The sequence below is a fragment of the Dendrobates tinctorius genome, unplaced genomic scaffold (genome assembly GCF_039654945.1).
Source record: "Dendrobates tinctorius isolate UK_male_01 unplaced genomic scaffold, ASM3965494v1 ptg000047l, whole genome shotgun sequence".
NCBI lineage: Eukaryota > Metazoa > Chordata > Amphibia > Anura > Dendrobatidae > Dendrobates > Dendrobates tinctorius.
In genome coordinates, this window is record NW_027361715.1 from 13048201 (window position 1) to 13189711 (window position 141511).

Sequence of the window (141511 nt, forward strand, 5' to 3'; positions counted from 1 at the left end):
GATACTCTGTCTGGTTCTGTAGTTTCTGTAGCCTGTCCCAACTCCCTTATGTGATTCTCCATCTGATTTCCTCTACTAAGAAGATATTGAGGCTCCTCCTCAGACCGCTCTGAGTTTATGGCTCATGTTCTCTTTCTGCTGAACAGCCCATGCTCCTCGTATCCTCAGACCTCCAACTACTGCTCTCTCCATCTAATCTCTTACTCTCCCTCCACTATCCAGAAAGTCTTCCCCTTAACTGTCCTGCCCCTCCCACACAGGGCTGTTCCTGAACTTATTTACTGTTTCTATCCTAAGGCAGTCTACTGCCTGAACTTATTGTGCCCACAACTGCACTATACCCAATCCTATGTCATATGTACTAATCTTATCCTTCCTCTATATCTAATACATTTATCAGAACACATAGGGTCATCCACATTATAGCAATACATCAATCGTGTACCTTGGTGCCTATAAGGTTATATGCAATATAAAACACATTTTCGTATACACAGGTTGTAACCGTTTTTCTAATCATGGGAGAAGCACATGATCTTCCCGGTCACCCTCTTAAACCTGCTAGAGCGGTCATCATATGACCACTCATATGTGTTTCCCATACTGGCGGTTACCTGCCAACCAGCACCTTTTCCTTTATCCAGGAAGGTTCAAAGTAAACACAGGTTTAATGTCCCAAACTTGCAAACATAACAAACCGTGATGAAATGCAAACTCTTTTCTGCTATGTGTGCAGCAAAACATTTACAGTCTCTGCCCAGTTCTTCTCGGGTCCTGTCACTCCAGCTTCACAAAGCGTTCCAGAGTCACAAGTCTTTTCAAACAACACAACTTTACTGGACAGCAATACTTACATCACATAGGCAGCACAAGGCAAACACAGAGTCATCTTCATATCTTTCTCTGCCATCCTGACAGACTCTAACTTCTCCATCAGCTTCCCTTTCCTGGCAAGCTCAACAACCTCTTTGGACAGTCCATGTCCCACGTGTATCCTTGGACAATTCATGTCCCATCTGCATCTTTGAACAATCCGTTTTCTATCTGTACTTCGGACAGTCCGTGTCCCATCTGTGCCTCTCCTGTCATCAGCTCCATGTCAGCCCCTTGTCCGGTTCCAATAGGGAAAGATGCCAGGAACACCATCTCAGCTGCTCCCGCCCTGGTCTTAGACCCCGGATCCTTCCTGGGGATGATCCTATCCAGCTGGTGCCCATTGGCACTGTTCTCCAGCCTGGGGCCCCTTACTGCAACAACTTTATCCCCATGGCCTGTAATACTCTGCTCCACTACTACTAACACGTCCTGCCCTTGGGCAGGCTGCCCGGGTGTATGCTCTCATCAGGAAGTATCCTGGCTATACTTCCCTGCTCTGTGCTGTCCCTCCCATCTAGTCTGGACTGCCTATCTCCAACTCTATTCTATGCTGTTGTTTATCACTAATGTGCCCCCCTCTAGTCTATACTACACTATGTCCTATTCTATCTCTAAGCTACAGTACAATACATAACAAATACTTTACATTACAGTACATGACAATAACAGTAGAAAATCGCACATTACATCAATAATAATAAAGTGCTGCATGTACCTGTGCGAACAACGTCAAGGAGAGAGAAGATACATGAGAGTCCCCGCCACCTCTTTACACAATCACAGCTATGTCTGTGACTGCAATGCACTCCCGTGGCCTCAATATGCTTCTTTGCAAAACCTTGGGGACACATAGAGACCCTCGCATATGACCCCGGTCACTGCCTCACACCCCATATTCAAATGTTCTCTTAGGCTTCAACTTTGATATGTATCACACTATATATATATATGCACTAAGTAATTAAATATATTTTACTGGTTCAGAGCATTTGTTTTTTTTCGATAAGCTAGATATTTTTGGTGAGCGTGGCTCTGACTCTCAGCTCTGCACCGCTGCCTAGGGCCTGGTGCCCTGTCTACCGGCACTTCAACACAACAATGCTGCAATGGCAGCTACTACTTTGCTGATGGCATAGACCAAGCAGAAGAGGCTGCTATGCGATTCAAGTGCAGTGTCCCCCCTAAAAAAGAGGATCAGTGGGCTGCTAAGAGTTGGACCTTCATTTTCTGATACTGATGGCCAATCCTGGGGGTAAGCCTTCAATATTTAATCCTGAAAACCCCCTTAAGGCCATGGTCACATGTTCAGTATTTGGTCAGTATTTTACCTCAGTATTTCTAAGACAAAACCAGGAGTGGGACAATCAGAGAAAAGTAGAATAGAAACACGTCACCACTTCTGGATTTATCACCCACTCCTGGTTTTGGCTTACAAATACTGAGGTAAAGAACTGAGGTAAAATACCAAATACTGATATGGTGAACGTGGCCTAACAATGACTTCTGTATGGAGCCAAGAAAACATCCAATATTGGCTTCTATTCTCTTGATCACACAATAAAATCTAGTGGGCCACATCATCCTAAACTGGATGAGACCGCCCACAAACCTAATAATTATTCCCCCGTAGAAAGAGGCTTCAGGATACCCAAGCGTAATATTTAGTATGTGAAAGAAAACAAAATGGCTTTGTCTCTGGGAACCATGAGAGCAAAAACCAGAGTCAAGATGTTGGCTCTCCATTGACATGTTAGCAATATGCATTCCTCAATACAGTGTAGTAATTAGGTTTTCTCCTCTTGAGAACATCCATATCATTTACTGTGCTTTCCAACAGACTGGAAGCTGCCATGTACGGTGGCCTTCCGCTTGTGAAAGGAGTAAAGAACGAACCGTTGCATGTGTGTATGCCTCATCCGTGGTCTAAGCAATTTGGCATGGCGCCTGGGTTTTTATAAAGCTTCTTGGATTTTTAGTGGCTACATAAGAAACATACTTTAACACATTTATAATAACTCCAGAAAAAAAAATAAAAAATAGGAAATATGATTTTCATTGACAATGTTAATGCATTCCTCACATAGCAGGAGAATCTACTTGCTAAGGCTGTTGTGGCGGAGGACGAGTTAGGGCAAGAAGTTTGAGGCAAAGAAAATATCGCGAAGAAGCTTCTGGATCAGCTGAACCAAGCGATAACCACATGTGTTTGTCAGGAAAACAACATAGTACAGGGTCACCGTGTGCTCAAAAATGCATAAAACGTATCAGAAAGTGATGCACGATAGAAGATTATGCTGCCTGGCACTACGCTTGGACTAGATTTCGTTATACAGTAAAACTCCATTTTTGGAGTCACTTTAAAAATAGTATTTCATGAGAAAATTACTTCACTAAAATAAAATGTTTCATTATTTACATATTAAATTACATATGTTGCTGCTGTTTTATTTTTTTCACTATTAACTTAAAGCAGATATTCTAGTTTTTCACTGGCCACTAATGTTCGCTTGATGGATGTGCTGTGTAGACTGGCAAAGTATGGGCAGAGTCATCTCTTCATTCAACAGAGAGTGGGGGATTTGAAAAGTATGCATAGGGGACAAGTTAATGATTTCTGGAATATCGACTTCTGGAAACCCCACTAATCCAGAAAATGTGACTCCGCAGAGCACCATCTGAACCAAGTGGCAGTTGAGCATGTGCACCGCCGCCATCAGGGCATTACTGCCCTTACTGGCGTATGGGGCTCGGAGCGGGTAAAATTTGAGACTTATAGACCATGATATGCTTCCTTGGAAATGTAAATATGCAAAGAGCCTCTTCAAAGATCAAGAGGACTCCAACTCTAGAGCCACCTATTGGAAGTAGTCAAAGTCAATATCAACACTTTAAAGGATTTTGCCATGTGACTTAAAATATGAGACCAAACCAGAAACTCCATTCACAGACATATGTTTTGGAATGTCTACCTCTCATCATCGCAAAGCAGGAGAACAGATTTGGCTTAGTGAGAGGCCTCAGAAATGGGGTCTAAGAAGTAAAATTTCTCCAGGTGAAGCCTTATAGGCCATGCAATGCTCCCCTTGGAATTTAAATATGCAAATTGCCTCATCAGAGAGAAAGAGAACTAGAACTCTAGTGCCACCTATTAGTAGTAGCAATCCTAAAAGTCAATACTCACCATTTAAAGACTCTTTGAAGACATGTGTTTCGGCGTGATCGCCCCTCATCAGTGTAAAGCAGGAGAACTGATTTGGCTGGATAGTGACAAGCAGTTCTCGTGCTTTGCACTGATGACCAGATGATCAATTTTTACCTCATTGATAGGAGCCAAGGCGTATAAGTGCATGTATTTCTGCATGTGGCGCTCCTACTTAATACTGAATAAATCGAGATGTTATGAAAATGTTGTTTCCAATTATTCTTAGTTTGCATATCAATAACATGTCTGTCCATCCTGATCCTGCGATCTTCTTTGTTCCATGACATTTCCTTATTGATGTGGTGGCAATATTGCATTTGGCTTAACATACAGCTCTGGCAAAAATTAAAGAGACCACTGAAAAATGTTCAGTTTGTCTGATTTTTCTCTTTATAGGTATATTTTTGAGTAACATGTAAATTGTTCTTTTAGTTTACAAAGTTCTGGCAACATGTCTCCTTTTTTCCAAACAATAAACTTTGGGGTTTTTTTTTCTGAAAAGGAGAAATGGTCAAAATTAAAATAAAAACCCAGTGCTTTCAGACCTCAAATAATGCAAAGAAAACAAGTTCATAATCATTTACTAACAACAATACTAATGTTTTAACTCAGGAAGAGTTCAGTAATCAATATTTTGTGGAATAACCATGATTTTTAATCACAGCTTTCATGCGTCTTGGCATGCTTTCCACCAGTCTTTCACACTGCTTCTGGTGCAAACATTTAAGCAGTTCTTCTTTGTTTGATGGTTTGTGACTATCCATCATCCTCCTGATTACATTCCAGAGGTTTTCAATGGGGTTTGGGTCTGGAGAATGGGCTGCCCATGACAGGGTTTTGATGTGGTGGTCTCTTAATTTTTGCAAGAGCTGTATAGTGTTATTTGTAAAACTAGCACAGTTTTCAGTCATCTTTTTTTTACCCCCAAAGATTCACCCCCTCCTATACTGATCATCTCACAGATGTGCAAGCGACATGCAGTAAGAGTGTAGATAGTATTAGTAGGTGGTCTAGCTGACTGGCCATTCACATCTGCTGGTCAATGGACCAATTTGGAGACAGATTCCGTGGTCAATTCTTGCTAGTAGTGATGGGCGAGTATACTCGTTGCTCGGGAGACCTCCAAGTATTTTGGCGTAATCGGAGATTTAGTTTGTGTCGACGCAGCTGCATGATTTGCGACTGCTAGACAGGCTGACTATATGTGAGGAATGCCTGTTTGTTAGGGAATTCCCACATGTATTCAGGCTGTCTAGCAGCTGTAAATCATGCAGCTGCGTCCACAGAAACTAAATCTCCGAGCACGCCAAAATACTCTGAGGACACCCAAGCATGCTTGGGAAAACCCGAGCAACGAGTATACTCACTCATCACTACTTGCTAGCCTACCTAATTCCATATTTTCTATTACCTGTGCCAGCCATTGTACAATGTTTTGGATTCTACCCTGGTGCGATATTTAGACTAAAGTGCTATGTTATGATAAGGCTGTATTCCCGAGAATTGTTCCGATTAATTTCTGATGCTCATACCTGCCTGACCCTTTGACTTCTTGACACCTCTCTCGGATTCAGGTTCTGATTCACCCTCTGGAATCTGACCAGTCTTTCCTGACATCACTGCATATTTGAACCCTTTTTTTGCCCTTGCTTCTCTGCTGCCATCATAGCTCTTATGGTAATCAGTTAGTCTACAGAACCGATACAGAAGCTTCCACAGCAAAGGCGGTGAATCGGTGATGACGAGTGAAAACCAGAGAACCCGCCGACCTTTCCGAGCAGAGTGCTTTGCACTGACAGATTGACATTCCATGCCTATTTTCCCCTAGAAAACTGAATGTAACTACGTGAATCTCTAATTGCTGATCTCCAGAATCTTGCTGCCTGGTCCCATGAGAATGATTCCAAAAGACATTTGTCCTGTCTTAATGCTTACAAAACAGCCATGTTATCAGTTGGAATGTGACTTTACTTGTACCCTTCAGTTTAACATTGGACCTATGATAATTTATCACTGTGTTCTGTTTTTTAGGTTTCTGCTAATTAATCCAGAACACTTTGGGATGATGTGCTGAGGTCAGGGCTGGGGTAACCGAGAAGACATTAATATTATGTGTGCACATGCCTGTTTCCATGCTCAGGCGGCTCCTCTCGGCAATGCAAAGGTCCGACAGTTTAATGGGAAATCAAAGTTTTTATGGCAGAAAAACTAGAGTAAAAAACTTGAAAAAGTTGCAAAAATTTCTTACAACGTGGAAAAAAAAAGACTTTTACAGGTTACATACATTTTTTGCTCTGACAAAGTGGGGGCAGGTCGGGGCGTGATGGGGCATAAATTTTACAAGCAGTGATCGCTCCTTAGGCCACAAATCTTTCTCCAGTCCCTAACCGGAGTAAGATTTGTGGCAAAACACACACAGAGGTGAACCCCAGTTCTTGTCTTACTTGATTCATTAAAAGGCTCCCAATGAATCAGTCATGCCTCACACTGAACTCTACCCCTCATTAAAAAGGGGGGTGATTTGGACTTTTGTGTTTTGTTTTATTTTTTTTCACAATTTTTACTGACTTCAATAGTCCCCTTAGGAGGCTTGAAGCTGCAATCGTCTGATCGTCTGTGCTACACATAGCAGGGCTTCTGCAGACCCCCAGCTGTCATGACAATCCATCGGCACCCCGCGATCATGCGACAGGGATGCCGATGGGGTTTGTGACGGGCTTCTGGATGGCACATGCTAAATGCCGCTGTCAGCGATTGTCTGTAGGATTTAACAGATTAACATCCACGGGCAGAGCACCTCTTCACCCGTGGCTGTTAAAGGCATTTGATGGCTGATTAAATCAGCCATCATGTGCTGGGAAAGATGCGGGCTTCTGCGCTGACGCAAAGGCAGGGACATGACTTTTGACGTAAATATACATCAAAGGTCGTGAAGGAGTTAAAACCGGCATGAGAAACGCTGATATTAATGAATTGGGCCCAGATCTCCAAATCTGTTCTGCTTCTTTCCTTCATCCAGATGACTAATGATGACATACAGATGTGCTCAAAAGTTTACATACCCCACCAGAATTTTTGCTTTCTTGGCCTTTTTTCAGAGATTATGGATGATAACATCAAAACTTTTTCTCCACTCATGGTCAGTGGTTGGTTGAAGCCATTTATTGTCAAGCTACTGTGTCTTCTCTTTTTAACTCATAATAACAACCTAAAACATCCAAATGACCCTCATCAAAAGTTCACATACCCTAGTGATTTTGGCCTGGTAACATGCACAGAAGACGACACAAATGGGTTTGAATGGTTACTAAAGGTAACATCCTCACCTGTGACCTGTTTGCTTGTAATCAGTGTGTGTGCATAAAAGCTGAGTAAGGTTCTGGGACCCAGACAGACTCTTGCATCTTTCATCCAGTCACTGATGTTTTTGGATTGTGAGTCATGGGGAAAGCAAAAAAAATTGTCAACGGATCTATGGTAAAAGGTAGTTGAGCTGTATAAAACAGGAAAGGGATACCAAAAAATATCCAAGTAATTGATAATGTCAGTCAGCAGCGTTCAAACTGTGATTAGCAAATGGAAAATCAGGGGCTCTGTAAAAACAAAACCACGGTCAGGTAGACTAACAAAAGTTTCGTCCACAACTGCCAGGGAAATTGTTCAGGATGCAAATAAAAACCCACAGATAACATCAGCTGAAATACTGGACTCTCTGAAAACTATCAGTATGGCTGTTTCAAGATGCACAGTAAGGAGGCACTTGAAGAAAAATGGGCTGCATGGTCGAGTCCCCAGAAGAAAGCCATTACTGCGCAAATGCCACAAAGTATCTCGCCTACAATACGCAAAACAGCACACAGAGACAAGCCTCAAAACTTCTGCAACAAGGTAATTTGGAGTGATGAGACCAAAATTTAACTTTTTGGCCACAATCATAAATGTTACATTTGGAGAGAGGTCAACAAGGCCTATGATGAAAGGAACACCAGTCCTACTGTAAAGCATGGAGGTGGATCGCTAATGTTTTGGGGATGTATGAGCTACAAAGGCATAGGAAACTTGGTCAAAGTTGAAGGAAAGATGAATGCAGCATGTTATCAGCAAATAAGTGTATATAAGTGGGTATCTTAAAAGCGTGAGATCACATGAATATATGAATTAATCCAGAATTGAACCAGAACGGAACAGAAGGTAACTGGAAAGAGTCACTGTAAACAATGTTTTTTGTTTGTTTCCACTCTGACCCCTATAATCCTTCACTTTCTGATAACCCCACTAATCCCTACACCAAGCAAGGAACTGTTCATCTCTTCTTCAATCCTTCCAATTCATCTCACCTCTTCCTCAGATCTGTTCCTCAACATACAATCCTCTGTCACCAAACACAGACAGCCCCCTCATGCTCTCTCCTGCTCCCACCTGCTAACACTCTCTCTGCTCCTCCTCACTGCCGGCGATATCTCTCCAAATCCTGGTCCTCCTCACTACATTCCCACAGTCATTTCTACCTCCCCTCCACGCCCAAACACAACTTTCTGTAACCACTCCAACCTTATACACATTCAATACATCAAAAATTAGTCCATATTTAAAGTACACTGGCACTTCATTAAGCAATTCAGAAACACAGAAGGCGTGTCGGACTTATATTATAATTTTTAGCCAAACTGAAGAGACCCAGCAATAACCATGTTAAAACCAATGCCTTTATTGAATAATATTAAAATCACATTAAAAAAGACAAAATGCCCAGCAGGAGGCTTATTTAAATACCACTACACAACAATATCCAAAATTATAGGTAGACTAATAAAAATAAATAAATAAAGTTTACCCTAGGTTAAAAAGCGGGAATAGCAGCTTGAAGAACACACGCCATGTATTGCTACTTTGCCAATTAATGAATAACCTAGATGCTCTGACCGCAATTATATCGTTACTATGTAATTATCTATCATCATGGATGTCAAATCCTAAGTATAATATAGTTTAACTGGTAAACCCCAAGAAACAATGAATGCTAATGAACAATTACCTCATATAGATAAGCGTCTGTGATGGTATGTGGCGTGACCTCCTCCACCCCAATGCGCGTTTTGCAATTGCTTTTTCTGGGGGCGTGTCTGAGGTGAGCGTGTAATGGAGTTAAATACCCCAGAGAACGAATAGAAAGTCATGACATATCATAGTGGAATGATCCGTCCCTTAAGGCACATCCGGCGCATGCGCTGATCTGTGCAGCCGAATACAACTTCACTTCCGGTGACGTGCTCCTTGAGCCACACGCTAGTGTGCATGTGGCTCAATAAGGGAGCATTCCTGGAAGTGAACGGTGCTACAGATTCCGCGCAGGTGCGCTGTCATCAGGGATATAGTTTAATTATGTGAAAGAAGTGCCTAGATGTGCATATAGTGCTTAATTCACACAAGGGGCTCCATACCCATAAGATATTATAATGGAAAGAAAATTAACCCCAAGTAACCAAAGGAATCTGCATAACATAGCAGTGGACTAATTAATAGTACGCTGAGATCAAAACAAAGTCATGGGGGCAGAATGCAGACATGGAGGCACAAAGGTGGACATAATGGGGGCAGAATGCTGGACATGATGGGGGCAGAATGCTGGACATGATAGGGGCAGAATGCTGGACATAATGGGGGCACTATGCTGGACATGATGGGGGCATTATGCTGGACATGATGGGGGCAGAATGCTGGACATGATGGGGCAGAATGCAGACATGGGGCAGAATGCTGGACATGATGGGGGCAGAATGCTGGACATGATGGGGGCAGAATGCTGGACATGATGGGGTAGAATGCTGGACATGATGGGGCAGAATGTAGATATGGGGGCAGAATGCAGACATGGGGGCAGAATGCAGACATGGGGCAGAATGCAGACATGATAGGGGCAGAATGCTGGACATGATGGGGGCAAAATGCTGGACATGATGGGGCAGAATGCTGGACATGATGGGGCAGAATGCTGGACATGATGGGGGCAGAATGTTGGACATGATGAGGGCAGAATGCATACATGAGAGGGGCAGAATGCTGAACATGATGGGGCAGAATGCTGGACATGATGGGGGCAGAATGCTGGACATGATGGGGGCAGAATGCAGATATGGGGCAGAATGCAGACATGATAGGGGCAGAATGCTGGACATGATGGAGCAGAATGCTGGACATGATGGGGGCAGAATGTTGGACATGATGGGGGCAGAATGCATACATGAGGGGGTCAGAATGCTGAACATGATGAGGTCAGAATTCTGGACATGATGGGGCAGAATGTTGGACATGATGGGGGCAGAATGCTGGACATAATGGGGGCAGAATGTTGTCCATGATGGGGCAGAATGCATACATGAAGGGGGCAGAATGCTGAACATGATGGGGACAGAATGCTGGACATGATGTGGCAGAATGCTGGACATGATGGGGGCAGAATGCTGGACATGATGGGGGCAGAAGGCAGATAGGGGGGCAGAATGCAGACATGGGGGCAGAATGCAGACAAGAGGGGGAAGAATGCTGAACATGATGGGGGCAGAATTCTGGACATGATGGGGCAGAATGCTGGACATGACGGGGGCAGAATGCATACATGAGAGGGGCAGAATGCTGAACATGATGGGGCAGAATGCTGGACATGATGGGGGCAGAATGCAGATATGGGGGCAGAATGCAGACATGGGGGCAGAATGCAGACATGGGGCAGAATGCAGACATGGGGCAGAATGCAGACATGATAGGGGCAGAATGCTGGACGTGATGGGGCAGAATGCTGGACATAATGGGGGCAGAATGCTGGACATAATGGGGGCAGAATGCATACATGAGGGGATCAGAATGCTGAACATGATGAGGGCAGAATTCTGGACATGATGGGGGCAGAATGTTGAACATGATGGGAGGCAGAATGCTGGACATGATGGGGGCAGAATGCTGGACATGATGGGGGCAGAATGCTGGACATGATGGGGGCAGAATGGTGGACATGATGGGGCAGAATATTGGACATAATGGGGCAGAATGCATACATGAGGGGGGCAGAATGCTGAACATGATGGGGACAGAATGCTGGACATGATGGGGCAGAATGCTGGACATGATGAGGCAGAATGTTGGACATGATGAGGCAGAATGCTGGACATGATGGGGGCAGAATGCTGGACATGATGGGGGCAGAAGGCAGATATGGGGGCAGAATGCAGACATGGGGCAGAATGCAGACATAGGGCAGAATGCTGGGCATGGTGGGGCAGAATGCTGGACATAATGGGGCAGAATGCTGGACATAATGGGGCAGAATGGTGGACATGATGGGGGCAGAATGGTGGACACGATGGGGGCAGAATGCTGGACATGATGGGGGCAGAATGCTGGACATGATGGGGGCAGAATGCTGGACATGATGGGGCAGAATGCTGGACATGATGGGGGCAGAATGCTGAACATGATGGGGCAGAATGCTGGACATGATGGGGCAGAATGCATACATGAGGGGGGCAGAATGCTGAACATGATGGGGGCAGAATTCTGGATGTGATGGGGCAGAGGCAGAATGCTGGACATGATGGGGCAGAATGCATACATGATGGGGGCACAATGCTGGACATTATGGGGGCAGAATGCAGACATGGGGCAGAATGCAGACATGGGGCAGAAGGCAGACATGATAGGGGCAGAATGCTGGACATGATGGGGCAGAATGGTGGACATGATGTGGGCAGAATGCTGGACATGATGGGGGCAGAATGCTGGACATGATGGGGGCAGAATGCTGGACATGATGGGGGCAGAATTGTTGTGAGCTCATTTTCTTGTTCACCTTTGATGTCCGATGAACTCCCTCTGCTGGTAAAAGGAGGTGGTGAAACTGATTTGGATGGGAGAGACCTGTCACCTGAACAGGTGGATTGCGATTGGACATCAGGAATCTCTGAGTGGATATAAGGCAGCCGATGCCCTGTAGGGTTGCTGGTGATTTCTCTGCTCTGAGCTCTGGCCTCCAGTTCAGTTCCTGTCTTCTAAAGCTAAGTTTTGCTCTGTTATTGTTCCATGAGATTTTGTTTGATTTACTTAGTTTTGTGTTCAGTCAGCCCCGGCTTGGGCTTTGCTGAATTTCCATTTTTGTCCCTGATCAGTTTAAATCTCTTTTGCTCTCTCTTCAGAATATATCGGAGTGCTGATATAGGGATTTTGAAGTCTAGTGACTTCAGGGCCACTTTTCCTATCAGACGTGTTGGGACATTTTTTGGTAGGGTTTTTGCGGATTGCTGCCCGCATCTTTTCTGTCCTGTCCTATCTAGTTAGTTGGGCCCCATAGTTTGCTCTGCCTGTCTTTCTGTTTGTGTTTTCATCTTTTTTCACCGACAATACATGTTGGGGGCTGTCTATTGCTTTGATGTCTGCTCTGTGGCAGTTTAGATTTCCCCTTTCTTTCTTTAGGCTTATTTAGCTCTCCGGCTGTGACGAGGCGTCTAGGACCACCGTAGGCATGCTCCACGGCTACTGTTAGTTGTTGTAAATAGGATCAGGGGTCTGCAATCCGCTAGCTACCAACCTCTCCAGTTTTCTGGACTTTGCTTGCATTTTTGTTTTTTCCTCCTCCGGTGACTCTATCATAACAGAATCACCAGCCATACCACAGATTCTAGGGTACTCAATAGCAGGAGAGAATTGAAAAAAAAAAAAAGGAAGAAAAGTGTCAGAATTTATTTTATTTTTTTTATGTATATTTTTTCCTCTTTTTCTCTGGGGCCGTAGGAGGAATTTTTTCTTAATGGAGATTAAGCAATTGTCTGATCGTGTGGAGCAGCTCACTGCTGAAGTGTGGGGAATTTCCGCCTATCTTGCTCATTCACATGCTGCTGAACCAAAGATCCCTACTCCTGATGTGTTTTTTGGGGATCGGTCTAAATTTTTGAATTTTAAGAATAATTGCAAATTATTTCTTGCCTTGAAGCCTAACTCATCGGGGAGCTCTGAGCAGCAGGTTAAAATTGTCATCTCTTTGCTGTGCGGCGATCACCAGGATTTGGCGTTTTCTTTGACACCTGATGATCCTATTCTAACTAATGTGGACGCATTTTTTCAAGCCTTGGGGTTGTTGTTTGATGAACCTAATGCTATTGATCAAGCTGAAAAAGCCCTGTTGGCATTGAGCCAGGGTCAGGATTCTGCAGAGTTGTACTGTCGAAAATTCCGAAAGTGGGCGGTCCTTACTACCTGGAATGATGGTGCCTTGGCAGCTCTCTTTCGGAAGGGTTTGTCAGAAACCGTAAAAGATACTATGGTGGGATTTGCTGTTCCCTCTGATCTTGACGATTCTATGTCATTAACCATTCAGGTTGATCGGCGTTTTCTGAACGTAAAATTACACGAGAAATGTTGCCACCTGTTGAACAAATGTCTGAACCTATGCAATGTGATAGAGTTTTGTCTAGGGCGCAGTGTCAGGAGTTCAGAAGGCGTAATAAGCTGTGTTTTTTCTGTGGAGATGCCTCTCATATTATTTCTGTCTGCCCTAAACGAGAGAAACGTTTTGCACACACATTTGCTGTGGGTGGTGTACAACCTAAGTTTCTTCTGGCAATTACTCTGATCTGCTCCCTGTCCACATTTTCCGCTAAGGATTTGTAGATTCAGGAGCGGCTCTGAACCTCATGGACTTGGATTTTGCTAAACGTTGTGGGTTTCCTATGACACCTCTGCGGACGCCTATCCCTTTGAGGGGTATTGATGCTACTCCTTTGGCAAAGAATAAACCTCAGTTTTGGACCCAGGTGGTAATGCGGGTCCCCCAGACCATCAAGAAAATTGCTGATTTTTGGTGTTGCATAATTTGCATGATACCATTGTTCTGGGGTTTCTCTGGTTGCAAATCCATAATCCAGTTTTGGATTGGAAATCTGTGTCTGTGGTGAGTTTGGGTTGTCGGTGTGCTCTTAGTGATGCTCCTGTTTTCTCCACCTCTCCCCAGTCGCATGATGCTCCTGACTATTTGACTGATTTTTATGATGTATTTAGTGAGAATAAGTCTGCGTCTTTGCCTCCTCATAGGAGTTATGACTGTGCAATTGAGCTGAGCCCTGGGTGTAAATTCCCCAAGGGTCGACTTTTCAATTTATCTGTACCTGAACATGAGGCTATGCGATCTTATATTAAGGAGTCGTTGGAGAAGGGTCATATTAGACCATCCTCTTCACCCTTGGGTGCTGGGTTTTTTTTCGTGGCCAAGAAAGATGGTTCATTAAGGCCTTGTATTCACTATCGTTCCCTCAACAAAATTACTGTTAAATATCAGTATCCGTTACCCCTGATTTCTGATCTATTCTCCAGAGTTAAAGGTACTTGCTGGTTTGCCAAGCTTGACCTCAGGGGGCATATAACCTTATTCGCATTAAGCATGGGGATGAATGGAAGACGGCGTTTAATACTCCGGAGGGACATTTTCAGTACCTGGTGATGCCTTTTGGGCTCACTAATGCCCCTTCTGTCTTCCAGTGCTTCATGAATGATATTTTCCGGGACTTTGTGGATAAATTTTTGATCATCTATCTGGATGATATTTTGATCTTTTCCAGGGATTGGGACTCTCATGTGGAACATGTTCGGACTGTGTTCTGGATTTTGAGGGAGAATTCCCTGTATGTTAAGGGATCAAAACGCCTTTTTGGTGTACAGAGGATTTCATTTTTGGGATTTATTTTGTCTCCGTCAACTATTGAAATGGACCCGGCCAAGGTACAGGCCATTTATGATTGGGTTCAGCCCACTTCTTTGAAGGCCCTCCAGAAGTTTTTGGGTTTTGCTAATTTTTATCGTAAATTTATAGCTAATTTTTCTGGTATTGCCAAACCATTGACTGATTTGACTAAGAAGGGTGCTGAATTGGTCTCCAGAGGCTGTTTCTTCCTTTCAGGAACTGAAGAGGAGGTTCACTTCTTCTCCGGTTTTGCGGCAACCTGATGTCTCACTTCCGTTTCAGGTAGAGGTGGACGCTTCAGAGATTGGTGCAGGAGCTGTTTTGTCCCCAAAAGATCCGGTAACATCTAAAATTAATCCCTGTGCTTTCTTTTCCCAAAAGTTCTCCCCATCTGAACGCAACTATGATGTGGGGAATCGGGAACTGTTAGCCATGAAATGGGCATTTGAGGAGTGGAGACATTGATTGGAGGGAGCTAGACATCAAGTCGTGGTCCTCACTGACCACAAGAATTTTATTTACCTGGAGTCGGCCAAACGCTTGAATCCTAGACAGGCTAGGTGGGCCTTGTTTTTCACACGTTTTGATTTTGTGGTCTCTTTTCTTCCGGGCACTAAGAATGTTAAGGCAGACGCCCTCTCTAGGAGTTTCTTTGCTGATTCTCCTATTGTGACCAAGCCTGCTACTATCCTAGGTGAGGGGGTAATTCTTTCTGCCATCTCGCGCGATTTGAGACGTGCTTTGGAAGAGTTTCAGGAGGACAAACCTGAGCGTTGTCCCATTGGAAAATTGTATGTTCCTGACCAGTGGAGGAAGAGAGTGATGTCTGAAGTTCATTGCTCCGCGTTGGCTGGTTATCCAGGCATTTTTGGTACTAGAGATTTGGTGAGTCAGTCTTTTTGGTGGCACGCCTTATCTCGTGATGTCAGGAATTTTGTGCAGTCCTGTGGGACTTGCTCCCGGTCTAAACCTTGTTCTCGCTCTAGTGGGTTATTGATGCCTTTGCCGGTGCCCAGGAGGCCATGGACCCATATTTCAATGGATTTTATTTCTAATCTGCCTGTCTCTCAGATTATGACTGTTATCTGGGTGATTTGTGATAGATTCTCTAAGATGGTCCGTCTTGTACCACTCCCTAAGTTGCCATCTTCCTCAGAGTTGGTGCCCTTGTTTTTGCAACAGGTGGTTCGCTTGCATGGAATTCCTGAGAACATTGTATCGGACAGAGGAGTTCAGTTTGTCTCTAGGTTTTGGAGGACTTTTTGTTCCAAGCTGGGAATTCAGTTGTCCTTCTCCTCTGCGTTTCACCCTCAGACCAATGGGCAGACGGAGAGAACAAACCAGACTTTGGAGTCTTATTTGAGATGTTTTATCTCTGCTGTTCAGGATGATTGGGTCTCATTTTTGCCCTTGGCCGAATTTGCTTTAAATAATAGAGCTAGTTCTGCCACTTTGATGTCACCCTTTTTCTGTAACTTTGGGTTTCATCCTCGATTCTCTTCAGGGCAGGTGGAGTCTTCTGCCTGCCCAGGTGTTGACACTGTGGTGGAGAGAATGCACCAGATTTGGGACCAAGTGGTGGATAAGTTGTCTCTCTCCCAGGAAAAGGCCCAGCGGTTTTCCAACCGGCATAGGACCATTGGTCCCCGGTTTAAGGTGGGTGATATGGTTTGGTTGTCATCAAAGAATATCTCTATGAAGGTGGCTTCTCCAAAGTTTAAACCTAGATTTATTGGACCTTACAAGATTTTGGAGATTCTTAATCCGGTCTCTTTTCGATTGGCTCTTCCTGTTACATTTAAGATCCATAACGTGTTTCATAAGTCTCTGTTGAAGAGGTTTGTTGAGCCAGTAGTTCCTGTGGTGGCACCTCCAGACCCTGTATTGGTTGAAGGTAATGTGGAATATGAGGTTGAGAAGATACTGGATTCTCGTCTGGCTAGACGGAGACTCCAGTATTTGGTTAAGTGGAAGGGTTATGGCCAGGAGGATAATTATTGGGTCTCTGCATCTGATATTCATGCCGAAAGATTGGTTCGTGCTTTTCATCGGGCCCATCCTGATCGGCCTGGTGGCGTGGATGAGGGTTCGGTGACCCCTCCTCAAGGGGGAGGTACTGTTGTGAGCTCATTTTCTCGTTCACCTTTGATGTCCGATGAACTCCCTCTGCAGGTGACAGGAGGTGGTGAAACTGATTTGGATGGGAGAGACCTGTCACCTGAACAGGTGGATTGCGATTGGACATCAGGAATCTCTGCGTGGATATAAGGCAGCCGACGCCCTGTAGGGTTGCTGGTGATTTCTCTGCTCTGAGCTCTGGCCTCCAGTTCAGTTCCTGTCTTCTAAAGCTAAGTTTTGCTCTGTTATTGTTCCATGAGATTTTGTCTGATTTACTTAGTTTTGTGTTCAGCCAGCCCCGGCTGGGGCTTTGCTGAATTTCCATTTTTGTCCCTGATCGGTTTAAATCTCTTTTGCTCTGTCTTCAGAATATATCGGAGTGCTGATATAGGGATTTTGAAGTCTAGTGACTTCAGGGCCGTTTTTCCTATCAGACGTGTTGGGACATTTTTGGTAGGCTTTTTGCGGATTGCAGCCAGCATATTTTCTGTCCTGTCCTATCTAGTTAGTTGGGCCCCATCATTTGCTCTGCCTGTCTTTCTGTCTGTGCTTGTGTTTTCATCTTTTTTCACCGGCAATACATGTTGGGGGCTGTCTATTGCTTTGGGGTCTGCTCTGGGGCATTTCCCCTTTCTTTAGGCTTATTTAGCTCTCCGGCTGTGATGAGGCATCTAGGACCACCGTAGGCACGCTCCACTGCTACTGTTAGTTGTTGTGAATAGGATCAGGGGTCTGTAATCCGCTAGCTACCAACCTCTCTGGTTTTCTGGACTTAGCTTGCATTTTTGTTTTTTCCTCCTCTGGTTACTCAATCATAACACAGAATGCTGGACATGATGTGGGCAGAATGCTGGACATGGTGAGGCAGAATGCTGGACATGATGGTGCAGAATGCTGAACATGAAGGGGCAGAATGCTGGACATGATGGGGGCAGAATGCTGGACATGATGGGGGCAGAATGCATATATGAGGGGGGCAGAATGCTGAACATGATGGGGGCTGAATTCTGGATCTGATGGGGCAGAATGCATACATGATGGGGGCAGAATGCATACATGATGGGGCAGAATGCTGAACATGATGTGGCAGAATGCTGGACATGATGGGGCAGAATGCTGGAAATGATAGGGGCAGAATGCTGGAAATGATAGGGGCAGAATGCTGGACATGATAGGGGCAGAATGCTGGACATGATGGGGGCAGAAGGCAGATATGGGGGCAGAATGCAGACATGGGGCAGAATGCAGACATGATAGGGGCAGAATGCTGGACATGATGGGGCAGAATGGTGGACATGATGGGGGCAGAATGGTGGACATGATGGGGAAGAATGCTGGACATGATCGGGCAGAATGCTGGATGTGATGGGGGCAGAATGCTGGACAAACGAGTTAGATTTTCCTCACCCAGGGGCGGTCCGGGTCCGGTCCAGTCCGATGGGTGTCGCGATCTGGTCCAGCACCTCCGGTTCCTGCGCAGGTGTACTTTTTTCTGCCCTGTTGAGGGCAGAGCAGAGTACTGCAGTGCGCAGGTGCCAGGGAAGGTCAGAGAGTTCCGGCGCCTGAGCACTGCAGTACTTTACTCTGCCCTCAACAGGGCAGAACAGTACGCCTGCGCTGGAGCCGCGATGGGAAGCAAAGAAGAGTACATCATCTCTAGAAGAGCGGAGTCGCCAGACCAGACCGCGACACCTATCGGACCCAGACTGGACCCGGACCGCCCCTGGGTGAGTATAATATAACTCATTTTTCTTATCTTTCAGGTTACATCGGGGGCTTATCTACAGTATTACAGAATGCTGTAGATAAGCCCCTGATGGCAGTGCTGGCAGCTGATACTCCAAAAGTGGGGTGACAGATTCCCTTTAAGTAGCGCTCATGTGACCGCTGGCAGCAGCAGAAAGCCGGTGGCTGACACTGCGCGCTACTGAAGAGCAATGAATACTCACTGCTCTTTGTCTGCACAGTCCCGGTAAGTATTCTGGCAGCTGTGCTCTGCTTGTGAGCAGCACTTGATGTCCCTGCCATGTGTTGCTTACAAGCATAAAGCGGTTGCTGCGAGGGAGCTCCGTGTAGGTAAGTGTAATGGTTTGTGCTATTTAATGTTTTCTGATGGGGTCATGAATACCAGGATGGGGGTGGGTGCCAATTATAACAAGATACTATTATTAAAGAGAAATGAATATTCATTGTCCTCCATGCCCATGGGCTTGGAATGCAGTGAATATTCATTTCTCTTTAGCAATGGCAACAGGAGTTAGCCGCAGCCGCCAGCTCCTGCCTCCTGTGACCCGCTGCTCTGCCGATGCTGTTCCCCCCCACCTCCCCACTACAGCCAGAGCCGGTACATCCGGACTATAAGACGCACCCCCATTTTCCTCCACATTTTTTGAGGAAAAAGTGCGTCTTATTAGTCTGAAAAATACAGTAATGTTGGAGGTTTTTTTCCATTTATGGTGTTTACAGATCGACAGTGACAGGACGACTGGTTGCAATTGAAGGAAACATAAATGCGGTCAAGTACAGAGATATCCTGTATGAAAACCTCTCCCAGAGTGCTCTGGACCTCAGACTTGGCTGAAGGTTCACCTTCCAACAAAACAATAGACCCTAAGCACACAGCTAAAATAACCGCCGTGTTTTACAGATGATGTGGTATGCTTTGGATCATGAGCTGTACCCCGCCTTCGCCATACTTTTCTCTTTCCATCATTGTGGTAGAGGTTGATCTTGGTTTCATCTGTCCAAAGAATGTTCTTCCAGAACTGTGCTGGCTTTTTTAGATGTTTTTTAGCAAAGTCCAGTCCAGCCTTTTTATTCTTGATGCTTATGAGTGGCTTGCACCATGCAGTGAACCCTCTGTATTTACTTTCATGCAGTCTTCTCTTTATGGTAGATTTGGATATTGATACGCCTACCTCCTGGAGAGTGTTGTTCACTTGGTTGGCTGTTGTGAAGGGGTTTCTCTTCACCATGGAGACTATTCTGCGATCACTCACCACTGTTGTCTTCCATGGGCGCCCAGGTCTTTTTGCATTGATGAGTTCACCAGTGCTTTCTTTCTTTCTCAGGATGTACCAAACTGTAGATTTTGCCACTCCTAATGTTGTAGCAATTTCTCGGATGGGTTTTTTCTGTTTTTGCAGCTTAAGGATGGCTTGTTTCACCTGCATGGAGAGCTCCATTGACCGCATGTTTCCTTTACAGCAAAACCTTCCAAATGCAAGCACCACACCTCAAATCAACTCCAGGCCTTTTAGCTGCTTAATTGAGAATGAAATAACAAAGGGATTGCCCACACCTGTCCATGAAATAGCCTTGGAGTCAATTGTCCAATTACTTTTGGTCCCTTTAAAAACAGGGTGGCACATGTTAAGGAGCTGAAACTCCTAAACCCTTCATCCAATTTTAATGTGGATATCCTCAAATGAAAGCTGAAAGTCTGAACTTCAACTGCATCTGAATTGTTTTCTTTAAAATTCATTGTGGTAATGTCTAGAACCAAAATTAGAAAAATGTTGTCTCTGTCCAAATATATATGGACCTAACTGTAGCTGAACAAGTAGGGGATGAAATGCTGCAACAAATCAAAAAGGCAGCAAATAATAATAGGATTCTTATTATGGGGGATTTTAACTATCCAGACATTCAATGGGACATAGAATCCTTTGGTTGTGCTAAAAGCTGTACGTTCTTATCCACAGTTCAGGACAATTACTTCTCTTAGCTGGTAGATGAACCGATCACGGGAGGTAATCTGCTGCACCTGGTTCTGTCGAATAGACCAGATATAATTTCAGATCAACAGGTCAGAGAGCATTTGGGAAGCAGTGACCATAATATGGTGAGTTTCAATGTAATTTTCAAAGAAACATTCAAAAGGGAAGAGCTTATTCGTGTAGACTGGGAGCATCTCATGTACCTGGGGATACTGACCATAAATGGGGCATATTTAAGGAAATATTACTAGAATCCTGTAGAAAACATATACCCTCTGCCATATAATGTCCAGGAATAAAAATAAACCAATGTGGATAAATAAGACAGTGCAAAATTTAATACGACTAAAACAAAGGGCATTCACAGTCTTCAAGGTTGAGAAAACAGAAATAGCATTTTTGGAGTATAAAGATCTCAATAAGAAATGTAAAAAAGAAATCAAGCTGCAAAGTTATCTACAGAGAAACAAATCGATAACGACATTAAATAAATCTCAACATTTTTTTATAAATCCATCAATGCCATAATATTTGTCACCTGTCACTAGTTACTGCTGCTATATTAAGTATTGTTTGCATTAGGTGTATTACCCATTTTTCCAACTTCATATTTATGATGCAAATCTCTCTTTGCACAGTGTCTTTCGTATTCTGCATAGCAAGTGTTGCCATCTCCTTTGTTTTATGTCATTTGTGCTTTTTAAAATCTTACATTGGTAACTCAATAAATGAATTTTTACATATTTCGGTTTTGAAGGATCTTTCTTTTCTCGATTGTTTTTCAGTTCTCACGGTCCTTCGTGTTATTATATCGGGCACCATAGGGAGAGAGAGGAACACTGTATTGTGAATTTTGTAGGTGTATAAAATAAGGATAACAGAGTTACATAGTAACATAGTTTTGAAGGCTGAAGGAAGACCTTATGTCCATCTAGTTCAGCCTATTTTTAGTGCAGCTGTTCTGCATTGTTGATCCTGGGGAAGGCAAAAAACCCACAGAGTAGAAGCCAATTTTCTCCATAGGCAAAAAAATTCCTTCCCCTAAGCTGGGTCAACCATCTACCTATAATATTATGTTATTCGTAACCTTCTATACTGATACAAGAAAAGCATCCATTCCTTTCTTAAATTCATTCAGTGAGTTGGCCATCACCACTTCCTCAGGAAGAGAATTCCAGAGCATCACTGCTCTTACCGTGAAGAACCCTCTTCTATGCTGGTGCAGAAATTGTCTTTCCTCCAAATGAAGAGAATGCCCCCTTGTTCTTATCACAGTCCTTGGTACAAACAGTTCATTGGAGAGATCTCCGTATTGCCCTCTGATATACTTGTACATATATATTAAGTCTCCCCTAAGTCTTCTCTTTTCTAGAGTAAATAGACCTAATTTTGATAACCTTTCTGGGTATTGTAGTGAACCAACTCCATTTATCATTTTAGTAGTCTGCCTTTGAACCCTTTCAAATTCAGTAATGTCTTTCTTGAGCACCGGCGTCCAAAATTGCACACAATACTCCAAGTGTGGTCTGATGAGTGATTTGTACAGAGGGAGAATTATGTTTTCATCTCGTGTCCCCAGACCTCTTCTAATGCATCCCATGACCCTATTTGCTTTGGTGGCAGCTGCCTGACACTGGGCACTCCAATTTAGCTTCTTATTGACTAAGATGCCTAAGTCTTTTTCCATGTCTGATTTCCCCAGCAGTTTCCCATTTAGTAAGTAATTGTGTTTCTCCTTCCCATGTGCATAACCTTACACTTATCTGTGTTAAACCTCATTTGCCATTTTTTAGCCCAATTCTCCAATTTACTCAAATCTGTCTGTAGTTGCAAACTGTCCTCCTTTGTGTTAACTACCTTACATAGTTTGGTATCATCTGCAAATACTGATATTTTACTGTGTAAGCCATCCACGAGATCATTAATAAATATGTTAAATAGTAGGGGGCCCAAAACAGAACCCTGTGGTACCCCACTAGTAACCCTGGCCCAATCTGAGTATGCCCCATTAATAACCACTCTTTGTTTTCTAGCACTAAGCCAGCTACCTACCCATCTACACACATTTTCCCCTAGCCCAAGCTTTCTCATCTTACGTACCAATCTTTTATGTGGGACAGTGTCAAATGCTTTAGAGAAGTCGAGATAAATGACATCCAATGATTCTCCTTGGTCCATTTGAGAGTTTACATCCTCATAGAAGCTGATCAGGTTAGTTTCACAGGAGCGATCCTTCATAAATCCATGCTGATATGGAGTTAAACATTTATTAACATTGAGATATTCCATAATGGTATCCCTTAGAAACCCTTCAAAAATTTTACCCACAACAGATGTTAAGCTTACCGGCCTATCGTTTCCAGGTTCCCTTTTACACCCGTTTTTGAATATTGGTACCACATTTGCTTGCCGCCAATCAAAAGGAACAGACCCTGTTTCTATAGAGTCTTTAAATATAAGGAATAGAGGCCTGTCTATCACATTACTTAACTCCCTTAATACCCAAGGGTGAATGCCATCAGGGCCTGGTGATTTGTCAATTTTAATCTTACTAAGGCGGTTCTGCACTTCTTCCTGAGTTAGGCAGGTAATACTTAATGGGGAGTTTACATTATCACTCTGCATTTCCCCTGGCAAATCCTTTTCCTGTGTGAACACTGTTGTGAAAAAAGTATTTAAAACATTTGCTTTTCCCACATCGCTCTCTATGATTTCACCCTCATTGTTCTTTAAAGGGCCGACACCATCAATTTTAATCTTTTTACTGTTTATATAATTAAAGAATAGTTTGGGGTTTGTTTTACTTTCCTTAGCAATGAGTCTCTCAGTTTCCACTTTTGCTAAATGTATTTGTCTTTTACACATTTTATTTTTTTCTCTATAACTTTTTAATGCTTCTTCATTGCCTTCTTGTTTTAGCTTCTTAAATGCCTTGTTCTTGTTATTTATTGTCCTTTTTACATCCTTATTTAGCCACATTGATGTTCTCCTGTTCCTAGCCCTTTTATTTCTGTACGGTATGGCTAGCTCGCAGTGGGTGTGTAAAACTGATTTAAATATTTCCCATTTATTTTCTGTGCTCTTATTTTTGAGGACATTGTCCCAATCAATTCGGCGAAGGTCCTCTCTAAGCTGATCAAACTTTGCTTTCCTGAAATTCAGCGTTTTTGTAACCCCCTTCCAGGGCACCTTACTGAAGGACAAGTGGAATTGTATTATATTGTGGCCACTGTTCCCTAGGTGCCCATCGACTCGTACTTCTGTTATTCTATCTGGCCTGTTGCTTAAATTTAAGTCCAGAAGGGCTGTCCCTCTAGTTGGGCCCTGCACAAGTTGTGACAGATAATTATCCTTGGTCACTGACAGAAATTGGTTTCCTTTCTGAGATACGCAGGATTCAGTTTCCCAGTCTATGTCGGGGTAGTTGAAGTCCCCCATAGTAATCACCTCATTGTGATTTGCTGCTTTGTCTATTTGTTTCTATAATACATTTTCAGTGGTTTCTGTTATATTTGGTGGCTTATACCAAACCCCTATGAGGATTTTATTACTTTTCCCTCCTTGTATCTCCACCCATAGAGACTCCACCTCTTCATTTCCCTCTTGTATATCTTCTCTTAGTGTGGGCTTTAAAGTGGACTTTATATATAGACAGACTCCACCCCCTTTCCTTTTTTTTACGATCTCTCCTAAACAAATCATATCCTTGCAAGTTAGCTGCCCAGTCATAGCTGTCGTCTAACCATGTCTCAGTTATTCCTACTATGTCGTATTTTTCCTCATACATTACCAACTCCAGATCTTCAATCTTATTGGTCAGGCTTCTTGCGTTGGTCAGCATGCAGGAAAGAAGCTTTGCTTCTTTTTTCTTAGCTTCCTTCTGAGTACCCCGTCTTGGGTCCTCTTTACCACATCTAGTATCCTTGATTAGTTTGTCCTTCTGCTACATGTTCTTGTCTGCTGTTTTTCCTCCCATACTCTCTTCTTCTAGTTTAAAACCCTCCTGATAAGTGTGGCAAGTCTTCTGGCGAATGTGTGTTTCCCAGGTTTTGTGATGGTGTGTGCGACAGAGCAGAAAGGGACACCAGGCCAAAGATCAATCCAACATGATTTATTTAGACAGGGACCATAGAACATAAAATATCAATAGCGTCTCTTAGAGTCCCCAATGAGTCCACACAAAGGGAGCAGATCCGGGGGAGCCACCAGGCAATCCGACGCCAGGAAAATAGAAATAGTCCTTGGGTGAATTCAATTGATCCAGCAGATGAGGGACACAACACAGTCCCACATGGCAGCTTCTAACAATACACACGGTCACTGGGATCTTGCCTCAGCAGAAGATCCCAGCCCTTCACAGGTCATATTAAAACCACAGCAACAATTAATCCCAATAGCACTGGAAAATTATTACACATTTTCTAACTTTGTAATGGATCATCATTAAATCCAGGTAAGTACTCTAAAGTTGTTATATTAAAGAAAAGCTAAATTGATATATTGTACCACTGGTGCATAATATTGGCTATTGGGGGTGTTACCTTGTATTTTCGTGTGATGCCTTCTATTTGTATTGCTCTATGCAAGCAATACAGCTATTACAGGGACCTTGTTGAGTGGATGCACCATTGTCGTCCATTTTTAGGGTGACAACCTCCACAGTTTGCTTGGGTCCTATACCAGGGGCTCACAGGATCAGTTTTGTTTAATTGGTTCATCAATTTTAATGATTTAATAATTGGCGTTCAAATAATTGGGCCGTGCAATTGTGATTAACCATTGCCGTGGCTTTAATAAAATATAATATGTACTGTAGTTTTAAAGTTTTTTTTTTTCTTCATTTGTTCCTTAATTGATCTGCCCTCTACGGTCACAAGTCAACTAGTTTTTGGTTGTTTTCAATTCATTATAAAAACCCAGACCAGGCTATGAGCTGTGACATTACTTCCAACCACGGTGTGCTATCACATGTGCATACACTACTTTATTCATGGTGGATCGTCCTGGAAGAGGAATAAAGACTTCAGACCACTTCTCGCTAATATATTCATCTTGTTCATAGCTTTTAACATCCAACAGAGCTGATGGTGAGCACCCTTTCTCCAAATTAGAGGTCCTTGTAGCACTTTTACAAGCACAAATCTCTGCACCACTCTTCAGATGTTAGTGATAAAGTGCCATTGAGTTCTATGAGCGTTGGCTGTAAACGTTGTGCCAGATCCATGACCTCGGCGACGGTTTATTTCAGTTCTTACAGATTTATTTCTTCCTCAGTCATACTTTCCTCACTGTTAGGCTTTTGTTACGGAGATCGAAATTGTTTGTGCAGAACCAGTTTGGTCCATTAGCTTAGAACTATTACCTCATCTTCATGCTTGGATAGTCTTTAATATAACAAGTGACCTTCCAAATGTGCATGGTACAACATTCTCATTATGATGAAAGCGGTCTACTGATGTCTCCACCTCATGTTGCAGAACAAGTCAAGAGGAACAGAGCTAATACATGAATTTGGGAAGACATCTTATCTTTGAAATGAAGAGTATGTGTATAAATATAAATGTGCAGGCATACTGTATATAGTGCGTGACAAAAAAAAATTGACTTCTATTTGGAACGAGGGCAGAGACCATCAGTAAAATAAAATGATGCCAAGTCTCCATGTCTATGACCATTTCAAATAACCTTTTTTATTCTTACATCAGCGTATGTAATGAGTTTTGTAGTATCACTTTGTTCACCGATCATCCATTCTCAGGATCTGTGGGGTTCACAAAAGGAAAAACCATACTCATTCTGCATATTCTAGGAATATACCATCAATTTATAAGACCAGAGAACACCAAAACTGTTAATAAACTCATGCAAATTATGTTCAACGTCGACGCGCTGATCTTGGGGCTCTGAAGAGAATGACATCTACCTGGATGCCATCCTAATCATCTCCAAAGATCGGGATTCACACATACTACATGTGCACTATTTTTTTAAGACACTAAAGAAACTAAATCTTGTCACAACTCTGTTAAATCCCGTGGCCATGGGCTCCTTCCCTGTCCCTAGCGCTAAGGGCGCCCTAGCTATCCCTGCTCCCCAGATTACTTCTAATGGTGAAGATGCTGGGGCCACATACCTTGCTAAGCTTCTGGATATGCCATTAATCTGTTCTCTCCCCTACCCAGGGAAGTGGGGATTAGTAGTGTATGCAAATACACAAACCAGACTAACAAAGGAAAGACATACAGGGATAAATGAAGTTACCAATCACACAAATAAACACGCACAAACAACACAGTGGAATACTGGAGAGTGAAGTTAGGAAAAAAACAAATAGGAGACGATGAGGAAATGCACCCAACTGAATAACCAAACCACAGTCTTTAGATAAGCACTCCAAATGCTTTCTGAAACAATCAATAATTCCAGCTCCAGAACCAGGCAGCAAGAAACTAACAGGCAAGTATATACAGGAGAGGGGAGTGGTGAACACTGAACAGCTGAGACCATCAATGCTGGAAAGCTCTTGCAGCTCTCAACTGAACAGTTTAACCCCTCACTGCTAGAATAAGCTGGCACCATTTAATATGAAGGTGAGGTAATTCTAATCAGTGCAGGAGTGCGGGAAATCAGACGCTGCGGCTTCTGGCAACATCTCTGTCGCGGTGAACCTATGACAAATCTCCTTTATGCCAAATTAGAAAAATTCCTCTGAAGCATTACAAGTTATCTTTTCTTAGTAGCATCATTTCATCTGGAGATCTCTGGAGGCCTGACTAATGCACTGGTTCAGTGCTGAAACACTGAGCCCCGATTTTTTTTTTTTTAATGCATCAATAAATGCTTTAAAAGGAACTTCCAATTCTTCAGTAGTGCTGTGTTTCTCCTGTTTTTTTATGTATATTATTATTCATTTTAAAGGGAACCTGTGAGATTGAACAACACTATAAATCTACAGAAATAGGGTAAATCTGGAGGTAAATAGAATTATGATGGTGCCTGGCCACTGTACTGAGAGTGCAGCTCATGGGAGAAAAGTAACTTTATTCCTCCCAGGAGTCACCGGCTTTCTGTCATTCAATAGTTTGAGCGGGCCCACCCCTGCACTTTGACTGTCCACCTCTCTTTGCCCTGATGCACTGCATAGCCAGCTGTCAGTAAACGTTTTGTGGTGTGCTTACAGCTATTGCTCTTAGTATAGTGAATATTAATTGAAGATACTCTGAACACTATTAATCTACAGATTAACTCTATCTGTAGGTTAATAGCTTAAAGTGACCTGACAGGTTCCCTTTAACTACAACATCCTCCAGTTGTGCCTTGTAGTAGCACATCTCATATACAGTTTTGCCCCATGCGTGTGTGTACACAGTATAACGAATCAGATTCCTGTAGTGTTGATAATGGTGCTGAATCTGAGCCATCATACTAACAACACTTATAAGGGCTAATCATTTGTATCACATACAATCTGCATTCAGCCTAGAGAAGAACAGAGAGTCACAGGAGCAGGGAGAGTGATATAATCCAGTCTGGCAGACAGGGATTAGGCCTGTGCAGTCCCTTGGCAAATATATAGCTGCATTTCTTTTTGTGGGGGCTGAAAAAATTGAATATATTTTTATCCATCAAGCATTACATGCTTTGTGGTCCTTTTTTGGTGTTCTATAACACACCCAAAAATTGTTGAAACATTTTCCTGGGCTACATTGCTCAGCCATACATTATTCCATAGTGTGGAGTAAATTTCTGTGATCTCTAAAACTTAGAAAAAGCTTTTAAAAATTTTGTAGGCATTCATTTCTCAGACATATAGTGTTAAGTGGTCTGTGAACATTTCTGTGATCTCTAAAACTGAGAAAAAGCATTGAACCATTATTCTGGATTCACTTTTTCATCCATAAACTTTTGCGTTTTTTCTGTTACATTACGATGGAGTAAACTCCCAAAAACTGCTCTGATTGCTGAAGGTTTGTTAAAAATAAACTTGGTTTCAAGAGACCAGTAATTGCAAAATGCGAAAGGCATGCATTAAGGGATGGTGCACCAGGGGCGGACATATGGTGCAGCTGCTCCGATGCCAAGAGGTGGAGTGGGGCCCTTGTAGGCAGGGCGGACATCACCACCTGGTGCACCCAGCTAGTGCTGGGGCCCACTTGCTGTCAAAGGACACAGGCAAGCTATGGGGCTTGTGAGTCGGGAAGACCCCTGTGCTTTAAACTATTTGACTGGGAGGTCCCCCTCTGTACTTTAAACTATTTGAAATACTTACCTTGCCTCTTTCCTCTGCAGGTCCTGTCTTTTCCATCTGTGACATCTCAGGGCAGAGGGTATGATGACGTCACTATAGCATGACCTCTTTCCAGAGCACCGCAGAGAGACTGAAGTCGCTAAGGATACTGGACCTCTGGTACAAGAGTAAAATGTAAGTATTTTGGGAGTATATGGGACCTATTCTGTATGAATCATTATATGGGGCCTATTCTGTATGTAGCATTATATGAGGCCTATTCTGTATGGAAAATTAAATGGGGCCATTATTCTGTATGGAGCATTATATGGGGCAATTATTCTGTGTGGGACATTTTATGGGGCCCATTCTGTATGAAGTATTATTTGGGGCCCCATTCTGTATGGAAAATTATATGGGGCTCATTCTGTATGGAACAATATATGGAGCCAATTCTTTATGGAGCAATATATGGGGCCCATTCTGAATTGAGCAATATATGGGGCAATTATTCTGTATGGAGCATTATATGGAACCCATTCTATATGGAGCAATATATGAGACTGGAATAGCCTTCATTTCTAAGATCAAGAATAGACTGTCGAGTTTCACATGAAAGTTCTTTTTTTTTCTGGCCATTTTGAGAGTTAAATGGAACCAACAAATGTAATGCTCAAGATTCTCAACTAGCTCAAAGAAAGCAGCAAAAGGAAATCAGTGCATAGATGTCCAAGGTATGATACAATCACAAATCTTTATTAGATAACACAGGTAGAAAAGGACAAACAATGACAGACAAAGGGTGACACAAGCAGAAGCAAAGCAAAGGGATATACAGTGTCAAAAACCTCACTCTGACCCTTATCGTGAGTAAACACCTGGTGGTAAAGATAAATGAGTATCCAAGTATAAACACCCAATATATAGCAGGCAGACCAGTGAAAAGCAGTAAGGGGTAAAATCCCCAGCTGGACAGCCATATAATCAGGGGTGAAATTACAAAGACACAAAAGCAAGGTAAACCTACCAGGAGGGGAGAGGGGAGAGACACTGAATCCCAAGCTCAGCTGACCCCGACGTACGTTTCGGAAATGATCTTCCTTCCTCAGGGGGCGTGTCAATAGGGTGTTAATTGCGGTTTAAATAGGGGAAGTAAAAACAAGCACCAATCATGAGGGGTAACGCTGACCAATCCCCCCACATCCCCCATCGCTGCCTGGGCTGGTGCTGATCAGCACGGGGCCCCTTGACGTCAGACGCCAGACCACAGGCAGACGGGGGTGGGACAGGAAGCGTGTCCACCCACACATGTACAGGAACAGGAAAGACGGCCGCGGCCATCTTGGATATGGGCAAAAGGCAGGAAATCTGCCAGAACTGTGAAGGGGAATACTGAGCGTCCCTGAAAAGGACTTTACAAGACAGAAGCGGGCTGAATAGCGCTACAACTAATGATGTACCCTAATATAACAATGTAGTAATGCATCACCAATGATATACAAATTAATTAATATATGGGGAGTGCAAATAGGGCATTAACAAGAAATGTAAATGTAAACTAAGAGTATAAATTACACATGGGCAGCAAAAATAAATCGGTAAAAATGAGAGGCAGAGCACATAATATTACAGAGTTAATAACAGTAACCAGTATTCAGTACCCATACCTATCATATATAATCGAGTACATAATTTTAAATACATAAAGCCGCACAAAAGCTGTATACGTGTCGATATATACATCAGTATACACATCCATAATATTGAGCCATAAAATACACCTACATATGGATACAGCAGCATCATTAGTCCAGCATTCATAATAATGAGATGGAGAAAGAATAAGGACTAGGGCACCACCATATTCTCCATGAAAATGTGCCATAAATTAAACTTGCACGTAAATACAGAGACATTATTAAACCAACATTCATAGTATTGTGATGAAAAGAAGATGAGGCCTTGAAACCGCCAAATTCTCCATTCAGAATGTGCCATAGAGTAAACTGGCACATAAATACAGAGGCATTATTAGTCCAGCATTCATAGTATTGCGATGAGGGAAAAATGAGGCCTTGAAACCGCCATATTCTCCATACAACAATGGAGGAGTAGATATATCTTCATCTTCCCAAGTAGGATATCCATCCAACCCAACAAGGAAAGCCACAAGAAAACCATCAGACAGGTGCCTGCAATTAAAACTAAAAAAAACAAAAAACAAATGTTAAAACCAAAGACACAAAGAGTCACCCAACTGGCAGCAGCAGAAAAGGGAATAGAGAGGATAATCATAAAAATGGAGCAAATGACAGACACTCATTAAGACCCCTCGGATGAACCGTTTGCAACTTCCAGATCCACCTGGTTTCCAATTGACCCAGCCTTTTAGATAGGCCCCCACCTCTGATATCTATTCTCAGAGCCTCGATGCCACGCACTTTAAATAAAGATGCGTCACATTTATGATGATCTTTGAAGTGCTTGGGAATAGTTCTCAGGGTGTAGTCATCCATGTGGTCCCGTGCCGCCTGGATCCCCAACACATGCTCCCGCACACGGACCTTTAGTTGGCGTGTTGTAAGGCCAACATAAATAAGATCACACGGACAAGTAGCGTAATAAATTACGTATCTTGTCGTGCATGTGATTCGTTGTTTAATGGTGAAAGTTTGATCACCATCCGAGTTGGTGAAATCATTGCATCGCAATATGTTGGGGCAGACAACACAGTGACCACATGGAGAACAACCACCCCTGAGAGTAAAGGAGTCCAGGAATGAGGGTCTAAAACCACCAGAATAGTGACTAGAGACCAAATGGTCTCTTAAATTTTTTGCCCGTCGAAATGCCAAAGACGGTTTTTCGGTGGTGAATTTTTTAATGACTGGGTCAATCCGGAGTATAGGCCAGGCCTTTTGTAAAGCCGTCCGAACGGCATTAGATCTGGAGTTGTAAGTGGTAACGAACCTCACAACCTGCCGATCCCTAGACTCAGTAGATGACCCCGTTTTATACAGTAAATCTTGTCTAGAAGTATGTTTGCCACGATTAAAGGCTCGCTTCAGTGATCTACGGCTGTATCCACGATCTAAGAAGAGTTGACGGAGCTCGTTTGCACGATAGAAGAAAGTTTCATCCGTCGAACAAATACGACGTAATCGTAAAAATTGTCCAACTGGGACAGATTTAATAATATGTTCTGGATAAGATGACGTGGCGTGAAGTAAGGAGTTAGTAGCCGCAGTCTTTCTGAAGATGTCCGTCTGTAAAAACCCGGCAGGGTCCCTCCTAACAATAACATCTAGAAAATCCAAAGCCTCTGAACTATACGTAAATGTTAAATGGATGTAACGGTCATTGCTGTTCAAAATGGTCATCAACCGCTCAAGGTCGACGGGCGTGCCCTGCCAGATGAAGAAGACATCATCAATGTACCGTGTCCAAAAGGGGACGCGGCCCATTGACGAGACCTCATCTGACAGAAAGAGGTCCCTCTCCCACATCCCCAGTTTTTGACACTGTATATCCCTTTGCTCTGCTTCTGCTTGTGTCACCCTTTGTCTGTCATTGTTTGTGCTTTTCTACCTGTGTTATCTAATAAAGATTTGTGATTTTATCATACCTTGGTCATCTATGCACTGATTTCCTTTTGCTGCTTCTTATTGATTACAGTGTGTCCTACACTGATTTTCCATGGGCTGATTGTGTTGGTTTTCTTTTCATCTGCACCCACATGTAATATATGATGTTATACTGTTTCAGCCTTGTGGTCTGTCATTTTTATTTAGCTCAAAGAAAGGTCAGGTTTATAGCTTCTCTAATCAGCCAAACTGTTTTCAGCTGTGCTAACATACTTGCACAAGGGTTTTCAAGGGTATTCTAATCATCCATTAGCCTTCCTCCACAGTTAGCAAACACAAAGTACCATAAGAACACTGGAGTGATGGTTGTAGGAAATGGGCCTCTATACACCTATGAAGATATTGCATTACAAACCAGACGTTTGCAGCTAGAATAGTCATTTACCACATTAACAATGTATAGAGTATTTCTGAATCATTTAATGTTTGCTTCATTGGAAAAAACTGTGATTTTCTTTCAAAAATAAGGAAGTTTCTAAGTGACCCTAAACTTTTGAATGGTAGTGTCGGTCCGTATGGAACATTATATGGAGCTCATTACACTGTATAGAGCAATAATTAGAGCCTATTATACTATATGGAGCATTATATGGTGCCATTATTCTATATGGAACATTATATGAGGCTCATTATACTGTATGGGTGAATGTATGGGGCCCATTATACTATATGGAGGACTGTATAGGAGGAAATTGACTTGTGTAAAGGGAACACTGTTGAGGACAGTTTCTACTCGTAGGGTACATGTATCAATATTCCGTTTACTTCTAATACTACAGGTACTGAAACCCTGAAACTGTGGACTCTCCATCACCTGAATCACCTCTTCTGTATTATATTGTGGCATTTACAATAGATATCACTCATGTAATGTAAGCAGTAAGTGAAATCTTTGGCATTGTACTATACCTATATTTTTTATCTGTGCATCATGAATTGTGGTATGTGTTACAGGGGCCCACTGAGACTCTTTCGCCAGGAGCCCACGAAAACCTGGAGCTGGCCCTGTGGGTGCATGTTTTTATTCGTGTGTGTGTGTGTGTATATATATATATATATATATATATATATATATATATATATATATATGTATGTGTTTTTGGTTTATGCATGACACTGTAATTGTAAAGAATAGGAAAATCAACCAAGACTCTTAAAGGGTTATTCACCAAATAAGTTATCTCTGATCCCTAGAATCCAACCACTGCCCCCCCAGAGATTCTGAGATTAGGCGTCTGTAGTCTTGTCCTGGATGGAACAGAGTTGTCCAAAATGTAATTATAATCCTTTAGAAAAAAAAAAAGTTACCCTGTTCTGCAAGCCACGACTCCACATTATCAATTACTATCACATTTGGTTGCAAATGGTCGTCCTTTCAGTATGTTTTTGCAGAGGTGTATCTAGGCTTTCTGGCACTCGGGGCAAGAATTCGGTCCGGCGCCCCCCCCCCCCCCACACACACACACGATTTGCACACTTAGTCCTGTACCCATGAGCTGCTCTTCCTAATGTTCAGTGAAAAACTGAGAGAAGCTGGAAAAGAAGCTCGTTGTCACAGGACCATGAGTATGAAAGTCTCATATGAGTGAAGTGTTCGTGTGATGACTACTGGAACCTGCAGAGCTGAATCCTGACATTGCAGCTTCTGAATTCTCACAACGAATGCACTGCACACTTTTAGGATTCTCCCGTACCGGTGGCAAGAGTGCACGGTCATATGTCAGCACATGTATGTGATTTTATATACTTCTGGCCACATTCCGACTAGACGTGCCCAGCCTCGCTCCGTTCATTTCCATTGAGTGAGGCCACACACGTCCAGTCAGCATGTGACCGCATGTATGTAAATTACCGGCACGAGAGAATCCTGACAGCGTTCAGTGAGCACTGTGAGAATTCAGAAGTCTGCAGTCACATAGAATGTCTGCAGACTCAGCACAAACCTGGACAACCCATTTAATGCTCCTAACAAAAACATGAGAATAAGTCAGTATCACAAATAATATTTACATCCAGGTACCTTATAGATGACGTCGTCTCTGGAGTCGTTCTTTTCTTCTTCTTGTCCTGACCCCATGATGAGTTTTCTCATCCACATCTAGTCTCTGTAGACTTCCATCTTCTCCGGTCTTCTGCAGCAAATCTCCACACGATCCCCTTAAAGATAGGAGTGTTATTATAATGCTCCTAAATAAAAATGTCTGCAATACACTGTCGCTTCACACTATTCCCCTCCCTCCTCATACTGTCTCCTCTAACATCTCTCTGTTCACCATCCTGTCTCCTCATATATTTACCCCCTCACTCTCTATACCAGTGATGGCGAACCTATAGCACGCGTGCCAGAGAGGGCATGCAGAGCCCTCTCAGCTGGCACGCGGCCTCGCCTCACTGATCCGGAGCTGCACTTCCTGCTTCTCACACGGTGCGCGGAGAGGTGAGTGTGGCCGCTGGTGTGTGTGTGGCCGCTGTGATGTGTGTGTTTGGCGAGTGTGGTGGTGAGTGTGGCCGCTGTGGTGTGTTTGTTTGTCAGTGATGTGGAGAGGGCCAATGAAGGGAGTGATGGGGAGATGGCCGAAGGGGAGGGGGCCATTGATGGGGAGAGGGCCAGTGATGGGGTGGAGGAAATGATGGAGGTGGTGGAATGGGCAATTTCTACATGAAGGGGATCATGATGGGGCATATTTCTGCATGAAGGGGATCATGATGGGGCATATTTCTACATGAAGGGGACAATGATGAGGCATTTGACATGTGCTGGCACTTCGTCATAAATAATTGGGTTTTAGGTTGCAGTTTGGGCACTCGGTCTCAGAAAGGTTCACAATCACTGCTCTATACTGTCTGCTCACACATACCCCTGACTCCCCATACTATGTCTGCACATATCCCATCACCCTCACTCCCCATACATTTTTCCCATCGCTACTAACTGTGTCCACATACATTTACCCGTTCGCTCCCCATACTGTCTGCACCCATCCCCCATACTGTTCCCTCATACATGCCCTCATACATACATACTATTCGTTGTGTCCTCAAATCTCCCCACACATTAAATCCCCCATCCCCACTCCAAATCCCCCCCACACATAAATTACCCCCTAATCCCCACTCCAAATCCCCCCACACATATTAAGTACTCCCTCATCCCCACTCCAAATCCCCCCACACATAAAGTACCCCCTCATCCCCTCTCCAAATCCCCCCACACATAAAGTACCCCCTCATCCCCACTCCAAATCCCCCCACACATAAAGTACCCCCTCATCCCCACTCCAAATCCCCCACACACAAAGTACCCTCTCATCCCTACTCCAAATCCCCCCACACATAAAGTACCCCCTCATCCATTCTCCAAATCCCCCCACATAAAGTACCCCCCCTGTCCCCACTCCAAATCCTCCCACACATAAAGTACCCCCTAATCCCCACTCCAAATCCCCCCCCACATAAAGTACCCCCTCATCTCCACTACAAATCTCCCCACACATAAAATACCCCTTCATCCCCACTCCAAATCCCCCCACACATAAAGTACCCCCTCATCCACTCTCCAAATCCCCCCCACATAAAGTACCCCCTCATCTCCACTACAAATCTCCCCACACATAAAATACCCCTTCATCCCCACTCCAAATCCCCCCACACATAAAGTACCCCTTAATCCCCACTCCAAATCCCCCCACACATAAAGTACCCCCTCATCTCCACTCCAAATCCCCCCCCACAAAAAGTACCCCCTCATCCCCTCTCAAAATCCCCCCCACATAAAGTACCCCCTCATCTCCACTCCAAATCTCCCCACACAAAAAGTACCCCTTCATCTCCACTCCAAATCCCCCCATACATAAAGCACCCCCTTATCCCCTCTCCAAATCCCCCCACACATAAAGCACCCCCTCATCCCCTCTCCAAATCCCCCCACACAAAGTACCCCCTCATCCCCTCTCCAATTCCCCCCACACAAAGTACCCCCTCATCTCCTGTCCAAATCTCCCCACACATAAAGTACCCCCTCATCTCCACTCCAAATCTCCTCATACATAAAATACCCCTTCATCTCCACTCCAAATCCCCCCACACATAAAGTACCCCCTCATCTCCACTCTAAATCCCCCCACACATAAAGTACCCCCTCATCTCCACTCTAAATCCCCCCACATATAAAGTACCCCCTCATCCCCACTCCAAATCCCCCCTCACAAAGTATCCCCCCTATAATGTCCTCAGATTTCTGTCCCCTTCTCCCCATGTTTCTACACCACATGCATCTGTCTGCACCCATCCACCCATGCACTCCATATAGCGTCCCTGACCATCCCTTCCTAGCCTCCAGAGCATGTCCTTACATTTCCACCATTGATCTTCGGTGTCTTCAGCTCCATTACCCCGTCTGGAGCTGGAGCACTTACCACCAACCGCAACGCTGCCTGTGCCCTGTGTCTTTGCCTGTGAAGAGCCGGCGTGTGACGTCAGCAGCATGATCATGTGACCTGATCACGCTGCTGGCGCTTCATTCATGCAGAAGTGCCGGCGGCGGTCAGAGTTTACAGCAACAAGTGAGTCACGTGTACTAGCGTCTGACACCTGAAGACGCTTGTACACTGAGTCACCGACCGACGCGCAGCACTTTCTCTGAGCCGGCTGTCAGTTTGACAGCCCGCTCAGAGAATGGGAGAATCTGTGTGGGGGCAGCAGAATGCCGCCGACTGGGAGCCTCCTCCCTGGACCGCCGCATCAGGAGGCCCGATGGCGCCCCTCTGTCGGCTGCCCCCCCGTGGATACGCCTCTGTGTTTTTGAGTTTGAGAAAGAGAATAATCAGATGGGGACAAATCAGGAGAATATGGTAGGTGAACAACAATTTCAAAGCTGATGTTATTGAGTTTTTGCAGGGCAATAACAGACTTGTGGACATTATTCTTCAAAAACAAGTCACCTTTGTAAAGTTATTTGCTGAATGTCAACTTTTCACCTGAGATGGGTATTTTTTCTGAATCACAATTTTAAAATGACATAACCTTTTCTACTAAAACTTCGCACGTGCACTTATCAAATTTAATACTTGTTTCCAAAGCAATGGGATTTATTTTTGGCTGATAGAAATATTCAAGGCCAACTCTTCATACATCAAGTTTATGCAAAGACTCAATATTTACAATGCTGTCCCTTATTTTCCAGTCTTCTGCCCTTCGCCCTGGCAGCTAGATTTCAGCTTCTGAGCTAAATACTGACTGATGATGGCCCAATCTTGCCTAATCAGGGCTTGGAGTTTATCACAATTTCCGTGTTTTTGTTTGTCCACCAGATCTTTGAGGGTTAAGGCCCCTTCACACATAGCGAGATTGCTAGCGATATCGCTAAAGCGTCACCGATTTTGTGACGCAACAGCGATATCGGTAGCGATCTCGCTACATGTGACACTTACCTCCGACCCGGCTCCCCGAAGGAGATCGCTGATCGCGCGAGATCGTCCTGGTCCATTTCTCGTCGTCGGCTTCCTGCTGGCGCCGACGAGCGACTCCATGGACGCGGGAGGAAGTCGTCACCAGAGCTGCTGTCTGACAGGTAAGTAACGACCGCCGCTACGTCGCTGGTGAGATCTGCCTGTGTGGCAGCTCACTAGCGACCATTTAGCGATGCACCAGCGATCCTGAACGGGTCGTTTCGTTGTCGGGATCGCTGGTGGATCACTAAATGTAACGGGACCTTTAGTCAATATTTCTCAATGACATTGAGATCTAGTCAGTTTCCTGGTCAGGGACTCAAAGGGTCAGTGTTTTGTTTATGGTGTCACCTAGTCATCATTTTTGCTTTGTGACATGGGTCTCCATCATGCTAAACAAAAATCATTGTTCATCACAAAATTCCTCCTCTGCCATTAGGAGATGTTGCTCTTGGAGGATGGGTAGATCCCATTCTTTATGGATTAGTGTTCTTAGGCAAAATTGTGAGTGAGCCCCCTCTGTGGATGAGAAGCCCCCACACAAGAACGGTCTAAGATGCTTTACTGTTGTCATGAGACAGGACTCATGGTAGTGATCATTATTCTTCTCCGGAAAATAATTCTTCCTGGTGTCCCGAAGTCTGATGATGGCTTCATCAGAGAAAATAACTTTACTCCAGACCTCTGCAGTTCATCCTCTGTACTTCTTGCAGTGTTAATTTGTCCTTAATATTTTTCTTGGATTGAAGTGCTCTCCTTGTTGCCTTCAAAAGCCTTCCTGTCACTGTGTATGGAAATGCACTCACACTTGCCTGCTGCCATTCCTGAGAAAGCTCTGCACTGGTGTTGAACCGATCCTATAGCTGAATCTTCTTTAGGAGACAATCCTGGCACTTGTTAGACCTTTTTTTTTTTAAGACACCCTTAAACCTTTTTAATTTAATATCTCTTTTTGAAGTTCTTGATTATCCAATATATAGTTGACTTAGGGGCAATCTGACAAACAGCAATGTCTTTGCCTGTAAAGACCTTTTCATGCAACACAATAATGACTGCACGATTCCTTGGAGGTAACAAAAAAAAGAAGACTATGACTTCAAGCACCCTTTTAAAGCAACCAGTCTGCGAGAGTGATATCAGCTGCCTAGTCATAATTAACACTTTCTCCTTAGCCAACGAGAAGATCACTGAATTAATGTAGCAGGTCAAGGTTAAAATTAAATTTAAATGTTTTTTTTTGTGATTAATTTTAATGGCAGGAAATTACAACTTTTTTTTTTGCAAATCATCATAACAATCAAGAGTTGATGGAAATTACCACTATAAAAAAAACTAAAGCAACAAACTTTATCAAAATGAACATTTGTGTCAAAAATTTTTTTGCCATGACTGTAGAGAAGCATACTACCTCTAACACTACTTGTTCACTATGTGTTATACTTTTTTTTTTTTATAAGTTCCAGTTCTGCACTAAGGGGAGCCTTAAGATTTTTCTGTTTATCCTCTAGTCATTATCTACATATGGTGGGAATCCTAATACCCACAGCAGAGACTTCTGCTTCAATGAAGGCCCTGTCTGTAGCAGTTTATGTGCCAAGTCTAGCAAAGGTCACAGAAAATATCACATTAATGTAAGAGTTATAAAGAGGTTACATAGGACTGTATTATAGGAATATATCATAAAATTTAAGTATAAATCAATCACTGATAATACATCACGCACTATTCATTACAATTAGAGATGAGTGAAACAGTTCCCAGGACTCTTGTCCAGCGGCTATGCTGACGGCTCTTACCTGAAGAGCTCCCCATAGCCTCTTCTGATATGCAAGCCTGGTGCGACATTGTTGTGATGCATTGAAAACACGACGGACTTGGTTCACAAGGTTTCTTGTCGGATGAGGACTATGGACTAGTGACAAGGCATATGGACCATGGTCCCGAGAATCGATACGCTCATCTGCAATCATAGTAAAATATCACGCACTGTTTGGTATCGCCGGTGAGTGCATTTACACCACCAGCTCTTCTACCCCATACCTTGATATATTAGATACTGCGATACCATTCATTGATTAATAGAGGAAACATTGCCACCTGGTGGTTTTCTACAAATTCTTTTGCATCCTTTCTGCAAATAGTATTGATAAACTGCAAAGCTAAAAGAAACCAAACTGATAAAGCCAGACTTTAGGATCGTGGTAAAGCCAAATTAGGATTATATTAACCCAAAACTGAACTTGGATACACTTTGACCCCGATTCACCGCTTGCTTTTGCACCTGTTTTGTCTAGTTTTGCACCTTCTTTATGTGTTTGTTCCCAATTTATTATTCTATTTGTGCCCTTTTTGGAATTTGTTTTATGTATTACTCATGTCTTTGTATTTTTTTCTTCTGCGTTGTAGCCTAAGTTTACGAATGTCCAGATGTTTTCACCCGATACATCAATTGCAACTTTTTAAAAAGTCTCAAAATATGGCATAAAAAAAGGTGACTAATAGGACAAGACAAAAAAGGAAAGTGACTTAAAAACCCCGGAAATGATGAATTGGGGCATTTGATTAGAATACGTAGATGTGCGATAAATCATGAGACATAATTTCTAGAATACCCAATGTCGATGAAAGGTCTTAAATGTCTCAAGTCCATCCATCGTGCCCTCGTTAGCTTCCATGTGCAATCTCAACGACCATAAGCAATCTGCCTCCTGACTGCACCGCCAGCTGCTAGGAACAGTTGGATAAGATGCTGTCAGGCAGAGTACTTGAGCACGGCAGGGTTAGCAGGGTGCTCAGAGACTTCTGCTTCAATGAAGGCCCTGTCTGTACCAGTAAATGTGCCAAGTCAAGCAAAAGCTCTGCATTCTTCACTAACTGTACAAGTTCTGTAAGAGGAGAGACTTTCCCAGCAGGTCCCAACGTAACGTGCCCATGGATTGATTTTACAGCGGGTTGACAAGTTCTGCGAAGCGTTGAATGCAAGATGTGTATACAGATCTCATAAGCGATTTCAAATAAGTTTAGCATTGACTTCACATGTCACAACTAGAAGACCATGCTACACGGGAGAATCACATAACATGAAAATCTCCAGAACATCATGGTTGACATGAACGACTATGAGGTCTACACACAAATATGACTACATTCTCAGGCACACGTATAACATTTATCTGTATGAGTTCAATAAAATGTGTAAATCATCAGGACTATGTTGATGGAATATTTAGTAGCCTGTACTCTGCAGGGAGGTCTGAAGAACAACTGGAAGGATTGTAAATGACTTCTGAGTGGTCATGCTTTAAGGCCAAATTCACTTTCCGGACAGAAAAGGCAAACACAGGCCCACAAAGCACCTCCGCTTTATCTGGACATGACACACACTTAAGAAATTGTTTAAGGGATTGCACCAAAGGAAAAAAAAGAAAATTAACTAATGCTCTGGAGGCAATGCAATGCAAATTAAAGCAGTCCGTTGCTTATGTCCTCCCGGGCAATGTGCTTATAAAAGGACATAGAATTAAAGATGAAAAGTGCTCTCACTCGTAGAAGAAAACCAAGGTGAGGATAGTCAGTCAATATGACCTCTGCTGCTCGCAAGTTGTCAGCTTCTCAAGGCATCTCCAAATCATCCAAAATATCCCATTTTGAGTTATCTGTTGTTGAAAGACAGGGCCGAGCAGAAAATTTGGCAGTCAATAACGTCTTCTTTTCCTTAACCTTGAGCTGCACATAACGCTCAGCTCTACACGGCAGGAAATTAGAAAAGTTTGAAAACAAGAGCAAGCAAGGACCACAACAAGAGATGCCCAAATCTGAGGCACCTGACAGGCCAGTGTCTGCAAAGAAAGTTAAGGGCTACTCCAACGGATTCAAGACAGGAGACAGCAATGGGGCACATGGTGGATTTGTGACAGGTCTATCCTCCTAACAGGAAAGCTGGAGAGAAAAGAACCAGAGAAAACCTTCCTGCTACAAGGTAAATGCAGTATATCATAGAATATTAGAGTTGGAAGGGACCTCAAGGTCATCGTGACCAACCACCAGCTCAATGCAGGATTCACTAAACCATCTCAGACAGATGTCTGTCCAGCCTCGGTTTGAAGACTTCCCTTGAAGGAGAACTCACCACCTCTCGAGGCCGTCTGTTCCACTCATTGATCACCCTCAATTTCAAAAAGTTTTTTTCTAATATCTAATCTGTATGTGTATGAATAACTTATATGCTCACCATGGAAGCTATACAAGCGGGAAAAGCAAAGATGAGACTGCAGCCGTCTCTTGGCCGGAATACCAAATGAATCCATATTATCAGAGATCAAAACCAAGATGAAACCGTGACAAGATAAAATGGTCTTTACAAAAAAAAAGGTGTTGAACCTGTACCAGCGCCATTCTATCTGTTATCCAATGATCATTTCCTTCTTACATAGACGTCTGTCAATCAAGCCTGCTGGTCGGGAAGGGGATCCATCCAATTGTCCCCGCTGCCTGCTGGTCGGGAAGGGGATCCATCCAATTGTCCCCGCTGCCTGCTGGTCGGGAAAGGGATCCATCCAATTGTCCCCGCTGCCTGCTGGTCGGGAAGGGGATCCATCCAATTGTCCCCGCTGCCTGCTGGTCGGGAAGGGGATCCATCCAATTGTCCCCGCTGCCTGCTGGTCGGGAAGGGGATCCATCCAATTGTCCCCGCTGCCTGCTAGTCGGGAAGGGGATCCATCCAATTGTCCCCGCTGCCTGCTGGTCGGGAAGGGGATGCATCCAATTGTCCCCGCTGCCTGCTGGTCGGGAAGGGGATGCATCCAATTGTCCCCGCTGCCTGCTGGTCGGGAAGGGGATCCATCCAATTGTCCCCGCTGCCTGCTGGTCGGGGAGGAGATCCAATTGTCCCCGCTGCCTGCTGGTCGGGAAGGGGATCCATCCAATTGTCCCCGCTGCCTGCTGGTCGGGAAGGGGATCCATCCAATTGTCCCCGCTGCCTGCTGGTCGGGAAGGGGATCCATCCAATTGTCCCCGCTGCCTGCTGGTCGGGAAGGGGATCCATCCAATTGTCCCCGCTGCATGCTGGTCTGGGAGGAGATCCAATTCTCCCCGCTGCCTGCTGGTCGGGAAGGGGATCCATCCAATTGTCCCCGCTGCCTGCTGGTCGGGAAGGGGATCCATCCAATTGTCCCCGCTGCCTGCTGGTCGGGAAGGGGATCCATCCAATTGTCCCCGCTGCCTGCTGGTCGGGAAGGGGATCCATCCAATTGTCCCCGCTGCCTGCTGGTCGGGAAGGGGATCCATCCAATTGTCCCCACTTCCTACTGGTCGGGAAGGGGATCCATCCAATTGTTCCCTCTTCCAAGTTTTCTCTGGAATTCCTCTATGCTTGAGTAAAATGTATTTCACTGTAATGAGGGAGATGGTCAGAATTTTACATCCTCATGACGATGCTGACACGTATGCATTAAACAATGCTGATCACTATATGGTAAGCGTTAGTCTAGCCCGTTATTTAGCTTCAGAAATACTAGGGCAGATATCTATTTATAATCCACAACATTGGTGATGGCTTTCCAATGTTATCTTTAGCTCTTGTATTTTATCAAGTACAAAAAGTTTACTGTCTTACAATGAGACTATAGAACTCTGCTCCTCTAATTTCATACATTACTCAGCATTGAAAATGCAACACCAATGGAAAGGTAGCAGAATTATGGCAATCACAGGATGGATTAATGTAACTAATTTGCAAATGAGGAAATAATGAAACCATTTTCAAAAAATCTCAGCTTATTTAACATAAAAATGAGCGTCATGTGCAGAAATCGCTTTATTTACTCACCTTGGCTGCAGTCATTGAGGTTACTAACGATAAGGGGATGCTAGAAGTTGCTCCACAGCACTAATGAGATGCAGGCAGTATCACAAACATTTACCTTATAGGTGACATCTTATCTGATTCTAGTCATTACAGTACAGGCTCCTAGGGCTCATCTCTCCGGACTTCCCTCTTCGCAGTCTTCTGCAGAACTTCCCCACATGATGCCCTTAAAAATGAAAGTATCATACTGCTCCTTAAATAAAAAATGTGTCTCATACTAAGCTTCTGAATAATTTCCCCTCACTGTACTTTCTACACAAAATATCCCCCACAATGCCCCCCTTCACAATATACCCCCCACACTGCCCCCTCTTCACAATATACCCCCCAACATTGCCCTTCTCCATAATTTTTCCCCCACTTCATAAAATCACCACACTGCTCCTCTCCATAATATACCTCCCACACACACACTGACCCTCACTACACTGTGCCCTCTTTCATAATTTCCCCCCCATTGCCCCATAATGAGCCCTCACAGTAACACCTTGCCCCGTACCCCCTTGCCTCCCCTCCTACCTAAGTAATTGTCAGGAAATGTAATCTTTGGCTCCACCATGTAGCACTTACTGTTCCCCAACGCATCCTCGCCAACTGTGCGCCACACTCACTAATGCGTTGACAGCAGCGTGATGAATGACCAGTCACCTGTCATAAGCCCATACAGATGCATATGTAAGCTGAGCATCACATAAAGCCCCACCCACGGCCCCGTTCACAGGCCGCCCGCAAGCACGAGAATCTCATTAACTGAAAACTACGAATACAGATTAAACAACAACCACAAGATGGATTTCTTCAACCAAGGTATCATTTTATTCAGTATAACAGCGCCGACCTGACAGTGTCTATAGTTTACTGAGCAAAATCCTGCTGACAGGTCAAAAAAAAAAACTGCACCACTCAATATATTCAAAACTGCTGTAAGAAAGTGTATTAACCCTTCAGGTGCTTTGCAGGAATTAACGTAAGGTGGAATAAAAAAAAAATGAAAAATTACAAAATATTGCTTTAAACCTCAATTTTTTCATTTTCACAAGGGTTAACAGGAGAAATTGTTCACCATAAGTTTTTATGCAATTTATTATGACTGCGGAAATGCTAAATATGTGGAAGGAGCGCTATTTAATCTTTGGAGAGCAAATTTGGCTGCGATAGATTATGTATGCTGTGTCAAATCAGCAGAACTCCTGATGTGCCAGAACAGCAAATCTATCCCCCAAAAGTGATCACATTTTGGAAACTGCAATATTCGACTAATTTTATCTAGGGGTGCAGTGATTATTTGGAATCCACAAGTGCCTCAAATAATTTTAGCTATGTAAATATAATATTTTAGTGGTAAAAATGTCAATTTCTTTTTAGCAAAAAAAGGGGGTACCTGGTTAACTTTTTTTTTTTTAGAAAAAGAAAGTGTGAAAACTATCATATCACGACAAGATGTACCCAATCAGGATGGACCTTACTCTAGTGCCTCCCTTCTATATCAAAGTAGAGCGGGTCAGAGCAGGACTTAAGGCCCCGTTATACATAACGATGTCCCAGCGATCCCACCAACGATCCGACATGGATGGGATCACTGGGACATCGTTAGGCTGATCGCTGGTGAGCTGTCACAGACAGCCCCTCCAGCGATCAGGACCAGCGAGCAAGCTGGTTTCCAATGTAAACAGCGGGTATCCAAGAGCCGCACGGCTCTTGGTTTCCAATGTAAACATCGGGTATCTAAGAGCCGCGCGGCTCTTAGATACCCGATGTTTACATTGGAAACCAGCGTCGCTGGTCTCTCGCTGCCACACGCAGCGATGCGCGCTGGCCAGCGGGAGACCAGCGATCAAGAAACGGCCCAGGATGATGGAGCACGATCAGCAATACCCGGCAGGGGGGCCGGTCGCTGAACCCCGTCACACACAGCGATATCACTGGCGAGATCGCTGTGGAGTCACAAAATCAGCGATCTCGCTAGTGAGATCGCGGTGTGTGATGGGGCCTTTAGGCCTAACCGTGATTAACACCTGCCTGTGAAAAGATGAGTAGATAAGGTGGAAAACCAAGGGGATGCCATACCCCAAATGTACTGAGAACAAGAAACTAAAGCAAAACCAAGAAGGAAGGGAAGCCTCCCTGATGGTATTGCATGATAGATCTGCCTGTATTTCTCAGCACTGAGGACATCTTTAATCGAATCAAGTGTTGCCCAAACTCCAGTACTCGTGACCCCCAAACATATTATGTTATCAGGATTCCTTGATATTGAGGATGTGATGGAATTACTATCAAGGTATCAGATTGCCACATGTTCTCTCACCTGTGTAATAGTAAAGAAATCCTGAAAACATGACCTTTTGGGGGTCGTCAGGACTGGAGTTTGGGAAACACTGATCTAACCAAACACCTAACTCTATTTGCTGTAATGGAGCCAAAAACATGCAATACAGTTTTCTGTAATTATTTTGTGTTTTTGTATGTTTCTATTGTTTTTGCATTTTTTCCCCAATTTCTTGTGCACCTTTTTCTACCACACTTTTTCCTTCTACTCAACTTTCCACTAATATGCTTGGATACAGCACTCTTAACAGCCAGCTTCATTAGCAATGACCTTTTGTGGCTTACCCTCCTTGTGGAGTGTGTCAGTGACTGCCTTCTGGACATCTGTCAAGTCAGCAGTCTTTCCCATGATTGTGGAGAATACTGAAACAGACTCAGGGACCTAAACGCTTAGGAAGCCTTTAAAAGTTTGTCAGCGTTAGTCAGTCTCAAAAGGGAAGGACTTCACTTCTAGCAAGCGGAATCGGTGCCCCTGTGTCCGATGCTGCAGAGGCAAAGCGGGACGGGAGAGCGCCACAGTTCAGACCAGCGGTGTAGCCATGCCCCTGCTCCAAACTGTCAGTCATAAGGAGTGCGTCCCGGCAAGCAGAAAGCCAAAAGGCAAGAGGGGCAATTCACCCAATGACAAACTTTTAATTAATCTCGATTATTTATAACCCTACAGTAAAATATACAGGATCACTTACAAGGAAAACTACATATGAAAAGAAATTGTAGTAATTTGTCTACTAAGGAATATTAAAAGGTATTCTAGTAGCAAACACTGCAGAATTGCCCAGATTAGCAAGGCACATTTAGGCCATGTTCACACGTTCAGTATTTTAACGCCTGTATTTATTTGTAGCCAAAACCAGGAGTGGGTGAGAATCCAGAAGTGGTGACGCGTTTCTATTATACTTTCCCTCTGGTTGTTCCTCTCCTGGTTTACAAATACTCATGTGAAATACTGACCAAATATTCAATGTATGACCTCGGCCTTAACTTGTGCCATGCTGCCATCAATTTCAAACTATTTATGGTAAGGCAGAAGGAAGTCTGTCGTGCAAAATACACAACTGTCTCAATAGGTGTTTAAGAATAAACAAAAACCCCTCGAACTCTTACCGTAGTTTTGAAATGTTACAATATATTACAGAAGAGCCGTCCCCATAAATGTGTATTTTTTTTTACCTGGTCATTATGCTGCTGTACTGATCTGGTGGAAAGCCGCGAAAGAACATGAAGACAGATTCCGGACAACATTATATATACTGCGCAAAAATAATTATATATAAAAAAAATTCCATATTCATGGCCAGTGACCGGTCTTAAGAGTTTCCATGGCTTTTAATAATATAGCTGCAGTAGTCCAACACCGAACGCATCCACGATTCTCCAGCACCAGCACAGACTACACAGTAACACGTCTTCATTTACAAAGACATTTATTAATCCAAAGTCACTGAAACAACTCTGAGGCCCAAAAAAAAAAAATAAAAAAATCAGTCAAGAACTGTCTTTAAAAAGGAAAAAAAACCCTCAATTTAAAATGTTCATATTCTAGTCCAAATATACAGATTTTCAGCCCCTACATAATGACATTTGTTCCCCGGCGACCCCTGTACAGTATGATAATGTGACGGCCACGGAGCTTCTCTTACAGGCAGATGGGAAAGTTAAGGCTTCATATTTTTTAGTCTTATTTCCCTCTCCAGCTCAAATTGCCGATAATCTACTCGTTCCAGGAAGGCTTGCCTTTCAATGTATCTAGAACAAAAAACAAGAACAGACAAGACGTTAGATGATAGAAATACATCAGATTTGTACACAGCGTATATACCACGACTCTCCCTGATCTCAATCACTGGGGTGGCTGCTCGAGGCAATCAGCTGTAATTTGGGGGAATTGCTAAGAATGAATGTTCAAGTCCATCTCTAGTAGCATTTCATATAAGGCCCCATACTGAGTTACTCAATTTATCCGATCTCCACTTTGTCTGGCAGAGATACACATAACATTCACACACCTTACCGAGAGGTCCAATGGAGATATGGAGACCACTTTTCATGATGTGGACCACCAAAGACATATTTGGGATGAAAAGTAAGAATTGTACATAACCCAAATCCACTATTTGTGTGTGCAGAGATGTAACTTAAAGTCCTGAGTCTGAATGCAATAGGAGTAAGAGCAAAAATATTGCATTAATACATCTGTCTGCGTAGGTGGCATTGCGCCTCCCGGGGCACCAGGGCCTGGGTGCACCTCCATCGGTGTAAATACGGGCAGCGCAGTTGGACTTCCATATAATAACATACTAGGCAGTCGGCCCCATTCCCCTGCAATCTAGGTCAGTGAGATTTCGATTGAACCACAAACTTGATATGGCACGATAGCAATGTCTCTAAACTGATTGTACATTTTAGCTAATAAGCTCTCCGAGGCTTTTAGACTTTGCACGGAAAAATAAAAATTTACATTTTATTGCTGCTTTCAAGCCCACAGTGCAGGACGGCCGTTCTCACAATGCCATGTGAATAATTAAGAGAAAATCTGAAGTCCTTGTCGTGTCCAGGAGGGTTACATAAGAGGAATTAATGCCAAGAATACAGCAGTAACATTCCCTCCAGCCGAGAAGAAACCAGCTACGACAAGAGCATGCCGAGTCAGGTCAGCACGTTGCACAGTGCTCAATGGAGGCGCCGTGCCAGCTGCTAACGCTGCACATCTAGTGCCAGCGGTGGATCTGCCTCCTCTGTGCCATTAGCACGCAGCTCTCGTTCTGCATTGTTACTATTGGGGGCAACACAACATTGTACTTGGCTCTTGCAGAATTTAAAACCTATGAAAATCAGAAAGTAAAATTGTGAAAATCTAGTAAAACCGAACACTGTCAATGTGCTTTCCTTCTTCCTTGTCGGTCCTTGGGGTATAACAGACGGCCATTTCTGCCACCCAAAGGCTCCCAAGTTCTCATTAGCATAGCTCGCACCATCTTATAAACTGGTGCTAGCACTCTAGAGTTATAGAGGAGGAGGAACCTCACGTTAGCAGTCAGATAATTGGGCGTGGCACATAATATTCCCATTCCAGATGATCAGCATTTCCAGACCATCGTCCAAATTCATGAGCAACATACCATATATACTCGCGTATAAGCCGAGATTTTCAGCCCATTTTTTTTGGGCTGAAAGTCCCCCTCTCGGCTTATACGCGAGTCATATATCGGGGGGTCGGCGGGGGAGGGGGAGCGGGGGTGTCAGATCACACTTACCCCCCGGAACGTCTCTGCATCCCCCCCTGCTTCTCCCATGCCTTCCTTCAGCGGTTACGTGGCACCGCTGATTAAAGTCATGAATATGCGCATATTCATGACTTTAATGAGCGGTACCACGTAACCGCTGAAGGAAGAGCTGCCGAAGACGCAGGGGTTGCCGAGACAGCGCCAGGAGGGGGTAAATATATGCGATATTCACCTGTCCCCAGTCTATCGCTGCGTGCTGCTCCGTCCTCCGCGTTGTCTGTCAGTGACGTTCAGACAGCAGAAGGCGCAATGACGTAGTTAGTGCGGGCCGCGCCCTCTGCTGCCTGAACATTACTGACAGTGGACCCGGAAGGCAGAGCAAGCGCAGCGATGGACCGGGGACAGGTGAATATCGCAAGTTCCGGGGCCCTGAGCCGCCTGCTCAGGACACCGCCACCAGGCCCTCAGCGATGAGAGGTATGTCATTTTTTTTTTTTTATTTGCAGCAGCAGCGGCATATGGGGGCATAATCTATGGAGCATCTTATGGGGGCATAATCTATGGAGAATCTTATGGGGCCATAACCTTTATGGAGCAGCATATGGGGCATATTATTCTATGGCGCATCTTATGGGTCCATTATTAACCTTTGTGCAGCATTATACGGGGTGTATTTTGTATGGAGCATCTTATGGGGCCATCATGAACTGTATGGAGCATTATATGGGGCTAATGATTCAATATAGATTTTCAAAAACCATTTAACCTACTGATGTCTCAATTAATTTTACTTTTATTGGTATCTATTTTTATTTTTGAAATTTACCAGTAGCTGCTGCATTTTCCACCCTAGACTTATACACGAGTCAATAAGTTTTCCCAGTTTTTTTGTGGTAAAATTAGGGGGGGGGTCGGCTTATACATGAGTATATACGGTAGATCTGAAATCAGCACGCCAACGGCTACCTGATGGTGGGATTAGCAGGCCAAACTTTATATCTATGCACACTTAATAAACGGCTTAAAAATGTGGATCAATGCACTTTAGGAAGGATCAGCATAATCTACATGGCCACTTACTAAAAACATTTTGTTAGAAAATACCCTTACCCATCTTTGCCCCTGTTATGATGAGCCAGTTCGTCTTCAATCCCTTCTTGCTCTTTAAACGATTCCCAATCCAGCTTCGATTTCTCCAATGTGCTTATCTTCTGCTTTTTAGAGCCTAGTTTCCCAAGTATGCTGCTCATTCCTACAGGCCTTTTCACACTGTAATGACACAATGGAAACACAAGGCTCAGATATCCATCGCCATCATCCATTTACATACAACCCCAATTGTAAAATGAACAGAAAACAAGAATGAGATGGTTGGGAAATCTCTTACAGCCGTAAAAACAAAGGACACAGATCAGAAGTTGGACGCAAATGCAAAAAGAATGTATAATTTAGAAACGGATCTAAAAAAATGTGTGCCTGTGCCGCGTCCACCATTGTGTAGCAGCCCCTCTATTTTTTACTACAATCTGTCAACGCCAGGGGAGTGAGAAGACAACTGCTGGGGATTGGGGAGAGGAATGTCGTCCCGTTCTTGTCCGATGTAGGATTCTCGCTGCGCCACAGTTCAGGGTTTTTGCTGAATTTTTGGTTTCATGACCAAGTGTTTTCTGAGTCTCGACTGCTCATCCCCCGAACTCTTCTTCTGTGATGCCAAGCTGTTGTGATGATCCAGTATTCGGTGTAGAATAGTCTTGCTGAAATATTCCAGGTCTTGCCTGAAATAGCCGTTGTCTGGAACCTCCATATAATGCCCAGCATTAATAGCGCCTCTCCAGACGTATACGCTGCCCATACCATAGTCACCTATGCAGCCCCATACCATTAGAGATGCAGGAACTGAGTGCTGATAAGCTGGATGGTCCCTCTCCTACGAACTGCATGCGGATAAGCTGGATGGTCCCTCTCCTACGAACTGCGTGCGGATAAGCTGGATGGTCCCTCTCCTACGAACTAAGTGCGGATAAGCTGGATGGTCCCTCTCCTACGAACTGCGTGCGGATAAGCTGGATGGTCCCTCTCCTACGAACTAAGTGCGGATAAGCTGGATGGTCCCTCTCCTATGAACTGCGTGCTGATAAGCTGGATGGTCCCTCTCCTACTGAGTGCGTGCGACATGGCGTCTGTGGTTTCCATAAACCAATGTCACATTTTGATTCATTCCACCTCACAACAGTTTTTCATTTTGCTGGACTCCATTTTAAATGAGGCAGTGTTTCTGGAATGCATGGATATGCGGCTTTTTCTTAGCATGACAGAGCTTTAATGTATTCCTGAGCCCATGCAGTGATTTGCATGACCGACTCATGCCTGGTTTTAATGCAGTGCCGCATCAGGGCCCATAGATCACCAGCAGCCAATATTGACCATTAGTCTTGTCCCTTGTGCACATGGGTTTCTCCAGAATCTCTTGATATTATGAAATGGAGGTTGTGGGATATTCAAAGTCTTCAATTTTTAAGGAATAGCTTTCTGAAATTATTCCACGATTTTTAGACAAAGTTATTTGCAGACTGGTGATCCTCTGACCATCTTTACCTCTGGGAGACTCTGCCTCTCTAAACATGCTCTTTTTATGCACAGTCATGTGACTTAGTTGAAAATTGACCCTCCAGCTGCTTTTCATTAGTACTCTTGACTTTTCCAACTATACTTTAAAGTGTAACCTTTGTTTTAATTTTTAGCTCATAAGCAATAGTACACGTGAAAGTAAGAGTCTTGGTAATATATCTCATCATTGAATTGTGCTTCTTTCTCTGTCATAATTGATCATATCATATTCATATATATCATATCATATTGATCATGATCATCATCATATACTAATAGATCACAGACTGAATATGAGTCAACAGTGTGATGCAGCAGCAAAAAAGGCAAATGCAATTCTAGGATGTATTAACAGAAGCATACAGTCTAGATCACGTGAAGTCATTATTTCCCTCTACTCCTCTTTGGTCAGACCTCATCTGGAATATTGTGTCCAGTTTTGGGCACCACATTTTAAAAAAGACATCAACAAACTGGAGCAAGTTCAGAAAAGAGCGACCAGAATGGTGACCGGTCTGCAAACCCTGTCTTATGAGGAAAGGTTGCAGGATTTGGGAATGTTTAGTTTGCAAAAGAGAAGACTGAGAGGAGACTTAATAGCTGTCTACAAATATCTAAAGGGCTGTCACATTGTAGAAGGATCAACTTTATTCTCATTTGCACAAGGAAAGACTAGAAGCAATGGGATGAAACTGAATGGGAAGAGACACAGATTAGATATTAGAAAAAACTTTTTGACAGTTAGAGTGATCAATGAGTGGAACAGGCTGCCACGAGAAGTGGTGAGTTCTCCTTCAATGGAAGTCTTCAAACAGAGGCTGGACAGACATCTGACTGGGATGATTTAGCGAACCCTGCTTTGAGCAGGGGGTTGGACCAGATGGCCCAGGAGGTCCCTTCCAACTCTACGATTCTATGATTCTATGATTCTATGATCAGTCACCAAAACTCTGAATACAGATTTTACCAACAGATTGAGAATTTTTAAAAATAACTTATCAATTCTGTCGGAGAAAGAAGCAGATTTCACTAATAAGATTTACTACAAAGTTGCTGATTTTCACACATACTATTGATTTATGGAATACATTGAAGGTTACACTAACCTTGTCCCAACTTTTTTGGGATGCGTTTCTGCCATCAGTTCCTAAACGAGTTATTTTTTTCAAATGAAATGGAAAAATGTCTAACTTTTATCTTGTCACAGAAAAGAGGGAGACACAAAAGCTCAAATAGGGTCTTATCAAACGTTACACAGAGTTGCCCACCAAGAGAACTACTCACCTGGTGAGAGTGAAGGAAAGACATATTAATGGCGGCTGCTGCAGATCCACAGGTCAGTGCAGGACCTGGTTGACGCATGCACTTAGGTAGGATGGAAGGATCATCCCCGCGCTGCCGCAAGAAGAATTCCAAAAATTGTAGAGGTTTCATTGTGATTTATTCTACGCGTTTCAGGTGACCCCTTCATCAGGACATACCACAAATATTGTACCAATTTGTGGTCTGTCCTGATGAAGGGGTCACCTGAACCCTGAAACGAGTAAAATAAACCACGCTGAAACTTCTACAATTTTTGGAATTCTTCTTGCGACAGCGCAGGGATGATCCTTCCTTCCTACCTAAGTGTAACTTTTACCTTCTGATCTGTGCTCTATGTTCGGTTGTGAATACAAGAGATTTCAAAAATAATTGCATTCTTATTTTCTTTTCATTATCAGGTCCCAATTTCTTTTGGAATTGGGGTTGTATAAAAAAAAAAACAAACAAAAAAAAAAAAGCAGAAATAATGCAATGTTCCACACTAGCCACTAAGCCTTCTACTAGTCTCATGCTGCATGTTCTATACAGATGATCTTTCAGCGGTCTCATTATTACCACAGAGAGGATTAAAACACAACACGTCTATACACATTTTCGGAAGACTTTTTATTGCCATTTTACTGATTTTTTTTTTTTTAAATACTTTATACAAAGGAGTATAAAAAAACAAAAACAAAAACCCACTGACAAAATGCTGAAATAAGTGCCCGGCGTCTTTTTAGCTTTCCCGTTGACCTCTATTGTAAAGTATTGAAGATGACCAGAAAGATGGACTTGTTACTTCTATTAACCACTTGGCATCTTTGAAAGCCTGAAGCGGTTTTAAAGACGTTCAATACTCTGAACACGCGAACGGCAAGTGACTGCCCCATAAATGTTATTAGAAGTATTCTTTTAATCGCTTTTCTTTAGGTACTTCATAAATTCCATTTTGCTCATATGCTTGGCTGCTTTTCCATTAGTTCATATTATAGCTAATTAACTGCGGGAAATATTGTTAATAAATAAATTTGGATAAGCAGGTCACATTCAGAGTAAAGCTGGAGGCGATTTATAAGCTTTATGATTAAAGACTTGAAGACTCAGGAGTAATTCCACTTAAATGAGATGTATGCGAGTCGAGAAATACATTTTAAAAGCTTTTATTTACATGGAAATTGTGCAGCACTACAGTAATATACACAGCCTATACACTTGCACAAAAACCCCCACATCATCCATTTTTTGATTTCATAATACACTTTAACTTTCCTGCACTGTGGGTGCATGGGGCAGGCCCAAGAGAGGAGCCTGCTCCACACACGGTAGATGCCACCTGTAACACACTGCCAGCATCTGCCTCTAACAGCAGCAACTGGAACATGCACTGATCGCTGCCGTTATCCCCTTAAGGCCGGGATCACACATGCGAGAAACTCAGACGAGTCTCGCACGTCAATACCTGGCACTGCCGCCAACACTCGGGAGTGGAGTGTGCGGCTGCATAGAAATACATGTGGCCGCACGCTCTGCTCCCGAGTGCCGGCGGCAGTGCCAGGTATTAAGATGCGAGACTCGTCCGAGTTTCTCGCATGTGTGATCCCAGCCGAAATTGTATACTCAATCACAGAGTAGCAATTGATCCTGCCCCGGTGTTCATTCTGGGTATCCATGGACCCGACATGACCGCAGGGTCCTGATGCCCACCATGACACCACTCCAGTGGTCATCAGAGGAGACATTGATTAACAGTATGTATTGCCATACTAAAGTACTGCAGTATATGGTAACAGCAAACGATCACAATTTTAAAGCGAAAAAAGGGGGATTGCTTTTTAAATAATATATTTAAAAAATGTTTAAATAATATGTATATAAATATATTTAAAAAAGCCACAACTGCGTCTGTAATGACCAATCAGATTCTACAATTTTTTTTTTGAGACAGTGAAAGATGAAGCAACCAACCAACTGCTTCATATTTTTCGTGCACCAAATTTGATGTCCATCAGTATACTAACCACTATGTCCTACTTATAGATTTCATAGATGTGAAAGAAAAACACCGGTTTCCATAGTGCCTCCATTCATGTCACACATGGGCATAGGAACAGCCGAATCCCATCACCAGTGTAAGCATCCCATGGTTCCCATCCAGCTCATCACACTGCCTTCGACTGCCTGCTTCTCACACTGCCTTGGCCAGCTAGTCTTGAGACTCATCAGACCGATCAGTATGACCCAAGGGCTCCATACACATTATACTAAGGTTGGCAGAACCCGCCGATATCAGCAGGATAGGCTGATGGTAACGTGTATGGAGGCCGTCCGACTCTCGCTTGACAGAGGAGGATGCCAGGAGTAGGATCCTTTTGTTCAGCACGGGGATGAACCGGTGCCAGCAGCTCTCTAAAGAAAACACAGAAGCGCTGGACAAGTGGCAAAGAGCGTTCGGCAGGTCTGGAGGAAAGAGAACTAATACACCTGATCAGACATACGATGAGGATTTCATTTTAATTACCGTAAGTCCCTCTTGAACCGGCAAAACAGCTGGGTGCCATATTCCTAGGACAAAGACTTTGACAGCACATATCCACAGGGTTTTTTTTTTAGTCAAAATTAAAACTTAGTTTGCATGGCCCAGGCAGAGAAATTAAGAAAAAAACCCTATACTCCACTCCCTGTTGGTGCTGTTGTTCCGCACTGAATACTGTGCCCTATAAACAATATCATGGACAGCCGTCTGATGTCAGGGCCTCCATGATTCAGACTAGTTTTTCTAGCGCGTCCCACAGGTGCTCAACAGCTTTGAGATCTGGGAGATTAGGAGGCCAAGTCAGCACCTTGCACACTTTCACCCGGTTCCTCAAACTGCCCACTAATGGCCCGATGAGGTTCAGGCCTTTCGTTCTAGCCATTGCTGGAGATACTACCAGTCCTGGTCAGACATATTTGTCTCTTTGATTTCAAGGTTTTGCTTTAAAATCACAATCAGACCCTGAAGATTTTCCATTATTGGACTCCAGACTACTCGAGGCTATTTCCCATGGATTCTGGACTCGTGAAATACTGGCGCTGGCTACAAAACCTGCCCTGTTCTATTTAACATTAAGACCTTGAAAATGTTTTGGCTAAAGCGGACAAGCAGCAGAAGACAGACTTCTAAACTTCACGCTCTCTTGTGCGGCTCATCTACTTTCACCTCTGCTGATGTGGTGTCAATTCAGGCAAGCTTAGCAAAATGCAATGAATGATAATGAGACCGCTCTCCCTGCAATGCAACACTGCCCTGCCCTCCATAATATCCATGGATTGTACTTGCCCTTGATCCATGTTTGAAAATAACATTTTTATTGCGGTGGCTGAACGCTACTGGCGCATACTTAATACCATCTCAGATGAAGGAAAATAACTGAAGCAAAAAAAAAAAAAAAAAACGCACACAGGACAAATATATTTCTGAAGCCTGAAACATATGGAAATGGAAGTAGAGGTTTGTGTTTCATTACGAGAAGAACATTAAGTGGTTTCTGCATTGGTTTGTTTCTGAGATTTTTACCACTGCAGTTGGGATCAGTACGATGTAACTGCAGGGTCGTAAGATGCATCGCTATCCGCTGTGCCGAACTAACACATGGCTGATAACAGGGAGTAAGTGACTAGTGTATCCCCCAATAGGAGGGGCAGTCTATACTGAGTCCAGCTTATACCGTATGGCCAGAAGGATGGGGACATCTCTCCAAATTCCTGGGTTTAGGTTACACAAGATACCAAGCACAGCCCAACGGGATCCTGGGAGAAGTGTGAGTTCTTTGGAGGGATGAACCCCTGTACCGTCTGCCATTTCATGGGTTAATTTACGGTTGGGGGATGCACGGAAGATGCCTCCTCTTCCAGGTATAGTGCCCATTAGAAAACATATGGTGGAGAGGGATAAGTGGTGTAGGATTGTTTTTCAGGGTTGGCTACTAAATTTCCAAGAAAGGGCAATGAGAACGCTGATATTACAGAATGCTTTGATACTTACGGTATTTTTTCTTGCATTACATGAGAAATAATCATCTGTCAATGTAGCCATGAGAGGGTTTACTTTTGTTTTACGGGACAGGATGTATTTTTGGTACCTTTGTGTTAAAGCACCTCTCCAGTGGGTATTTTTCTGGAGTGGTGCTTTCAACTTAAGGCCCCTGCGTCTTCCCCATTTTTTGGCGCCACTCCGGTCCTGTGGCGCCATCTTGTGACAGTAGCTTCTGACTGACCACAAGTGACAGCATCTCATCCGGGTGAAAAATATATAAACATTTATTGTGCCATGACAAAATGCGACGTTTCGACCATCACATGGTCTTTATCATGCTTGATAAAGACCATGTGATGGTCGAAACGTCGCATTTTGTCATGGCACAATAAATGTTTATATATTTTTCACCCGGATGAGATGCTGTTCTTCTTCATCATTTGGATTTCGTGTCCAACTGGGTCTTTGGACTTTGAACGTGCCTCTCTTGGATCAAGGAGTTGCTGTCAGCCACTTTTTCTTCTATGTTGACCACAAGTGACGTCACAGGCTCTCAATACAAGTCTCTAAGAGTCCGAAAAAAACAAATCTCCCATAGACTTGTAGTGAAGAGTCACCGCCGGCTCGCCCAGCAAACAGTGGGGCAGCAGGCAGGTCACAACTTGCTGGAGACAGACTGGAGCGGCGGTGATAGAAGGGGAAGATGCTGGAAGGGGTGTATGGGGGGTAGGGGACTTAAGATTTGAAGTACTCAGAAAACCGTACAATCTACTCCGCTCCCCCCTGCTCTATGTCAAGGTGCCTGCATTTTCATAGTGACAGGTTCCTTTTAACATTATTCTGCATACTAATACGATTATGGTAATACCAAGTTTCTATAGTTAAAAGAACAACAAAAAACTTTCAAAAACATTATGTGTCGACAGCTGTATATAAGAGTTTGGTTTTTAAGTGATAAGCTATATTTTTAGGTCATCAATTTGGGGCACTTAATTGTAGTATTTATATTAATTTGTATTTGAAGGTGGATAGAAAAAAAAATCCCCCCAAAATATTACTTTTGCTATATTTATATGGTGCATACCAGTATAATTTACATAATAACCAAGTGGTTGGTCTGTGGAATTTTTATTAATTATTTACTCCTTTTTAAGTATTTAGGCTTAAACTTAAAATAGTTTTTTTTTTTTTTTTTGATACTGCAGTTGAAGACCCATAACATATTGATGGATTTGTGTCAGGTCTACCAGTCTACAGTGGTACCATTTGGGAGTACAGGATTTTCTGATCATTTTTTACTTAATGGGGCTTATTTCGGTAGGCAGAATTAAGAAAAAAAAAAAAATTGCCTCTTTTAATACAACATTCAATATAAATAATGTGCTAATTTTCCAATATGGGAAGTACGGATGCAACAATAGTCATTTTTTTTTTTTACCCACAATGTTCATTATTAAAAATAGCCATTTGTAATGTTTTTTTCCCATTTGGAATTTTTTCTTGATACTTAACATTTTTTTACATTCTTTTTCCTATGCCACTTAAAAGGGGTGGTCCAGGATTAAAGAAATGATGTCCTATCGATAAGATATCGGTGGAGGTCCAACAGATCATCTAAGGCCGGGATCACACATGTGAGAAACTCGGACGAGCCTCGCATCTTAATACCCGGCACTCAAGATCAGAGCCGGGTGTTAAGATGTGAGACTCGTCCGAGTTTCTCGCATGTGTGATCCCGGCCTAATGGGCAGGACATGAAAGTAGACTCCTCCAGCCTCATCTGTTGGGGCTTGGGCAGAACACAACAGCCATGTACAGCGTAGGGCAGCTGCCGATTACTACAGTTTATCTTCCATTTACATGAATGGGAAATGAAGTACAGGGCTGCTGCGTTTCGCCTCATACGTTACGTATATCTGGCCACTGCTGAAGTAGATTTTAGCCGATTGGAGACGGTACCGGTTGCTGGACACAATCTCAGCGTAACTAAACTTTTTCTAAAATATTTTTTAGGCTTTTTAATGGCCTCCAGTCTTAGGACCTTGACCCCTACAAATCACTAAAAAGACGTTACTAAGTGCACAGCTTGGGAGACAGGAATGCCCAGCTGCTGCCCTAAACCATGAACAGATCAGAGAACAAGTATGAAAAAGTGACTTTTTATTGAATCTGATCTATCCTTTGAGAGTTTCTGCCTCCGAAGAGGTCTGATGAGTGATCGTTTGGGCTCTCAGGACCCGGACCCCACGGATCAGTATTTTTAAGTCTTGAAAAACAAACGTAAAAGTCCCACAAGGGGCCTTGGGTGTACAATACTCTGGTTACATGGTACACCGTGCTACTGATGTAGTGCAGTGTATTATTCCTGGCTGGCTGCCTATTGTGCCCTAATGAGTTCCTCATGGGTGGAAAGACAAGCGCAGACTATCAGGATTATGCCGGGATCATGCATGCGATAAACTCGAAGTCTCGCATCTTAATACCCGGCACTGCCGCCGGCATTCGGATCGTATGCAGCCGCACACTCTGCTCCTGAGTGCCGGCGGCAGTGCTGGGTACTAAGATGCGAGACTCGTCCGAGTTTCTCGCATGTGTGATCCCGGCCTTAGGACGCCATTCTGGTTTTGGAGACGCTTTAATGCTGATGAAAAGCCTGAAGGAACCATATAAGAAATGGCTCAATATTCTTTATAGCACTTTATTAATGGAATTTGTGGTAATGAGAAAACCTAACACTATACATATACAGGGAAGATTAAATGCTGCATTAAAAAAAAAAAAAAAAAAAAAAAAAGTGAACCACTAAACCTGTAAGGAAATGAATAAGCACAGCCCAAAGTAAAATAATGGTGGAAGTTACACTTTCCCTGTACTATCTGCCACCATTCCAGTAAGAAGCTCCGATAAATGCAGCCGGTGTGCTGATAAGGGTTTACCAGGACTTCTTACTGGTACCTGAAGTCACTTGCTTGTGAAACACTTCTTCAGCTCAGAGACAAGTCTATGTAGGTCAGTGCGAGTGGCACAGGGAACATGGGCATGACTCAACCTGGATATTCACCTCCTGTCCTTAATTACGCACATGCAAATACACGGCATGTGTCAGGAGGAAGGCTGTCTCCAGACACTGCATGCCTGCAATCACCAAGGTTTCCCAAAGGTTATAGACGGAGCTGCGGGATGACAGATTGCTGGTGACAGGACGTGGTTTACTGTCAGAGCAGAAGTGGAGAGGCCCCTTGGCTGATGGAGATGCTGCAAGACTGCTCCGATGGGCTGTGATGGAGCCCTGGATCCTGCCTCCTGCCAGCAGGGCATTCAGCTGTATGTCCAGCGCTCGGGTCACTGCAGGGTCAGGTTACAACACCCAATGTCATTTCATTCACTGCGATTTTGTCTCATAGACCCATGACTGATCCTTATTTTCCTTCATATGCATACAGAAAGGCTGGCACATTGAAAGATCAATTACTAGATAGTGGAAACCATTTACTGATCTGCTTAGACTTGTTTATGTGGGGATCACACATATATGATGTGTATATATTTTACACACGTATACTTTGTAGATAATCCAAAATCAACAAAGCTGGGTTTCTCTCCAAAGCGTGTGCGGAGTTTTTGGTTATTTCTGTGCCCGAGTCTTTATGACATGGTAGGATGGTTAGCAGTGGGATCTGTCGCTCCCTTTTTAGCCAGAGTAAGTTTTGTGCAAGTTCTCGATAAGCACAGGTAAAGCAGCGGATCCAATTCATATTGTATAAAAAGTCACTTGGAGTTTAGGTCACAGAGGTGAGCAAGGCAGGTGGACTTGCTGGGGACGTTTTACCCATGGGCAGTCTGACCGCCGATCGGCATTTTGCAGTGTGATGGACTTATCTGCTGTTTAGATTGCTAATAAAGCTAGCTGCAGTTTTGACCTTATTTCGCTGTCTTGGAGTGACAGTCCTTGGGGTGCCAAATATCTAGCCCACAAGATGGAGATCCCATGAGCTAAATGAACCCCCAAAACGTCACAATATGCATAAAGAAAACTAACAATACTACAATAAGCCTCTAAAACTGGGTTCACATGTCTGTGTCCTCATTCATGACTCAGTCTGGGGCTTACACCTAAATCCCAGATCCCATACAGACGTGTCTTGGACAGAGTGCTTAATGTAAATGGGTATTATCAAGTTTGGATGGTATCAGGTAATGGTAAAGCTCTTCAGCTATATTTCCAAAAGGTATGATTGGTACACAGCCAACACTACACATCACCAAAAAGAATGCTATACCCACAGTGAGGCATGGTGGAGGCAGCATTATGCTTTGAGGCTGTTTTTTTGGCAGCTGTAACTGGGGTATTAGTCAAAGTGGAGAGAATTATGAATAACTGCAAATAGTCAAATTTGCAACAAAACCTTCAGGCCTCTGCTAAAAATGAAGAGGACTTTAACCTTTCAGAATGACAACCAAAAAACATACTGTACCTCCAAATCAACAAAAGAATGGTTTCTCCAGAAGAGAAAAATTTTGGAACGGCCGAGCTAGAGCCCAAACCTGAATCCAATTGAAATCTGTGGGTGACTTGACAAGAGCGCTGTACATAGGACATGCCTTCACAACTTGACATATTTGGAGCAACCACAAGGTATTGGGCAAAGACTTAATTCTAGATGTGCCATGCTGATAAGACGCCTACCCAAAAGACTAAATGCAGTCATAAATTCAAATGGTACTTAAAGGGAACCCGTCACCCCCCCCCAGTGCGTTTTTCAGTTAAAGGTATGGTGTGTTCCCCTGTATCAGCCGCCTATCATTTGTCCATCATGCTTGTCCTGTGTCTGGGCACCGCCCACCATCCGTCCATCATGATGCCCCTGCGCGTCGCTGCAGCCTCCTGCTTTGAATACCGGTGCCTGCGCTGTGACAAGAGTTCTTGGACATGCGCAGTGCCCCAGCCCCGCAGTGTGAATACATCATAACACACTGCGGGGCGGGATCTGGGGCCCCCACAACACGCAGGCGCAATAGCCTGATGTCGGTTCTCAGGCAGCGTGCACTGCGCATGCCCGAGAACTCTTGCCACAGACAGATGGTGGGCGACGCCGAGACACCGGTCAGGCATGATGGACGGATGGAAGGCGGCTGATACAGGGGGACACATCATACCTATGGGACACATTACAGGTATGAGGAGCTAGTTATAAAAGTTAATATTTCAGCGTTACTAGGGGTCAGAAACAGACAGAAGGGCCACCTTCACAGAATGCTGAAGGTGGCTCTTTAACTGAAAAACACCCCGGGGGGGGGGGGGGGGACAGGTTCCCTTTAAAAGGTCACGGGTGTGCATATTTATGCCACCACATTTTTTCACCCAAAAAAGGTTTCAGCTTACAGTGGGTACGGAAAGTATTCAGACTCCTTTACATTTTTCACTCTTTGTTTCATTGCAGCCATTTGGTAAATTCAAAAAAAGTTCATTTTATTCTCAATAATGTACACTTTGCACTCCATCTTGACTGAAAAAAAACAAAAAAAAAAAAAAACAAATGTAGAAATTTTTGCAAATTTATTAAAAAAGAAAAACTGAAATATCACATGGTCATAAGTATTCGGAGGCGACTATAAATGTTATTTTACTGGGGGCATACATATGGGGTGTGGACAACCCCTTTAAAAGAAGGACCTAATGCGCCACACTCATATGTGAAGCAAGAAGGCTGTGCATTTATATTCACAAGTAAATTTCTGGCCTTATGTTCCCTCATCTGCAGAATGGATGGTCCCTGTTATCCTTGTAGAGTTCTACTTTCTTTAACCCAACCCTGTGTGCAGTTCTGCATTACTTCAGGACCATTTTCCTTTTGTGTACATTTGTTATCCTGATAGCATGATCTCATCGCAATCAGTGTCATAAAACAACTCCAACCCACTGGAAAGTATTATGAAGACGAGGCGTCAAGACTGGCAGTGGATTAGTTTACAGGGGGTGATGCGAGACAAGTACTGGACAAGTCGGGGTGTAAAGCTCATCGGAGAATGTAGTATTCATTATATCGTTTAATGACTGGCTTGTGCATCCTTAAAGATTAATGCTGGCTGCAGAGCACTTCATTAAGCCAACCTCAGGCTGTAATGTGCCGTCATTTCGAACTAGGTGGTTTTCTTTTGTACCCGTTAATCAGCTCTGCCACTGAGCACAAGTCAACAACTTAACCATTTGTGGATATGACGGCCGAGGAACATACAAGATTTTACGCAGCAGAGGCAGACCGTGCAGCAGCTACGGGTCCTTCGGGCACAGGAGTCCATTTCTCGGTCGTGCCCATATTTGAATAGGTGGACGAAACTCGCAATGTGGTTTTTACAAACGATACAAATACTAAAAGACAACGAAGTGAAAAATGTTCTCCAATCATGAAAGTGGAAACTGTTGTGACGACACAGCATTTAATCTTAGTTATTCAGATGTCTATTTGCGGTAAGCCAGGAGGAATAAACTTATCTATATGTTGCCTTTTGAATTTATGTGTTTGTTCTTTGGTTGGTCAAGACTAGAAAACACTGGCATGTGAAATTGACTTTTGAGTTGATGTTTGTTGTAACATTGTGTTGTTATCCTGGATGACAGAGATGTAGGGTAATTGAACAATAGATGTTTGTTACTATTTTGATTACACATTATCCAGGCCAGCTAGTTTGTGGACTTGCACACACTGAAGGATAAACTATAAGTAAACAATGCGGGTTAACCTCATCACCCGTTCCACTTGACCTGTGGATGCTTAAAGGACAACAGTTGTGAACTATAAAAAGCGGATATGCCTCTTTAACAAGATATCCAGACATCCAAAGAACCAGAGACTCTTTACAAATTCACAGCCAAAACAGCTGACAGAACATCATGGCTCCATTTCAAGGGACACTTAGGGGACCACGGTCCTTTCAGAAAGAATACAGATCTGCTCCATTGACCATCACTGAACCCATGGCTACATTTGGGAAAGTCAGGATTTGGACCCATTGGTTACCAGACTCCTATGGATATGTTTGGGGAGATGTTCGGTCTGGTCCGATGGATGTTGCAGGTCCGGCGCCTCCCATCTTCTTATGATGCCGCCCTCCTGCATGCTTCATGGCTCCCAGGCAACGCGCTCCTGCGCAGGTGTACTTATCTGCCCTGTTGAGGGCAGAGGAAAGTACTGCAGTGTGCAGGGAAAGGTCAGAGAGGACCAGTGCAATGCAGTACTTTATTCTGCCCTGAACAGGGCAGATAAGTACACCTGCGCAGGAGTGCAATGCCAGGGAACCATTAAGCAAGCAGGAGGGCAGCATCACAAGATGGGAGGCGCCAGACCCAGACCTGCAACACCCATCGAACCGGGCCGCCCCCCTGGTGAGTATAATAAAAGCTATTTTTCTCCTCTTGCAGGTCGGATCGGGGGCTTATATACAGCATTATAGAATGCTGTAGACAAGCCCTGAAAGGCAGTGGCCGTAACTCCTATCAGCCAAACCTGGTGACAGGTTTGCTTAAAGGGTTATGGTCATTTTTATGAATGGTATTATCAGATAGATTCAAAGACGAAAACAGTCTCCAATGCCAGAAGGGGGAAAAAAAAGGTTAAAACATATCTTATTAGTAAAGGATTGAAAACAATGTTCAGAATACGATCACCATTAAATAAATGCTATTCTCTGGTTCATGGATTTGGGTTAAAAACTCCCCATAATCAGGGCAACATTACTGCTATCGTCAGCTTACGCTGATAACCCCTGACTAGTCCAGAGGGCGTAGCGTCACCCCCAGGGCACTCCGGCCTCACATGCTGTAATCATCCCCCAAGGCAGAACGGCTGTTCTCCTGTCTGTGCTACGAAGACCACATGGCAAGCGAGGAGGACCTCAATTACTGCATCTGAGGCCGGACTCCTCTTTGTGAAGAGACGCCCCTCTGGACTAGTCTGAGGCAATTAGTATATTTCCAGGGCAGTTACTTTAGATAATTAAGCAAATTGTGAAACTTAAGGGGCCTGACAGGTTTCCTTCAAATGTCCAAAAATACAATACAGAGCGTTTGTATTGTATTCCGGTACTATGAAGACTTCAGGCCTCCTACAAACTGCCGATTGCCTCTAGAGATCCGTTTGGGGCGCATGGGATGAAAAAGGATTAGAATAGTGGGTGACAGACCACACTGCTCAGTTGCAGGACATAGTGAGATAGGAACCCCATGTAACACCCAAAATATTTAACTGGTTGTTAGGAATCCACTGCCTTCCATGAGGCATGATCAGTCAGTGCTACCACAGCATCCAGTCTGTGAGATTACCCAGATCATCATGTCAAGAACAAATTTTCAGCAAGCTGTAAGGAGAAATTGCACTGAGGGACAAGGAGATACTAAAACCTAAAATGTAAATTTGGTGTGAACTGATTTGAAGGACCCAGTCCATCCGCCATGTCAGTAATCTATGGCTGACAACCTCGAGAACTGCCTAGCTCCTGCATACATCGCTCTAGTTTTGACTGCCTGGCGCGACGCCATGCTGCAAGGATGACAACGCCTCAGGCCGGCTAATGAAAAGAGCCGTGGATGCCGGGAGGTAGGAGGCAATTCTCAGGGCTGCCATCCAGTGGCCATAGATTACTGACATGGCTGATGGGCCAGATCTAGTAATTACTGGAATAAAGAAATCTGAACAGTGAATCGTCACGCTAAGGCCTCCTTCACTCACTCGTGTTTGCAGTACGTGTGGTATCCGTTTTTTTAACGGATACATCACGTACCCATTAAGCCTAGGGTTCAATTCACACGCATGTGTTTTTAGACAGACCAGATGTCCATGCAAAACACATGAAGACGTCTTTTTTTCCTGCCAGCATGGACAAAAGGGCCAATACAAGTCTATGAGCCAAGAAAAATACATATTACAAGGATAGCATGAGTGTATCGTCCATGTGCTGTCCATGTGTAACCCCTTAACGACCGCCGATACGCCTTTTGACAGCGCTGAGAAATAAATGTATAGAGCCCACCAGCGTCGGAAAATCTCCGGGGTCTCGGCTACCAGGAGTAGCTGAGACCTCGGTGAACATGATTCGGGTCGGTTTTTACCCTCCTCAGTCTAGTGATCGCTGTTATTCATCGAATACAGGCGATCACAGAAAAAAAAAAAAATTCAGATTTTCAATTTATTTCTCTATCCTCTGATATGATCTACCATACCAGAGGAGAGAGAAATGGGGTCCCCCAAACCCCCAGATACCGCTTCCATCCATGGACCCTCCTGCTCCGTCCCCCAGCACTCCGTGTCATCTTCCTGGAAGAAAATGGCAGGCGCATGCGCAGCAAGCCCGCCAGGATCTGTCGGCTGGAACCCGTCAACAATAGGAAATTTTTCCTATTGACTCATTTTGATCACTATGATAGGGTCTATCACTGTGATCAAAATAAAAATAGTAAATCAAACCTCCCTTAGTTAGGTAAAAATAATAAAATGAAAAAAACATATTCTTTTCCATTCTTTGCAGCTGGGGTTACAGTTGAGGTGGTGCTGGGGTTACAGTTGTGGTTAGGGGTGTCCTGGGGTTGGGTTAGGGTTGAAATAACAATTGGGGGGGGTTTGCACTGTTTAGGTACATCAGGTGGGCTCCAAACGTGACATGGCGCCCGCCATTGATCTCAGACAATTTTGCATTTGAGAAGTCAAACGGTGCTTCCTCCCTTCTGAGCCCTGCCATACGCCCAATTAGTGGCTTTCCCCCACATATCGGGTATCTGCTTACTCAGGAGAACTTGCACAGGAAATGTTGTGGTCCATTTTCTCCTAATACTCTTGTGAAAATAAAGTTGGGGTCTAAAGTAAATTTTTTGTGAAAAAAGTAAAATGCTAATTTTTTCCTTCCACATTGCTTTCGTCCTCGGGAAGCACCTGAAGGGTTAATAAACTTCTTGAATGTGGTTTTGCGCACCTTCAGGGGTGCAGTTTTTAGAATGATGTCACTTTTAGGTATTTTCTGTTATCTTGACCCCCCCAAACTCACTTCTAATGTGATGTGGTCCCTAAAAAATGGTTTTGTAAATTTTGTCAGAAAAATAAGAAATTAACTCAAAAAGTTCAATGCAAGTTTTTAAATTCTTACTTAAATCAAGTGCAGGTAGCAGAAAAAAAATGAGTATAAAGTGCAAGTGATAAAAACGACGATCCAGGGTCTTGTTCACATAGTTGCTCTGGATATAGAGACTTAGCCCCTGAGATGCTGGAAATCCCCAAAAGGGGGAGTGTAGGAGTATTTCCTTAGTTGCAATGTCTGTATAAGCGTTCCTGTGCCTCTGGTGTTCATGTACTGTATGTGTACAAGGCCCAGAATTGGGTCAAAACGTTAGGTCACTGTTATCACTTGCACTTTATTCGGATTCTTCTGCTACCCACATGATTTAAGAAAATATTAGAAAACTTAGAATCATAGAATCGTAGAGTTGGAAGGGACCTCCTGGGCCATCTGGTCCAACCCCCTGCTCAAAGCAGGATTCGCTAAATCATCCCAGTCAGATGTCTGTCCAGCCTCTGTTTGAAGACTTCCATTGAAGGAGAACTCACCACTTCTCGTGGCAGCCTGTTCCACTCATTGATCACTCTAACTGTCAAAAAGTTTTTTCTAATATCTAATCTGTGTCTCCTCCCATTCAGTTTCATCCCATTGCTTCTAGTCTTTCCTTGTGCAAATGAGAATAAAGTTGATCCTTCTACAATGTGACAGCCCTTTAGATATTTGTAGACAGCTATTAAGTCTCCTCTCAGTCTTCTCTTTTGCAAACTAAACATTCCCAAATCCTGCAACCTTTCCTCATAAGACAGGGTTTGCAGACCGGTCACCATTCTGGTCGCTCTTTTCTGAACTTGCTCCAGTTTGTTGATGTCTTTTTTAAAATGTGATGCCCAAAACTGGACACAATATTCCAGATGAGGTCTGACCAAAGAGGAGTAGAGGGAAATAATGACTTCACGTGATCTAGACTGTATGCTTCTGTTAATACATCCTAGAATTGCATTTGCCTTTTTTGCTGCTGCATCACACTGTTGACTCATATTCAGTCTGTGATCTATTAGTATACCCAAGTCTTTTTCACATGTGCTGTCACTTAGCCCTATTCCTCCCATTCTATATATGCTTTTTCCATTTTTATTGCCCAGATGTAGTACTTTGCATTTCTCCCTGTTAAAAACCATTCTGTTAGTTGCTGCCCACTTCTCCAGTTTATTTAAATCTTTTTGAATCCTCTCTCTCTCTTCTCTAGTATTAGCTATCCCTCCTAGCTTTGTGTCATCAGCAAATTTAATCAGTTTACCCTCAATTCCTTCATCTAAATCGTTGATAAAGATGTTGAACAATACAGGGCCCAGGACAGAGCCCTGTGGTACCCCACTTGAGACATTCTTCCAACTGGATGTGCAGCCATTTACGACCACTCTTTGGGTCCGATCACTAAGCCAGTTATGAATCCACCTAACAGTTGCCTTGTCCATTCCATACTTAATCATTTTTTCAATAAGGATTGTATGAGAGACTTTGTCAAATGCTTTGCTGAAGTCAAGATATACTATATCTACAGCATTTCCTTAATCCACCCAATCAGTGATACCGTCATAGAAGGAAATTAAGTTAGTCTGACATGACTTATTAGTTACAAACCCATGCTGACTCTGTTTAATCACTTCATTCTTATCCAGGTATTGACATACATGTTGTTTAATAATTTGTTCAAAGATCTTTCCTGGTATAGAAGTCAGACTCACCGGCCTATAGTTACCTGGGTCCACCTTCTTCCCCTTTTTGAAGATAGGAACAACATTTGCTCTTCTCCAGTCTTCTGGCACTTCTCCTGTTCTCCAAGAATTTTCAAAGATTATAGAGAGGGGTTCAAAAATTTCTTCTGCTATCTCCTTCAGTACTCTGGGGTGTAATTCATCTGGACCTGGAGACTTGAATTCATTTAGGCTAGCTAAGTGTTTCCTCACTATCTTTCTGTTTATGGATATCCTGGATTCTTCTATTCCCTTAATAGGACAGTGAATAACAGTTGATGTTGCATTTCCTTTCTGAGAGAAAACAGATGCAAAATAGGAATTTAAAAGTTCAGCCTTCTCAACATCCTGTCTTACCATTTCATCATTTTCATCCTGTAAAAATCTTATAGCATCTTTGACTTTTCTTTTACTTTTGACATATCCCCAAAATCCTTTATTATTGCTTTTGACATCTCTTGCAAGCCTCAATTCATTTTCAGCTTTAGCTAATCTGATTTGTGCCCTGCAGGTTCTGCAGACAGCATTATATTCTTCTTTAGATATGCCTCCCTCTTTCCATTTTATAAACATTTTTTTCTTCCTTTTTAGCATGTGCTTAAGTTCTGTGTTCATCCATCCTGGTTTCCTTAACTGCTTCCTATTCTTCCCTCTTTTCGGAATTGTTAACAACTGTGCTTTGAGAATTTCATTTTTCAAGATTTCCCATCCTTCCTGGACATTTTTGTCTTTAAGGATATCCAGCCATTGGATCCCTCCAATTCTCTTTCTGAATCCCTTAAAATCTGCCTTTCTGAAATCTAACCTTGACGTCTGAGTCTTCACAGGTCTTCCGCCTCTAGTTATCCAAAATTCTAAAATAGCATGGTCGCTACCTCCTAGGGTCCCAGCCACTTTTACCTCCTCAACCATTTCCTCCCTGTTTATAAGGATTAGATCCAAGGTAGCAGTTCCCCTTGTTTTCTCCCTTACCTTTTGGAAGATAAAGTTGTCAGCAAGAGAGGATAAGAATTTCCTTGACCTGTTAGTTTTGCCTGAGAGAGATTCCCAACAAATGTCTGGATAGTTGAAATCTCCCATGACAACTATGTCATATTTTTTGGAGAACTTGGCCATTTGATGCATAAAGAGTTCATCCATAGCTTCAGCTTGCACAGGCGGCCTGTAGTAAATGCCTACAATGGTGTCCTTTCCATTGTTCTGTCCTTGTATTCTTACCCAAACAGTTTCCACAGAACTCCCAGTCTCTGAAGCTTCAATCTCTGTGCAGATATACGCGTTTCTAACATACAATGCGACACCCCCTCCTCGTTTATCAAGTCTGTTTCTTGCAAATAAGTTGTATCCTTCTAGTCTTGTATTCCAATCATGTGTATTGTCCCACCAAGTTTCAGTGATTCCAATGACATCATATTTCTTTTCCTGTGTTAGTAGTTCCAATTCTCCTTGTTTGTTGCCCATGCTTTGTGCATTAGTATAGAAACATTTTAGTTTGTGATTGGTTTCTCTTTCTCCAATATTTTTATTAATTAGATTCTTTCGTCTTTGTTCTTCCTTTCCACTTCTAATAGCAGAGTTCTCAATAGCATTTGTCAGGTGTATGGCTTTTTCTGGTCTTTTGCTTCCCTTCCCATGTTGTTCTAGTTTAAAGCTCTCCTTACAAGTGTAGCAAGGCGACTTCCAAATACATGCTTTCCAGTCTTCGTAAGGTGCACCCCATCTCTAGCAAGTAGTCCATCGTATAAGTAGTTCACTCCGTGATCCAGAAATCCAAATCGTTGCTGACGGCACCATCGACGTAGCCAGTTGTTCACCTGCAGAATCTTATTCCACCTCCTTGTTCCATGGCCATCCACTGGGAGGATGGAAGAGAAGACCACCTGCGCTCCCAGTTCTTTCACTTTCTTGCCTAAGTCTTCAAAGTCTCTGCAGATGGTTTCCAGGTCGTTTCTTGCAGTGTCATTTGTCCCCACATGTAGTAGCAGGAATGGGTAGTCATCTGTAGGTCTGAAGAGTCCTGATATCCTGTCAGACACATCTTTAATTTTTGCACCTGGAAGACAACACATTTCTCTTGAAGTGATATCCGGTCTGCAGATAGCGGCCTCTGTTCCTCTCAACAGGGAATCCCCCATGACCACCACTCTCCGTTTCTTCTTCACAACATTTTTCTTTCTCCATCCAGGAGGACTCTGAAGGCGTACAAGGTTGCTGCTTGTTGGCAAAGTCTTACCCTGATGTATTTCTTCATCGTTTTCCTGCGTGAGAGCCTGGTACTGGTTTCTGAGCAGTATGGGTGCTGACTGCCTCCTGATCCTCCTGCTTCTCTGGGTCACATGTCTCCAATCCTCTGTTTCTTCAGGTGCACTTCGAATTTCTTCTCTTTCTGTAACATGAAGAGATAATTCTGCTCTGTCCAAGAACTCTTCACCTTCCTTAATGATCTTCAACGTAGCTAACCTCTCTTCGAGATTTTGCAACTTTTCCTCCAACAGGGACACAAGCTTGCATTTGTGGCATGTGAAGTTTGGCTTTTCCACTGGTAAGTCTGTGAACATGTAGCAAGAAATGCAGCTCACCAAATGGCTCCTGGCCTCTTCCATCTTGAGATTTCTTAAAAACGATGAAAGACGAGCCCAATTTCGGTTTTTCCGATTTCCTCTTTTCAGCTGCAACGGCCAAAACCCAGTGATCGTTGAGCTCGCGGAGACTCTTCACTTATCCCAGAAGGCACTGGGAATATGCAAATGATCTCCTCAAGACTCTTCCCCTGGTTTTCCGATTGTATTGAACTTTTTGCGTATGAGGTGAAATTTCTACACTTCTGACACACTGATGGTGGAACCCGGACACCGATGACACACTGATGGTAAAAACGGACATACGGATGGAAAGCACTGAAGACACCGATACCGGTTTTATACGGACGTGTGAAGGAGGCCTAAGGCTACCTGCTAACACATGCCCACATCACTGGCAGCCCTATATACACATTAAATGCCATGCACACTTTCTTTCTGCTTTGTTTGATAATTGTCAAGACATGTAAAAATATTATTATGTTCATAATTTATAATAAAAACTAGCTGAAGAGCCCGGCGCTGCCCGGGCATAGTAACTAACTACGGTTAGTTATAACAAATTATAATGAATATATATACATACATATCTGAGTGTAGAGCCTCGCCCACTCCGCATAGCCACATTCACTATAATCTCCCACATCATCCTGTCAGCCAGAGCTACCGGACTACTACCCCTAATATCCCACATCATCCCGTCAGCCAGAGCCACCGGACTACTACCCCTAATATCCCACATCATCCCATCAGCCAGAGCCACCGGACTACTACCCCTAACATCCCACATAGTATCGTCAGCCAGAGCCACCGGACTACTACCCCTAATATCCCACATCATCCCGTCAGCCAGAGCCACCGGACTACTACCACTAATATCCCACATCATCCCATCAGCCAGAGCCACCGGACTACTACCCCTAACATCCCACATAGTATCGTCAGCCAGAGCTACCGGACTACTACTCCTAATATCCCACATCATCCTGTCAGCCAGAGCTACCGGACTACTACCCCCTAATATCCCACATCATCCCGTCAGCCAGAGCTACCGGACTACTACCCCTAATATCCCACATCATCCCATCAGCCAGAGCCACTGGACTACTACCACTAATATCCCACATCATCCCATCAGCCAGAGCCATTGGACTACTACCCCCTAATATCCCACATCATCCCATCAGCCAGAGCTACCGGACTACTACCAGTAATATCCCACATCATCCCATCAGCCAGAGCCACTGGACTGCTACCACTAATATCCCACATCATCCCATCAGCCAGAGCTACCAGACTACTACCCCTAATATCCCACATCATCCCATCAGCCAGAGCTACCGGACTACTACCACTAATATCCCACATCATCCCGTCAGCCAGAGCCACCGGACTACTACCCCTAATATCCCACATCATCCCATCAGCCAGAGCCACCGGACTACTACCACTAATATCCCACATCGTCTCGTCAGCCAGAGCTACCGGACTACTCCCCCTAATATCCCACATCATCCCGTCAGCCAGAGCCACCGGACAACTACCCCTAATATCCCACATCATCCCATCAGCCAGAGCTACCGGACTACTACCCCTAATATCCCACATCGTCTTGTCAGCCAGAGCCACTGGACTACTACCCCTAATATCCCACATCATCCTATCAGCCAGAGCCACCGGACTACTACCACTAATATCCCACATCATACAGTCAGCCTGGGGTCAGAACCAGAGCGCTGAGTGGAACGGTCCTAACTTCCATACTGGGGATCCCTTTAAGTGAGGCCTGGCGTCAGAACCAGAGTTCTGAGTGGATTTTTCCTGAATTCCATACCAATGATCCCTTTAATAGAAGCCTGAGGTGAGAATCAGAGCGCTGAGGGATTTACCCTAACTTCCATACCGGAGAAGCCTTTGAGAGAGGCCTGGGGTCAGTACCAAAGTGCAGAGTGTTATGATTGGGTCACCGAGGAAGAAAACAAAACCAGCTAAGTCACAGAAAACCAGAGAGCTTGGTAACTACGCGAACTGCAGACCCCTGATCCTAACCACACAACTAACAGCAGCCGTGGAGCGTACCTACTACCTACGATGATTCTAGATGCCTCGACACAGCCGGAGGACTAAATAAGCCTAAAGCAAGAAAAGGGGAAATCTAAACTGACCCAGAGCAGACCCCAAAGGAATAGACAGCCCCCACACATGTATTGACGGTGAAACAAGATGAAAACACGAACACAGGTAGAGAAATAGGCTGTGCAAACGATGGGGTCCACACTAGCTAGAAAGGACAGGAAAGGAAAGACACTGCAATCACGCCAAAAAACCCTGCAAAAATGTCCAACACTTCTGATAGCAAAAAATACCCTGAAGTCACTAGACTTCTCCCACTATATCAGCACTCTGGCATATTCTGAGAACAGAGCAAAAAGAGGCCAATCTAATAAGGGACAAAAAGCAAACTGGCACATACAGTGACATAAGAGTGGAAATTCAGCACAGCCCCAGCCGGGGCTGGCTGACCACACAAAAAACTGAATAGACCAAACCAAATCAAATATGAACATTAGCAAAGACAACTTAGCTTGAGAAGACAGGAACTGAGCAGGAAACTAAGACCTCAGGAGGCAGGAAAAAATCACCAGCATGGGAATAGGGAGTCGGCTGTCTTAAATCCAGTCTGAAACTCCAGATGTCCACTCCTCTTCCTCATTATCAGGTGGCAGGTCTCTGTTAATTAGATCAGCTTCACTACCTCCTGCCACCACCAGAGGGAGCCCGGAAAGAGACCTCACAACTCCTCCGTCAGCACAACCAGCTCCCCCACCAGAAACCAGAGGCAGACCAGAAAATGAGTTCACAACAGCAGAGTGGATTTTCCCTCACTTCCGTACCAAGGATCCCTTTAAGAGGGGACTTGGGTCAGAACCAGAGCGCTGAGTGGATTTGCCCTAACTTCCATACCGGGGATCCCTTTAAGAGAGGCCTGGGGTCAGTACCAGAGCATTTGAAGGCAATTGCCCTGACTTCCATACCGGGTATCCCGTTAAGAGAGGCACGGGGTCAGAATTAAAGAGCTGGATGGATTTGCCCTGACTTCCATACCGGAGATCCCTTTAAGAAAGACCTGGGGTCAGTACCAAAGCACAGAGTAGATTTGCCCTAACTTCCATACCAATGATCCCTTTAAGAGACCCTGGGGTCAGTACCAAAGCGCTGGATGGATTTGCTATGACTTCCATACCAATGATCCCTTTAAGAGGGAAGATGTGCCTACAGGATGGAGGATGTGTGATGGCGATATAGGCACGGGAGGGGGGATTCATTTCTGTCATGTGCTCTCTGCTCCTTTCAGGGGGGCAGACAATGAAGCTTATGTTCCCAGGGATGCTAGATTTCTCCCACCATGTCAGTGTCTGCTGAGGTGTTGTCAAGTGGGAAAACTGTTGCTCATAGCAACCAATCACAGCTCAGCTTCTTTTGAACAGCTCTGGTGAAATGAAAGATGCTTCATGATTGGTTGGTGATACACACACACATTTTTATATACTGAGATAACTGACAATGATCTAATTGGATTGCAACGTCAAGCTCCAAGTGCTGTTTTGGCCGGCCGCGATCTTGCCAACAAGCCATGCCTCTGCACTCAGGCTTTGAGTATGGTCTCAGTAGCAGGAGAGACGTAAACTCCAGGCAGACAGACCCTCAAAATGAAACGTTTGTCAGTTGAATCCAAGTGTCCCACCCTCATCTCCACTGAAATGAGCTGGCAGGAGAGTCGTGAGTTTCCCACACACAATAGATGGTCGGCTACTTAATTGGGCAGGTTTGTTCGAATAACATCTAGTGTGTATGGCCAGCTGTAGATAGGAGGGGAAGGAGACACAAGGTTTGTGAAATTGAGGATTGCAGTTAATGTAACGTTCTGACTCTAAAGCTAAGCTTGGGTCCTCCATCTCCACTGATCCCAGTATTACTCCTATGTCCAGAGCTGGACCTTGGGTTTTCCATTGGTCTCTTCCCAGCATCATGTCCTCTGCTGAGAGAAGAGCAAGCCTGCTCCAGTATGGAGACGGCCATTATTCCCCCCCCCCTCCCCGACTATAGAGCAAGCGGTAAGAAGGTGCTACACAATACAGATACAAAACACAGGATCGGACGCAGAACCCTGGCTGTGTAATGTACATGGGGGCGGAGAACATTTCTGCAAATGCTTGTTTTTTTTTCCCTATGGCGCGTCATGGTTATCGCAATGGACACAGTGCGCCATCAGTGAAGCAGACGGCACAGCTGATGAGATCACCGGCTTCATTCTCAAGACGCAAGCCTGACCAGGAACAGTGGAGATCTTATACTTTTAACCCCAAAATGACATGTTAAATAAAGCACCACTCCAGAATATTTTGTTTTCAGTGCTGGAGAGGTGCTATTAATGCAAGTTCCTTGACCCTAGTATTATACTTATTAGCTGCCATCTACAGCTCTTATCAGCGCCACTCCAATCCCACGCTGCCATTTTGTGATTAATCGGAAGTCAGAGGTAACAGTCCCAAGCTCCCTATGTAAGCGTATGAGATCCTCGTTCTGGCTTTATGGACCTACACCGAGTTGTGACTTCCGGTCCAGACAAACACTGGAGCCATCCGGAGGGTCACAGACTGCTGGAGACTGATAGGAGCAGCGCCGAGAACAGAAGAGGACAGCCGTGTTGTTGTAGCACCACTCCAGCACTGTGATACAAAACGCTGGAGTGGTGCTTTAAGACCTAGTCAGAGGGACAAGTATAGATAGTCTTACATGGGTCTGCTTGGCCAGCCTGTCAACTGGGTACTTGCATCTGACATTTTAGCCACTATGAGATCTTATTGTGCAAAGATTGTTTAATTTGACTTTTTTATATTTATTTATTTTTTCTATTATAAATGAGGAACCTCAACTTTTTCTCTAACCAGGAACCAATACAGAGGGAGCGTTTTTATGCACGTTTCCTTTGCTTGCTCCATTCTCACCTTGAGCTGGCGGCTGTGACCGTCCTTGGGGGCGCAGGACGCGGGTTTGGTTGTCCTTTTTCTTGCTCTTTGATAAAGGCCTTGGCTTCCCTTGACGAGCAATCTACTTCTTTGGTTACCCTGATGAAAAACAGAAAGAGGGAAGTAAACCTGATGCTTTTTGTTAAGGCTTTGAAGCTCATAAAAAATAAAGGCATATTCTGATCCTGTGTACAAACAGTATAACTACTAAATGCAACATCTGCAGCCGATGGGCCTCTGTATGGCACTCGTCACCGGTGTTTGAGTCTCCGTATGGTATAGGAAACAGCGTGCGGTAAACGAAAAGAATGAGTATTCAATGCTCCCCACGCCCATAATCCCTCCCACCTCTATGCACCGAATCCAGCACTGAGAGGTGGGGGGGGGGGGGGGGGGACTATGGGCATGGTGAGCAGTGAATATTCGCTCTCCTTAATAGCAGGCACACCATCAGCTGCAGCAGCCAGCTTCCTGCAGTGGTGGCCAGTATCCTGAGGAAAGTGTAGTAGACACATTATTAATAACAAGTAACTTTTCAATGATTAATAAACAATAGGCAGCAAGGTGACTCAGTGGTTAGCACAGTTGCTTTGCAGCTTTAGGTTCAAATTCACTTCCTTGCCACATGAATGAGCCTTGGGCATCCAGCACCGTGTCACCAAAGCATCGCAAGGTGCTCGCCACTGTATACCGAGTACACCCACAGGATCTGTTAATCTGGAGATGCTCGGCTCCAGGGATCTGGCGATCACAATTTGGCCATAGTCATCACATTCTTACACTTGCCCACCTTTTCTACTTCTAAACCACCACAAAAACTATACAGTAGATAGGTGGACACATGGATGTTCGGGTCTGGAGAGTTCAGCCGAACAGTTACAAAAAAATTCAGCTTCGGGTACCAGAACAGTACCTGGACCCCATTTTCTTGAATGGGGGGCCCCGAACATCCAGTGTTTGCTGCGGTGTCATGAGCATGACAGCATGGCAACCACAGCTTCTTATCGGCGGTAACATCATCTCCGCCAGTCAGATAGCTGCGGTTCCCACGCTGTCAAAAGACAGAAAGCGCACATCTGTGATCGGAAGTATAACGTTTACCGCCGGTCACTGGTGTCAGCTGATACTTGCTCCCATCAGCTGACTTCTGATGCCACTAATAACAGTGAGAGCAGGAGTGGTTGATGGGAATATTCATCAGCCAGCAACTGTGCTGTAAAAAAATGATAAAAAAAAAAGAAGTTCCCCTGTACTTTTGATAACCAACCAGACAAAACTCAAAGCTGCGGTCTGCAACCCTCAGCTCTCAGCAAGGCTGGTTATCAAGAATAGAAGGGCCATCACACGGTACTTTTAAATTATTTAAATAAACGATTTAAAAAATGGTGTAGGGTCCCCCTGTATTTTTGACAACCAGCCTTGCAAAATCAAACAGATGGGGGCTGGGATTCTCAGGCCGGTAAGGGGCCATGGATATTGGCCCCCCTCAGCTTAAAAATAGCAGCCCACAGCCACCCAGAAAAGGCACATCTATTAGATGCCCCAATTCTGGCGCTTTGCCTGCCTCTTCCCACTTGCCCTGTAACAGTGGCAAGTGGCGTTCATATTTGTGGGGGTTTGTTGTCATTTTTGTATTGTCAGGTACACCAAGCCCATGGATTAGTAATGGATAAGACACCCATCCATTACTAATCCTATAGTTACATGGTAAATAAAGACACAGTCAGAATAAAAGTCTCTTATGGGAAATAAAACAAAACTTTACTTTTTTACTTAAAAATAACAAAAGTTATATAACTACGTTTTGTTTTTTTTCTAAATAATAAAAAAAAAAAGTAAAAGCACCATGATAATAGCACCATGAGAAAATCTCACTGTGTAGAGGCGAGTTCACGGCAATTCACCGGGAGAATTTCACAGCGGAGAATTTGAACTCCAGGTTAAAAACTATTTAATCCACAGACATGGATTACGGCATGGAACAGAAAGATGGACAGGTGAGGGATATTGTTGTTTTTTTATTTTTGTTTTATACAGGAGAAGAGGGATTCAGTGGAATGGGCGTTAGGGGTGTAGAGTTGTGAAGCAGATAGCGGAGCGTTGCAGCCCCCAGCTGTGAGTTATGCCTGGCTGGTTATCAAAAATACAGGGGGGACCCCATGCCGTTTTTTGTTTGGTTTTTTTTTTTAATTATGTATTTACAGGACAGGTGCCGGCTGAAGGATAGTCCCATCAGTCGCTCCTTCTCTCACTGTTATTAGCGGCAGCAGGTTTGGCTGATGGGAGCAGTAGTCCCATCAGCTGACACCAGCGACCGGAGGTAAGCTTTATACCTACGATCACAGCTGCGTGCTCACGCTGTCTTTTGACAGCATGGGACCGGCAGCTGTCTGACCGGCGGTGATGATTTTACCGCCTATCAAAAGCGGCGTTTGCCACACTAATGCAGTAGCAGAGACTCTCCGGCGCCTCACAGAAGATTAATGCAGATACTGCCCATAGAAGGGCAAATAGGGCTTGTGTAACCGTGCGCGCATACGTGGGCTTACAGCACCAAACAGGTCAGTGTGATGCTGATGAAAGGGGGGGGAACCATTATAATCAAGTCAGGAGGCAGATTTCTTCCAGGCACCGAACGCCACGGAGCCTCGAAGATATCATTAACATATGACATTATGAATTTCTCAAGCTCTACACCGCAGATATGTAGCACACAGGTAAGACTGGTTTAACCATTCTATTACCTGTATGCCCATAGTAATAGATCAAAATCATCCAGGGGGTGACAGATTCCCTTTAAACGATCAAAGTCATTCAATTTGGCGCATAATTGGCAGCGCTCACAAGCAAAACCTAAACATGTGGTCCGGGGAGGCGACAATTAGTATACGAGATGCTTTACACAAAGCCTGAAAAAAAAAATATTGATTTCCTAATGTATCACGTCACTGAGAAGTCTGAAAAGAATCTCAGGGGAACCTATGCCTAGGCGAGAGCCACACTCAGAATGATTTCATCAGCTGGCAATAGGGCTGAGCCCCCTCTCGCTCTTACAGATGGGCCCCCACTGAAGACAACTCCCAAACGCAAGAGGTGAAAATTAACATTACAGCAGACAGAATACAGAGCGGGATTGTTCCAAGAGACCCAAAGCATCTGCCAGGACAGAATGAGCAAATTTTACCGAGCAGTTCCTATAACCAAACTGTGCGCTGGCCGAGCCAAGGAGATTGCAGGCGGCTGCCACTGCAATCAGGGTGCAACTGCACCCCCTAGTGGTCACTCACAAGAACACAATGGGCATGCAGAGAAATCTTCCTTCTAATGGGTCATTAAAGAGAACCTATCACTAAAATTGTTATTTTAAAAGCTGATGTAATATTAATGACTTAACAAAAAACTCAAACAAAGGATATACCACCCTTGGGAAAAAACTCCCTCTTCATTGCACCAGCCTCTCAGTGAGAGGAGCCCACTTCAGGCTCCCTCAGAGGAACTTCCAAGCCCCTCTGCTCTGCTGACCTCATTCTCCCATGATGCACAGCATCACGAGTTATGTGCTGTAAGAGATGCTATCTGTCGCCAGCATCGGGCTGACACTCAGTCTCAGCGGCCAGTCCTGCTCTGTAACATTCGAGCAAGAAGTGTAATCAGCAGCCAGGTGAGAATGAATGACGAGGACACAGAAGAGGTGATGACTGCGGCACAGGTCTGCTCCACAGTGCCTGTGCGCTGCTGCCTTCTCCCCTCTCTTCACAGTGTCTGTGCGCTGCTGCCTTCTCCCCTCCTCCAGTGTCTGTGCGCTGCCGCCTTCTCCCCTCCACCACGCAGTGTCTGTGCGCTGCCGCCTTCTCCCCTCCACCACGCAGTGTCTGTGCGCTGCCGCCTTCTGCCCCCTCTCCGCAGTGTCTGTGCGCTGCCGCCTTCTGCCCCCTCTCCACAGTGTCTGTGCGCTGCCGCCTTCTGCCCCCTCTCCACAGTGTCTGTGCGCTGCCGCCTTCTCCCCCCTCTCCACAGTGTCTGTGCGCTGCCGCCTTCTCCCCCCTCTCCAGTGTCTGTGCGCTGCCGCCTTCTAACCCCTCTCCACAGTGTCTGTGCGCTGCCGCCTTTTCCCCCCTCTCCACAGTGTCTGTGCGCTGCCGCCTTCTCCCCTCCACCACGCAGTGTCTGTGCGCTGCCGCCTTCTGCCCCCTCTCCGCAGTGTCTGTGCGCTGCCACCTTCTCCCCCCTCTCCACAGTGTCTGTGCGCTGCCGCCTTCTCCCCCCTCTCCACAGTGTCTGTGCGCTGCCGCCTTCTCCCCCCTCTCCACAGTGTCTGTGCGCTGCCGCCTTCTCCCCCCTCTCCACAGTGTCTGTGCGCTGCCGCCTTCTAACCCCTCTCCACAGTGTCTGTGCGCTGCCGCCTTTTCCCCCCTCTCCACAGTGTCTGTGCGCTGCTGCCTTCTCCCCTCCTCCACGCAGTGTCTGAGCTTCTGCCTCTTCCCCCTACTCCACTGATCTCATACAGTCTACAGAGAGGTGTAACTGCCCAAGAGGAGGATGTGCTGTAGGGTGTATTATGTGTTATGTAGCAGAAGGACCTCTACGGGAAAGGAGCAGGACCTCTACGGGAAAGGAGCAGGACCTCTACGGGAAAGGAGCAGGACCTCTACGGGAAAGGAGCAGGACCCCTACGGGAAAGGAGCAGGACCCCTGCGGGAAAGGAGCAGGACCCCTGCGGGAAAGGAGCAGGACCCCTGCGGGAAAGGAGCAGGACCCCTGCGGGAAAGGAGCAGGACCCCTGCGGGAAAGGAGCAGGACCCCTGCGGGAAAGGAGCAGGACGGCTGCAGTCCCTGCAAGATAGACTAAGTGGATGAGTGGAGCAGAAAAATACTGATTCTTCAGGGCAGTATGATTACGCCGATGCCAAGCATGTATAAACTATTTTTTATTTAAGTGGTGAACAAATAATTCGGAAATTTTGTAAAAAAAAAAAATTAAAAAGTTTCAATTTGTGGCCATTTTCCGCGACCCGTAACGTTTCCAATTTTCAGGATATGGGGCTGCGTGATGGCTTATTTTTTTGGGTCCACAAGTGACGTTTTACTGGTGCCATTTTGGGGTACATACAATATTTTGATCGTCTCCTATTTTCAGCCATCATCTGCAGGGAAAGGTGCAGGCTCGGCTTGCGAGCCTGCATCAAAGCTAAGGACCCGACACGTGACGTAAATGTACGTTATATGTTGGGAAGGGGTTAAAAAAAAATCTAGTAGCAGGAAAAAAAAATATAGAACGATAATTACAAAAAAAAAAAAAAAATGCTCACCTGGCAAATTTCTACCAATCTAGCACTGCTGCTTGTTGTTCTGAGTGGAATTTTGCTCAGACGGATTTCCATGGAGAAATCCCTTTACAAGCCCAAATCAATCTGCGTCCTGGCCGGCACTGTGACATTGGTAATCCTGTATATCCTGATTGCTTCTGATGTTCAGTTAGGGATATGTGGTGTTTACTGCATGGGGTAAGCTGCGCCACTCTCTAGGGCTAAGGACATACTGAGTAATGTATAGACTGCTCAGCACTATTCACAGGATTAGGCAGCACAGCCCTCAGTTCCTTGTACCAGGAGGCAGAGCCGCTTATTTTTTGGAGATACCACTTATTCCTGCCAGAAGCTCTCAGCCTATATAGTTTCAGAATTCTCACAGTATCGGCCGGAGTGCAGACTGACTGCGGCGTTGATAAGCACTCAGCACTGGACTGGTAGAGAGATTTCCTCCGGGAATCCCTCCACAAGGTATGTGCTGTGACACCACAAGTTTTTTTTTTTTTATTGGTAGGGAGGAGGAGGGAGAAATTAAAACTTTGGCTTTAGTGTCTTATGATTTTTTTCTGACACCGTCCAGGTTGAAAACCAATTATTGCAGACATGGATTATGGAGTGGGACAGTATTTCGGACAGGTGAGGGATATTGTTTTTTTTATTTTGCAGGAGACGAGGGCTTCAATGGAATGGGTGTTAGGCGAGTACAACTGTTAGTTATTTCAGAGTGTATATATTTTAATGTCAAATAAAGGACTTTATTTTGGGTGCTTTTTAGTGACAATATGACTATAGGGTTAGTAATGGACTCTCCATTACTAACCTGTGGGCTTAAAATCACCAGACAATACAAAAGTGACATCAGCCCCGCAAACATTACCCCACTTGCCACCACCACAGCACAACTGGGAAGAGCAGGGTAAAGAATGGGAATTGGCGCATCTAATAAATGCACCTTTTCCGGGGCGGATGTGGGATGCTATTTTTATGCTGAGGGGGGGCCCAATATCCATGGCCCTTAACCAGCCTGAAAATACTAACCCCTCAGTTGTCAGTTTTAGCTTGGCTGGTATTCAAAAAACAGGGGGGGGATGGGGATATTTTTTTATAATTTAAATAATTTAAAAAAAAAATGTTGTGGAACTTCTCTATTCTTCATAACCAGCATGATAAAGCTGACAGCTGAGGCTGAGCCCATAGCTGTCAGTTTTGCCATGCTGGTTATCAAAAATAGGAGGGACCCCATGTAATTTTTTTCACTTATTTATAGCGCAGTTGCCACTGTTATTAGCAGCAGCAGGCGTAGGCTGATGGGAGTACTACTCCCATCAGCCAACGTCTCTATGATTGGCTGGTCACAGCTGCTGGCTGTCAGATGAACCACAGCTCTCTGACAGGTGGTAATGTTTTCACTGCCAATCAGAGCCGCTAGTGTTTCTCGCATGACATCGTGGGAAACACAGATACCGAACCCCAAGAGTAACATGAAGTTCCTGGAGAAGTCAGTGTTCGGGGGCCAGGCTCGAACAGTAGGTGTTCGATATGACCCCCTAACTTTATTGTTTGGGTTTGCCCATCAGTAGTGATAAGTCCTCTTTAAGGCCATATTCCTACTTAAATCACTGTTAACAACATCTATAAAATCACAGTCGGCATGAGTTTGAGTTTACATGAAATCACATCCACTTTGATCTGTTAAGCATAGTATTTACCCTGCATGGAAGTATGGCCTAAAGATGACCGGTCTGCTCCCCTGACATACCTGTTTTAAGAAATACTTGTATTCCCCATAAAACAATTCTCCCAGTGTCACCACTCCTGGAAATATTTTGACAAATGTGTGGTACCAGTCCCTTGGGTTATAGAAAATGGTGAAAGTTTGTGGACTGTATAACTACCCTCCAGATGAAGCCCTTTCTGGGATACATCCGGCAGAAGTAAATCCCCATCTCTATAGAGGATACATCACCCATTATAACACGTTACCTTCTCCTGTTATATTTGCTGCTCAGCTTAACCATAGTCGCTCTTACCTGACTTCTTCCCCAGCAAAGTCAAACACTTTAGTTATGGAGAGTTTTTTTGAGTCTTCATTTGCCTCTGAGTTTTCCTTTGACGATTTGTTGGGCTCTTTGTTACAATTCTTTTTTTCAGTCTCCTTTTAAATTGTAACAAAAAAAAAATAAAAAAAATATATATTTTGTAATATAGAACAATATAAAAGTCTACAAGTCACTGCGTCTGTATAGAGAGGCTTAAAAAGGTTCACAAGGATTAAAACTTATCTTTGCCGTCTTCCAAAAGCACCAGTGAGCAGGCAATGCATAATAAATCAGTCCACTGCAACACCGAAAAGCCCATTCAAAAATGCATTTTGGGGTTTACAGACTCCCTTTAACTCCTTATTGCGGTGTGACTTATTTATCTGTCATGATTAGAGGTCACTATGATTAGCGATGGATCTATACGTCGCGCAGTCACTGTACCGATGTGATCGGATGCAGATACCCGACTGATAGATGCAGCCAGGCTCCTGCGGGAACTGTTCGGGTGGGTGATCTTAGCAGTTCAACCTGATTATGCCTATTTCAGTAGTGATAGCGACACATGAGGAGTTTGAGAGAAGAGCTCCCTCTGTCAGCCCATCGGCCCCCCGCAGTGTGCTACTGTGTCAAAGCGAGGCCTGACAATAGCCTCATACTCTGACAAAATACATAATCCTGCTCCATCAGCAATGATCAGTGTCAGCACCGCTACTGAGCATGTCACCCCATAGATGCTGCCGTCAATAGCGACATCTAGATGGTTAACACAGGAAGGAGGGTCACCCTTTAACCCCTTAACTCCCGGAGCTTTTCTCAATTTTTTTGCTCCCCTTCTTCCCAGAGCTATAACTTTTTTATATTTTTTCATCAATATGGCCGTGTGAGGGCTTATTTTTTGTGGGATGAGTTGTATTTTTGAACGACACCATTGGTTTTACCATGTAGTGTATTCGAAAACGGGAAAAAAAATTCCAAGCGTGGTGAAATTGCAAAAAAAGTGCAATCCCACACTTGTTTTTTCCTTGGCTTTTTTGCTAGGTTCACTAAATGGTAAAACTGACCTGCCATTATGATTCCCCAGGTCATTACGAGATCATACACACCAAACATGTCTAGGTGGTGAAAAAAAAAATAAAAAAAAATTGCTCCATTTTACGAGACCCGTAGCGTCTCCATTTTCCGTGATCTGGGGTTGGGTGAGGGCTTATATTTTTTGCCCTGAGCTGACGTTTTTAATGATGCCACCTTTGTGCAGATACGTTCTTTTGATCGCCCGTTATTGCATTTTAATGCAATGTCGCGGCAACCCGAAAAACCTAACTCTGGCGTTTTTTTTTTTCCTCTCACTACGCCGTTTAGTGATCAGGCTAACCATTTTTTTATTGATAGATCCGGGCGATTCTGAACGCAGCAATACCAAATATGTGCATGTGTGATTTTTTGTTTTATTTTGAATGGGGCAAAAGGGGGGTGATTTAAACTTTTATATTTTTTCAATATTTTTAAATCTATTTTTCTTTCACCTTTGGCATGCTTCAATAGTCTCCATGATAGGCTAGACGCTGCCATAGCGCGATCGTCTCTGATCACCTATATGTAGCAGAAATACAGCATTGATATGAGCGCTGACCACAGGGTGGCGCTCATAGCAATGTGCCGGCAACAACTATAGAAGTCTCCAGGAGACCTCTGGTTGTCAAGGCAACGCGTCGCTAAACCCCCCGATCACGTGACGGGGGTTGGCGATGCACTCATTTCCGGCTGGGTGCCGGAAGTACTAGTTAAATGGCCGCTGTCAGCGTTTGACAGCGGGATTTAACTAGTTAATAGGCACGAGCGGATCGCATTTCCGCCCGCGCCTATTGCGAGCACATGTTAGCTGTTTATAACAGCTGACATGTTGCGGCTTTGAGGTGGGCTCACCGCCGGAGCCCACCTCAAAGCAGGGGACACTTAACGCTAACGGAATAGTACGTCAGCGGTAAGGGGTTAAAGCCATTGGACCTGTGATAGCGAGGCTCTGCCAGCTATGGCGGCAGGTTAAGGTTTTAGCATCATTTTAGTGGGAAAACTGCAATTTTTCTTTATGGTGGAGGGTGGCAAAAGAATGGGGTAAAAAAATCGTAGTTACTTACAGATAACGGTATTTCTCTGATCCCATGACGGCACCACGGAGAGAGAGGGATCCGCCCTCAGGGACAGGAAACCTACAGATGACAAAGGCGGTACCTCTCTCCCACATCAGTTGGTTTACAGAGCATTACACAGAACTCTCAGCTGCAACTCAAACTGTTATAAAAAAAATCCAACATTAATCAAATTAAGCTTAAAGGCACCGCGTGGCTAAGTACTAACGCTAATTAACTCACTCTCATGTGCACACCTGTGTGTGTGAAAGGGAGGGGATGTACGGGTGCCATCATGGGATCAGAGAAATACTGTTATCGGTAAGTAACTACGATTTTCTCTTTCCCCCATGACGGCACCACGGAGAGAATTACAAAGATTGTACATCTAGGGAGAGACCACCGCTTCCAGAACCCTTTTCCCAAAGGTGAGATCTGAAGAGGAGGTCAAGTCTAGACGGTAATGTTTGAAAAATGTAGAGGGGGAACACCAAGTGGCAGCTCTACATATCTGATCTATTGAAGCGCCGGCTTTCTCTGCCCAGGATGATGCCACTGCCCTGGTTGAGTGGGCCCTTACGTCCTCCTGTATGGCCGCCCCGCAAGAGTAGGATAGGGTGATGGCTTCTCTTATCCACCTCGCCAGTGTGGCCTTCGATGCTTTTTGACCCTTCCGAGGACCCTGAAAGCAAACAAACAGAGCCCTATCCTTCCTAAATTCGTGGTTGTTAAATATTGGACCAGGCATCTTTATACATCTAAAGTGTGCAACACCTCTTCTGTTTTGTTTTTGGGATTGGGGCAGAAAGAGGGTAGGGAAATTTCCTGGGTCCTATGAAACTGTGACGACACCTTGGGGAGATATGCTGGGTCGGTTTTAAGAATTACCCTATCATCCAGAATTTGCGTGAAGGGTGCGTGGGCAGACAGAGCTTGCATGTCACTAATACGGCGGGCAGAAGTTAAGGCTACGAGGAGGGAAGTCTTAAGTGACTATTTTTAAGGGAGCCTCCTCTAGGGGTTCGAAGGGAGATTTGGTTAGTGCGTTTAGCACCAGGTTTAGATCCCGGGGGGGGGGGGGGTGTGTAGAGGGATCGGCCTGGACCTACTTGAGGCTCTAAAGAATCTCATAATCCATCTATTTTTGGCTAGGTCATGGTTATACAGAGCTCCCAAGGCAGCCACCTGTACTTTTAAAGGTGCTGGTAGCTAACCCCTTTTCCAACCCCCTCTGAAGGAATTCCAGAATCTTGGCTACAGGGATTTCGCCCGTTGGGTAAGAGCCTGACACTGACATGAACTTCTTCCACACTTTGCCATATGCTTTGGTGGTTACTGGCTTTCTACTTTGTAGTAGTGTGGATACCAAGTTTGACGAGAAGCCCTTGTTACTTAGGAGTTCCCTCTCAAAAGCCAAGCTGTCATGTGTAGTTTTTCTATGTGGGGGTGATACACTGGTCCCTGGGATAGCAGGTCTGGAGTTTCTGGTAGAACCCAGGGATCCGTTACGGACATTCTCCTCAGCCAGGAGAACCAAATTCTCCGTGGCCAGAAGGGCGCTATTACCACTACCGTTGCCTTGTCTTCCCGTATTTTCCTCAGTACTAAGGGGATGAGAGATATTGGTGGGAAGGTGTAGGCCAGCTGATAACCCCAGGGTATCGTGAAAGCGTCTAGCGCTACTGGGCCCCCCCGGGGATCGATTGAGCAGAAGGTTTCCAACTTCCGGTTCTGACTGTTCGCAAATAAGTCTATTTGTGGCTGGCCCCAGAGTTTCACGATCTGTTTGAAGATTAGCTGGCTTAGTTCCCACTCCCCGTTTTAGACGTGTTCTGCTTAAAAAGCCCGCCGTTCGATTTTCTGCACCTTTTATGTGAAGGGCTGTCAGGGACTCTAGATTGTGCTCTGCCAGGTGGAAGTTGGATCTTGTTAGAGCCATCAGTGGTCGAGATCTGGTGCCCCCTGGTGGTTTAGGTATGCCACCACTACCTGGTTGTCTGAGAAGACCCTTGTGTGATGGGAACGAAGGGAGTCCAGAAAATGAATGAGAGCTAGTTTTACTGCCAGCAGCTTCCTCATATTTGAGGAAGCGGACTTTCTTCCCTGGTCCCAGGCCCCCTGTGCCACTTGGTTGTCTAGATGTGCACCTCACCCCAGAGGCTTGCGTCTGTAGTTAGGATCTTTGTCGCAGGCGATGTCCAAGGAACCCCCTTGACTAGGTTGGCTGGAATTGTCCACCACGTTAAGTAATATTTTGTCTCTGGTGAGATGTTTAACTGCATGTCTAAATTCCCGTGTAGGGAAGTGTTTGCGCCTAATATTTCCCATTGTAAGTCTCGAGTATGGCTCTGAGCCAACTGAACTGCTGGTATGCTGGCTGTCATGGATCCTAACAGTGACATTGCTTTTCTCAGGGTAGTGTTTGGGGAGGCTATCATTTGTGACGACATTTTTTGAACCTTTGCCTGCGGCAGATAACATTTCTGTTCGATTGAATCCAGTGTTATCCCCAAATACTCCTGCACCTGACTTGGTACGAGTTTGGACTTGGGCAAGTTCAGCATCCACCCTAGGCTCAGTAGGGACCTCATGACTATGTCCAATTGTTGTTTGCAGTGGTGAGAGGTGACCCCTATTATTAAGAGATTGTCCAGGTATGGGACTATCAGAATGTTTTGCTCTCTTATGTGGGCCATTACCTCTGACATTACCTTTGTAAATACCCTTGGAGCAATGGCTAGCCCGAAGAGGAGGGCTCTGAACTGATAATGCTTTAACTCCCCCTGAGTCGTCACCGCCACTCTGAGGTATTTCCTGTGGTCTCTGTGGATAGGCACATGACAATATGCGTCCCTCAAGTCTAACACGGCCATGAAGCAAGCTGGGGGAAGCATTTTTATACAAGATTTTATAGTCTCCATTTTGAAGTGCTGAATTTCTAGAAATTTGTTCAACCTTTTCAGATTTATGATCGCCCTGTACGAACCATCTGGTTTCTTGAGAAGGAAGAGAGGGGAGTAGAAGCCTTTGCCCCTGTCTTGGTAGGGAACTTCTTGCAATATGTTTTTCTCCCTTAGGTTCGCTATTTCTTGTTGTAGAGCGAGCTGCTCTTGTGATGTCCTTTGAGGGGTTATCACGAAAGAGTTGTTTGGGAGGCAAATGAATTTTAGCCTCAGACCTTCCTTTATTATGTCCAGTATCCAAGAACTCGCGGATATTTTCTCCCAGGCCTGGAGAAAGTATAATCTTCCCCCGACCCGGGGAGTACCTTCATTGTGGCTTCTTGTTGTCGGGGGGTTTGTTAAACATAAAGCCTTTACTCCTCCCAACCTTCTTTGTTCCCTTTTGGGGGCTTCCGCCGCATAAACCTTCTATTCCGAAAGGGTCGTTTGTATGACTGGCTGGGGAACCCGGGAAAGGATTTTTTCTTGTCCCCGGCTTTGTCTAAGATGTCGTCCAGTATTGGGCCAAACAAGAATTACCCCTCGCACGGGATTGCGCACAATTTGGCTTTTGTCTGCAAATCTCCCGGCCACCATTTCAGCCATAAGGCGCGTCTTGCGGCATTTGAAAAGGCCGCTGTCCTGACTGCCAGTCTGGTTGAGTCTACCGACGCATCCGCCAGAAACGCTGCTGCTCCCTTCATTACGGAAACTGACCGTATCGTTTCCCTCGGGACCTTCTCCTTTATTTGCGAATCTAAATGGTCCAGCCATACCATCAGGGCCCGTGCCGTACATGTGGCTGCTATGGCTGGTTTTAGCCCCCCTCCTGCTGCTTCCCAAGCGCTTTTTAAAAAAGTTTCAGCCTTCTTATCCATTGGGTCCTTCAGGGTGCCCATGTCTTCGAAGGGCAGGGCAAACTTTTTAGAGGCTTTTGCGACCGCTACATCTAATTTAGGAGCTTTGTTCCAGAAGGAGCAGGCCAGGTCGTCAAAGGGGTATTTTCTCTTTGGTGTTAGGAGGACTTTTTTGTCTGGCTTGTTCCACTCTCGCTTGATGGAGTGGATTTTCTCATTAATCGGGAAAGCCCTCCGTTTCTTTTGCTCTAGCCCTTCGAACACTATATCTTGGGCTGCTTTCTTGGGGCGTTCGTCTACCAGCCCCATAGTTGTCCTCACGGCCTTTACCAGGGCGTCCGTATCCTCAATGGGAAAGCAGCTGCGTCCACCTTCTGAGGATGACGAAGAGGATTGGGAGGATGATGAATCACTTGAGTCGGATAGTTCGCTTCCCGACTCACTGATGCTCGACTCTGGGGATCTATGCCTGGACCGGCGTTTCTTCTTTGAGGTCCTGGCGCCCTTAAGGGCGTCTTCGATCTGAGTTTTTATTAATGCTTTGAGGTCTAAGGCAAACCCCGGGGATTCCTCTTGTATTGTCTGCTCTATGCAAGCCGCACAGAGCTTTTTCTCCCATTTAGGGGGTAGTTCCTCGGTGCATATAGCACATACCACGTGTTTAGATTTGGTAGTGCATTTACGCCCCTGAAAAAGAAAAATTAATAGTCGCAAATTAGCAGACGGCATTCACGGAGATCACTCACCCTCCTGTGGAACGAACGATACCGTCTCGGGCGTAGGGATTATCTCCACTGCTGAATCCACTTCTGGCTGTGCTGCCATGGTGGAGCTTTGGCTGCGCCGTGATCTCGTGTGACCGCTGCTGCTAAGAGTCGTGCTGGCGCTGTTGGAGCTGTTCCTGCGTTTGCTGTGGTCCCTGCTTCGGGGACCGCCTCCTTGTCTCCTTCTGCGGTTTCCCACTCATGGTGACAGCTTCCTTCTCTTTCAGCGTGCTTTTTAAAGCATCATTTTTTTTTTTTTTTAAATTTCGCGCCGCCGCCCCCTTCCCAGGGATCCCTGCGCCCCACCGGAAGTCTCGCGCATGCGCACCGCACGATCACCCAGCGGTGCACCGCGCTTCCCTTTCCCTTAAGGGAGCTGACATGGCACCCCCATCCTCCGGTGTACCGCGCGTCCGGCGACGGTTTCCTGCGGCCTCCCGGCGCTGCACACCTGGCTCCGATGGCCGCCGCCGCCCCCGCTGTGTGTTGCAGAGGCCTGTCCGCTTCCCGGCTCTCGGAGGCCCCCCTCCGTCCCGAGTATGGCAGGCTCTGCTGTATGGCCCTTAGTGACCGCCGCCACCTGCCCGGCCCCTTATCAGATCGGCTGGGCTCTCCTGTAGTGACCGCCGTCACTATACTGCAGGAGGCCCCCCCCCCCTTTTTTTTTTCCCCCTCTCTTTTTTCCCGGGATCGGCAGACTTCCTGGATTCTTCACTGCCTCTCCCCTCACCCTCAAGGCCCGCCGACCCCGATGGTGGTGCTTCAGGGGGGGGGAAGCCTGTTCAAGGCCTCGACCCAGCCGAGGCAGGGAGCCCCGCAGCCTTATTGCCGGTCTGGATCGGTCCCCGGAATCCTGCGATGACTTCCAGGTACGTGCTGTAGGTTCCCCGTCAGGGACAGGAAACCAACTGATGTGGGCGAGAGGTACCGCCTTTTTCATCTGTAGGTTTCCTGTCCCTGAGGGCGGATCCCTCTCTCTCCGTGGTGCCGTCATGGGGGAAAGAGAAACAGCAATTTCCCCATACCACAGAAATATTATGGTAATTTTATCGCACTAGTCAGTGTGACAGTTATATCTTCTTTATGACTTCCTAAAAACACTTATTATTAAAAGAAAAAAAATTATTTTGTTTGATATTCTAAGAAACAACTCTCCTTTGTAAATGGAGCTGTAAGTGGGGCTGTTCTTATGAAACAAGCTGGAATTCACAGACATTCTAATGCAGTTTTTTTTCTAATGGATGGGACTTTCCTGGAATCCATAGAATGCTGTATAAAATTAGGACAAAATACAAATTCTGCATCCCTTTCCCTTAATACCCCTACCTGGTGATTCCGGGCTGTGGGGACCGCACACTGTTGATTTTTCGGCTGTTTTCCAACATCAGAGAGAAAGCTTGACCACAGATCGTCTTCTCTTTTCTTTTTGGTGGCTTCCAGTTTCTCTTTTTTCAACTCATCCAAGGTCCCCATGTCGTCGTCTTCCGTTCCGTTCTTTTCCTCTTTTTCGACTGAGCCTACTTCTGAGTTTAAGGACAGCACTCCTTTCTTCCGTTTTCTATGGGAAGAGAGAACATTCTTAGGATGTGTAAAAGGCGCAGTAGATGCAATACTAGTCAATGTGAGCTCACACCGCAGCAGGTAATCGGGACCTATGGTTACACCGAGGTGTCTAACATTTTGATGGAGGCTGGGGGGACAAAATCTGTCAGGAGGGTTTATGACTTGGTACGGAATCTGAGGAACCTGTTCCAAAGACATCTGAGGAACCTGCTCCAGAGATGGTGAGGGCACCAGGCCTCTGATCTTACTTGGATATTGGGAATATAAAACTTGGGTCCCACCACTAATCTAGTCCAGTTTAGGATTCGTTCTCTGAGCTCATTTTATTTCAAGGTCCATTTATTACGCCATGACTCTTTTTTGTGTCTCCTCAGGAACTTTGTTATACCATGTCTGAGTAAAAAGCTAGCGATGCGCAAACATGCTCAGGTAACGTCTTGTCTCACCCCTCTTGCTCATCACTAGAAGAAACCCAAGAGGTCTTGAAAGCTTGCTTTGCAACATCATTTTATTTTAATTTCTAGCTATTAAAAAGGCATCGTAACTATAGGTCAAAAATGTCTGATCAGTGGGGGGGGGGGTGACACCCGGCGCACCCGCCGATCAGCTGTTATTGGTGTTGGTGGCAGCCGGCAGGAAGTGCTCACTTGCGAAGCTGCTTGATCTTCTGAAGGTGGCCACCGCGGGATACCACACAACTATAAGCTTCCAATAGTGTATCCTGGAGTACACACCAGGGCTCTGCACTATCATCTTATTACCTTGCCAAATTAGAATTCTTATTCTTCTTTTTATCCTTATTTTTGTGGGACGCTTTTTCTTTTCCACCTTCTTGCCCTTCGTCATCATCATCTTCATCCTCCTTCACCAATTCGTTCACGTCATCTTCGCTGTATTCTCCTCCTACAACAAAAAAAAACAAAAAACAAAACCTTGTTGTGTCTTGCGTTTTTTCACCTGTACAAGTAAAGCCCCTCGTTCCATGGTCGAGGCCTGAAAAAGCAGAAGACCTAACAGTGGATGCATGGACGGCCGTGCCATTACCATGTTACTGTGCAAATGTAATGTTTCCCCTTAAGGGAAAATAGTCATGGGACAAAAGAAGAAATTCTACCATTGTTGGGGGGGGGGGGGGATTTTGGACCAAAGACTAATTTCTAGAACAAAAGAATGTTATAAAATGATTAGAGCACTGCGCAGAGGTAGTCCAATGCCCACTGCAGGTTCCTCCGAGGAGAAGAAATAGCGGGGTGCCCATAGGGCACCGGCCTCCATCCTTGTTCTCTCGTGAAGCCCGGCTGGATGGATATTCCTACTATGCGCTGTAGTTTTTCAGCATTTAGTACAATCGATCAATCACAGGTCCAGGTCCTAAGTGGACTATAAAAAGAGGTGAAAAGTGAGAGTTCATAAAAAAAATCTATTTGGCATTGCATTGTCTGATCTACCAAAATATAAATTAAATCTGCCCGCTAAATGGCGCTTAGAGTAAAACAAGATATAACACCCGTGAATGGCTAATTTTTGGTCACTGCACCTCTCTCCAAAAATGCAAAATATTGTATGGAAGTATAAAAAAAAAAAAAAATAAAAAATCCATCACAAAGATCCATGGACAAACAAAACAAAAAAAGTTATGGGTCTCAAAAAAAAAAAAAAAAAAAAAAAAAAAAAAATGGTGACAAATCTACCTGCCTGTTCCATATGGCACTGGCTAAGGGTTCTGTTACACTAAACGACGCACCAGCGATCCCGACAATGATATGACCTGATCAGGATCGCTGGTGCGTCACTACATGATCGCTGGTGAGCTGCCAAACAGGCAGCTTCACCAGCGATCAGGACCAGCGAGGACGCTGGTATCCAGGGTAAATAGCGGGTAACTAAGCGTGCGTGGCACTTAGTTACCCGCTGTTTACCTTGAACACCAGTTACCAGCGCGGGCACGCTGGTATCCAGGGTACACAGCGGGTAACTAAGTGCCACGCACGCTTAGTTACCCGCTATTTACCCTGGATACCAGCTCCCAGCATCTGCTTACAGCGCTGGGAGCTCGCTGATCGTTGGTCTCCCGCTGCCACACGCGAGGCGTGCTGGCCTGCGGGAGACCAACGATCAAAAAATGGCCCAGCACATTCCTGCACGATCAGCGATACCCGGCAGGGGGCCGGTCACTGATGCGTGCCACACACAGCGAGATTGCTGTTGCATCACAAAATCGGTGACGCATCAGCGATCTTGCTTAGTGTGAAGTACCCCTTAGAGCAGTCCGTATCTGCTCTGTGCGGCAGAAATTGGTAACAACCTGTTAGATCTTAGGTCAATAGTAAAAATAAAAGTTAAATAGCCCTGGATAATCTCATTAAATGCCTTGTAAAGGTCCCTCATCTCTGACACACTTCTATTATCCGTGAATTCATTTGAGATATTAACATGTATTGCTTTTGGAGCACAATATGTGAAATCTCTGCTATCAGTCTAACTGGGTGTGTCTTCAGGGTCTTGTCTGGAGGGGTCCTGCACCAATTACAGCTTAGTGGTTTTTGAGATTGGTATATCAGCTGCCTAGCTGTGTGATGTGTGAGCAGTCTGAGTGAAAAGTGAAGGAGAGTGCAGGTCCCTCCCCTACAGAGAAGACCTCGAAGATGCATCCAGTTGGTCTACAAGCAGAGATTTCACATACTGCACACCAAAAGCAACAAATATGAATATCTCTGCAATGGAGCGACAGAGCACAAAATGAAGAAGAATATCAGAATCAGGGGAGCTGAGGAAATTTTACCAGGCATTTTCCTTAATTTATTTTGAACAAGTGACAGGTCCCGCTTAAAAGTATGCATTGCGAACAGGAGGGAGTAGCAAAAGATTGCTAAGCACAAAGGCCTACAAAAACAGGCTGCAAACACTCAGCGAATGAGCAAAATGCTTGTCGTCAGATGTGATGAGCTGCTTACAAATCATTGTTATTGGCAGCACATAGTACCATGTAAATAGAAGATGTGCTGCAGAGAACAGGACAGTCTATGTGCACAGGACACTTTATTAACAATTGTTCTGTGCACATAGAATTCCGGTGGTTGGCACAGGCTCAATCCAGCCCACAGGGCCCCACTGCAGGACTGGCGGGGGCATCCAGAGGTGGGCTGTGGGGGGGGGGGGATGGTCCTCAGCAGGCGCAGGCTCATCCAGCCCTCAGGACCCCACTATACTGCAGGACTGGCGGGGGCATCCAGAGGTGGGCTGTGGGGGGGGGGGGATGGTCCTTAGGAGGCACAGGCTCATCCAGCCCACTGGACCCCAGTGTACTGCAGGACTGGCGGGGGCATCCAGAGGTGGGCTGTGGGGGGGGATGGTCCTCAGCAGGCACAGGCTCATCCAGCCCTCAGGACCCCACTATACTGCAGGACTGGCGGGGGCATCCAGAGGTGGGCTGTGGGGGGAGATGGTCCTCAGCAGGAACAGGCTCATCCAGACCTCAGGACCCCACGGTACTGCAGGACTGGCAGGGGCATCCAGAGGTGGGCTGGGGGGGGGGGGGGGGGGGAGATGGTCTTTAGCAGGCACAGGCTTATCCAGCCCACAGGACCCCAGTGTACTGCAGGACTGGCGGGGGCATCCAGAGGTGGGCTGTGGTTGGGGATGGTCCTCAGCAGGCACAGGCTCATCCAGCCCTCAGGACCCCACGGTCCTCAGCAGGCAAAGGCTTATCCAGCCCTCAGGACCCCACTGTACTGCAGGACTGGCGGGGGCATCCAGAGGTGGGCTGTGGGGGGGGGGGGGATGGTCCTTAGGAGGCACAGGCTCATCCAGCCCTCAGGACCCCACGGTACTGCAGGACTGGCAGCGGCATCCAGAGGTGGGCTGTGGGGGGGGGGGGGGGGAGGAGATGGTCCTTAGGAGGCACAGGCTCATTCAGCCCTCAGGACCCCACTGTACTGCAGGACTGGCGGGGGCATCCAGAGGTGGGCTGTGGGGAGAGATGGTCCTTAGGAGGCACAGGCTCATCCAGCCCACAGGACCCCAGTGTACTGCAGGACTGGCGGGGGCATCCAGAGGTGGGCTGTGGGGAGAGATGGTCCTTAGGAGGCACAGGCTCATCCAGCCCACAGCACCCCAGTGTACTGCAGGACTGGCGGGGGCATCCAGAGGTGGGCTGTGGGGGGGGATGGTCCTCAGCAGGCACAGGCTCATCCAGCCCTCAGGACCCCACTATACTGCAGGACTGGCGGGGGCATCCAGAGGTGGGCTGTGGGGGGAGATGGTCCTCAGCAGGCACAGGCTCATCCAGCCCTCAGGACCCCACGGTACTGCAGGACTGGCAGGGGCATCCAGAGGTGGGCTGGGGGGGGGGGGGAGATGGTCTTTAGCAGGCACAGGCTTATCCAGCCCACAGGACCCCACGGTACTGCAGGACTGGCGGGGGCATCCAGAGGTGGGCTGTGGTTGGGGATGGTCCTCAGCAGGCACAGGCTCATCCAGCCCTCAGGACCCCACTATATTGCAGGACTGGCGGGGGCATCCAGAGGTGGGCTGTGGGGGAGATGGTTCTCAGCAGGCACAGGCTTATCCAGCCCTCAGGACCCCACTGTACTGCAGGACTGGCGGGGGCATGCAGAGGTGGGCTGTGGGGGGGGATGGTCCTTAGGAGGCACAGGCTCATCCAGCCCTCATGACCCCACGGTACTGCAGGACTGGCAGCGGCATCCAGAGGTGGGCTGTGGGGGGAGATGGTCCTTAGGAGGCACAGGCTCATTCAGCCCTCAGGACCCCACTGTACTGCAGGACTGGCGGGGGCATCCAGAGGTGGGCTGTGGGGAGAGATGGTCCTTAGGAGGCACAGGCTCATCCAGCCCACAGGACCCCAGTGTACTGCAGGACTGGCGGGGGCATCCAGAGGTGGGCTGTGGGGGGGGGGGGATGGTCCTCAGCAGGCGCAGGCTCATCCAGCCCTCAGGACCCCACTATACTGCAGGACTGGCGGGGGCATCCAGAGGTGGGCTGTGGGGGGAGATGGTCCTCAGCAGGCACAGGCTCATCCAGCCCTCAGGACCCCACGGTACTGCAGGACTGGCAGGGGCATCCAGAGGTGGGCTGGGGGGAATGGTCCTCAGCAGGCAAAGGCTTATCCAGCCCTCAGGACCCGACTGTACTGCAGGACTGGCGGGGGCATCCAGAGGTGGGCTGTGGGGGGGGGATGGTCCTTAGGAGGCACAGGCTCATCCAGCCCTCAGGACCCCACGGTACTGCAGGACTGGCGGGGGCATCCAGAGGTGGGCTGTGGGGGGAGATGGTCCTCAGCAGGCACAGGCTCATCCAGCCCTCAGGACCCCACGGTACTGCAGGACTGGCAGGGGCATCCAGAGGTGGGCTGGGGGGGGGAGATGGTCTTTAGCAGGCACAGGCTTATCCAGCCCACAGGACCCCAGTGTACTGCAGGACTGGCGGGGGCATCCAGAGGTGGGCTGTGGTTGGGGGATGGTCCTCAGCAGGCACAGGCTCATCCAGCCCTCAGGACCCCACGGTACTGCAGGACTGGCAGGGGCATCCAGAGGTGGGCTGGGGGGGGAGATGGTCTTTAGCAGGCACAGGCTTATCCAGCCCACAGGACCCCACTATACTGCAGGACTGGCGGGGGCATCCAGAGGTGGGCTGTGGGGGGAGATGGTCCTCAGCAGGAACAGGCTCATCCAGACCTCAGGACCCCACGGTACTGCAGGACTGGCAGGGGCATCCAGAGGTGGGCTGGGGGGGGGGGGGGGGAAGATGGTCTTTAGCAGGCACAGGCTTATCCAGCCCACAGGACCCCAGTGTACTGCAGGACTGGCGGGTGCATCCAGAGGTGGGCTGTGGTTGGGGATGGTCCTCAGCAGGCACAGGCTCATCCAGCCCTCAGGACCCCACTATATTGCAGGACTGGCGGGGGCATCCAGAGGTGGGCTGTGGGGGAGATGGTTCTCAGCAGGCACAGGCTCATCCAGCCCTCAGGACCCCACGGTCCTCAGCAGGCAAAGGCTTATCCAGCCCTCAGGACCCCACTGTACTGCAGGACTGGCGGGGGCATCCAGAGGTGGGCTGTGGGGGGGATGGTCCTTAGGAGGCACAGGCTCATCCAGCCCTCAGGACCCCACGGTACTGCAGGACTGGCAGCGGCATCCAGAGGTGGGCTGTGGGGGGAGATGGTCCTTAGGAGGCACAGGCTCATTCAGCCCTCAGGACCCCACTGTACTGCAGGACTGGCGGGGGCATCCAGAGGTGGGCTGTGGGGAGAGATGGTCCTTAGGAGGCACAGGCTCATCCAGCCCACAGGACCCCAGTGTACTGCAGGACTGGCGGGGGCATCCAGAGGTGGGCTGTGGGGGGGGGATGGTCCTCAGCAGGCGCAGGCTCATCCAGCCCTCAGGACCCCACTATACTGCAGGACTGGCGGGGGCATCCAGAGGTGGGCTGTGGGGGGGGGAGGGATGGTCCTTAGGAGGCACAGGCTCATCCAGCCCTCAGGACCCCACGGTACTGCAGGACTGGCAGCGGCATCCAGAGGTGGGCTGTGGGGGGAGATGGTCCTTAGGAGGCACAGGCTCATTCAGCCCTCAGGACCCCACTGTACTGCAGGACTGGCGGGGGCATCCAGAGGTGGGCTGTGGGGAGAGATGGTCCTTAGGAGGCACAGGCTCATCCAGCCCACAGGACCCCAGTGTACTGCAGGACTGGCGGGGGCATCCAGAGGTGGGCTGTGGGGGGGGATGGTCCTCAGCAGGCACAGGCTCATCCAGCCCTCAGGACCCCACTATACTGCAGGACTGGCGGGGGCATCCAGAGGTGGGCTGTGGGGGGAGATGGTCCTCAGCAGGCACAGGCTCATCCAGCCCTCAGGACCCCACGGTACTGCAGGACTGGCAGGGGCATCCAGAGGTGGGCTGGGGGAGATGGTCTTTAGCAGGCACAGGCTTATCCAGCTCACAGGACCCCACGGTACTGCAGGACTGGCGGGGGCATCCAGAGGTGGGCTGTGGTTGGGGATGGTCCTCAGCAGGCACAGGCTCATCCAGCCCTCAGGACCCCACTATATTGCAGGACTGGCGGGGGCATCCAGAGGTGGGCTGTGGGGGAGATGGTTCTCAGCAGGCACAGGCTCATCCAGCCCTCAGGACCCCACGGTCCTCAGCAGGCAAAGGCTTATCCAGCCCTCAGGACCCCACTGTACTGCAGGACTGGCGGGGGCATCCAGAGGTGGGCTGTGGGGGGGATGGTCCTTAGGAGGCACAGGCTCATCCAGCCCTCAGGACCCCACAGTACTGCAGGACTGGCAGCGGCATCCAGAGGTGGGCTGTGGGGGGAGATGGTCCTTAGGAGGCACAGGCTCATTCAGCCCTCAGGACCCCACTGTACTGCAGGACTGGCGGGGGCATCCAGAGGTGGGCTGTGGGGAGAGATGGTCCTTAGGAGGCACAGGCTCATCCAGCCCACAGGACCCCAGTGTACTGCAGGACTGGCGGGGGCATCCAGAGGTGGGCTGTGGGGGGGGGGGGGATGGTCCTCAGCAGGCGCAGGCTCATCCAGCCCTCAGGACCCCACTATACTGCAGGACTGGCGGGGGCATCCAGAGGTGGGCTGTGGGGGGAGATGGTCCTCAGCAGGCACAGGCTCATCCAGCCCTCAGGACCCCACGGTACTGCAGGACTGGCAGGGGCATCCAGAGGTGGGCTGGGGGGGAATGGTCCTCAGCAGGCAAAGGCTTATCCAGCCCTCAGGACCCCACTGTACTGCAGGACTGGCGGGGGCATCCAGAGGTGGGCTGTGGGGGGGGATGGTCCTTAGGAGGCACAGGCTCATTCAGCCCTCAGGACCACACTGTACTGCAGGACTGGCGGGGGCATCCAGAGGTGGGCTGTGGAGGGAGATGGTCCTCAGCAGGCACAGGCTCATCCAGCCCTCAGGACCCCACGGTACTGCAGGACTGGCGGGGGCATCCAGAGGTGGGCTGTGGGGGGAGATGGTCCTCAGCAGGCACAGGCTCATCCAGCCCTCAGGACCCCACGGTACTGCAGGACTGCCAGGGGCATCCAGAGGTGGGCTGGGGGGGGGGGGGGGGAGATGGTCTTTAGCAGGCACAGGCTTATCCAGCCCACAGGACCCCAGTGTACTGCAGGACTGGCGGGGGCATCCAGAGGTGGGCTGTGGTTGGGGATGGTCCTCAGCAGGCACAGGCTCATCCAGCCCTCAGGACCCCACTATATTGCAGGACTGGCGGGGGCATCCAGAGGTGGGCTGTGGGGGGGGGGGATGGTTCTCAGCAGGCACAAGCTCATCCAGCCCTCAGGACCCCACGGTCCTCAGCAGGCAAAGGCTTATCCAGCCCTCAGGACCCCACTGTACTGCAGGACTGGCGGTGGCATCCAGAGGTGGGCTGTGGGGGGGGATGGTCCTTAGGAGGCACAGGCTCATTCAGCCCTCAGGACCCCATGGTACTGCAGGACTGGCGGGGGCATCCAGAGGTGGGCTGTGGGGAGAGATGGTCCTTAGGAGGCACAGGCTCATCCAGCCCACAGGACCCCAGTGTACTGCAGGACTGGCGGGGGAATCCAGAGGTGGGCTGTGGGGGGGGGATGGTCCTCAGCAGGCACATCCAGCCCTCAGGACCCCACTATACTGCAGGACTGGCGGGGGCATCCAGAGGACTGTGGGGGGAGATGGTCCTCAGCAGGCACAGGCTCATCCAGCCCTCAGGACCCCACGGTACTGCAGGACTGGCAGGGGCATCCAGAGGTGGGCTGGGGGGGGGAATGGTCCTGAGCAGGCAAAGGCTTATCCAGCCCTCAGGACCCCACTGTACTGCAGGACTGGCGGGGGCATCCAGAGGTGGGCTGTGGGGGGGGATGGTCCTTAGGAGGCACAGGCTCATCAAGCCCTCAGGACACCACGGTACTGCAGGACTGGCAGGGGCATCCAGAGGTGGGCTGTGGGGGGAGATGGTCCTTAGGAGGCACAGGCTCATTCAGCCCTCAGGACCCCACTGTACTGCAGGACTGGAGGGGGCATCCAGAGATGGGCTGTGGGGGGGGAGATGGTCCTTAGGAGGCACAGGCTCATCCAGCCCACAGGACCCCAGTGTACTGCAGGACTGGCGGGGGCATCCAGAGGTGGGCTGTGGGGGGGGTGGTCCTCAGCAGGCACAGGCTCATCCAGCCCTCAGGACCCCACTATACTGCAGGACTGGCGGGGGCATCCAGAGGTGGGCTGTGGGGGGAGATGGTCCTCAGCAGGCACAGGCTCATCCAGCCCTCAGGACCCCACGGTACTGCAGGACTGGCAGGGGCATCCAGAGGTGGGCTGGGGGGGGGGGGGGAGATGGTCTTTAGCAGGCACAGGCTTATCCAGCCCACAGGACCCCACGGTACTGCAGGACTGGCGGGGGCATCCAGAGGTGGGCTGTGGTTGGGGATGGTCCTCAGCAGGCACAGGCTCATCCAGCCCTCAGGACCCCACTATATTGCAGGACTGGCGGGGGCATCCAGAGGTGGGCTGTGGGGGGAGATGGTCCTCAGCAGGCACAGGCTCATCCAGCCCTCAGGACCCCACGGTACTGCAGGACTGGCAGGGGCATCCAGAGGTGGGCTGTGGGGGGAGATGGTCCTTAGGAGGCACAGGCTCATTCAGCCCTCAGGACCCCACTGTACTACAGGACTGGCGGGGGCATCCAGAGGTGGGCTGTGAGGGGAGATGGTCCTTAGGAGGCACAGGCTCATCCAGCCCACAGGACCCCAGTGTACTACAGGACTGGCGGGGGATGGTCCTCAGCAAGCACAGGCTCATCCAGCCCTCAGGACCCCACTATATTGCAGGACTGGCGGGGGCATCCAGAGGTGGGCTGTGGGGGGGAGGTGGTCCTCAACAGGCACATCCAACCCTCAGGACCCCACGGTACTGCAGGACTGGCAGGGGCATCCAGAGGTGGGCTGTGGGGGGTGATGGTCCTCAGCAGGCACAGGCTCATCCAGCCCTCAGGACCCCACTATACTGCAGGACTGGCGGGGGCATCCAGAGGTGGGCTGTGGGTGGAGATTGTGCTTAGGAGGCACAGGCTCATCCAGCCCACAGGACCCCACTATACTGCAGGACTGGCAGGGGCATCCAGAGGTGGGCTGTGGGGGGGTGGTCCTCAGCAGGCACAGGCGCATCCAGCCCTCAGGACCCCACTATACTGCAGGACTGGCGGGGGCATCCAGAGGTGGGCTGTGGGGGGGGTGATCCTCAGCAGGCACAGGCTCATCCAACCCTCAGGACCTCACTGTACTGCAGGACTGGCAGGGGCATCCAGAGGTGGGCTGTGGGGGGGTGGTCCTCAGCAGGCACAGGCGCATCCAGCCCTCAGGACCCCACTGTACTGCAGGACTGGCGGGGGCATCCAGAGGTGGGCTGTGGGGGGGGTGGTCCTCAGCAGGCACAGGTTCATCCAGCCCTCAGGACCCCACTATACTGCAGGACTGGCGGGGGCATCCAGAGGTGGGCTGTGGGGGGGGTGGTCCTCAGCAGGCACAGGCTCATCCAACCCTCAGGACCCCACTGTACTGCAGGACTGGCGGGGGAATCCAGAGGTGGGCTGTGGGGGGGGTGGTCCTCAGCAGGCACAGGCTCATCCAACCCTCAGGACCCCACTGTACTGCAGGACTGGCGGGGGAATCCAGAGGTGGGCTGTGGGGGGGTGGTCCTCAGCAGGCACAGGCGCATCCAGCCCTCAGGACCCCACTATACTGCAGGACTGGCGGGGGCATCCAGAGGTGGGCTGTGGGGGGGGTGATCCTCAGCAGGCACAGGCTCATCCAACCCTCAGGACCTCACTGTACTGCAGGACTGGCAGGGGCATCCAGAGGTGGGCTGTGGGGGGGTGGTCCTCAGCAGGCACAGGCGCATCCAGCCCTCAGGACCCCACTGTACTGCAGGACTGGCGGGGGCATCCAGAGGTGGGCTGTGGGGGGGGTGGTCCTCAGCAGGCACAGGCTCATCCAACCCTCAGGACCCCACTGTACTGCAGGACTGGCGGGGGAATCCAGAGGTGGGCTGTGGGGGGGGGTGGTTCTCAGCAGGCACAGGCTCATCCAACCCTCAGGACCCCACTGTACTGCAGGACTGGCGGGGGAATCCAGAGGTGGGCTGTGGGGGGGGGATGGTCCTTAGGAGGCACAGGCGCATCCAGCCCTCAGGATCTCACCTCTATACTACCTTACATCAGACTGCAGCAAGAAGCCATCAGTGAGCAGAGCCCCGTGCAGCTGGGCGCCTCCACAGGACAGGCAGTCCCACAGTGCTCTGGGCCGCCGCGCTGCGCCTACCTGAGGGGACGTAGTCTTCATCCTCAGAGGAGTCGTAGTCCTCGGAGTCGCAGTCAGACATCACCGTTTCTCAGCACCAGACACCGGGTCACCGCTCTTAACTGTACAAACCTTTCGACAATACCGCACTGCGCATGTCCGGTAACCTACGTAGTGATGTGTCGTTCGTGAACGATCCGATACAAAGGAGCCGGCTCCCTACTGTGAACGAAATGAGCCGGCTCTGCAGGGTGAATGAGCCGTTTTTTTTTTTTTTCTGGCGCCTGGAATCCTGACTGTGACTCATCTGGGGGGAGGAGCGGCCAGGAGAGGAGGAGATGTGGATAACTGCAGGGGAGTTAACCCTTCAGTCCCAAATATACTCTGCCAGTTCCTCCGTGGCATATATGGCAGGGACTCGGCACATTGTCATCATCATCATCTGCAGTGACCTGTGCGTTCCCTTTAGTCCCGAATAAAGCTCCACTCCCCCGGCCCCTCCTCCCTGGCGTATACAGACAGTATATGGTGTGCAGGAGGAGGGACGCAGCACAGTGTTTGGTGTATCATCTTCTCATAGTGTTAGGCCGGGTTCACACTGCGATCACCGGGATCGTCACATAGCGGCACTAACGCTGTAACGGATGAGGGAACGCCCCCACAAATGCTGCGGAGCGCGCTCCAGGGGGCGTCATGGAGTAACGCATCAGGCCGATTCTGGATGCGTTAGTAGCATTGCGGCCAATGGGGGCGCTACCTCCTCCGTTACAGCGTTAGGGCCGCTATGTGACGATCCCGGTGATCGCAGGGCCAGGAGGATTCAGGACAACACTGCCGGGAGGAGGACAGACGGCAGCAGGTGTTGCTGCTAGCGGCTTACACTCACTTGTGAGAGACGTGATTCTCGTGCGAGTCTCTCGCATGGAAACCCAGCGCTGCCGCCGGCACTCGGAGCGGAGCGTGCGGATACATGTACTTCTATGCAGTCACCCCCTCCAGTCCCAGTGCCGGCGGCAGCACCGGGTTTCCATGCGAGAGACTCGCACAAGAATCGTCCGAGTCTCTCGCTAGTGAGTATGAGCCCTAAGGGAGGGAAAGATAAAGTGATTTTAGGTAAAACCTGTGGAGAGATCAGGTCCAGCCCCCGTCATTATATAGGGTGACGCTGGTCTCACACTCGCATATTTTGGCTGCACACGGATCCGTTTTCGTCTCCATTGACTTTTAGTGGTGACGGATGGGACTGTGCGTCCAGGTGTCACCGTTTTCCCACGGATCGCTGTGTCTGTATATTTTATCAGATCCACAAAAACGCAACTTGCTGCAGTTTTGTGTCATCTGAAAAACACGCAGGCGCAGGGAGACGCACGGATCCGCGGCTACACGTCTGGAAATAACATGGAGCTCTATGGAGCACGGATCCAGGAGAACACGGGTCTATGTGCTTCCGTGTGCAGGGATCCGTTCTGCGGCACTGAGCGTGCTCGGAAGCGAGGGATGTGCTGTGTGGGACCAGTCTGCAGACATAATATAGACTATGCTGCTCTGCCATACAGTGATCTTTCCCAACTCACTAGAAGGGCTTGTGCCCTGTGCTGTGGTAATGATAATACAATGTATTGGGAGCATGTATGGGGGCTCCTGGTTAGGGGCTGCGTTCACACTAGTGCTGGGGCGGACATAGACTGTAGTGGGCCCCTGTGCAAGAAATGTTTCGCCCCCCCCCCCCCCTTCATAGGGCAACAAAGTTATTTGTTATCTAATATTGAGTCTATTCAGGGCTGAATATAATATCTGTATAGAATATAATGTAACCCCCCCATAGAATATAATGCAGTCCCCCCCATATAGTATAATGCAGCCCCTCCATAGAATATATGGCAAACCCCTCATAGGATATAATGCAGCCCCTTATATAGCATGATGTAGCCCCTCCATAGAATATAATGCAGCCCCCATAAAATATAATAAATATAATACAGCCCCTATAGAATATAATGTAGCCCCAAATAAAATATAATACAGCCCACCTCCCCATAGAATATAATGTAGCCCCCCCCATATTATATAACACAGCCTCCTTATAGAATATAATGTAAAATGTACCCCCATGATATATAACACAGCCGCATAGTGTATAGCCCAGCAACACATGGTATATAGCCCACATGGTATAATACAGCCCAGCATGGTATATGGCCCCCCCAGCATGGTATATAGCCACCCCAGCATGGTATATAGCCCCCCAGCATGGTATGATACAGCCCAGCATGGTATAATACAGCCCAGCATGGTATAATACAGCCCAGCATGGTATAATACAGCCCAGCATGGTATAATACACCCCAGCATGGTATGATACAGCCCAGCATGGTATAATACAGCCCAGCATGGTATAATACAGCACAGCATGGTATAATACAGCCCAGCATGGTATGATACAGCCCAGCATGGTATAATACAGCCCAGCATGGTATATAGCCCCCCAGCATGGTATAATACACCCCAGCATGGTATGATACAGCCCAGCATGGTATAATACAGCCCAGCATGGTATAATACACCCCAGCATGGCATGATACAGCCCAGCATGGTATAATACAGCCCAGCATGGTATAATACAGCCCAGCATGGTATATAGCACCCCCCAGCATGGTACAATACAGCACAGCATGGTATAATACACCCCAGCATGGTATGATACAGCCCAGCATGGTATATAACCCCCCAGCATGGTATAATACAGCCCAGCATGGTATATAGCCCCCCAGCATGGTATATAACCCCTCAGCATGGTATAATACAGCCCAGCATGGTATATAGCCCCCCAGCATGGTATAATACACCCCAGCATGGTATATAGCCCCCCAGCATGGTATATAACCCCCCAGCATGGTATAATACAGCCCAGCATGGTATATAGCCCCCCCAGCATGGTATAATACCCCCCTGCATGGTATGATACAGCTCAGCATGGTATATAGCACCCCAGCATGGTATAATACACCCCAGCATGGTATATAGCCCCCCAGCATGGTATATAACCCCCCAGCATGGTATAATACAGCCCAGCATGGTATATAGCCCCCCAGCATGGTATAATACCCCCCAGCATGGTATAATACAGCCCAGCATGGTATATAACCCCCCAGCATGGTATAATACAGCCCAGCATGGTATATAGCCCCCCAGCATGGTATAATACCCCCCAGCATGGTATGATACAGCTCAGCATGGTATATAGCACCCCCCAGCATGGTATAATACAGCACAGCTTGGTATATAGCCCCCCAGCATGGTATAATACAGCCCAGCATGGTATATAGCCCCCCAGCATGGTATATAGCCCCCCCAGCATGGTATAATACACCCCAGCATGGTATAATACACCCCAGCATGGTATAATACAGCCCAGCATGGTATATAGCCCCCCCCCCCAGCATGGTATACAGCCCAGCATGGTATAATACACCCCAGCATGGTATAATACAGCCCAGCATGGTATATAGCCCCCCAGCATGGTATATAGCCCCCCAGCATGGTATAATACCCCCCAGCATGGTATGATACAGCTCAGCATGGTATATAGCCCCCCCAGCATGGTATATAGCCCCCCAGCATGGTACAATACAGCCGAGCATGGTATATAGCCCCCCCCCCAGCATGGTATGATACAGCCCAGCATGGTATATAGCCCCCCCAGCATGGTATATAGCCCCCCAGCATGGTATAATACCCCCCAGCATGGTATAATACAGCCCAGCATGGTATATAGCCCCCCAGCATGGTATATAGCCCCCCAGCATGGTATAATACCCCCCAGCATGGTATGATACAGCCCAGCATGGTATATAGCCCCCCAGCATGGTATATAGCCCCCCCCCCAGCATGGTATAATACAGCCCAGCATGGTATATAGCCCCCCAGCATGGTATATAGCCCCCCAGCATGGTATAATACCCCCCAGCATGGTATAATACACCCCAGCATGGTATATAGCCCCCCCCCAGCATGGTATGATACAGCACAGCATGGTATATAGCCCCCCAGCATGGTATATAGCCCCCCCAGCATGGTATGATACAGCCCACTAGTGTTGTGGTACGGTGCGTTGTGATGTGTAGCAATCCTGATGCCTCCTGATCCAGATTAGATCCCTATACTTAACATAGGGACGCACGGAGCTGCGTTTGCATCAGGATCAGGAGGCATCAGTTGCACCAACACATATCACAGCACTTACTAATTCACAAAGGACATTAACAAAAAATGCCACAATCCATGTTAAGACTACAACCGAGGAGGAGCCGGGGCCTGATCACAAGAGCTGACAATCTGAGGAAGCAGCAATGCTGAATAACAGTCTACACTGCGTCACACAGGGGGAGAATGAGGCCCTCCCTTCACAGGCAAAGACCTAGAACCAGGACTGGGGGAAACGGATTTCTATTTAAAAAAAAGAGCCGGCTCTTTATGGTAAGCGGAGCCGAATGAGCCGGATCACGAAAAAGAGCCGAACTTCCCGTCACACAACTTGGAAGCTCTTGGCCAATCAGCTACAGGGGCGAGTTTCCGTATAAAAATATATTTGGCCCTCTTTGGTCAGAAAGAATGTCAATCATCCGGCCAGCCAATGGGAGGCGTGTTATCGCTGTGTAACGTGGTGGTGACGTACTATTTGGGTTAGTGACGTGCTTGGTACGTGCTGACAGGCAGGAAGCGTTTGGGGCGCCATGTTTATGTCGGGCAGCGGCTGCCCTTACCGTGCCCCTCACCGACACGGTATAAAAAGTGGCCACAGACGAAGTCTCCTGTCCGGACTGACTACAGGAGACAACCACTAGATAGGGTCATTATCGGGAGCGAATTTGGAGAGTTTCTGTCCAGTTTCCACTCTAAAAACGCCCCAAAAATTGAGTGAATACACGCTTCGGGTATATGCACACAGTGGGGGTTTTTTTGCAGATTTTAGGAGCAGAAACTAAAGTTTTTGAGATTTGGAGATTTTCCACTCAGTTTCTGCTCCACAAACTTGTCACAAATCTCTGTGCACAATGCCTTAGGGCTGTAATCACACTGAGTGTTTTCCACATACGTTTTTCAGCAGGTTCTTGCCTAGAGTTACAGTTGTGTTAATAAGGCTAAGTGCACACGTACCGGAACTCTCGCGGAAATTACCGTGAGAATTCCGGAATTCCAGTCCGCGGGAAAATCGCATTTTAAATTCCCGCGATTTTCCCGTGGAAAAACTAGCATTTTGAAGCGTATTTAGCTTGCAGAATACTAGTGTTTTCCAAGCGATCTGTAGCATCGCTTGGAGATCTGATTGACACGTTGGTCACACTCGTCAAACATAGTGTTTGACGAGTGTGACCAACTTTTTACTACTGAGGCCGCCTATGCGGCCTCAGTAGTAAAAGATAGAATGTAAAAAAAAAAAAAAAATGGTGTTATTCTCACCCTCCGACGTCCCGCGCAGGCGTTCCCAGTAATCCTTTGCGAAAATGCTCGCGATGACGTCAGTTCTCGCGGGATCGCGACGTCGGGCGGTAATTCGCGATGACGTCGCGCGAATAACCGCGAGACTTCGCGATTCCGCGAGAACGGACGTCATCGCGAGCATTTTCGCAAAGGACTACTGGGAACGGGAGCGTGAAGAGAAGCGGAAAGACTGCGCGGGACGTCGGAGGGTGAGAATAGCAATATTTTTTATTTTAAATTCTATTTTTTACAGGGATATGGTACCCAAAGCCCGGAGGACAGTCTCCTCTCCTCCGGACCGTGGGTACCATCCGCAATTGTTCTGCTTACTTTTCGCATGGTGTGCACAGCCACATGTGGGAAGTAAGCGGAACAATGCATTCCTATGGGTGCGGGATCGCCGCGATTCCGCAAATTAATGAGCATGCTGCGGTTTTTACCGCGAAGCGATTCTGCCGCAGTAAAAACCGCAGCATTAGCACAGCATTGCGGAATCCCATAGGAATGCATGGGATACTTATTTTTCGCGTTTTCGCGGCAAAATCACGCGGTTAAAACCGCCACGGAAACGTGAAAAAAACGCCACGTGTGAACTCAGCCTAAGTGTTTGTTCCCTTCCTAATTTCCTATGCTTTTGCATGTTTGTCACACTTAAATGTTTCAGATCATCAAACAAATAGAGAAACAATACAAAAAGGAATACCACAAAATCCACTTATCATTGAACTAATAGATCAATGCACAACGCCTTACGGAAACATCAAGCAATCATGTGCCACTAAAAGAGAACAATTGATTGAATACATGTTAAAAGGAACATGAAAATATAATTAGAATATCAGAGGCTGCTAAGCTCTAAAGCAGGAATTCCTTCCATGGTGGGCTTTTGCATATACAATAACAGATAAATTCACAGAGCCAGAAAATATCTTGATGGTCCTCAAGACTTTTGGGTGAATACCCTTTGGACTGACAAGACAAAATTTAAACTTCTTGGAAGGTGTATGCCCCATTACATGTGGCGTAGAAGTAACAGAGCTTTTCAGAAAAGTAGCATCATACCAACAGTAAAATATGGTGGTGGTAGTGTGATGGTCTGGAGCTGTTTTGCTTCTTCAGGACCTGGAAGACTTGCTGTGGTAAATGGAACTATGAATTCTGCTGTCTACCAAAAAATCTTGAAGGAGACTGTCCTGCCATCTGTTCGAGACCTCAAGCTAAAGCGCACTTGGGTTATGCAACAGGACAATGATCCAAAACACAATAGCAAGTCCACCTCTGCATGGCTTGGGAAAAACTAAATTAAGGCTTTGGAGTGGCCTAGTCAAAGTCCTGACCCTAATCTGATTGCGATGCTGTGGCATGACCTTAAAAAGGCAATTCTTGCTCGGAAACTTTCCAATGTGGCTGCATTACAACTCTGTCATGATGAGTGGGTCAAAGTTTCTCTAGAGTGTGGTAAAAGACTCAGGGCAGGGAGGTGGTATCCCCATGGCTGCTGGCAGGGAGGTGGTATCGCCATGGCTGCTGGCAGGGAGGTGATATCCCCATGGCTGCTAGCAGGGAGGTCGTATCACCATGGCTGCTGGCAGGGAGGTCGTATCGCCATGGCTGCTGGCAGGGAGGTGATATCCCCAATGGCTGCTGGCAGCGAGGTGGTATCCTCATGGCTGCTGGCAGGGAGGTGGTATCCCCAATGGCTGCTGGCAGGGAGGTGGTATCCCCAATGGCTGCTGGCAGGGAGGTGGTATCCCCATGGCTGCTGGCAGGGAGGTCGTATCGCCATGGCTGCTGGCAGGGAGGTGATATCCCCATGGTTGCTGGCAGGGAGGTGGCATCCCCAATGGCTGCTGGCAGGGAGGTCGTATCGCCATGGCTGCTGGCAGGGAGGTGATATACCCAATGGCTGCTGGCAGGGAGGTGATATCCCCAATGGCTGCTGGCAGCGAGGTGGTATGCCCATGGCTGCTGGCAGGGAGGTGATATCCCCATGGCTGCTGGCAGGGAGGTGGTATCCCCATGGCTGCTGGCAGGGAGGTGGTATCCCCATGGCTGCTGGCAGGGAGGTGGTATACCGCTGGAGCAGTGCTATGAGCAACTCTTCCAGTTTGCGGCAGTGCTCCTTTTTGCACGCTAGAGTGCGCTGCAGGCTCACCGTGATGCAGCTCCTGGGTTACATCATAAGGACATAATGTGTTCAACTACGCATGCGCTGCAGGGGAGTCGCCGATCAACCAACGTTGGCCCTGGGAGTCTCACCGCGCATGCTCAGCAGAGCCGGCTGGGTAACAAGTGATGGGTAGTTCGGCTCTTTTTGCTGATTCGGCTCCGCTCACCATAAAGAGCCGGCTCTTTTGGCTCTTTTTTTAAATAGAAATCCGTTTTCCCCAGTCCTGGTTCTAGGTCTTTGCCTGTGAAGGGAGGGCCTCATTCTCCCCCTGTGTGACGCAGTGTAGACTGTTATTCAGCATTGCTGCTTCCTCAGATTGTCAGCTCTTGTGATCAGGCCCCGGCTCCTCCTCGGTTGTAGTCTTAACATGGATTGTGGCATTTTTTGTTAATGTCCTTTGTGAATTAGTAAGTGCTGTGATATGTGTTGGTGCAACTGATGCCTCCTGATCCTGATGCAAACGCAGCTCCGTGCGTCCCTATGTTAAGTATAGGGATCTAATCTGGATCAGGAGGCATCAGGATTGCTACACATCACAACGCACCGTACCACAACACTAGTGGGCTGTATCATACCATGCTGGGGGGTGCTATATACCATGCTGGGGGGGCTATATACCATGCTGTGCTGTATCATACCATGCTGGGGGGTGCTATATACCATGCTGGGGTGTATTATACCATGCTGTGCTGTATCATACCATGCTGGGGGGGGCTATATACCATGCTGGGGTGTATTATACCATGCTGGGCTGTATCATACCATGCTGGGGGGGGCTATATACCATGCTGGGGGGCTATATACCATGCTGGGCTGTATCATACCATGCTGGGGGGGCTATATACCATGCTGGGGTGTATTATACCATGCTGGGGGGTGCTATATACCATGCTGGGGTGTATTATACCATGCTGTGCTGTATTGTACCATGCTGGGGGGGCTATATACCATGCTGGGCTGTATTATACCATGCTGTGCTGTAATGTACCATGCTGGGGGGCTATATACCATGCTGGGCTGTATCATACCATGCTGGGTGGGCTATATACCATGCTGGGCTGTATCATACCATGCTGGGGGGCTATATACCATGCTGGGGGGGCTATATACCATGCTGGGCTGTATCATACCATGCTGGGGGGTGCTATATACCATGCTGGGGGGGCTATATACCATGCTGGGCTGTATTATACCATGCTGGGGGGGCTATATACCATGCTGGGCTGTATTATACCATGCTGGGCTGTATTATACCATGCTGGGGGGGCTATATACCAAGCTGGGGGGCTATATACCATGCTGCGGGGGCTATATGCCATGCTGGGCTGTATTATACCATGCTGGGGGGGCTATATACCATGCTGGGGGGGCTATATACCATGCTGGGGGGGCTATATACCAAGCTGTGCTGTATTATACCATGCTGGGGGGGTATATACCATGCTGGGGGGCTATATACCATGCTGGGGGGCTATATACCATGCTGGGGGGGCTATATACCATGCTGGGCTGTATTATACCATGCTGGGGGGGCTATATACCATGCTGGGCTGTATTATACCATGCTGGGGGGTTATATACCATGCTGGGCTGTATTATACCATGCTGAGCTGTATTATACCATGCTGGGGGGCTATATACCATGCTGGGCTGTATTATACCATGCAGGGGGGGGCTATATACCATGCTGGGCTGTATTATACCATGCTGGGGGGTTATATACCATGCTGAGCTGTATTATACCATGCTGGGCTGTATGATACCATGCTGGGGGGCTATATACCATGCTGGGCTGTATTATACCATGCTGGAGGGGCTATATACCATGCTGGGCTGTATTATACCATGCTGGGGTGGCTATATACCATGCTGGGCTGTATTATACCATGCTGGGGGGGCTATATACCATGCTGGGCTGTATTATACCATGCTGGGGGGTTATATACCATGCTTGGCTGTATTATACCATGCTGGGGGGTTATATACCATGCTGGGCTGTATTATACCATGCTGGGGGGCTATATACCATGCTGGGCTGTATTATACTATGCTGGGGGGCTATATACCATGCTGGGCTGTATTATACCATGCTGGGGGGGCTATATACCAAGCTGGGCTGTATTATACCATGCTGGGGGGGCTATATACCATGCTGGGCTGTATTGTACCATGCTGGGGGGCTATATACCATGCTGGGCTGTATTATACTATGCTGGGGGGCTATATACCATGCTGGGCTGTATTATACTATGCTGGGGGGCTATATACCATGCTGGGCTGTATTATACCATGCTGGGGGGGCTATATACCAAGCTGGGCTGTATTATACCATGCTGGGGGGGCTATATACCATGCTGGGCTGTATTATACCATGCTGGGGGGGGCTATATACCATGCTGGGCTGTATTATACCATGCTGGGGGGCTATATACCATGTTGGGCTGTATTATACTATGCTGGGGGGCTATATACCATGCTGGGCTGTATTATACCATGCTGGGGGGGCTATATACCAAGCTGGGCTGTATTATACCATGCTGGGGGGGCTATATACCATGCTGGGCTGTATTGTACCATGCTGGGGTGGCTATATACCATGCTGGGCTGTATTGTACCATGCTGAGCTGTATTATACCATGCTGGGGGGGCTATATACCATGCTGGGCTGTATTATACCATGCTGGGCTGTATTATACCATGCTGGGGGGGCTATATACCATGCTGGGGGGGCTATATACTGTGCTGGGGGGGCTATATACCAAGCTGTGCTGTATTATACCATGCTGGGGGGGGGCTATATACCATGCTGGGGGGCTATATACCATGTTGGGGGGCTATATACCATGCTGGGGGGGCTATATACCATGCTGGGCTGTATTATACCATGCTGGGGGGGCTATATACCATGCTGGGCTGTATTATACCATGCTGGGCTGTATTATACCATGCTGGGGGGGCTATATACCAAGCTGGGGGCTATATACCATGCTGCGGGGGCTATATGCCATGCTGGGCTGTATTATACCATGCTGGGGGGGCTATATACCATGCTGGGGGGGCTATATACCATGCTGGGGGGGCTATATACCAAGCTGTGCTGTATTATACCATGCTGGGGGGTATATACCATGCTGGGGGGCTATATACCATGCTGGGGGGGCTATATACCATGCTGGGCTGTATTATACCATGCTGGGGGGGCTATATACCATGCTGGGCTGTATTATACCATGCTGGGGGGTTATATACCATGCTGGGCTGTATTATACCATGCTGAGCTGTATTATACCATGCTGGGGGGCTATATACCATGCTGGGCTGTATTATACCATGCTGGGGGGGGCTATATACCATGCTGGGCTGTATTATACCATGCTGGGGGGTTATATACCATGCTGAGCTGTATTATACCATGCTGGGCTGTATGATACCATGCTGGGGGGCTATATACCATGCTGGGCTGTATTATACCATGCTGGAGGGGCTATATACCATGCTGGGCTGTATTATACCATGCTGGGGTGGCTATATACCATGCTGGGCTGTATTATACCATGCTGGGGGGGCTATATACCATGCTGGGCTGTATTATACCATGCTGGGGGGTTATATACCATGCTGGGCTGTATTATACCATGCTGGGGGGTTATATACCATGCTGGGCTGTATTATACCATGCTGGGGGGCTATATACCATGCTGGGCTGTATTATACCATGCTGGAGGGGCTATATACCATGCTGGGCTGTATTATACCATGCTGGGGTGGCTATATACCATGCTGGGCTGTATTATACCATGCTGGGGGGTTATATACCATGCTGGGCTGTATCATACCATGCTGGGGGGCTATATACCATGCTGGGGTGGCTATATACCATGCTGGGCTGTATTGTACCATGCTGGGGGGGGCTATATACCATGCTGGGCTGTATTGTACCATGCTGGGGGGGGGTTATATACCATGCTGTGCTGTATTGTACCATGCTGGGGGGTGGCTATATACCATGCTGGGCTGTACTATACCATGCTGGGGGGGGGGGTTATATACCATGCTGAGCTGTATTATACCATGCTGGGGGGGGCTATATACCATGCTGGGCTGTATTGTACCATGCTGGGGGGGGGCTATATACCATGCTGAGCTGTATTATACCATGCTGGGGGGGGCTATATACCATGCTGGGCTGTATTATACCATGCTGGGGGGCTATATACCATGCTGGGCTGTATTATACCATGCTGGGGGGCTATATACCATGCTGGGGGGCTATATACCATGCTGGGCTGTATTATACCATGCTGGGCTGTATTGTACCATGCTGAGCTGTATTATACCATGCTGGGGGGGGCTATATACCATGCTGGGCTGTATTATACCATGCTGGGGGGTTATATACCATGCTGGGCTGTATTATACCATGCTGAGCTGTATTATACCATGCTGGGGGGGGGCTATATACCATGCTGGGCTGTATTGTACCATGCTGAGCTGTATTATACCATGCTGGGGGGGGGCTATATACCATGCTGGGCTGTATTATACCATGCTGGGGGGGGGCTATATACTATGCTGGGCTGTATTATACCATGCTAGGGGGCTATATACCATGCTGGGCTGTATTATACCATGCTGGGGGGGCTATATACCATGCTGGGCTGTATTATACCATGCTGGGCTGTATTGTACCATGCTGAGCTGTATTATACCATGCTGGGGGGGCTATATACCATGCTGGGCTGTATTATACCATGCTGGGGGGTTATATACCATGCTGGGCTGTATTATACCATGCTGAGCTGTATTATACCATGCTGGGGGGGGCTATATACCATGCTGGGCTGTATTATACCATGCCGGGGGGCTATATACCATGCTGGGCTGTATTATACCATGCTGGGGGGGCTATATACCATGCTGGGCTGTATTATACCATGATGGGGGGGCTATATACCATGCTGGGCTGTATTATACCATCCTGGGGGGCTATATACCATGCTCAGCTGTATTATACCATCCTGGGGGGCTATATACCATGCTCAGCTGTATTATACCATGCTGGGGGGGCTATATACCATGCTGGGCTGTATTATACCATGCTGGGGGGGGCTATATACCATGCTGGGCTGTATTATACCATGCTGGGGGGGCTATATACCATGCTGGGCTGTATTATACCATGCTGGGGGGGCTATATACCATGCTGGGCTGTATTATACCATGCTGGAGGGGCTATATACCATGCTGTGCTGTATTATACCATGCTGGGGGGTTATATACCGTGCTGGGCTGTATTATACCATGCTGGGGGGGCCATATACCATGCTCGGCTGTATTGTACCATGCTGGGGGGCTATATACCATGCTGGGGGGCTATATACCATGCTGGGCTGCATTGTACCATGCTGGGGGGCTATATACCATGCTGGGCTGTATTGTACCATGCTGGGGGGGCTATATACCATGGTGGTTGGATTATATCATGCTGGGCTGTATTATACCATGCTGGGGGGGGCTATATACCATGCTGGGCTGTATTATATCATGCTGGGCTGTATTATACCATGTTGGGCTATATACCATGCTGGGCTGTATTATACCATGGTGAGCTATATACCATGTGTTGCTGGGCTATACACTATGTGGCTGTGTTATATATCATGGGGGTACATTTTACATTATATTCTATAAGGGGAGGCTGTGTTATATAATATGGGGGGGGCCACATTAAATTCTATGGGGAGGTGGGCTGTATTATATTCTATTTGGGGCTACATTATATTCTATAGGGGGGCTGTATTATATTTATTATATTCTATGGAGGGGCTACATTATACTATATAAGGGGCTGCATTATATCCTATGAGGGGGTTGCCATATATTCTATGGAGGGGCTGCATTATATCCTATGAGGGGTTTGCCATAATATTCTATGAGGGGGCTGCATTATACTATATGGGGGGGACTGCATTATATTTCTATGGGGGGGTTACATTATATTCTATACAGATATTATATTCAAGCCCTGAATAGACTCAATATTAGATAACAAATAACTAATAACTTTGTTGCCCTACGAAGGGGGAGGGGCGAAACATTTCTTGCACAGGGGCCCACTACAGTCTATGTCCGCCCCAGCACTAGTGTGAACGCAGCCCCTAACCAGGAGCCCCCATACATGCTCCCAATACATTGTATTATCATTACCACAGCACAGGGCACAAGCCCTTCTAGTGAGTTGGGAAAGATCACTGTATGGCAGAGCAGCATAGTCTATATTATGTCTGCAGACTGGTCCCACACAGCACATCCCTCGCTTCCGAGCACGCTCAGTGCCGCAGAACGGATCCCTGCACACGGAAGCACATAGACCCGTGTTCTCCTGGATCCGTGCTCCATAGAGCTCCATGTTATTTCCAGACGTGTAGCCGCGGATCCGTGCGTCTCCCTGCGCCTGCGTGTTTTTCAGATGACACAAAACTGCAGCAAGTTGCGTTTTTGTGGATCTGATAAAATATACAGACACAGCGATCCGTGGGAAAAACGGTGACACCTGGACGCACAGTCCCCATCCGTCACCACTAAAAGTCAATGGAGACGAAAACGGATCCGTGTGCAGCCAAAATATGCGAGTGTGAGACCAGCGTCACCCTATATAATGACTGGGGCTGGACCTGATCTCTCCACAGGTTTTACCTAAAATCACTTTATCTTTCCCTCCCTTAGGGCTCATACTCACTAGCGAGAGACTCGGACGATTCTCGGTGCGAGTCTCTCGCATGGAAACCCGCTGCTGCCGCCCGGCACTGGGACTGGAGGGGGTGACTGCATAGAAGTACATGTATCCGCACGCTCCGCTCCGAGTGCCGGCGGCAGCGCTGGGTTTCCACGCGAGAGACTCGCACGAGAATCACGTCTCTCACAAGTGAGTGTAAGCCGCTAGCAGCAACACCTGCTGCCGTCTGTCCCTCCTCCCGGCAGTGTTGTCCTGAATCCTCCTGGCCCTGCGATCACCGGGATCGTCACATAGCGGCCCTAAACGCTGTAACGGAGGAGGTAGCGCCCCCATTGGCCGCAATGCTACTAACGCATCCAGAATCGGCCTGATGCGTTACTCCATGACGCCCCCTGGAGCGCGCTCCGCAGCATTTGTGGGGGCGTTCCCTCATCCGTTACAGCGTTAGTGCCGCTATGTGACGATCCCGGTGATCGCAGTGTGAACCCGGCCTAACACTATGAGAAGATGATACACCAAACACTGTGCTGCGTCCCTCCTCCTGCACACCATATACTGTCTGTATACGCCAGGGAGGAGGGGCCGGGGGAGTGGGGCTTTATTCGGGACTAAAGGGAACGCACAGGTCACTGCAGATGATGATGATGATGACAATGTGCCGAGTCCCGAGTCCCTGCCATATATGCCACGGAGGAAACTGGCAGAGTATATTTGGGACTGAAGGGTTAACTCCCCTGCAGTTATTCCCAGTGCTCTCCTGACCGCTCCTCCCCCAGATGAGTCACAGTCAGGATTCAGGGCTGATAAACTGCTGAGGCGACAGAAAAAAAAAAAAAAAACAGCTCGTTCACCCTGCAGAGCCGGCTCATTTCATTCACAGCAGGGAGCCGGCTCTTTGAATCGGATCGTTCATGAACGACACATCACTCGTTGAGCCACTCCCGGTATGGAGGGATGAGAGGCCCGGGCAAGTTCGGTTGGGAAATCCCGAGGAGGCGCTGCGGCCTGTGACGCTGTGGATGGCGGCAGTATGGACAGCAGCGGAGGGCCGGGTGGCGACACCGGGCTTCTGCAACAGATCCTGAGCCTCAGCCTTGTCCCGCGGGTCGGGAATTCCACTCTGTGTTCAAAGACTCTGTGCTCCTTCCCAGGTGAGCGGTCACGTGTCCTGGCGGCGGCTAGGACACTAATGACGGGTTACTGAGGGCGACGTAAATGGACGTGTTCTGCAGCCTCTGTGTGCGTAGCAGGATGAGCCAACAGGGGATCTGTCAGTGAGCTCTGCCACTCTCCTCCCTCTGGCTTACCATGTCTCTTTTTCTGTGCTGGTTTATGATCACGTGTGAAAATCCTGGACGACCCCAGTTTTTTGCCACCTAATCTGAGCGCAGGATGATGTAGGGGCAGAGAGCCCGATTCCAGCAATGTCACTATCCTCCATATTCCTGAGCTTTGTGTAACCTTGCACCCACCACTGACTCACCACTTTCTGCCTATGCACAGTGTGCACAGAAAGCTGCCGGTCAGGACTAGCAGATAAAATGGAGCGTGTATCATGAGTGCAGCAAGCGACGCATCTCAGGGATCGGATCTCTGCCCCTACTTCGTGACAGATCCTTTTTGGAAGGTTTTCTTGGCTTCAGGCCCATTTTTTTCTGAGCTTTACTCACCCTCCCTAAGGGTAAGGCTAAGTCTTCACCGCTGCAGACAGTCGCTGAGCTCAGTGATTAGCTGCAGCGCTGTGATGTGTTTTTACGACGAGCTGGCTCCTGAGTGACAATCCGTTTTTCTGTGGGTTCAGTCGGCTCTCGTGCACTTTGCAGGGACGGCGGCGCGCTGGTGTTTCTGTCCTCGCCAGCACCCACTGGGCCGGTGGCGCTCCTCCTGCCCTCTGCCGGTGCGCTCACACTGATCTCCCGTCTGTCCTTGCAGAGATGTGGTATGGCGTGTTCCTGTGGGCACTGGTGTCGTCCCTCTTCTTTCACATCCCCGCCGGACTGCTGGCGCTCTTCACCCTTCGCCGTCACAAATACGGCCGCTTCGTGTCGGTGGGGATCCTGCTGATGGGCATCGTGGGCCCGATCTCTGCCGGGATATTAACAAGTAAGTGGACTGCGCCCCATCATTCCTCATTAATAATGTGAGTCTGCGGCTGTGCAGGAACGTCTCCCTCATTCCCAGGACAGCTAGAAGGTGGGCTGGGACCCTGCGAATCCAAAGGAGTCCAGCGGTCATCCTGTATGCTGCGTTAGCCCTATTGACGTTAATGGGGGCACATCCGGAAGACATTTTCTGGTTACAATAATAAATATGTACACCCTTTTTTTTTTTTTAATTGTTTTTGGCTTACTCTTAAGCTATGGCGAGTTGATGAGTGATCGATCTGTAGGAAGATTGATCTTGTGCCGGCCTGGAGCGGTCCATCAGGGTCTTCTCTGCCGTTATCTTATTAGTACTAAGCCCCCCCATCGGATAGCCTGAGTGGTCTGCCATGGATCGGCACAGTCTACACAGGACTCGAGTCTCGCGTCAGTTAGGAACCTGTGCTGCAGATCAAACCGGGCAACGCAAGTCAGTGACGCCATAAAAAAGGGCAGATTGTGCCCAGATGTCATCAGCGAGCTGGGATTCTCCTACTAGTCAAGCGAAGACTAGTGATGGGCGAGTATACTCCTTGCTCCGGTGTCCTCCGAGTATCTTGGCGTGCTCGGAGATTTAGTGTTTGTCACCTCAGCTGCATGATTCGTGACTTGTAGACAGACTGAATACATGTGGGAATTGCCTGTTTGGCCGGTTTCACATTTGCGCTTCAGGGCGCAGAGACGGCCTGCGCACGGCCGCCGCTAAGCCCCGCCCCTGCCGTGCCTCCACTGGTAGCTCTGCCTCCGGGCGCATGATGCTGCATGTGTCATGCGTCCCCTATCTTCATCACTGAGGACGCAGGCCGTGCGCAGTATGCGTTTGACGGTGCGCCGAGTGCAACCAAATTGCAACAGGTTGCGTTTGGCACTGCTGGTTGGCGCGCCGTCAAAAGGATGCAGGTGCCGCCAAACGCATACTGCACACGGCCTGCGCCCCCAGTGATAAAGATAGGGGACGCATGCAGAGTCATGCGCCCGGAGGCGGAGCTACCGTCGGGGGCGGGGCTTAGCAGCGGCCGTCGCTGCGCCCTGAAGCGCAAATGTAAAACCGGCCTTTGTTAGGGAATCCCCACACATGTATTCAGCCTGTCTAGCAGCCACAAATCATGCAGCTGAGGCGACGAAAACTATATCTCCGAGCACCCCAAAATACTCGGAGGTCACCCGGGCAACGAGGATACTCGCTCATCACTAGCGAGGATGTGTGCGTGTATTTTTCGGATTATAAGACGCACCCCCAAATTTTCAGAAGGAAAATAGGAGAAAAAAAATTAATGTTTCAAATGGGGGTCCGTCTTACAGTCCTGAATTCATCTTACCCGGGGGGGATCGGCAGTGCTGGTGGCAGCAGGAGTCTGGTGATTCTTCCGTTGGTCTGACCCTGCAGGGCGATGATCTCGCTCCCATCCCAGCCTGGTGCGGCAGTTTCGGCGGTGCTCGGTGTTGCGAGGGTCTCCGGCGACTTTATGTAAAAGCCAGAAGCCCCCGCAGTTCTGTTGCAGATTGAGATGTCGGCAACAAGAGCCGAGATCTCAGTCTGCGCAGGCGCCGCCCCCAGCGGCCTTTTTCCCAGAGGCCCGGTTGAGATCTGGGCAACAAGGTCTCGTCCTGAGATCTCGGAGCCGAGGTCTCAGTCTGCACATACGCCTCCTCCACTGGCCGGTTTCCCAGAAGCCCCAACGACGAGGCAGTAGAACTGCGGGGGCTTCGGACTTTCCCATAATGTCGCCCCCCACAGAACCGAGCACTGCCGAAATTGCCGCACCAGGCTAGGAGCGAGATCATCGCCCTGCAGCGCGTCGGACCACCGGCAGAATCGCCCAACTCCTGCTGCCACCACGCTAACTATAAGTACATTCCGACTATAAGATGCACCCCCGTTTTTCCCACCACATTTTTTGGGGGAAAAGTGCGTCTCATAGTCCGAAAAATACGGTATATAGCGGACGCAGCAAGGATTGTAAAACTTGTCACACGGACCGACAGGGGATCCAGCACACTGAAAATAACCTGCACCAATGTCCTCATACAAGAAAAAAACCGTGTGTGTGAAATTGGGCTGAGGCTTTATAGCACAGAATGGTTTTAGATGCAGTATATCTTATTTATTTTTTATTCCAATATTTGTCACATGCTTCTTTTTTTAAAATTTTTTTTTATGCGCTGCATAATTCTTTTAGAGAAGCCGGGAGAGACGCACAAAAAAAATTGGCTTTACCATATCGTGTACTGGAAAATGGGGGGGGGGGGGGGGGAAATTCCAAGTGTGGTGAAATTGCAAAAAAAAAAAAGTGCAATTCCACAGGTGTGTTTTTTTTTTTTTTTTTTTTTTTTTACCATGTTCACTAAATTCTGAAAACTGACCTGCCATTATGATTCTCCAGGTCATTACGAGTTCATGCACACCAAACATGTCTAGGTTCTCTTTTATTTAAGTGATGAAAATAAATTCGAAAAATTTTGGTTTTAAAAAAATTTGCGCCATTTTCCGAGACCATAGCGTCTCCATTTTTCGTGATGTTGGGCTGGTTGAGGGCTTATTTTTGCACATGAAGCTGACGTTTTTAATGATACCATCTTGGTGCAGTGACGTTCTTTTGATCTCCCGTTATTACATTTTAATGCAATATTGCAGCGACCCAAAAAAAATAATTCTGGCGTTTGAATTTGTTTTTCGTCACGCTGTTCAGCAATTGGGTTAATTTTTTTTTTTTTTTTTTTTTATAATCAATAGATCGGGCAATTCTGAACGCCGCGGGTAACAAATGTATGTTTCATTTTTTTGTTTTATTTTGAATGGAGCAAAAGGGCAGTGATTTGAACTTTTTATTTTTTAATATTTTTAAAACTTTTTTTTTTTTAAAATACTTTTTGCATGCTTTGATGGTCTCCATGGGAGACTAGAAGCTACAGTTGTCTGATCGGCTTTGCTACATACAGGCAATGATCGGATCACCTGTATGCAGCAGAATTACTCACTTGCTATGAGCGCTGACCACTGGGTGGCGCTCATAGCAATCTGCTGGAGACCACTGGGTGTCATGCTGACCCATTGGTGACCGCGATCATGTGACGGATTGTTTTACAATACCAACAAAGCCTATGAGATGTCAGAAATCTCATGCACACTGTTCCCCCCCCCCCCCCCCCCCCATCAGGATTTTGTGCTTTGCATGGTTTTTGCATAATGGAGCGTGTCACTGTCATGATCCAGGCCGGGTTTTGTTTCCTGTCTCTTTCCCGGTCTAATCATGTCAAGGGTTAGCTTTTCTCTGCCTTGTTCTGGCTTCAGGCTGGCTATTTCTCTCCACTGCATCCTGCAGGTGGTGTCAGTTATAGTTTCTGCCTATGGCGTGTGTAGCTGACTCTGCTTGTCCTGCTGCTTTTGCTGTCTGAACCCATGTCTTTGGCATATCTGGTACTGACCCATTTGGCTTGCTTCTGACTCTGTGTTTGTTTATTCCTTTTGTACTGTGCTACAGAATAATATTGACCCGGCTTGTTTGATTATTCTGCTGCCACCTGGTGGTGGCCTCACTGCTGCACTACAGGTCTGCTTTTGCTGTGTGCAGTCCTCCCTCCACTCTATTGGCTTGCTTCTACCTGCATTGCAGCAGCGTCACTGTCGCTTCTTTCAGCGGTTTTTCATTAATTGAATAGATGTAAATACTTATGTCCCCCCCAAAAAAATTGAGAAAAGTATTCAAGGAGTGATACCTTTATTGGCTAACCCGAGAAATGATATTTGCAAGCTTTCAAGGCTCTGAAGGCCCCTTCATCAGGCCCATCACTCCTTGAATACTTTTCTCAATTTTTGGGGGGGACATAAGTATTTACATGTATTTTTCTGGCTAACATGGTACCACAATATTATTCTGTATTGTTCACCAATTGAATGGGTGGTGAAAAAACGCAGGTATCAGGTTTTGCTGTGGTTTTTGTGCCAAAACCTGATTCTATGGAATGACTTTTTTTTTTCACTAAAGTTTATCAGCAGGACCAAGAGCCTAATGTAGCATGCCACAACACGAGAAAAAACGGCTTTTTTTTCTGCCGCTTCTTTCCTGCCAAGAGATCAGATTTTGCTGCTGAAAAAATGCCCAGTGTGAACTTTCCCTAAGCAGGAAATCTGAAGGTTCACTTTCCATATTTTGGTTTGTGTTTTACGAGTGCCTGTAACATGGAGAGTGGGGGCGTTCATCGCTCATTCCTCTTTTAATTTGCTTTTTCTGAAAGTTAACTTTTTAAAGGGGTTTATCAGGAATAGGTTTCTTCAGCATATCGGCTTGTGTAGGGTTGAAATAATTAAGTGCTGATACTCCAGTGACGCGCCTCTGTAGTGGTCCCCAACCAGTGGCTTCCAGCTCTGAGCTGTATCTGTGTCCTCAGGGGGCATTATTTCTTGTACTTCTTATTGAGGAGGGTCCTCAAGGGGCATTGCTACTTGTAAAGGGGACAGTGTTACCTTTGTAAGGGGGCGCTTAGGCCATTACCACTTTCTATAAGAGGCTTTTGGAAGATTGTTCCTTTTATAAATGGGCGCTTGGGGCATTGCCACTTGAGAATGGGGGGGGCACTTGGGGAATTGCCACTTGAGAATGGGGGGGGGCACTTGGGGAATTGCCACTTGAGAATGGGGGGGGCACTTGGGGAATTGCCACTTGAGAATGGGGGGGGCACTTGGGGAATTGCCACTTGAGAATGGGGGGGGGGCACTTGGGGAATTGCCACTTGAGAATGGGGGGGGGGCACTTGGGGAATTGCCACTTGAGAATGGGGGGGGGGCACTTGGGGAATTGCCACTTGAGAATGGGGAGGGGGCACTTGGGGAATTGCCACTTGAGAATGGGGGGGGGGGGCACTTGGGTCATTGCCACTGGAGAATGGGGGGGGCACTTGGGGCATTGCCACTGGAGAATGGGGGGGGGCGCGCTTGGGGCATTGCCACTGGAGAATGGGGGGGGCGCGCTTGGGGCATTGCTATACTTGATAGGGCTGGCACTCTCGGGGCTTCTAAGATTTCTTTGCTTAGAATGTGGCTTGTGACCCTCTGAGCTGAATGTGGCTACAATGGTGAGGAAGGCTGGCGACTAGTGTTGAGCGATACTTTCCGATATTGAGAAATACCGGATCGGCCCGATACCCAAAAAGTATCGGGTATCACTGTTTCCGATACCGGAAACCCCATTCAAGTCAATGAGACAGAAATATCGGAATTAAAAAAAACCCCCTTTCTTTCCTTGCACATCCAGTTCGGGAGGGGGGAAGAGTGTGGGCGGACACTGTGCGTGTCTGTGTGTTTGGGCCTGCTGGGGGGTCTGTTTGGGCCTGCTGGGGGGTCTGTTTGGGCCTGCCGGGGGGGTCTGTTTGGGCCTGCCGGGGGGGTCTGTTTGGGCCTGCCGGGGGGGGTCTGTTTGGGCCTGCCGGGGGGGGTCTGTTTGGGCCTGCCGGGGGGGGTCTGTTTGGGCCTGCCGGGGGGGGTCTGTTTGGGCCTGCCGGGGGGGGTCTGTTTGGGCCTGCCGGGGGGGGTCTGTTTGGGCCTGCCGGGGGGGGTCTGTTTGGGCCTGCCGGGGGGGGTCTGTTTGGGCCTGCCGGGGGGGGTCTGTTTGGGCCTGCCGGGGGGGGTCTGTTTGGGCCTGCCGGGGGGGGTCTGTTTGGGCCTGCCGGGGGGGGTCTGTTTGGGCCTGCCGGGGGGGGGTCTGTTTGGGCCTGCCGGGGGGGGTCTGTTTGGGCCTGCCGGGGGGGGGTCTGTTTGGGCCTGCCGGGGGGGGGTCTGTTTGGGCCTGCCGGGGGGGGGTCTGTTTGGGCCTGCCGGGGGCCGTGTGCGTGCGTGCGTGCAGGTATCGTCCGATGGGACTACAAGTTTCATCGGGCGATGCCTGCTACAATGACAGTGATTGACACATTTGCCAACGATGGGACAGTAGTAGTCCCATCATCCGGCTAATGTGTTGAATGTAAAAAAAATTTACAATTTTAAGCGTGCCCTGAAAACGCATTTATTCAGACTGGCCTATCGCCTCAACACATTAACCTAATCTATCCCTGTGTGGCACAGCCAAAAGTTTTACCATAACAAGGTTCCCCGCATCATGTTCCCACATGCTTTATGCATCCATTAGCCCTCTGTGTCTGTACTGATACACACTTAACATTATGGCTGGTCCATACAATCAGCGCAACTGTTACCACCCACCTTTCGTGTCTACCTCTTTCCTCATAGACTGTAAGCTTGCGAGCAGGGCCCTCATTCCTCTTGGTATTTGTTATAATCTACTGTATGTGATTATTGTTATGCTGTAATGTCTATTGTCTGTACAAATCCCCTCTGAAATGTAAAGTGCTGCGGAATATGTCGGCGCTATAAGAATAAAAGTTATTATTATTATTAAAAAAAAACAAAACATACATACTACCTACATACATACTTCATATATACTACATTCATACTACATAATACATTCATACAGCATACATACATATACACTGTGTTCCAAATTATTATGCAAATGATATTTTTCTCTGATTTTCCTAAATAGTCGGTACAAATGACAGTCAGTCTAATAAAAGTCATCACCCGTTAGAGTATACATCAAATTTTATTGAAGAAACCTCCCAATGATAACAGTATAATCTCCAAGATGATTAAAAACTCAAATTGCACTGTTCCAAATTATTAGGCACAGTAGAATTTCTAAACATTTGATATGTTTTAAAGAACTGAAAATGCTCATTTGTGGAATTTGCAGCATTAGGAGGTCACATTCACTGAACAAAAAAGCTATTTAACTCCAAAACATCCTAACAGGCCAAGTTACATGTTAACATAGGAACCCTTCTTTGATATCACCTTCACAATTCTTGCATCCATTGAAATTGTGAGTTTTTGGAGAGTTTCTGCTTGGATTTCTTTGCATGAAGTCAGAATAGCCTCCCAGAGTTGCTGTCTTGATGTGAACTGCCTCCCACCCTCATAGATCTTTTGCTTGATGATACTCCAAAGGTTCTCCATAGGGTTGAGGTCAGGGGAAGATGGTGGCCACATCATGAGTTTATCTCCTTTTATGCCTATAGCAGTCAATGACTCAGAGGTATTCTTTGCAGCATGAGATGGGGCATTGTCATGTATGAAGATGATTTTGTTCCTGAAGGCATGTTTCTGCTTCTTATACCATGGAATACAGCTGTCAGTCAGAAACTCTATATACTTTGCAGAGGTCATTTTCACACCTTCAGGAACCTTAAAGAGCCCTACCAGCTGTTTCCCCATGATTCCGGCCCAAAACATGACTCTTCCACCTCCTTGCTGATGTCGCAGCCTTGTTGGGACATGGTGGCCATCCACCAACCATCCACTACTCCATCCATCTGGACCATCCAGGGTTGCTCGACACTCATCAGTAAACAAGACTGTATGAAAATTAGTCTTCATGTATGTCTGGGCCCACTGCAACCATTTCTGCTTGTGAACACTGTTCAGGGGTGGCTGAATAGTAGATTTATGCACCACAGCAAGCCTTTGAAGGATCCTACACCTTGAGGTTCGAGGGACTCCAGAGGCACCAGCAGCTTTAAATATCTGTTTGCTGGTTTGTAATGGCTTTTTAGCAGCCGCTCTCTTAATCCGATGAACTTGCCTGGCAGAAACCTTCCTCATTCTGCCTTTATCAGCACAAACATGTCTGTGCTCAGAATCCACCACAAATCTCTTAACAGTACGATGATCACGGTTACATTTTTGGGAAATATCTAATGTTTTCATCTCTTGACCAAGGCATTGCACTATTTGATGCTTTTCAGCAGCATAGAGATTCTTTTTCTTTCCTAAATTCCTTGAAACCTGTGCCCTGCTTAATAATGTGGAACATCATTCTTAAGTAGTTTTCCTTTAATTGAGCTCACCTGGTAAACTAATTATCACAAGCATTTGAGATTGATTTCAGTGATCCAAAGAGCCCTGATACACAATACCATCTATGAGTTTATTTGAAAAACAAAAAATTACATCTTTATGACACTTAAATCCAATTTGCATAATTTGGAACACAGTGTATACAACATTCATACTACATATATACAACATTCATACATACTACATACATACTTCATATATACTACATTCATGCAACATACATATGCTACTTTCATACAGCATACATACTACATATATACAAAATTCATACTACATACATACTTCATATATACCAGATTCATACAACATATATATATATATATACACACTACAATCATACAACATACATGCTACAGGCATGCTTCATACAATACATTCATACAGACATACATTACCTATAAAATAGAGTACACACTCACCATCACTTGTCACTTTGATCCCTGAAGCCAGTGTCATCTGTAAAAAAAAAAAAAAAATATGAAAATAACAAACAACCTATATACTCCCTGATCCGCAGAAATCCACGAGTGTCCCACACCGATCTCCTGTGGAGAACAGCAGCATCAGCTGATGCGACCGCTCTCTAGGGGGCTCCAGGAATACAATGACGGGAGGTAGGTATCCTTCCGCACTGTATTCCTCCGCCACTGTAAAAAAAAAAATAGTCCCTAGTCTCACTTTTGGCATTGCTGTGTGAGAAAGTTCCCACACAGCTTTTGCGACTAGTAAACTATAGTAACCTCTCAGTGATGCGCTGCAGGAGATCGTCGTGGGACACTCGTGGATTTCTGCGTATCAGGGAGTATATTGGTTGTTTTTTTTTCATATTTTTTACAGTGAGATGACACTGGCTTCGGGGATCAAAGTGACAAGTGATGGTGAGTATGTACTGTTATATGTATTGCATGTTGTATGTATTATGTAGTATGTATGTTGTATGAATGTAGTATATATGTAGTATGTATGTTGTATATATGTAGTATGTATGTTGTGTGAATGTAGTATATATGAAGTATGTATGTTGTACGAATGTTGTATGTATGTAGTATGCATGATTGTATGAATGTTGTATATATGTAGTATGAATGTTGTATATATGTAGTATGAATGTTGTATATATGTAGTATGTATGTTGTATATATGTAGTATGTATGTTGTGTGTATATATGTAGTATGTATGGTGTGTATATATGTAGTATGTATGTTGTGTATATATGTAGTATGTATGTTGTGTATATATGTAGTATGTATGTTGTGTATATATGTAGTATGTATGTTGTGTATATATGTAGTATGTATGTTGTGTATATATGTAGTATGTATGTTGTGTATGTATGTAGTATGTATGTTGTGTATGTATGTATGTAGTATGTATGTTGTGTATGTATGTATGTAGTATGTATGTTGTGTATGTATGTATGTAGTATGTATGTAGTATGTATGTAGTATGTAGTATATATGTAGTATGTATGTTGTGTATATATATATATTTTTTTTTACATTCAACACATTAGCCGGATGATGGGACTACTACTGTCCCATCATTGGCTAATGTGTCAATCACTGTCATTGTAGCAGGCATAGCCCGATGGGACTTGTAGTCCCATCGGACAATACCTGCGCACACACACAAGACCCGCGGCAGGCCCGCACAGACCGCACATCATGATGACATCATTTCAGCAGCCAATCACAGCCACAACACTGGCTCATTGCATTATGGGGACTTCCGATTCCGGTATCCGATATTGAAAAATATCGGTACTCGGTATCGGAATTCCGATACAGCGAATATCGACCGATACCCGATATTTGCAGTATCGGAATGCTCAACACTACTGGCGACCCTTGATTTATAGGGCACAGCTGTGACGGCATGACTGCAGCCAATCCCTGAGCTCAGCTTCTCTTCTGATTCAGACGGGTCAAGCCTTTGAGTGGAGTGATTGGCTGCAGCTATAAATACTTGAATGCTACTCCCTATCGGAGCAACTAATGGCACCCTCATATTGGTGTATATATCTGGCATATTCTTATGATAGTTTTTTGGCCATTGACACTTTTAGAGCTTCAATCTGCCACTGTCATTTTCTTTTGTAGGTGCCGCCATTGCTGGGGTCTACAGAGCCGCCGCCAAGGAAATGGTCCCTCTCGTCGCTCTGGTCTTTGGCGTTGGACAGACTTTCTGTATGCTTGTCATTTCCTTCTTAAGGATTTTAGCGACTTTGTAACCTAATCCATCAATACCTTCCGGACCTCCAACGATGCACATCGTGACTGGACTTGGCTTTGAATGATGCAAGCTCCACATCAGAGCTGCGCAGTCGTGTCTGTATTACAATGGAGTTTGATTGTCTCATTACCTTCACACAAGTCCTCCTAGAAGGCCGGTCACCACGGTGGCCCTGGATGAGCCGATGCCAGCAAGTTCAGCTCTGAATTTTAGAGACTAGAGTGCAGTTAGGATTTCTGGTCCTGGTGGGTCTGTACCTGGGCTATGGTAGTGTGACAGATGAGGGGCTTCTAGGGTCTAACGCCCGGCTACACTGTGGGGTACATACATTGGGGCTCATGCCCCAAAGACTTGTGTGCTGGGGAGGAAAGTCTTGGGGTAAATTTGCACGGTTGGAAGATCTGCCGAATGTTAACTTCGCATTGAAAATATTTGCATAAATCCTCAGAATGTCTGTTTTATGCTGCAAAATCCACACAATTCAGAGCAAATATTTCTGCTGTGAATAATCTGCAGCTGATGTGTCCCATGTGGACGTGTATCTGTGCCTCCCTGTTTTTGTTAGGGAGCTTTTCTTATATTGTAATTAACCCTTTCTAACCTCAGTTACGGCACTTTCCATTTGTCAGACCTGTCATTTTAAAAGAATTTTAACTTTTTACTCAGTTGATTTTTTTTTTTTTTTTTTTGTTATTGGGATTGCAATGAGACCGGGAGTGCGTTCTGCACAGAATCTCTCCCAGTGTTTGTTGGTGGCCAAAGAATTTTAATATTTTATTCTCTCTGGTTTCTGAAAAAAAATAAGAATGTTTCTAACTGTTGCAAAAACTCCCAGGATAACTTTAGAGATGGATAAGTAACGTGTGATCATTTTTTCTGTATTTATTTGAAATTGGCAGCGACATTAAAGGGCCACCGGATCTAAAGTGCGAGACGATGCTCAATGCATCTATAGGCTCCCATACACATTGGACCAATGTTGGCCGAGACCACCGATTAGATGGGTTTGGCCGACACTCCAAAGTCTGTCGTGGTGACAACCAACTGGTTGTCGGATCGAGCATGTCCAATTTTGGAGACAAACCGCCGGCAGAGATGTCTTTCGGCGGCTTTCTCGTAGAGGACACAGGAGCACTCGACCAGCAGACGGGAGACATGGGTGAAGCACCATTCAGCCGGCAGCCATGTAATGTGTATGGCCGATCTTACATAGATGAATCAGGGTGAAACGCCCCTTGTCAGAGCTACGCTCTCCGTAGCATTTCCATGTAGCCTACGACATGATCTGTGTGTACATAACATTGTGAATGTTTAGGCAGATCCTCCTGTATATTAGAACTTGCACTTTACGATGAGACGTCTTTTTCTGGAGATGCTTTTTTGAGGATTTCAGATTTGGGACTTTCTCTCGGTAAATGCATGTAATTCTATTGATTTTTATATCCTTTATACATTGTAATATTTGACTACTATATATGCAATTCCTAAAACAAATTCAAGATCCATTTGTGGCCAGCAGAGGTATCGGATGGGAATTCTGCCCGGACTTTATTCCTCCTGCACCTCAGATGTAGGTCTTTTTTTGGCCGTATGTCCACACCGGACCATCTTGTGGTCTGTATTTCTCTGCTGCATCAACAGATTTGTTCTAAAATTCATTCTAGTCACTAATAAGACCTGTACAGAGCTTAGTGTCCGGCATTGGATTATGCTCCTGGCCTGAGCTCATATCGGGCTGTCAAGGTTGGGTCAGGAGCCCTGTAGCCAGTAGTCCATGTAGTCCTTACCCTTAGGTTCGGGGTCACACCACCATTCTTCTCTTATCCAAGATAATTGTCCCAATTATGCTGATCACACTGTAATCAGACTGATCGGGGGGACGAGTCTGATCTGTCAAAATGACAGCTGGCACTGTTCTGATTTTTTTTACGGTCGTGCAAGAGCCCTTATCGTGACCCAGGGATGTGTCAATGCGGGCTAAGAGTAGATAAGCCAAGTGTAGATCACTGATTACTATTAGTGTGATAGAGCTGCTCACACTGTGCACGGTTTTTTTGTTGCAATTGATGCATAAATGCATAATTTTGGGCTCAATGTTCCAGAATCGTTGCATTTTTGTACTCCAATTGCAGCAAAAATAACACAATCTATGTGGTAGCGGTCATAGACTTGGACCACATATGCCTAAAATAGGTTAAATGAATTGTAATCTATTACTCCCCTACCCAACCCAGGACACACGTGCATGATCGTTTCACCCCAGTGTGCACTTAGTGGGGAAAAAGGCAGCTTCTCTTGGAGCAGAGGATCAAGCTTGTAAATGTCCTATTGACATGAAATAACCAGACAAGACCCCAAAAATTCTACTTTGCCTTCAGGGAATTTTTATGGCTTACCAAAGCACCCAGAAAAACTAGCGCTTGTTGCCCTAGGATCGCCTAAACTATGCTCATTCCCTGTAACACCTGTTCCCTAATTATTTACCCATCTAAATGCAGCACTAAGACCCCGGACAGATGATGTCAGGGAAGATTGGGATCTGTTTTCTGACTGCTAATCTTTTTGTGCTTGGCGAGATAATCCACTGCTAGAGGAGTCTGGACGCGGCTCTCTCATAACACAGGAACACTCGGTAAAGGCGAGCGCTCCTGTGTACGAAGGAGTCCGGAGAATGTTGCTGTCCAAACCAACCATCATTGCCCGACAGCCGTCATTCGGCAGAGCTTTCCTAATCGCATAATATGTGATATCTTTTTCTTGGTTCGGCTGAGGATTAGTTTTAAACATACGGAACACCCTTTACAGGTTTTTATAAATGTGACCTCGTCCTCCTGCTCCCACATTTGGTCAATGTCTTGATATAATAAATTTTTGTACTTGGGTTGACACCGATCTCTATTGCACCAGCAGGCATCTACCGGACGATACAGGTAACATGTTGGGCTATTGGGCTGTGGCAGATTTTTGGTGCTGTTTGGTCCTAGTTCTACCTCAAAAATCTGCAACAGATCACTATATAATGCTTGTGAGTGGGGCTGTAAAATCCTCTCCCATGTACAGCAGAATTTGAGAACATGAGCTGAGGATTTTAATATCTTTATTTAATGTCTGTTTTATTATTAATCAGAATCTGCCACAAATTATTCCCACCAGTATGCAAGAGGTAAAATCTGTGCCCAAACCGTTGTGAGACTCATGGAGCTGGTGATTTTTTTTTTTTTTTTGCCAACTGAAATTGTACTTTGCCTGTTGCCCACCTTAAGTACCTATCATTTGCTTAATTGTGTTAAATACCTTGTAAAAAAAAAACCTCTTCTGATGCTGTCGCTTTTTTCCGCTTTGCACTGAGTCACTCCATTGCAGAGATATTCACAATTGTTGCTTTTGGATCACACCATGTGAAATCTCTGCTTGCAGACCAATTTGCAGGGTTTTTTTGCAGTCTTTTCTGGGGGTGTGCACTTTTACCCCTCTCTACTAGACACTGCCAATCATCGCTCGGCATTATCTGAGACTGTTAAACTGCTAGATCAACTGCTTAATTGTGATTGCCATCATCTGGGGGAGGGGTGAAAGATTACACCCCCAGAGAAGAATCTGTAGAAACGCCCAGATGCACTACAAGCAGAGATTTCACATGCTGCGCTCCAGAAGAAGCAACTGTGAATATCTCTGTAATGGCGCAACGCAATTCAAAACAGAAAAAAAGCAGCAGGATCAGAAGTGTGCAGGGATCTTTACAAGATATCTAGCTAAATATATATAAAAAAAAATTTTAAAGCGGGTGAGAGGTCCTCTTTAATAGTCCAGAAGCAGTGTTGTTTTGGATGTAAAGACAGGACTATCAATCCATAGAGGCACAAACTTTATTTTTCTGTAAGTTGTATTACCGATGTTGCTCTTTAGGCTGATTTTTAGGCTTGCTCCGGTTCCAATGTAAATTATTGGATAATTGAAGGTCACGTCTACAAAGCATAGTCTTAATTTACTTAGATGCTGGAGCCATTAATGTAGTTTTCTATGTCACCACTTTACGCACCTTTACGTCATACTTTGACCAATTGTTCCTTTAACCTTTTAGAGGGGTCGTTTCAAAAGGTAAAAGTTTTATTTTTCTACTAATATTTCTAATATTGGTGTTACTGTGTTTATATAATAATTAAAATGTTTGGCTAATATATGTGTGTCCTGCTTCATCTACTCTGGTGGCTTGCGATATTGGATGTGATAATTAGAAATCTCACTGGTGGTCCCACCACATATTTTACAGCAAGGTAAAACGATACTCATCAAAAATGCTAAGAGGAGTATTCTTAGCCACAAGGAGTGTGTGTAATTTGTAGAAACATGAGGTTGTAATGTTTTTTGTGCAGAAGTTTAGCAGTGCTGAAATACTCCTTTTCAGGGAAGAGTCAGACGACAGTATAACTTTGGCGAGGATTGCAAGACAATGCGGAGACTGGCCGGCGGCTCTCCTCACCCAATCATGACATCTGCATAGAAATACCTGTGACGCTCTTGGCGGGAGAGGCACAGGCCAGTCCGAATATTGTGTTGCAATCCTTGTCTTAGGCCGGTTTCACATTTGCGTTCCCGGGCGCAGCGACGGCCTGCGCACGGCCGCCGCTAAGCCCCACCCCCTGCTGCGCCTCCGCCGGTAGCTCTGCCTACCGCCTCATGACGCTGCATGCGTCCTGCGTCCCCTATCTTTATAACTGGGGACGCAGGCCGTGCGTAGTATGCGTTTGGCGGCGCATGTGTCCTTTTGACGGTGTACCGAGCACATCCAAATTGCAACTGGTTGCGTTTGGCGTTGGTCGGCGCACCGTCAAAAGGACGCATGCGCCGCCAAACGCATACTGCGCATGGCCTGCGTCCCCAGTGAAAAAGATGGGGTACGCATGCAGCGTCGCTACCGGCGGAGGCGTGGCAGGGGTGGGGCTTAACGGCGGCCGTGCGCAGGCCGTCGATGAGTCCGGGAACGCAAATGTGAAACCAGCCTTAGTTATACGGCCATCTGACTCAAAAAATTTTTTGCTTTTACTCAGCCTGGGAGAGGTCAAAGATTTCTCCAACATGATCTTATCAGTCTTTTAAAGGGAAACTGTCACCCTTTTTTTCGGCTTGCAGCTGCCGGCATAGACATCGGGGACTTATCTACAGCATTCTGTAATGCTGTAGATAAGCCTCCAATGTAACCTGAAAGATAAGAAAAACACGTTATATTATACTCACCGGGGTGGGCGGTCCGGTGGGCGTTGCGGTCCGGTCCGACGCCTCCCTTCTTCATGCAATGACGTCCTCTTCTCCCGTCCTGTAATGGCTGCGGCGCAAGCGCACTGCTCTGCCCTGTTGAGGGCAGAGCAGAATTCTGCAGTGCGCAGGCGCCGGACCTCTCCCGACGCCTGCGCACAGTAGTGCGCTTGCGCCGCAGCCATTTCAGGACGGGAGAAGAGGATGTCATCGCATGAAGGGAGGCGTCGGACCGTAACGCCCACCCCGGTGAGTATAATATAACGTGTTTTTCTTATCTTTCAGGTTACATCGGAGGCTTATCTACAGCATTACAGAATGCTGTAGATAAGCCCCCGATGTCTATGCCGGCAGCTGCAAACCGAAAAAAGGGTGACAGATTCCCTTTAAGCTCACTGGGTGAGATGTTTTCACAAAGCCACAAGTCAAGATGGATAGACTGCAGCCATTGGGTTAATCCTTATGGCTAGAGGAGGGTTAACCGGCAGACCTTTGGGTATGCCGGAATCATTAGAATTGCAATATGACAGCACGGTGTGAATGGATGGTGGTGCACTCCAAACAAACTGACCTCGAAGCTCAATATTAAGACCTAGAGGCCTACAGAGATATTGTCACGGTCAAACGTTGGGGAAACTTGTAAAACCTGACATGGAGCACAACAAGGATTCGTGGCCATAGGTGAAGGGAGTGGAGCCTGGCCCAGCAAGAACAAGTGTATGATACAGTTTTTCTGTTCCACTCAAATTTCTCACCTCCTTGTGTAAACGGACCAGTAAACAAGCGCTGATCAGCTCCTATTTAGCTGTTCTGCAGTAGTTACAAGGTGAAAATTCACACATCGAAATTACCCATTAACTATATGTAATGTGGCCTTTCCTAGGCAGATGTGGAAAACACAGCAACGTGATGCTGCACATTGGTGGTGCCCACAAGAAATCACTCATCGTGCATAGCTCTAGTCTTCATAGTACTGAATTTCCTGTACATGGAATTCAAAGCAGTCCAGGAGCTCATGGACTGAAATCCAGCTGAAACGCGTGCTAGTTGGATTTGTGCTTATTGACTTAAAAGCCTGATTCATCAGTACCTGAGGACCAGGATCTCTTTGAATTCTGTAACTTTTCAATGGCTTATTGAATTGTAAAATGTGTTACTTTCCAATTGTTAAAAATTCAGATAATTGATAAACACCAGTGACTTTCTCACTGGTCTTGATGAGGCATGTAGGACTCCGTTGCTACTAATTCCTTGTGACGTGCACGCCTCTTATTGAGTCAGGAGCATCTGACGAGTGACAGTGACTGAAGTAAGATTTCTGGCATAAGAAACAACAGCACGTCATCAATTAAACAAGCTGTGGTGTCCCTCCACCTGTTCGTTTTGGCGGAGCTGGGAGAAAAGGGTGTGAGAACGCGAAAAGTCCCAACATTTTTGTGCAACTCCAGGTTACGCTGCAATTTTGCGTAATTTCAAAGCAAATTTTGCCAGAATTTTAGCAAGTTGATTAATTAATTGGTACATTAATATATTCACAGCCATTAAAACTTACCAATAGGCTATTTATTTCTAAAAAAAAATAATTTTTAAATTCCTTTGCAATGAGTTGCATGTTGTGTTCCAACTTTTTAGGGAAGTGAACAGTCACTTCAGAGCCAGTGACTTTGGTTTCAGGGATTTTAGAAGAGTACTTTGTACTAAAGCACTGATTGTTTTGGGTATAATCCCCATTATGAAAATGTGCTCCGTTATTGACAATGGCATCCAATATACATCTTGTCTCATGTATGCAATCCTTGACCAGACACTAGAGGGTGCATCCTGTGGTGCCAGATGTGTGCAATGTTAGACATTTGGAAGCCTTGGTTCTGAACAGCTTGCAGCACTGAGATGTGGAGTTTGCTAATCACGGGCATGTGCTTGCTGGGCTGGATATGGGGGAGGATGTGGTAGCATGGGCTGCAGGACAATTTGGCACCTAGGTGGGTGACAAGAGTGAGGGAGGCTAGTCCTGATCTGGCACACCGCAACAAGTTTGCAGATGACAGTTGTGTCCATACAGGAGTAGCGCTGCAGGAAAATGTGTCCTCAAAGGCAGGAGAGTGTCTACTGTGGTAAGGGGGGAAATAGCGTAGGCCAGGACAGACAGGTGCTGGTAGTGGGGAATTCCATTATTAGGGTAATGGCAATCTGTCTCAAAGACCGGATTCATCGAGCCATGTGTTGTGTTCCTGTCATTCGAGATTGTCACATCACTGATTGGGTTGACTTAACTGGGATGGATTGGTGAGAACCCAGTGGTCATGGTATACATCGGAACCAATGACAAAGATAGAGATGAGTGGGAGGTCCTTTACCCCTTCCTGACATCAGACGTACTATCCCGTCCATGGGACCCAGGCCCCTATGCCCATGGACGGGATAGTACGTCTCAGCGATAAGCAGCGCCCACGTGGTGAGCGACGCTGATCGCGGCCGGGTGTCAGCTAATTATCACAGCTGACACACGGCACAATGTGTCAGGGACGGTCACGGACCGCCCCCGACATGTTATCCCCTTGCACACCGCGATCAAACATGATCGCGGTGTACCAGGGGTTAAAGGGAAGCATCGGCAGGGAGGGGGCTCCCTCCGTGCTTCCCTGAACCCCCAACGGCAGAGCAATGTGCAGCGCTGCTGCGGGGGGCTCCTTCCCTGCAGGCCCCCGAATCCAAGATGGTGACGGGGGCCTGCAGGGAGCCGGCTTCCTCAGTGCCTGCAAAGCGCAGGCATGAGGAAGTCTGCAGCAGTGCCTGTGACAGATCGCTGATCTGTCACAGTGATCTGTGATGTGACAGATCAGCGATCTGTCACAGGACAGTGATGTCCCACCTGGGACAATGTAATAAAGTTGAAAAAAAAAAAAAGTGTTAATTTTTTTTAAAAAAAATCGCCAAATTTAGAAGAAAAAAAAATTCCCTCAATAAATCCATTTTTTTTGGAAAAAAAGACCCAAGAGTACACATTATTAGGTATCACCGCGTCCGTAACGACCCGCCCTATAAAACTGTCCCATTAGTTAACCCCTTTAGCGAATCCCATAAAAAACGAAGCAAAAAATTATTTATCATACCGCCAAACAAAAAGTGCAATAACGCGCGATCAAAAAGACACATATAAATATCCATGGTACCGCTGAAAACGTCATCTTGTCCCGAAAAAAACGAGCCGCCACACAGCATCATCAGCGAAAAAATAAAGTTATAGCTCGCAGAATAAAGCAATGCAAAAATAATAATTTTTTATATAAAATTGTTTTCATTGCATAAAACCGACAAAACATAAAAAAGACCTAAATGAGGTATCGCTGTAACCGTACTGACCCGAAGAATAAAACCGCTTTATCAATTTTACCGCACGCGAAACGGTGTAAATGCACTCCCCAAAAGAAATTCATGAAACGCTGGTTTTTGTTCATGCTGCGTCCCAAAAATCGGAATAAAAAGCGATCAAAAAAATGTCATGTGCCCAAAAATGGTACCAATAAAAACGTCAACTCGTCCCGCAAAAAATAAGATACGGAAAAATTATAGCTCTCACTATGTGGTGATGCAAAAACTATTTTTACAATAAAAAGCGTCTTCTAGCGTGCGACAGCTGCCAAACATAAAAACCGCCATAAATAGTAAATCAAACCCCCCGTTATCACCCCCCTAAGTAAGGGAAAAATAATAAAATTAAAAGAAAATGTATTTATTTCCATTTTCCCGTTAGGGCTGAGATTAGGGGTGTGTTGGGGTTAGAGTTGGAGTTAGAATTGGGGGTTTCCACTGTTTGGGCACATCAGGTGCTCTCCAAATGCAACATGGCGTCTGATCTCAATTCCAGCCAATTCTGAGTTGAAAAAGTCAAATGGTGCTCCTTCCCTTCCAAGCTCTGCCATGCGCCCAAACAGTGTTTTACTCCCACATATAGGCTATCAGCCTACTCAGGACAAATTGCAAAACAACTTTTGGGGTCCAATTTCTCCTGTTACCCTTAGGAAAATAAAAAATTGGCAAAAATATCATTCTTGTGGAAAAAAATGATTTTTTTATTTTCACGCCCAGGCGTTATAAACTTCTGTGAAGCCCTTGGGGGTTCAAAGTGCTCACCACACATCTAGATAAGTTCTGTGGGGGGTCTAGTGTCCAAAATGGGGTCACTTGTGGGGAGTTTCAATAGTTTAGGTAGATCAGGGGCTCTCCAAACGCACATGACACCCGCAGACCATTCCATCAAAGTCTGCATTCCAAAACATCACTACTTCCCTTCCGAGCCCGGACGTGTGCCCCTAAAATAGTTTTCTCCCACATATGGGGTATCAGTGTACTCAGGACAAATTGGACAACAACTTTTGGGGTCCAATTTCTTCTGTTACCCTTGGGAAAATAAAAAATTGGGGACTAATTGATCATGTTTGTGGAAAAAATACGATTTTTTTATTTTCATGCCCGGGCATTATAAATTTCTGTGAAGCCCTTGGGGGTTCAAAGTGCTCACCACACATCTAGATAAGTTCCTTAGGGGGTATAGTTTCCAAAATGGAGTCATTTGTGGGGGATTTCCACTGTTTAGGTACATTAGGGGCTCTCCAAAGGCAACAAGACACCCGCAGACCATTCCATCAAAGTCTGCATTCAAAAATGTCACTACTTCTATTCCGAGCCCCGACATGTGCCCATACAGTAGTTTTCTCCCACATATGGGGTATCAGCGTACTCAGGACAAATTGGACAACAACTTTTGTGGTCCAATTTCTCCTGGTACCCTTGGGAAAATAAAAAAATTGATGACTAAAAATCATGTTTGTGGAAAAAATACGAATTTTTTATTTTCACGCCCGGGCGTTATAAACTTCTGTGAAGCCCTGGAGGGGTCAAAGTGCTCACCACACATCTAGATAAGTTCCTTGGGGGTCTAGTTTCCAAAATGGTGTCATTTGTGGGGGGTTTCCACTGTTTTGGTACATCGGGCTTTCCAAACGCGACATGGTGTCAGATCTCAATTCCTGCCAAAAACGTCAAATGGCGCTGCTTCCCTTCCGAGCTCTGCCATGCGCCCAAATAGTGGTTTACCCCCACATGTAAGGTATCAGCATACTCAGGACAAATTGCACAATAACTTTTAGGGTCCTGTTACCCTTGGAAAAATAAGAATTGAGGGTGAAAAGATCATTTTTGTGAAAAAAATATGATTTTTTAATTGTACGGCTGTATGTTATAAACTTCTGTGAAGCCCTTGTGGGTTCAAAGTTCTCACCACATATCTAGATAAGTTCCATGGGGGGTCTAGTTTCCAAAATGGGGTCACTTGTGGGAGGTTTCCACTGTTTAGGTACATCAGGGGCTCTCCAAACGTGACATGGCGTCCGATCTGAATTCCAGCCAATTTTGCATTGAAAAAGTCAAACGGCGCTCCTTCCCTTCTGAGGTCTGCCATGCGCCGAAACAGTGGTTCCCCCCACATATCAGGTATCAGCGTACTCAGGAAAAATTTCACAATAACTTTTGCAGTCCAATTTCTCCTGTTACCCTTGGTTACATAAAAAAATTGAACCTGAAGTATTTTTTTTTGTGAAAAAAAGTTAGATGTTCATTTTTTTTAAATATTAAAAAAATTCCTGTGACGCACCTAAAGGGTTAATAAACTTCTTGAATGTGGTTTTGAGCACCTTAAGGGGTGTAGTTTTTAGAATGGTGTCACTTTTTGTGTCACTTTTGGGTATTTTCTATCATATAGACCCCTCAAAGTGGTTTCAAATGTGATGTGGTCCATAAAAATAAAATGGTGTTGCAAAAATGAGAAATCGCTGGTCAATTTTTAACCCTAATAACTTCCTAACAAAAAAAATTTTTGTTCCAAAATTGTGCTGATGTCAAGTAAACATGTGGGAAATGTTACTTATTAAGTTTTTTGTGTGCCGTATCTCTGTGATTTAAGGGCATA

General features: G+C 46.5%; 2 protein-coding genes and 1 long non-coding RNA gene across 3 annotated transcripts; 1 reads left to right on the top strand and 2 right to left on the bottom strand.

The window, feature by feature from the left end:
- Positions 1-29600: 29600 nt before the first annotated feature.
- LOC141089720 (uncharacterized) lies at positions 29601-39986 on the bottom strand. Its single transcript, XR_012232375.1, has 2 exons — positions 39753-39986; positions 29601-31069 (listed from the first exon to the last, which is right to left on the bottom strand). It is a non-coding gene; the product is annotated as an uncharacterized lncRNA (long non-coding RNA).
- Positions 39987-47557: 7571 nt separating this feature from the next.
- On the bottom strand, positions 47558-103849 carry CFDP1 (craniofacial development protein 1). The gene is made up of 7 exons (XM_073576225.1): positions 103639-103849; positions 93073-93214; positions 92075-92306; positions 84048-84172; positions 76688-76807; positions 50485-50643; positions 47558-47896 (listed from the first exon to the last, which is right to left on the bottom strand). Exons 1-7 carry the CDS (start codon positions 103697-103699, stop codon positions 47806-47808), a joined length of 930 nt encoding a protein of 309 aa, XP_073432326.1. The 5' UTR covers positions 103700-103849; the 3' UTR covers positions 47558-47805.
- Positions 103850-118719: 14870 nt separating this feature from the next.
- TMEM170A (transmembrane protein 170A) lies at positions 118720-134468 on the top strand. Its single transcript, XM_073576226.1, has 3 exons — positions 118720-119155; positions 119937-120107; positions 130158-134468. The coding sequence occupies exons 1-3, from the start codon at positions 119035-119037 to the stop codon at positions 130286-130288; spliced, it is 423 nt and encodes a 140-aa protein (XP_073432327.1). The 5' UTR covers positions 118720-119034; the 3' UTR covers positions 130289-134468.
- The last annotated feature ends 7043 nt before the right edge of the window (positions 134469-141511 follow it).

Excerpts from the sequence above, each read along its gene's own strand:
- CFDP1 (XM_073576225.1), bottom strand. The coding sequence starts at position 103,699 with ATGTCTGACTGCGACTCCGAGGACTACGACTCCTCTGAGGATGAAGAC. Across the intron at positions 93,215-103,638 it reads TGAAGACTACGTCCCCTCAG|GAGGAGAATACAGCGAAGAT; the intron begins GTAGGCGCAGCG and ends TTTTTGTTGTAG. Across the intron at positions 76,808-84,047 it reads TTTGCTGGGGAAGAAGTCAG|GGTAACCAAAGAAGTAGATT; the intron begins GTAAGAGCGACT and ends GTTTTTCATCAG.
- TMEM170A (XM_073576226.1), top strand. The coding sequence starts at position 119,035 with ATGGACAGCAGCGGAGGGCCGGGTGGCGACACCGGGCTTCTGCAACAG. Across the intron at positions 119,156-119,936 it reads GACTCTGTGCTCCTTCCCAG|AGATGTGGTATGGCGTGTTC; the intron begins GTGAGCGGTCAC and ends CTGTCCTTGCAG. Across the intron at positions 120,108-130,157 it reads CTCTGCCGGGATATTAACAA|GTGCCGCCATTGCTGGGGTC; the intron begins GTAAGTGGACTG and ends TTTCTTTTGTAG.